The sequence below is a fragment of the Phragmites australis genome, chromosome 4 (genome assembly GCF_958298935.1).
Source record: "Phragmites australis chromosome 4, lpPhrAust1.1, whole genome shotgun sequence".
Classification (NCBI taxonomy): domain Eukaryota; kingdom Viridiplantae; phylum Streptophyta; class Magnoliopsida; order Poales; family Poaceae; genus Phragmites; species Phragmites australis.
In genome coordinates, this window is record NC_084924.1 from 45,787,601 (window position 1) to 45,930,720 (window position 143,120).

At 44.9% G+C, this 143,120-nt stretch overlaps 11 protein-coding genes across 15 annotated transcripts; 6 read left to right on the plus strand and 5 right to left on the minus strand.

Annotated features, from left to right (window-relative positions):
* The first annotated feature begins 4,335 nt into the window (after window positions 1-4,335).
* LOC133916814 (protein DETOXIFICATION 27-like) lies at window positions 4,336-22,318 on the plus strand. Of its 2 annotated transcripts, none has more exons than XM_062360671.1 (8): window positions 4,336-4,749; window positions 16,878-17,419; window positions 17,973-18,059; window positions 18,163-18,219; window positions 20,508-20,746; window positions 21,344-21,462; window positions 21,565-21,651; window positions 21,998-22,318. In XM_062360671.1, exons 1-8 carry the CDS (start codon window positions 4,456-4,458, stop codon window positions 22,043-22,045), a joined length of 1,473 nt encoding a protein of 490 aa, XP_062216655.1. In that variant the 5' UTR covers window positions 4,336-4,455; the 3' UTR covers window positions 22,046-22,318. The 2 variants fall into 2 exon arrangements, with proteins under 2 accessions (XP_062216655.1, XP_062216653.1); XM_062360669.1 differs by lacking the exon at window positions 4,336-4,749 and adding an exon at window positions 13,938-14,437.
* A 652-nt stretch (window positions 22,319-22,970) lies between these two features.
* LOC133916815 (E3 ubiquitin-protein ligase Os03g0188200-like) lies at window positions 22,971-24,145 on the minus strand. Its single transcript, XM_062360672.1, has one exon. It carries the CDS (start codon window positions 24,049-24,051, stop codon window positions 23,005-23,007), a length of 1,047 nt encoding a protein of 348 aa, XP_062216656.1. The 5' UTR covers window positions 24,052-24,145; the 3' UTR covers window positions 22,971-23,004.
* A 21,014-nt stretch (window positions 24,146-45,159) lies between these two features.
* LOC133916816 (transcription factor bHLH94-like) lies at window positions 45,160-47,141 on the plus strand. Its single transcript, XM_062360673.1, has 3 exons — window positions 45,160-45,785; window positions 45,971-46,417; window positions 46,576-47,141. The coding sequence occupies exons 1-3, from the start codon at window positions 45,366-45,368 to the stop codon at window positions 46,675-46,677; spliced, it is 969 nt and encodes a 322-aa protein (XP_062216657.1). The 5' UTR covers window positions 45,160-45,365; the 3' UTR covers window positions 46,678-47,141.
* Window positions 47,142-54,331: 7,190 nt separating this feature from the next.
* LOC133916818 (classical arabinogalactan protein 9-like) lies at window positions 54,332-54,962 on the minus strand. Its single transcript, XM_062360675.1, has one exon. It carries the CDS (start codon window positions 54,864-54,866, stop codon window positions 54,507-54,509), a length of 360 nt encoding a protein of 119 aa, XP_062216659.1. The 5' UTR covers window positions 54,867-54,962; the 3' UTR covers window positions 54,332-54,506.
* Window positions 54,963-63,552: 8,590 nt separating this feature from the next.
* Window positions 63,553-65,625, plus strand: LOC133916817 (homeobox-leucine zipper protein HOX13-like). The gene is made up of 3 exons (XM_062360674.1): window positions 63,553-64,026; window positions 64,279-64,682; window positions 64,792-65,625. Exons 1-3 carry the CDS (start codon window positions 63,975-63,977, stop codon window positions 65,272-65,274), a joined length of 939 nt encoding a protein of 312 aa, XP_062216658.1. The 5' UTR covers window positions 63,553-63,974; the 3' UTR covers window positions 65,275-65,625.
* Window positions 65,626-82,506: 16,881 nt separating this feature from the next.
* Window positions 82,507-83,602, plus strand: LOC133916819 (uncharacterized). The gene has a single exon (XM_062360676.1). The coding sequence runs from the start codon at window positions 82,805-82,807 to the stop codon at window positions 83,330-83,332; it is 528 nt and encodes a 175-aa protein (XP_062216660.1). The 5' UTR covers window positions 82,507-82,804; the 3' UTR covers window positions 83,333-83,602.
* Window positions 83,603-86,867: 3,265 nt separating this feature from the next.
* LOC133914482 (uncharacterized) lies at window positions 86,868-88,515 on the minus strand. Its single transcript, XM_062357582.1, has one exon. It carries the CDS (start codon window positions 88,435-88,437, stop codon window positions 87,013-87,015), a length of 1,425 nt encoding a protein of 474 aa, XP_062213566.1. The 5' UTR covers window positions 88,438-88,515; the 3' UTR covers window positions 86,868-87,012.
* A 2,723-nt stretch (window positions 88,516-91,238) lies between these two features.
* On the minus strand, window positions 91,239-93,722 carry LOC133914483 (alcohol dehydrogenase-like 2). The gene is made up of 10 exons (XM_062357583.1): window positions 93,591-93,722; window positions 93,321-93,457; window positions 93,169-93,212; window positions 92,720-93,045; window positions 92,540-92,622; window positions 92,359-92,434; window positions 92,203-92,267; window positions 91,983-92,078; window positions 91,711-91,872; window positions 91,239-91,583 (listed from the first exon to the last, which is right to left on the minus strand). Exons 1-10 carry the CDS (start codon window positions 93,625-93,627, stop codon window positions 91,467-91,469), a joined length of 1,143 nt encoding a protein of 380 aa, XP_062213567.1. The 5' UTR covers window positions 93,628-93,722; the 3' UTR covers window positions 91,239-91,466.
* A 19,045-nt stretch (window positions 93,723-112,767) lies between these two features.
* Window positions 112,768-114,767, plus strand: LOC133916820 (proline-rich receptor-like protein kinase PERK2). Of its 4 annotated transcripts, XR_009909542.1 has the most exons (4): window positions 112,768-113,713; window positions 114,110-114,229; window positions 114,324-114,382; window positions 114,503-114,764. XR_009909542.1 is itself a non-coding variant. In XM_062360677.1 (1 exon), exon 1 carries the CDS (start codon window positions 112,908-112,910, stop codon window positions 113,601-113,603), a length of 696 nt encoding a protein of 231 aa, XP_062216661.1. In that variant the 5' UTR covers window positions 112,768-112,907; the 3' UTR covers window positions 113,604-113,946. The 4 variants fall into 4 exon arrangements, 1 of the variants encoding a protein (XP_062216661.1); XR_009909541.1 differs by having other exon boundaries at window positions 114,110-114,382; window positions 114,503-114,766; XR_009909540.1 differs by having other exon boundaries at window positions 114,110-114,767.
* Window positions 114,768-124,814: 10,047 nt separating this feature from the next.
* On the plus strand, window positions 124,815-125,619 carry LOC133914484 (mulatexin-like). Its single transcript, XM_062357584.1, has one exon. The coding sequence runs from the start codon at window positions 124,909-124,911 to the stop codon at window positions 125,368-125,370; it is 462 nt and encodes a 153-aa protein (XP_062213568.1). The 5' UTR covers window positions 124,815-124,908; the 3' UTR covers window positions 125,371-125,619.
* A 7,684-nt stretch (window positions 125,620-133,303) lies between these two features.
* On the minus strand, window positions 133,304-133,839 carry LOC133916822 (uncharacterized). The gene has a single exon (XM_062360678.1). The coding sequence runs from the start codon at window positions 133,712-133,714 to the stop codon at window positions 133,451-133,453; it is 264 nt and encodes an 87-aa protein (XP_062216662.1). The 5' UTR covers window positions 133,715-133,839; the 3' UTR covers window positions 133,304-133,450.
* Window positions 133,840-143,120: the final 9,281 nt, after the last annotated feature.

The following is a 143,120-nucleotide window of genomic DNA, read 5'->3' on the forward strand; positions in this document are numbered from 1 at the left end:
TCTCTTGATTTAGTGTTGCATCCTTGAGAGGTTTGAGAGCTTTTAGTGCATAATTTGAAGAGTTTGAGCATTTGGGCACTAGTGATTCTTCAAGCAAGTGACATCAGCTTTTTACTCTTGGAGATTGCCGTCTCCTAGACGGCTTGGAGATTGTAACACCGTCGAGCTCTTCAAGAAGATTGTGAAGAAGCCGCGGTGGTGGTTGTGAGAGGTTTGAGCACACCTTGTGGCAAAGTGTGGCAAAGTGCATCCCTAGTGAAATCGAGGTTTGAGTAGTTCTTGTCAATTTTGGTTTAAGATCAAGTTGCTCGGTGAGAGACCTTTCTCCTTGGAGAATTGAATACTTGATAGAGAAGCGGATTGGAGCTTAAACTCACCTCAACGTGAATTAGAGGTGATCGGCAAATCACCGATACCACAGGAAAAATCTTTTGTGTTTCCTTGAGCATTTACTTTATTGTTGAGCTATTTATCTTTCATGCAATTTACATCAAGCAATCTATTTTCCTAGTCTTTAAGTTATTGCATATCACCCTTGCTTGCAAACCTTTGTCATAGTTCTTAGTTATCCTATTTTATTGTTGTTAGTGTTCCTTAGTTTAATTTGGTAAGTTTTCTTGATCACGTGTCTATTAGTTTTAAAACCGCCTATTCACCCCCCTCTAGTCGGTATCCTTGATCCTATAGATGTTCACGCCCAAATGATCACAGCGACAGAGGTATTCGGCTCGCCTTACCATTATATCGGTATGTGGTGAGTAAAGTAAGTGCTAAAGCCAATTACACCGACGATCGATGCTTAAACGACACAAGCGATCTATGATGTCCGGGTTCCTCTTCTGGCCTGCCACAAGGACTTTCCTCCGGAGCAGATAACACCCCTAGCACCACCCACATCTCGTCTACTACTCACCACATATCCAACCATCATCAACCCATATCCAACATTGTGATCATTATGAAAGTAAATATCGCCTATGCTCGCGAATGATGAAACAATTCACCGCTCTACTTCTATCAAATGACCTATGCAATGATAAGCATTTCAATTTGACTTGTAACCCAGACATCAACAACATACTCTCAAGGCAACAAGGAAAGTATGTATAACAAATCAAGGTAGAAGTAATGCATTCAATATAGGATCTACCCATTTATACCCGATCTTGACTCGACACATGCAAACATACATAGGCATAGTTCATCAATTTTAGATTTCATTCATTTTAACAAAGGTGCAATATGCTTAGTTGCTTGCCTTGCTGCTCTAGCGGTTGTATGATACTCCCCGTACAACACTCATAAAACCCAGGAGGTTGGCGTCGCCTTCAACCACAATCGCGCCACGCTCCGATTCTTCGTTCACTAAAGAAGAACGCATGCAATGATGAGCATGAATAAAGTGCAACAATATATCTATAATATTATATGATGAGATGCCATAAAATATGCTTCATAATGCATGCAAATATTTTTCTAGCTAGAAAAAGTCATTGCGATTGGAGGTGTTCTCGATGAGCTCTTGGAATTCTTGTGGGAGCCCCGAGAAGGGTTTGTATTAGTTTGATATCCGTCAATCCAGAGATGAAGAAGTGACAAACATAAGAGAGCACTTGAGTCTTGATGACTTAAGGAAGAGCAATATCCTTGGTGGATGCTCCAACAAAGATTAGGGAGAGTGCCAACTCCTCGATACATCGAGAAAAAAATTTAGTGTCATCTTTCCCATCTCTTTACTATTTCACTTTTACTTTGAGTATTTACATTCTTTAAGCTTTCATTTCCGTATTTTTCTTACTATCTTTGCTCGCTAGTTTGTTAGTCTTGTTCTAGCTTGTTCGTGTACTCGTATTTTCTTTTATTTAGGCTAAGATTGCTACTTGTTCTATAAACCGGTAGAAGCTTTTAGTTAAAGTCCAATTTATCCCCTCCTAGGTCATTCGATCCTTTCAACCCTAAAAGGGTCATGTTCGCTAGAGTAGGTTTATGCACATTACCCATTGCGGGTGCGAGTGCGAGTTTGGATATGTTTTTCAGGTTTAGTAGTGGATGGGTTTTTGCTCTATCCAAAACCTATCTGACCCGACCCTATCCCTAACTTCGGGTAACATTAGGGATAGCAATAGGTCGGGTTGGGTGCGGGTTAAGCCATCGCTACCAGATCAAACATGAGACCATCATCTAAAAAAGAAAAAGGAACACAAAACCCGCCCGCCACAAAATCCAAAACGTAAAACCCGACCTGCACCTGAAGTACTAATTGGGTTAAAATGAGCCCCCGCCTCCAAACACGACGGGGACTCGAAACCCGGCGGGACGGGTCTTGTCATCCGAGGAAGTTGAGAGCAGGCGAACGGTGGAGGGGGCGACGCGGCCTAGCATGGAGGAGTGGCGGGGAGGGAGTGACGCGACGGCTGCGGCTGAGCGGCGGGGACGGGCGACGGTGCTTCAGGACGAAGGGGCAACGCGGCTGGGCGTGGAAGGGTGCGGCGCTGTCTGGCACGGAACGACAATGAGGACGGTGTGGAGGGGCAGTGACACCGGGCGTGGACCTCCACTGCCACCTCCCTGCTAGATAGATGCTGCCATGTTCATCTCGTGCCGCCGCCGGTGCCGAATCCATGTCGCCGCCACCGGATCGAGCCTCCAACGCCCAGATTTGCCGCTTCGACGCCCGTCGTTGCCAACACTGACATTGTGGCCTCCACTTAAACCACGCCGCCGTCGATCGAGGTGAGCCAGCACCCCTTTTCCCCTTCCCCACCTCAGCCACCACCCCACCGCAAAACCTTAGCCGCTGCCACCAAGCCTGCCACGCTATTGCCTCTGTGCAGAGAGAGAGCTCAGAGAGTGCGAGAGGCGAGAGAGTGAGGGAGGCCGACCTGGCCGGGTGAGAGACAAGGAGGTGAGGGAGGCTGGGTGAGAGAGAAATGAGAGAGAGAGATGAGCCAACCTAGCCGAGAGAGTTGAAGAGGTAGATGGGCTTGTTACTTCGGGTGTCCACAGGTCATTCATGAGACTATGTAGGAACCTAAACTCGATCCACTACAATTTTGATATCCAACCACTAGACCGATCGGTGAAATTTTGCACTCAAACCTGCACTCGTTAGGTGCAGAACCCGTAAAGAGCCGAACCTACGTGTATAACTACCATCTCTAGATAACATCTGTGTGCAGACTGCCATAGCTTAATTAGCAGTAGTATATCTTAGTGGTGATGTGCTAGTAAATCAGTGGAGTTTACGTTGACTTAGATAACGTCGCGTAACGTGGGTGCGCTGGCCAAGTGTTAAAGAAAATGTTGATAACGAGCTCGAGGCAGTCGCTTATGGAGATCTGCGTCTGCACCGTAATATCAGGTATCCACTCCACTACGTAGCGGCGCGGCATCACGATGATGAGACGGTCACAGGCTAGTTTCCAGGGCCTGGTCTCCATACCGGACGTACGCGCGTGAGTCCGTGAGTGAGCACGTAGCCTCACGAAAGCTTCCAGCAGGGCACGGTGGTTTAGGAAGCACAAGGAACCGAGGACGGGTAGGTGGGCACTAGGCAGTGCGTGAGTAACGGTGTGTTTGGTTGCTGGTACCGGAGCCCATCTGGATCGACTGGCACTCGTTAAATGCTACATCAAAAATCAAAAGATACCCTCAAATCGGTCGAATGCAGTTGGATAGAGTCTTAAATGAACAGTACTTGTTTTTTAAAGTGTGGTTTTCTGTTGCTTAAAAATCTTAAAACAAGTTTAGTATTTTATAATCCATATGTAATCTATTTTAATTAGATTTTTATAGATACATATTGGAACTAAAATTCTTAAAAATATTTTTATAACTTCTAACAATTATTAGGCCCTCAAATAAATTCAAAAATCTAAAAAAATCACTAATATTTTTCTTATGTGATGGATCAATTCTAAAATTATTTTAAGTTCTATGTTATATGGTAAAAAAACATTCTTTTATAATATTTTATTTATATACATTTTTATTCTACTATACAGCACATCCAGCATTAAATTATTCAAATAAACAAACAAAATCTTATATCAAATCGTCATATTACATACAACCAAACTAATGCATTCTTGTACCATCATATACATCTAACCAAACAAATTATTTATGCCACCTCATCTAATATCATTCTATTTAAAATCATCTCATCTCATCTAACTCTGTTTAACCAAACAAACGCTACTAAAATACGCAGATGCCCTCGCTCCCCCCACGTTTCGTTGCCCTGCAAGCTTTGTTGGATTCACCAATCAACGTCCGCCACCCGATTCCTACCAGGCCCCTGCCCGTCGATCAGCCTCTAGCTCTTTTATGAAAAGCCGGGCAGCTAGCCCGTCCACTCCACTCCACTCTCGAAAAAATAGGCACCTCGACAGGAACCCAAAATAGCGGAAGGTGCATAGAGATCGAGAGGGAGCGCTGATCAATCGTTTCGCCATGGATCATCAGCGAGCCGGAAGAGGGGAGGAGGACAGCAGCAGGGTGGCGCTGCTGAACGGCGACGTGAGGAAGGAGGAGTGGCAGGTGGCGGGTCGTAGCAAGCTCTGGAGGAGTGTGACTGAAGAGTCGAAGAAGCTGTGGGTCATCGTGGGCCCGGCCATCTTCAGCCGCATCGCCACCTACAGCATGAACGTCATCACGCAGGCCTTCGCCGGCCACCTCGGCGACCTCGAGCTCGCGTCCGTCTCCTTCGCCAACACCGTCATCGTTGGCTTCAACTACGGCCTCATGGTACGTACGTACGTACTTGCCTTCATTCGATTCGTTGCTCCTTTAGTTCATCTGAAGTTAGTTTTGAACTCCTGTAGAGATAGACCGTTTCATTGCTTGCTGGTTCGTTCTTGTTTTAGCCTCGACACTGCGTATAAACTGTAGTATCTAAACTACCTCCAAACACATACCATATCTTACACCAACACACTCATATATTCTAAAGCACACACTAAATCTATAATATATAGGTACACGTCTACTCAAAAGATTTATGAAGCTTTAGATTCCACAAACGATAGACATCCATATAAGCTCAAAGCTGTTGGGAAGAATTCTATTTATAGGAGCAAACTACTATGCGAGACCGGAAGTCGACCGACTGATCATTTGCCCACCGGCAAAAACGACCAACGCGCTAGGAGCGGGTTCGTTTGCCGGTTCGTTCTTGTGTTCGTGCTAGCTTCCTAGCTGGGGCCTGGGGGACCGGCCTTTATGTCTATGGCTTTATACTTGATATGGAGTATAAGTTTACACGAGAGATAGAGAGCGTGAGAGCACGGGCGGATCAGCAGGGAATTGGGGGCTCCAGCCCCCCTACTCGTTTGCTTCCCATGTTTTTTTTTTGGTCATGATGAGGGAGAGTAACAAGAAAAGAGAGGAGTGGAAGAAGAAGAGTAGGATTTCTCTGCATCTGCTGCTGTGAGAGAAGAAATTAAAATAGAACAATAAATATTTCCCTCCAAGAGATTTTATTGTGATCGACGGCATTTAGTTGTATTGAGGTCTGAGGATGAGTTGTGGCAAGCTGTGCAGTGTGCATGCTGCACACCAGTGTTTGAGCGCGGTGCCTGGCTCCCCTTCTTAAAAGTACGACAGAAGAACTCTCTGGCCTATTTCAAAAAATAAAATAAAAATAAAGTTGTATTTACCTATGCCCGCATCGTTAATCGATATTGGCAGATACAGCCACAGATTCCTTGTATATTATATCGCTGATATCAATCACATCTCCATTGTTTAACTGTTGCTCTGACTAAGCCCACTTGTCATCCATCTCCACCAAAACTTTTGTTGACAACATTTTTTCCCGGTCTTGTGTCTTGGTTTCTGCATGCCCAAGCTGTATCATATAGAAGATCCTTCCGCTATTCTTTTTTACTTCTGGTTTGGAAATTGACGACCTACTTTTCAACGCACATCTTTAACCATTACTTCTTTCGAGTGTATGTTAGTGAAAATTATTTTCAAAATACAAATCCTTTTTATATATAAGTGGCCAAGGTTTTTAGAACGAAGTTCAACACCCGCATTTTAATAATATATCTATTTAATAATAGAGGGAGAGAACCTTTATATTCTAGGCCTTAACCCCCTTCCACGTAAAATCCTACCATCTTATTTCACATGGTGCATTACTAGATAATGTTAATGTCATTGCATAGCAAACCCTATGTAGCTTGCCAAGGTATAGCACACTAGGTATCCCTTAAGAGCATCTTCAACTATATTTTTTGTATTTTATTCCCTTTCTAATTTTCTTCACCGTTCTCATTCCCTTTATTTTCTCTCATCTCCAACAGCTTCCCTTCGAGGGGAATCTCGAAGGGAAGGGAGAGAGAATCCCGTCCTGGAGGAAATGATTCTGAAAATAACTTCGTGACAGGAATCGTGAATGAATACTGTTAAAACGCTGACGGGAACGAAAATCCCTTCACGATGAAATTTTCGCCCACAACGAGAATCCTTTGGACATAGTCTTATGGTGCCTCTATTCAACTTCCCTACATACTCTCCAAGGCACACATACAAACCTTAGTCGGGATCAGCAAAGGAATGAACAGATGTCCTCAGCTGCCAACTGGAATCCAAATTTTGAGGAAAGATATACCATGCACCACAACTAGTTTCCCCTTTTAAGAGAGCACTATAAGTGCTTGTTTTGCACAGCTTTTGCTGTAGTAATCCTTCAATAAGAAATATAGTGGAAAAGGAGAAAATTCTAAAATTTCTCACAATTGCTGGAAAAAATTAAAACACGGAAGGGAGACATCCTTCGTTTTTTCATTAATACCTCGTTTATTGTCATACCCTATTTCCATATTCCCATGTGCCTCCTATGTTAATTTTTAGATCAGTAACTGATATGAACATATTACAATATAATAATATCATAGTCATACTTCGAATGAAGGCTAGGTAAGGGGGTTTGATCCCCTCACTTCGCACGCCCCCTAGAAGCCTCCAATGAAGGTTGGGTAAAGGAGGCCCGATTGTAAAAAAAAAAATTAAAATTAAAAAATAGTCATACTTCGAATAAAACACATGATTAAAGCCATACACCGATCTTGTGGCTTATGATTCTTTAAATCCACGGTTGACCATTCAATTGAAGGATAACTCGACAATGGAAAACTCGATAAGCTCAATGCCACGAACAGCTTGGGTGTAGATGTAGCCTGAATCTTTTATGCTTCATTAACATACTCAAGCTCCGTCTTATTCATTTGAATTCAACTAGCAAATTTGTGGTGGAAGATGCTCAGCAAGTCCTAACACTACTTAAAAGATTTGATAGATGCTTAGGGTACAATCAAGGACAAGGCCATAGGGCTTTAGTTTTAAGCAGAAAGCCAATTTTAAATACAGTGAAATATGATGTAACCTGCAGTTTAAAACAAGGGAAAAAGAGTCATGTTTAGTCATTAATTATGGTTGTTAGCTTTAGGAAGATACAATCCATCCAGCTAGTTCCCATGTTTGAATTTGGTCAATAGGTACCGGTTCAACGGCTCCACGCCGATGTATATAAAAAACATGGGAACATGGGCACTTAGCCCACCACACGAGCATGTAGCCCACTTACGTATCAAGGGGTATTCGCACCATAAAGGTAATCAGTTTAGATCAAACCATAGTGACGTCCTTAATCATGGACATGACTATCCAGTTTGGTTTACACTCTATAGATGTTGTGCACTTTACATCTTTACCCACATGATATGCTTCACATCCAACCATCGCGAGTGGTGGAGCAGTCATAACGAGGTCCTGTACCCATCGAGTATTGCAACAATATCCACCCACAAGACACATCACCAGGAGCTTATGATAAACATTGCTTACTTAGAGTCTCCAGCTAGATCACGAGACTTCACTTAGATCACCTGATTCTTTTCCTGGCTCTTGTTGTCACTATTAGTCTCCAAGTGGATATCGGGTTCAACTAATGGGGTGTGAGGTCAAGCCCTGCCCATACATGGCATATGGTTGTATGATGATCGCTAGGTAGGATGTCACATGAGCCGGTCATTATACAGCTAGGGCAAAATGTCTTCCAAAAGGAATACTACAAAGACGAACTTGTCCTAAGGTAGCCCCATCTCTGTGGGACACCTTACTCACCCCCCACCAAAATTGGGTTTTCATCACATAGGTTCCATAAACATTGACCCAACCATTTTACTCACACACACTCACCACCAATCACCATACACATATTTTGTAAAAGCATATCTCAAGATTAATTGATAACACATTTATAAATAGATGAAGTAATCATCCTAAGGATACTAGTATAATCAACATCAGTGTATTGTCCGTCATTATTATAGAAAATGATGGAATGTCCTAAGTTTAGTCATGGCATAAGGTATTTTATGGACTAGTCGTGACTTAATAAAAATAGATCATAACTATCATAATGGTTTAAATTAATGAATATTGTAGGGAAGCAAAGTAATCAAGTTTTTATTGATGTTTTAGTTATATAAAACACAATTTCAACATGATCGATGAGTTAGGACATGACTTTATGAAAGTCATCTTTCAGTCATTCCTTGTTATCTAAATCCCCTGGGTCCTCTCGAACAGGTCCTGCCCTTTAGTTTCTTTCTCATATTTTTGCTTGTACCCTTGCACTCTAACCTACACAGTTTAGGGCATGTTTGACAAAGCTCTACATCCAAGAATTCTTAGAGTTGTGTATTCCTAGCTTCAAAAATTTGTGGAGCTAAAGCGTTAGGTACATCGAGGGTGTTTAGGTGAGACATTTTATTTCTATTTCACTCTAAAAATAGAGACTTAAATCACTTTATTTTAGCCTGCAAATGTAAGATATGACGTGGAGCTAGGAGCTGAAACTATGTCAAATAAGGTCTTAATATCGATAAGTGCTCAATCTAGTCAACCCAAATTCGAACTCAAGAGAAAAACCAAATGAACTCCAAAGCAAAGGAAGAACATGGAAGAAAATGGTTCTAGTTGTTCTAGAGTGTTGGACTCTTTTGTTATCTACTACTATGCGAACCTGAAGTATGAAGACTAAGTGTGATTATCTGGCGAATACCAGATCAAGTTATTATTCTTTACTATTTTATGAACCTGAGAGAAAACTTGATCAACTTATTATAACTATCTTGATGTGATTCTATTAGTTAACTAGCTACGAAAAAAGCTACGCGGGTTCATTATGTGATGGACATTCCAGCAATATACTACTAGGTGAATCTGAATTATGATGACTACATGTTGTTATTATTCTACTTATTACATGAACCTAAAGATAAAGCCTAATCAAATCATTATAACTACTTTGATGCGGTTTTACATGTTAACTAGTTGGTAAACGGTTACTAGGGTTTTCTTTGTGTATGTGTGCGCATGTGTGCTAGTATATGCATGTGTGTTACTTACGTGTATAAATCCCTACAGACGATGCCATCTGTCGACGATTTATGAACCATCAATCTAACGAACTTGTTGAACAAATATATGATGCTTTAAGTAAATGAACTATAGGAGAAAACACAGGGATTTTTATATGTTCGAGTCCCCTTGAGAATAATAATCCTACTTTATGTTTGTCTTTTATTAATCTGAGCTTGTTATAAGGAGGTAAATGGCTAGCCTAGATGGATCTAGGCCTAGTCGACGAATTCCTTGCTCGCCTTCAAGTGTTAGTTGGTTTTTCAAAAGGTTTGAAAGAGTTCTTCGATTTCTATTGGCTTGTGTAGACTTGTGTTATTTTTTTATTTGTTCTCCTAGTGGTCCTTGTCTCTGTACATATGGAGGTGCCGTACGTCCTTTGGAGTCCTACTTTATATTATTAGAGATAAAAAAAATTCGGTTACAGAATGTCTTAGTTACCTATGAGTAATTTTGTTTTATCAAAGGATCTTCTTTATGGAGGCAGAAATATGCCATGATAATTATAGAAAATTATAGTGTATTCGGATATGATAACTGTTTATTACTCATAGTTAAGGAATATATGAGGGAAATGAGAATATTCTAAAATTCTCACAATTGCTGGAAAAAAATAAAACAAGGAAGGGAAGACGTCATCTCGTGTTTCATTAAGTTGAATGTGATACTTCAAACCCGAGTGGGCTGAGGGAGTTCTTTCTCCCTGATCGCTAGACGCGTGAGAGGACCCTCATTATTCTTTTTGACTATGACTTGGATGGGTGCTTGCTTTCCACATGAGCAAGAAATGGAGCATGTAATAGTCTACCATTGTTTCAGATAGTTTTTAAGAATCCCCTTCATAACTTTAGAAACGGGTGTTGTATAGCACCCGGCAAAAAAATTGGAGTGATATAGCGAATAAAACTTTGTTTTTAAAAGTAGCCATTTAATCGCGGCCCTGTTAAGCTAGTTTAGATTAATCACATCAAAGACACAACGTCATTAAGTGACGATGGACTTTTTTCACTATGGCTTGGATGGATGCCTGCTTTCCACATGAACGACAACTGGAGCACGTATTACTGGCTCATTGCATGGTTGAGACAATTTTTTAGTCAAAAAAGTATTTTATCTGTGTCCTGATATACAGTTGGTGACCCGATTCAGATTTTTTTTTTCCAAACTACTTTGATCTGGTGTTCCATGAGGATCTTTTTAAGGAGCTGCAGTGTTGAATAACGTGTCTGCTGGCTACGAACGTGTGCCCTCTTGTTATACGTTGGTCTAGCCTCTTGTTACCGACTAGGGAAACTAAATACAGACTATATCTTCACGTGCTACTCGTACCAGTAGTAGATCTTGTTGAGGCTAAGGCTTCTGCTCGCTTCTGCACGTCAGCAACAATCCCAGCGACGTCTTCCAACCACTACACCCTTTCTAGGGTATCTGATACTCTCTTAGGCGGATTGGAAAGTAAGGTTTTCGCACTCTGCAGATCCTGAGCCTTACCAGAAGCAAATTATTTCCCGTTGCCCTTTCCACCTATCGAATCGAATATCAGGCGGTGAGGCGACGATATCTCGTTCCTGCCACATAGATCTCCATCGCGACTGTGAACCAGAGATGGGAGTGTTGACGGATTCGAAATCCTTTGCAGAGCAGCATCGTCACTTTTTGTGGCGGTACCCTACGTAATAAAGTAAAGTAGACACCATGTTAACCACTATTGTTCAGTAAGCGATCATTAATATTTTATTAGTGATGAGTTTAATAGAAATGTATCACTAATATACCTTCTAATTAGATCTAAATATAGATCCATCATTAATAATAATAGTGACAGATCAAGTTGTGATCCGTTACTAATGATCAGGTCGTTCTAGAGTAATCATTAGTGACGATTAAGTTATAGTCCGTCACTAATGATCAGGTCATTAGCGATGGTCGTCCTAAGCCAATCATTAGTGACGGATTATCCTAGACCAGTCATTAGTGACGGGTCAAGTTATGACCTGTTACTGATGATCAACTCATCAATGACGTGTCATCCTAAGTCAATCATTAGTGACCAATTCATCAATAACGGGTCATCCTAGGCCAATCATGAATGACATATCAAAGTTATGACATATCACTAATGACAATATTCATCAGTGTAGAACTTTGGTAAAAACTCTGCTTGTGGTATTTGCCATCAACAAAAATACATGGAAATGTAATCATACAATGTTTTATAACATACTAGTCTTCATCTATTCAACAAGTGTTCCCTGTTGAAATAAAACATGTTATTTTGGCTCTCCATTTAAATGCTCAGTCAGGCAAATCTGATCTTCAGCTATTCACAAATATTTTTATTTTTATTTTATTTTTTTTCTTATTTTTTCACCTTAGCAGCACTAGAATAGTGTGGCTTATGCGGCATATGCGATGGACTTATGTTGGGATGGCTCAGGTGGAAAAAAAAATATCTTTTAATTTTTTTATATTAAAAAAATACGAATATGTTCATCAATTATTAGTGACGAGTCAAAATTACGATCCGTAACTAATGTTTAGTCAATAGTGACAGATCACTGTTACGACTCATCATTAATGACTGAATATTAATAATGAATCATGATTATGACGAGTCACTAATAACCTATCATTAATGACACGGTAAGAGTGATGGGTATGAGACCCATCATTAATAATAATGATCATTCATCACCAATGACTTTTTTTATATAGTGGTAGTTTCTTTCTCAAGGCTAGCGTTTGCTCAGTTCTTTGAAGGATGACATTGACCTCGTAATGCTCCATTTCTTCTTCATCTATGAAAGCATTACCAGAAGCGAGATTCGTCCTCCAAAATCTTTTTCTCTATATTGACAATTACTTGGTAGCGAGAGCAACCAGAAGTTGAGGTGACAATCATGTTCATGTCTTTTTTTCAACTCACTAGCCATATGATTACGTGAGTAATCATCTTGACTAGCAAACCATAAGGCTTGTTGATCAAAAATCGTCATCGGAGATTGAGGAACCTCCACTAAGTCGTCAGGTTTCACGTAAATATCGAGTCCGAAGTCGTTGTGTACAATCCATCATGAGAGTAGCTAATTACCGGAGACTTGATACACTTAGGGTCCATTTGGTTGCTGCATGGCTTAGCCATGCTCGTATCTAGTGAGCCAGGTTCATTTGAGACAGGTTGTGTGACTGCAGTGTTTGGCTGCATATGCTTAGTCTATTTAAAAAGAGATTGTGTTTGATTGTTCATATAAATCTATGTTGTATAAGATTGAAATAAAAAAATAAGTATTAACATGATATTTATTTTACATAAATACACTCTATAATACTTAATTTATCATATTAAGCTTTAATTCAATTTAACATATACTAGTTAATATTCACTAATTATATATTAATATCAGCACTGTCAAAGCATGTCTCAGGAGACATGTTGCAACAGTGATTTTGCATCATTCGAGACAGGCTCGCGTGTGCTCCAAAGCATCCAAATGCGTGTCCGGTCCCATCTGTAGGCAACCAAACACGCTATTAGTTGATGAAGACTGATCTTTTCGTATCCTCATGAACGCTATCAGCTGTCGACGATTGATAAAATAGATTATGTGAATACTTGTATAAAGTAGGATACCTACTGACCTCAATGCATATAAAAACTTCTTTTCAATATATATTTTAAGACTAGCAAGTATCTCTACTTTATAGTATAAGTATTCTTATAATCTACTTTACCCATTTTATGAATGTTCATCGGCTACATGGTTGAGACAAATTTTTAGTCAAATATTTTAGTTTGCCATTCGCATCGCATGACGCATGTGATCTGTCTCCTGAGATACAGTAGGTGACCTTATTCAGATTTTTTTTTTCCCAAACTGCTTTGATCCGGTACGATTCGTCCTTAACTAACGGGCACGTTACAGTCCTCCATCGAGTGTTCCACGAGGATATTTTTATATGGTAATCACACAGCTCCAATCTTCTGCCGCTGCAAGCATTGGTCCCCACTGCTGCCTCTGTGCGTTATGCAAATTGCTTCCAAAAGGACTTTCAAAGTGATGGAGCACGTACGTACGGACGTCGACGACTCGATGTAGACAGCGACGGAGTGGCTTTTTACTGAGAGATCTGTGTGTGCCGGGATCGCATGCGCGGAGCGATGCAGGTGACAAGTAGCTAGCTGCGACGACGACGTGCATGTCGGAAGGCAGTGGTACACACGCACCCTCTCATGGGACGTGAAGGATGACGCGTCGGGGATCAGGCTTGGTGGGGGGTGCCGACCGATCTGTACGCGGCTAGGCCCGCCTGCCGGGTTGTGTTCAGGAGGTGAGAACGGTCAAGTGGCAAATGGATGCATGGGCGCCGCGCGAGTAGGCGGGTGGGCGCGTCCCCGGGAACACGGGAACAACCACGAGCCGAAACCCAAACCAGGCAGCTAGCGAGTGACTCTTTTTAAATGGTACACGCACGTTTCCGCCTTTCTGGCTTTCTTCCTTCCTCGCTCGCGCTAGCTGGACTCGCCAACACAGCCAGCAACTCCCAACGGGCGCCTTTTAAAAGCCGGCCGCCGGCCTTCCACCCTCGGTCTCTCACGCTCACATTCGGAGAGAAAGATAGAGGGACAAGAGTCCTTCGGAAAACTTTTGCAGAGGGAGAGGCAGAGGGGAGAGAAGCTTTGATTGTTGATAGGATGGCCACGGATCGGAGTGCGTCGCGAGGGGACGAGGGGGAGTGCCGCGTGGCGCTGGTGCATGGCGGCGTGAAGGAGGAGTGGCAAGTGGTGGCCGGCGAGGGCGATTCTTGTTGTAAGCTCGGGCGGAGGGTATGGGAGGAGTCGAAGAAGCTGTGGGTGATCGTAGCGCCGGCCATGTTCAGCCGCGTCGTCACCTACGGCATGAACGTCATCACGCAGGCCTTCGCCGGCCACCTCGGCGACCTCGAGCTCGCCGCCATCTCCATCGCCAATACCGTCGTGGTCGGCTTGAACTTCGGCCTCATGGTACGTACTCGGCGACGATCCGCCCCTGCTAGCTGTCTCTCCTCATTCATCTCTCATCGATCGCCTCCTTCGTTTCGATCGATCGATCGATCCAAGCTCCGTTGGTTCGGTTGCGCTCGTGCTATCTTTGGGGGCCGGCCTCCCCAAGGAATACGGTTCAGCTTTTCCCCCGTTCAAGAAAATGCGGTGTAGATTTCTTTTCCTACTCGAATATACTAGAACATTAACTACTATTTCCAAAAGAAAATGTGATGCGATTTTGGACTACATTAGTTGCGATCCTGAGAAAGAGAGGCTTCCCTGAGGTGGGAGCATTGCGGCTTGGTATGTAGCAGCCAGATGGAGCTAAACTATACAGTATCTAGTATCTTGCCTCGACCACTTGACTTTACATGGCGCGTGCATGTACGTATCCTAGCTAACCTCGTCTTTGTCCAGCTGTCGCTATCTCACACATGATCGTCAACGAAAGAACATAACAGCTAATACTCACAGCAAAAACGTGACTGTTTATCAAGGCAATGCAGCGACTCACTGGACAACAGCACAGTAGATAGAGGCGAAAAAGGTGAGGCCACCGATTCCAATAGGATCCAGTCCCTCCCCGGCCATCTCCAGCTTGTCAGCTGCATGTTTTGGGTGTAGGGATCCTCGTAGTATAGATCTACTACTCTATAGTTAGTTCTGTAGGTTTTAGAAGTTTTGGGATCCGTGATGAGAGGGAGCGGCGATGGAAGTGCTCGCGGGTGGTAGGCTGTTGTCTGTGCAGGAGGAGGAGGTGCTGGCCTCCTTGTCACCTTCCCTGTCAGCGTCGGATACGGCTCTGATCGCGTGCTCTCTTTCTTCATCCTCGTTGAGGCTGCTGCCAGGACGAGCGGCTTGGACCAGTGCGTCGCGCCATCGCAGGAAGTTTGCGGAGGCGCGGAGCTGTTGTCCGAGTGCCATGAGGTGTCGCCTTGGTTTTTGTGGTCTCTCGCGTTGGTCTCCGTCATTGGTCTCGGTGTCTGTTGCGTCGTTGGTGCTATCTCCGGTCTGGTTTCAGTCTCCACCATTCCGGTGTCAGCTCTCTACGTCGCATTGACATTGGATCTCTCATCGGGCCTGCGGCTAGAAGTCCGACTTTTGCTGTTAAATGTTGTCTCCGTTGATGTCGCCTTCGTCGGTGATATTCACTGAAGCAGCTATAGAAGGTACGTTTGCGTTTGGGTCTGCAATGCGTATACATTTGTGTATGAGTACGTGTATAGAAGCAGTATGCACATGTGTTCTGCAGAGGGATTGGGTGCCATCCATTCGGTGGATTGTAGCTCCAGACTGCATGCTTCTTTGCAGCTGGTCGTGGAAGTTCCGATTTCCATGTGTTTGAGTCGGTAATGCAGTAGCTGATTCGTGTCTAGTAGCTTAGATGTACTTCGGCAATAGTTTCGGAGTACTGGATGTTGCAATATTTTCCAATGTTTAAAGTTGGTCAATGATCTCAGCGTGAGAGGTTCGCTTTCTGGTCACGGCTTGTTTAGAGCGGTAGAGATCGGTTGGAGCAGAGGTGTTTCCTGGGATTTGGAAATGTACTATTACTTCAAATTAATATAAACCCTTCCCTTCGCAAGAAAAAGTACAATCATGAATGCAAATGGACACGATGCCAAACCGAAGGATGAGTGGGCAAGTTCATACTGACTTCTTCCACTGCGATATGGTTTAGCTTGTATCGTTACATACAGCTAGCGTACTGGGAAAGAGCTGGGGTAGAAAGGAAAGATCGAAAGGCCTATGACTTCAATTTGGATCTCTTATGCACAAATGGTCAGATGGCCAGCAGCATGCATTCCCCATGTATATCACGACTTCAATTTGACGTGACAGGACTCGGGCATCACAGGAGTTGTGAACTATTTACCCAGGTTGCACTTTCTATTGATCATAAAATTTGCTAAACGCCAACTCTAAGATTCTCGGCTAAATATATAACTCACGCTGACTAATCCGTGGGGTACTTGTCAATGTCAACCCACGGATAACCACTGTACAAGTTCGTTGGTCAATTTAATTTCGATGGAAAGTTACATATTCTTACAGTAGATAAATATATCTTTACGACAACCACTTTGGTAATTCTTGATCTGTAGTGCATGTGGAAAATATATGGAGTATAACTTCCGTCCAATATATGGAAAAACTGTTCATCCACCCGCCGACGTTCGCATCAACTGCGTACGCATGCATCTGCAGTTCTTCATCTATGAGCAGCTAAAAAAATCTAAGTTGATTACGTTTTTGTAATTGATACAAAAAATTATGAGTTAACTTATTGGACGTGCCACTCGTCATGAAATATTACTGCTGCTCAAATCTGTGAGATTAATGTGTTTTTCTTCGGAAAGAGATGTGGCTGATGTATCTGACTGCCCGCTGCATTCTTGGTGCGATATGGCTCATGCAGCTTGGCATGGCGAGCGCGCTGGAGACGCTGTGCGGGCAGGCGTTCGGCGCCAAGAAGTTCCACATGATGGGGGTGTACATGCAGCGGTCGTGGATCGTGCTCTTCATGTGCGCGGTGCTGCTGCTGCCCATGTACTTCTTCGCGGAGGACGTGCTGCTGCTGACGGGGCAGTCGCCGGCGCTGTCGGCGATGGCGGGGAAGGTGTCCGTCTGGTTCATCCCGCTGCACTTCTCCTTCGCCTTCCTCTTCCCGCTGCAGCGGTTCCTGCAGTGCCAGATGAAGAACTTCGTCAACGCCGCCGCCTCCGGCGTGGCGCTATGCATCCACATCTTTGCCAGCTGGCTCTTCATCACTAGGTTCCAGTTCGGGCTCGTCGGTATCGCGCTCACGCTCAACTTCTCGTGGTGGGCGACCACGGCGATGCTCTTCGCCTACGTCTCCTGCGGCGGGTGCCCGGAGACGTGGCACGGATTCTCCGTCGAGGCGTTCGCCGGTATGTGGGAGTTCGTCAAGCTGTCCTCGGCGTCTGGTGTTATGCTATGGTACGTACATGAGTCCATTCTCCATTTATTTTACTGCTGCTGAGGTGGAGACGTCTGAAACCACACATCTATACTACTACCGCATCATGAATTATACATTTTTTATGGAAGGAAAAATAATGAATACTAATACTCTGTACTTCCCTTTTTCATCATAGGTTAAAGTACATTTTTTTTATAAGCGACCATATTATATTGAACTGCAATCTTTGACCTCTACAATTGTTGATTTGCTCATATGGAGATCTTGATACACGTAGCGGCATGCTCGATGCATGCCTGCATGTGATGTGTTTGGTGCAGACTGCTTGTTTTTATGACACATGTACTATATGAAAAACTCTTTTTTTATAACACATGTCTGTTTTTTCTCTCTTCTTTTTAATTAAAATATTAGATCACGAGATATATAATATGTATAAAATCTCACAAGAGTCTATTTTAAATAAGATCATATAAAATTTATTTTCGTTCCCCAGCTACTACTGAAAGCGTGAGTTGAAGCTGTGTGGTCAATAACGCCTCAACTGAGTGACTTTTTTAATGCGTACAGTTTGGAGAACTGGTACTACAGAATCCTCATCATGCTCACCGGAAACCTCAAGAACGCGGCTATTGCAGTGGACGCGCTGTCCATCTGGTAATTATCCTGTTTAGTTTCCGGCACCCCAACCTAAAGTACTCATCTACTAAGAGTAATTTGAAATTGGTGATCGACAATGCATTGTTTTTCTTCTCTGCAGCATGACGATTAACGGATGGGAGATGATGATTCCACTGGCATTCTTCGCGGGCACCGGGTACCACACTCTTCTACATTTCGTTTTATACATAAGCAACGAGCTCTAGATATAGTACCATCAACTATTAACCAACCGTCTCCTACATCATTGATCATAATGCATGGGGCCAGGGCTAACATCATTGATCATAATGCATGGGCCCAGGTCTACTATAGTCAATTCATCCGCCTTTTCTTTCTTCATCTCTCATTGAAACACGCAGTGCCTTCTCTTGACACCCGGCTCCGGTTGTGTTACCCAATGTTGGATTTAGCTTTACATCAGAAGTTTATAATGAAATAATACAACTTAAAAGATGAGGAGTCTCTTATCTATTAAGCTAATCTTTTAGACTGAGTTGATCCATAATTTTTATCGTGACTTCGGTTAAAGCTATACGTTTAATTGGTACGGGTATAAGTGAGCCGAAACATCTCTAACGGATGTGTAACGGGAAAGAGGGTAAGATTTAATCTTACATCAAAAAATAACTATCAAAGGCACCGGTATAGCGAGTTATAGTAAAGTTGGTAGGGTAGTCCTAGTTTCCCTGAGACCCGAGCTTGACTAATCACGCGACACGGGTTGCACAGTGCAGAGGCGTGCACAGTGTAAAAACATGTGCATTTCGCGTTGCAAAACGTGCCATGGGCCACCATGCCGGTTCGAGAATATGTTCGTGCTGCCTCCCTCGCAGGCTCGCATCGCACCACGTCCGCTGCTCGAGAATATGCTCGTGCTGTGCAACCGACACATCGGCAACGTGTGGTACTGTGGTAGAGCGTGATGCGTGAAGCTTACACGACGAGGTGAATGATGAGTCTTTTTGGGGACCAAACACTGGACCTCTCCAGAGAAAACATGTGGATGCTCTGAGCCTCTGAGCAGGGCAGGGCACCATTGCCGGTTCGGGTTCGTCCTCTGGGACGGGGCCAACTGGCAAAAGCACAGGTGCCTACTTGCTACCAGCTTGGGTCTTTCTTTTTATGCCTATGGGCTATGGCAAAGGTTGCGGACGGTTTAGGCAGAGTGTTGCAGAAGGATGCGTATACAACCTCGTCTGGATATTTGTCATCTGTCCTTAATATTAATTTTAAAATGGTGGATGAAATTGATTTAACGCTAATTATATATACTAAGTGGACATGTATGATAATTATCTATTTAGATAAGATACACCACTTTGAAATCCTCATTAGAAATATGTAGTAATTATTAAGACAGTGCTGCAGAAAGAGACATTTGTATAAAGAGGCATCTGTTGCATATAATATTTTTTCCAATAATTCACCCGTAGACCTTGAAGCTGTTGTTCTCGGTGGGGCCACGCGTAGGCCACAATTATGTTTTCAGGGCCTGTTTTGTCAAGTGGCAGGGCAGGCTCGATTAGGGCATCTCCAATGCAAGCATCTATATCAAAGGTGTTTATGGAAAGAGAATATTGACAGATCAGTAATTATCTACATAAAAATCTTCTCTTTTAGTGCAAACACCACTTGTGCAGGTGCTTAAATCGTTTCGAGCACTCACCAGACCATCACGGAGCATCGATGCTTTACCAAGCCACGAGGCCAAGAAAAAGCCAAGGAATAAGCACCCATCTTATCCTAGGTGGCAAAAAAAAACCGGTTTTTCTGTCAAGCACTTTCTCAAACACCTTGCATTGGAGATGGCCTAGTGTTAGTACTTGCCTACAAAGCTTAAGCTCGATTAGTGGTAGGTCAGGCTCGATTGCTGTCTAGGACCAGGACCGGTACAGTGATAGTCTGATACTCTGACACACTAGTGGGCCAAGACTGGCTATACTGAAGCTTCATGTAGTCTGGGGAGTTGGCTGGGCCCAGCCCATGTGTGTCTACTGTAGATTTTATCGAGTACGGTAGTTGAATACCACTTGGCAGTTTAATTTGGTTCCTCTCAATAAAAAAAAACTTGGCAGTTTGGTGTCATGCTCTTTTAGGGGAAATAGATAGATTGTTTTCTTTGCTGGCTCAACCCAGCCCTAGTGTTTAGTAGCGTTGTTCATGGATCATGTACTCGTGTGATCATGTTGATGCTGGAGGATTGTGCACTCATCAAGTTGGTGCACTTCGCCTCTTGGAGTGAATAGCCAGCTTTTGCGTGAAGAATACCATGTAATTGGAGGAAACAAGAGTGCTGGTTCCTATCTGGGTTTCCTTAATAGTTAACATTACACTGCATTAACAGTAATTTACCATGAGAACCTTTCCAATTACTACCGCTGCTGCTCAGTACCACAGCAGGAAAAAAATGCTAACTTTGGGATACGTTTTCGATTCTTGCAGAGTGCGTGTGGCCAACGAGCTCGGCGCCGGCAATGGAAAAGGCGCAAGGTTCGCGACGATCGTCTCATCGGCGACCTCGCTGGTGATCGGGCTCTTCTTCTGGGTGTTGATCATGGGCCTCCACGACAAGTTCGCGCTCATCTTCACCTCCAGCTCCGTCGTGCTGGACGCCGTCGACAATCTCTCTGTCCTGTTGGCCTTCACCATCCTCCTCAACAGCATCCAGCCCGTCCTCTCAGGTAACCCGACTACTCAGCGCTCTTTACTCTTTCGTAGCCCAAATGCCTCCATCGGCCTCCAACACAAAACAAGCCCAAAAGGCCCATCGGAGTATATTAAAAGACAAGATTTGAAGCGACCAAGTATGTAACTACTGTTCATGTGACCATGTATGTTGGTGTACGTATATATGGATATATATATATGTATATGTATATATACTTATCTATATCTATATGTATCTGTATATATATGCACATACATGTGCACATATACATAATTCTTTATGAAATTCTAGAAAATAGCAAAAGTAATAATAGTTATATTGATAAATCGGCTGAAATCATCTAAAATGCATAGAAAAGTACCTAAAACTCAAAAAATATGAAACAAAATTAGTTATATTCGTATTACTGTCATCTACATGTAAAATTATGTGCATGCATGAAAGTACCACTGTTTTTTCTATAATTAAATGAATGTGTTAAATATTAATAAATTCATAAATAAATATTGAGATGTCAAAAATTGGTGAATTAAAAATTTTTAGTCTTCTTTTATCGTGCTCTGTTTTAAAAAAAGGGATGCAGCATAACCATTCGTCTTCTTTCATTCAGGTGTGGCAGTTGGGTCCGGTTGGCAATCCATGGTTGCCTACGTCAACATCGGCTGCTACTACCTCATTGGCATACCCATGGGCATCCTTCTCGGATGGCTCTTCAACCTTGGCGTCCTGGTACGTATTGAGCTGTGCTGTTCACATTTTGTTGCTTGAACATCTGACCATTGCTGGTCAACTTCTTTGCCGCCTAACATTCTTTGTACGAAACTTTTGCAGGGAATCTGGGCGGGCATGATCGGCGGGACCGCCGTGCAGACGCTGATTCTGGTCATCATAACAGTTCGTTGTGACTGGGAAAAGGAGGTGAGCCGACAAGCTTTTCGTTCATACACCAACATATTTCTGGCAAACCGTTCCATTACTACTTAAAAAGGGATTTCTGTTCTGCTTATCCGACGGTTTCACACCTGAAAATCTCGCTCGCCCCTGCGTTTCGCTCCGCTCACCGCGTGGGCTCACTGTCGCGCACGCTCCTGCACTCCCGCATGGGTCCACTTCCCGTGTGCTGCCACTCGCTGGTAGCGTGCGCTCCCGTATTACTATTGCAAAGCGTGTGTATAGAACCAGCGTAACCTAAATAAGTCGGGTGTTTTTTTCTGCTTGTTGTTTGAGCACTATATAATTATTTGGACGTGGTGTCATTTGGCAGGCAATGATCGCGAGCACGCGCATGGACAAGCTGTCGGAAGTTCGGTGATGGCAGGATCTGGTGTACATAGGATCTGCAGTTGTATTTGTTCGGGACCGTGTGTTGGTTTGCGCGTGTTTCTACTCGCTGCGTGTGGCTTATCCCCATTTTTTGCCGTTTGGCCGGAAGAACAAGATGCAAATTAACGAAGTGACAGGACGGCTTGAAGACGGTGGCTTGGCTCTGTTGGCTTGAAATTTTTGCACCATGCAATTTTGTCAGTTTCGTCTTATGGTTACCAGAGTGTATTTCTTCTCGTGATAAAGCAATGTGATTCATGCATGGCGAGTGCAGGGTGCGGAACGAAATATGGATTTTGGCATAATATGAACGGATGAAATGAAGCGTGCGTCTTTTCCTTTTGGCTTGCGGCTTGCATGTTTAAAAGCCTGCATTTCGTTATTCCATTCGCATGGGGACAAAATGCCTCTGGTGATATTCAGATACCTCTGGTGGCAAAAATGCGATGGGGTCGTCCCCTTGTGACAATGTCGCCAACGAGTCGACTTTTTCGCGCGATGACGATTATGAACGTTGTTTTTGACGAAGCACATTCTTCAAGGCGTTCTCTTTGACCACAAGCACTTCTCCGGCGGATCTCATGCCTGGTCTCAAATTTCAATTCCGGGACGCTAGCATATCGTCAAGGACATTGTGGTACGCTAGCATATCACAGCTACAGGCAATCAGAGCCTTCCAAGTAACTGGCGAGGTCATTTCTGCCATGCTACTAACATAGTGACCAAATTAAACTACGCTTAATTGCCTAGTTATGAAGCATAACTCACTAAAACCATACCAAATTTATAGGCATTCGAAAAATGTTTAGTATGCACACTAGTATTCTCTTCTTGGTGGAAATGCATGCCTGGATGAAACATAGCAATTAGGTCTAAAACTGTTTTTAGATTCTGATAGTAACTTGGACTGTGTCTTGCCAAATCGATCCATAGATATACGAGAGAAAATCAAACCCAGTTTAACGCGTCAAGCTCCGGTTTCTCTTTTGCATCCCCACCGGACCCGGATCCACTGGGCTTTCCTGCCGGCTCTCCGGTGATAGGGACAACCCGTTTGCTGCCGCCGTGCCCCTCCACGGCGTCCGAATCCGTCCGGCTCTGCCGCTGCCATGACATGGACTGCCAGAACGACGCCAGCCACCTTGGCGTCCTCTCCAGGGCGTCGGGGTACCCGGCGAGGCTCGCGGCGCGCCGGTGCCTCCGGACGGCAGCGAGCTCCTTCATGACGTGCTCCGGCAGCCGCAGCGTGTGCCGGTCCGGCATGTCCATGGCCGACTTCGTCCGTCGGTAGTGGAACTCGAGGGAACGCGTCGCATCGAAGCTGATGACGGACTCGGGCGTGAAGGCGCCCACGAGGCACGCATCATCTTGCTCCTCATTCGGCTCTTCCTGCACCGGTTCCTGACGCGCCGTCAGGTCGCAGCTCTCGGTGGACGCTAGAGCCGAAGGTACGGTCAGGTCGGCGCGGCAGAGCGGGCACGTGACGGCTCCGGCGAGCCATGGGTTGATGCAGTCCGAGTGGAACACGTGGCAGCACGCGGGGAGCACCCGGAGCTCGTCGTGGTCCTCGAACGCGGTGAGGCAGACGGCGCACTCGAGGGGCCCCGACTTCGCCGCCACGCGCGCCTTCACGTCGCCGTACATCGCCGTGGGGAGTGACTCCACGATCTCCTTGTCCAGGCCGCGCGGGCGGCGGCCCGAGTGGACGGCACCGCCGTCGGCGGTCTGATGAGGAGCGGTACGAAACGCCCGGAGCGGGGGAGGACGGGGTGGCGCGCAGCGGTTGATGTAGATGGAGAAGAGGGTGAGGAGGACTAAGGCGGAGATGAGGACGGCGAGCACGATGATGGTGGTCGGCGTGAAGCCGCCGGCGGTGTGGGAGCTGTGTCTCGTGCTGTTGCTCTGCTGAGCCAGAGATGGTCCGGCAGCGGATAGGAGCAGGAGCAGGAGCAGGACGAGGAGTGGCGGTGTGATACGGCGGCGAGCCATTGCCATCTCCGGCGAGGTGTGGATCGCCGGCGGCCGGAGAGATCTGCTGGCGTGGTGTGGGGGGACGGGGGGAGAGGTTTTGAAGGAACCGGAAGTGTTGTTTAGTGTTTACGCTGGGGCGTCACGTAACGCACGCGAGCTAGGGACGCACGTGGCGGGAGAGCGTGTTGCGCGGCGAGCGGGGCCGCCCGGTCAGGGACTGCTATGGAAACGGGCGGGGCGCCACATGGGAGTCGACGAGGGAGTGGGTGAGGCCGTGAGGGCGAGCTGGCGGTGCCGCTGACTCAGCGCCTGATTGGTTGGTGACTCGTGCATTCATGCCTGAATCGAGAGAGATACCGTTCTTCGTCACTCGTCAGGACTCAGGCGTGAAATCGTGCTGCTGATCAGCTGATGAATTGCCGATGCGCTCCAATTTGCATCCATGGTTCATGCCGGGACAGCTGCTGTATAAATCTCTTGTTTAAAGAGTCAACTTGCTGGTATAATATACTACCGGCGCATGATCTCAGCTAAAGTCTAGTTACAGGATAAGTCTGTAGCTTGTTCTTGATTTGATAATGCGGTTACTTACGGAGATCATCCTCGCAGAAGAAAAACCAAGAAGCCAATTCTGATCGGCTTCTCTTGAAAATATTCTACCTCCATGAATCCATTCTGCGGTACACAGTGGGCGCAGCTGCAGACCACTTTGCACCCTCTGCGGATCATACAGACGCGCTTCCAAACCCAAACCGCGGCTGCAAGCGATGCAACCTTTTTGCAAGCGTTTTCCACCGCCACATCGAAGACGAACTGAACTTGTGATCGAAAGACTCCAAGAGCAGTGATTGGACCTTGGACGGCAACCATGTTGAAATTCATCTCGATCGCTTTCCGACCAGCCTGCATCCTTCGTCGTGCATGGTATGTGTCACTCTCACACCTCGCAGTCTTGCAGGTAATGAATGAATGTATCCTAAAGCTAAGGAGTACATTTCTGCAGCTGGATCTGAGATAACACGCACCGCGCACCGTTCTAATCCTGACCGTTCATACCGGCTTATCTACGGTCATGAATACTATTAGCGAGTCACATGTACGGTGTACGGTAGTTGTTCTGGAACTTCTTTCATGTGCAGTGTGATCTCTAAAATCTTTCACTGCCACTCTGAGCGTTGTTGGAGTCATTTCTGAGGCTGACTCCAGCGGAGTCTCTATCGCCAGCCGCATCGCTATAGATGTACTTTTTGCCGATTGCACTGTCCACAATCAGCTCCAGCAGAAACGTTATTTAGTGCTACAATGATATAGGTACCGGCTGCTGTAGCGTCTGAAGCTGCAAATTTGCCGATCATCGGGAGCTGCGGTATTATTGTAGCGAGAGGATGATCGTGGGTACGAAGGGAGGAGAGGATAATAGAAAGTAGAAAATAGAGTATTGTTGAAGATAGAAAAAATAAAAGATATTATAATAGTATTAGAAAGTGATATAATAGTATAATAGAGGATGAATTTTTAGAGTATCTATTAAAGATGAGCTAAGTATAACATAATAGTAACGATTCGAATCGCTCTACTTTCCGGCGATTAATAATGTGTAAGAGTAGTATCGGACAAAACCGTTTAGGAACTTGTGCACTAGACTCAATGTTGAAGTATAAGTGAATTGCTTATCTTTCCTCACTAGCTTAGGCTTTTAGTTAATTTGGTTGGTGCATGTAGTTTAATATGGTATCAAAGCTAGAGATCTCGAGTTCGTGTCCTTTCCTCACTAGCTTAGGCTTTTAGTTAATTTGGTCGGTGCATGCAGTTTAATATGGTATCAAGGCTAGAGGTCTCGAGTTCGTGTCCTGGCATGCGCAATTAAAAAAAAATTACAGCCAACTTCTATTTCTATGCCTGAGACCTGAGAGAGCATCTATATAAGAGAAAATATTGAAGTATATATGAATTGTCTATCTTTTCTCATCAGGTTAGGTATTTAGGTGATTTGGTCAGTGCATGTAGCTCAGTACTCAGGCAGTAGGCTAGAAGCAAAATTGCTCGCAACAAGTTACTGATGGTGGCAATTGATTAGGATACTCGATGTTGTGCAGGAATATAGACATCTCAGTGACGAGTAAATTGTGTTCAAGCGTGATCTGAAGCAGAAATTCTTAGGCCTTACGGCCATTGAGAAATTAAGAGCAAAACAGCAATCGAGACTTACATGGATAAGAGTAAGTGATGCAAATTCAAAGGTCTTCGTCCTTCGTCCTGAGAGTCAACGGAAGGAGGCGGAAAAACTTCATTCAGAGTTTTGACACACAGTCCGCGTTAAGTGTACACTCATGCGCAGAAAGCAGAAGCCATTTACAGCCACCTCAGTGAGGTTTCTCGGCGCTCCGGCAAGCTGTGTGCAGACTTTGGACTGGTACAAAATAGGGCTTACACACCACAACCTGGAGCACCTTGAAGAACCATTTACAGAAGATGAAGTGTATGAGGCCATTGTTCATTCTTCAAGGCAAGCTGAAGCATCGTCAAGCAGGATATTATGGCTGCGATTATTATGTTGTTCAATTAACACGGTCACCATCTCAACCTACTCAATTCTGGACACATCGAGCTCATCCCAAAACATGGTGATGCCACTCGGATTACAGGCCACTTAGCCTCACACACAACATTACAAAGCAGATATCCAAGCTGCTGACCAATAGATTGGCGCAATGCGTCGATTCTTTGGTCTCCAGAGTCAGTGCGTTCATTAAAAAAAAAGAAGCATACATGATAATTTTCTGTTCACACAGAATTTAATCAAAGAATTGCATCGAGCCAAAAAGGCGGCACTCTTCTTGAAGTTGGACATTGCAAAAGCATTCTACACAGTACGGTGGGACTACTTCTTGAAGTGCTGCAGTAATTGGGGCTTGGAATAAAATGGAGGGAATGGATCTTTGCCCTTGGCCTTGATATCATCATCAGTTCTGCTCAACGGTACAAGAGGGAGAAGTTTCTGGCACTGCAAAGGATCCGACCCGTTGTCGCCCATGCTTTTTATCCTCGTAAATGACCCATTGCAAAAACTCCTTGATCTAGCCATGCAAGAATCTATGTTGCAGCCGATACGAGACAGTGTCAGCAACTCTAATGCTCGGGAGGTGGAAGATAGTGGCGATGGACTCCAACAAGTGGAAGGCCCAAGGAGAGGGGTTAGGCCCAAAAAGGCTAGTGTGAGTGTGTCTGGTCCAGAGTGGGTTCGGCCCAAGATGTAAACACTGCCCTACGTAGAGGAAGCGTGTGCGGTGAGGAGGGGGAAAATACAAAATTAGAATGTGACTGTATTTATCAAAATAGATAATATATTATCGTATTTACAATTTTAGCATTATTATTCAACACTTCATTTACTAAAAATTGATTTTTGGTACACCGTATCCCGAAAATACCATATTCAACACACGGTGTACCGAATATGACACTGTAACACCGTATTAGATACACGATTTATCAAAATGAGCTACAGTTACATATTTACGCACCATCTGCCGAATATGCCGGTCATAAACAGTGTCGAACATAAACAATAACATAGCGCAGTTTGAATTTTGCTTTCCCTCCTCTTCAAAACGGTAGTATTTTGTTACTCTAAAAATTTTAAAACTTTTTTTACATGTTCCATAATCCATATGCAACCTATTTTAATTGGATTCACTGAAAAATATTTTGTATATTTTAAACTAAAATTATCCTAAAAAGACTACTTTTATAACTTGTAACAATTGTTAGTGTCTCAAATAAATTCCCAAAAATCTAGAAAAATTCACTAATATTCTTCTTATATGATGTACTAATTTCTAAAATTATTTCCAGCCCTATGTTATATGATGAAAAAATGAGTTTCTTTGTAATGCTCCATTTTATATAACAAATGATAAAAATAAATATAAATGGAGCATTACAAAGGAACTCATTTTTTCATCATATAACCTAGGGCTCAAACTAATTTTAGAAATTATTCCATCATATAATAAGAATATTAATGAATTTTCTAGATTTTTGGAAATTTATTTGAGACACTAATAATTATTACAAGTTACAAAAGTAGCCTTTTTTGAGAATTTTAGTGTAAAATAAACAAAGAATTTTTCAGTGAATCCAATTAAAATAGGTTGCACGTGGATTATGGAACACGTAAGAAGAGTTTTAATTTTTTTGGAATAACAGAAGATCACTATTTTGAAGAAGAGGGAAAGCGAAATTTAAACCGCGCTGATGTACTGTTCATGCACGACATGCCGAATATAGCACTGTAGCCCATTTTCGGCACACCGTGTGCTTAATATGGCATTTTCGGGGTATGGTGTACCGAAAATCAATTTTTGGTAAATGAAGTACCGAATACGAACGCTAAAATTGTAAATACGACGATATGTTATCTATTTCGGTAAATACGGTCACGTATATTATCTAATTTTGGATTTTTGCCATGAGGAGGGGGATTACCTTTTCCCAGTCCAATACATATCTCTCTCCGATCCCCAAATTCTCCTCCACCGATCCCTTGTTGTTCTTCCTCTCTATCCAATTCCGTTTTGGGTTGTTAACACAGAGCAGCAAAGTTGAGAATTAGCATGCATGTCGATGATGTGGCGATCTTCATCAACCCACTAAAGGAGGAGGTCAAAGTCATATATGAATTGTTGCTGTTTTTTGGTCAGGCTTCAAGGCTCATCACAAATCTAAGCAAATGCGCGGTGCATCCAATCAGATGTGTCAATTCCCCTGTTTAGTTATGTCATCTTGAATATCTGCAATGCTCTTGTTAGTAGTAAAAACATACTACTTAGATAATGATCCATTTGTTCTTCGAGTTCGATAATCCTAGAATACTCTAGATGAAAAGTTACAATTAACCCGTGCACTTACGGTATTAATTCATTGTGCATAACTCGCACCAACAAGTTTTTCTGCCGCCGTTGCTTGGGGTAGTTCTGTTTCTTGGTCTAAATTTTGCTACTAACCCTCTAACATCAATTCGCCTCTCTAGTGTTTTTGTTTTGTGTTTTTTTTTTCTGTCATCATGAGTTCATTGCACCAGAAACTGAAGCATGCGTTTCAAAATTCGAAGCAACGAATTCCATCTGCACCCGATAATAATTCATATGGTTCAAGAGAAGCCGTTTACAGGAACAAAAGATGAAAATTCATATAGGCACATCAAGTTCTTTGAATTAATCTGCAACACGTTCAAGCACCAAGGCGTACCAAAGGAGTGCGACAAGTGTGATCAAGATCCTGCTTCAGGATATGAGGTATGGCTTAAACTATGCCTAGCAATATCTAAGACCAGTCCAACAGGATACCGGTCAAGGTCTTACGATCGGTGATCAACCCATTATGTGTGTTAATATGTAATATATTGCGTGACATGTCCAGATGACCAAGCACGCGCACCAGATCGGTGTGCAAGTGTTTGGGCAGCACCATAAGGGGTTAAAGGGACCGGTAACCGCCATGAATATTTGGCAATTACCTCCCTACTCTAAAAAATGGGATCCTAACTGTCCAGTTATGGCACACTTGGGATTCTCTCTCAGCGCAAGTCACTGACAGAAACCGTTTAAAGGGCGAAGAGACATTCTTGCTTACTGTCCCTTTGACCGGTGGCAACTGCCCTTCCAAAGCGTATATAAGCCAATCCATGGGGTGGCTGGAAAGAGAATCGCAACCACAATCACCATCAACATCAGGCTTGGAGTTCTACAACAACAAGTAGAATTCTAGGCTTAGACCGAGATTCATCGCTAGAAAATCCTTAGACCAGTTCTCCCAGCATCCCTGCTGTAAAACAATTGATCATAGTGAAGAACAGGATGTAAAACTATTACTCTGATCCACTAGGGGCTTTAACCTATATAAAAACTTTGGTGTCGTTGTGTGCGGTTGGTTTCCTTGACATCTTAAGCGCTTCCCCTTATAAAAACTGATTATTGTGTTGGCCTAAATCAGTCAACAAAGTGGTTTTTGTTTCCATTCTCGCTCACCGGTAAAGCAAAATAATGGTACTCAACTATGGCATTTACACCGAATTGTACTTGGACTGAACTTCTTCTGAATTTCTACAATGTTATTTGAGTTTGATAACCCTATAATACTCTAGGTGAACTACAATTAACCCGTGCGCTTGCGGTATCAATTTATCATACGAAACTCGCATTAACAGCCAGCTTTTCAGAATGAGCACAATTGTCAACCTGGGCGATTGGCGCACAACGAAGTTCTGGCATTCCAGTTGGCTAGATTGTCGTGCACCAATGGACTTGGCACCAAACCTGTTCAAATTGGCATGGAGAAAGAACATAACAGTCCGAGACGAACTGGAAGGGCACAAATGCACATGCAGGCTGACGAGAATTCAAGACGCGGAGACAATTGCGGTGTTGACCGTGCTGTAGGGGCTCATGGAACAAGTACATCTCAGGGAGAGCCGGACACTATCACTTGGAGATGGACAGCCAATGCCAGTGCACTGCTAGATCTGCCTACCTGATCCAGTGCCAAGGGACATACAGTTCGTTCGATGCCCAGGCAGTTTGGCAAGCGCACGCAGAAGGAAAGCACAAGTTCTTCGCGTGGTTGGCGTTGCAGAGCAGAATCCTGACGACAGATGGAAGTATTCAGACAAATAAGGGAGGAGATCTCCCTGCGTTCTATGGCCTGTGGCCAACCTGAGATCTTAGTTAGCTTATGTTAATGTCAAGAGGTGTTGTTTTAGTTTCCAATGTAATCAAAGCTTTGTAACTTCATGTTCTTCCCTTTTCATTGAAAGAGCAGTGCTCCTCGCATTGTAACATGACTCCTGACAACGGTGGGGGCGCGATGCCGTTTATAGTTACACTTGGGCCGGAATTGGTTAGGTAGTCTGCTTAATATCATGGCCCAGGACAACCTTTTTTCTAAATGAAGCAGAGGACGAGTTTTTTTTTAATATATTTTCTAACATAAAAATTTATTTAAATATATCTGGGATGAAAATATTTGCAAAAATAGGCGGCTATTGCCCTTGGCGCTTACCGCTCCCTGTAAAACAGTTAGACTCTTACCGCTCCTTAATAAAAAGACGGTAAATAGTCCCACAGGCTGTTACCTGTTACAGCCGTGATTGAACAGTAACCCATGGTGAGAGTACTCTAAAGTTAAATTTCCATTTTTATCTTCTATGTTCAAAAAAGAGATGTTCTGTTGCTCCAAAAATTCTAAAATCTTTTGTATGTGTTACATAATTCATGTGCAACCCATTTTAATTGAATTCACCCAAAAATCATGTGTATAATTTAAACTAAAATTCTCCAAAAAAGGCTACTTTTATAACTTCTAGCAATTGTTAGGGCCTCAAATAAATTTTTAAAAATATGGTAAAATTAACTAATATTCTTCTTATATGATGTGATAATTTCTAAAATTATTTTCAGACCTAGATTATATGGTAAAAAAGTGGATTCCTTTGTAATGCACCATTTATATGTATTTTTATAATTTCATGTGATATTCTTCTTTTAACTTAATTTGAATTCAAACATATATAAACCTAGTGCTAAAAATAAGTTTAGAAATTATCACATCACATAAGAAGAATATTAGTGAATTTTACTATTTTTTATAAATTTATTTGAGGCACTAACAATTGCTAGAAGTTATAAAAGTAGTCTTTTTTGGAGAATTATAGTCTAAATTCTAAACATGATTTTTGGGTGTATTAAATTAAAATGGGTTGCACATGTATTATGTAATAAGTAAAAAAAATTAAAATTTTTGGAGCAACAGAATATCATTATTTTGAACAAAAAAGATAAGAGTGGAAAGTAACTTCAGATACTGTTCACCAGGTTACTGTTCAAGCACGGTGGCTTATCGCCACTTCAGAGTACTTCAGAGGGCTGTAAGGCTGTAGGACTGCTTATCGCCTCTCAGGGGCGGTAAGTGCTATAGGCGGTTATTTTTGTAAATATTTTTATTCGAATCTATTTAAATAATTTTTTATGTTAGAAAATATATATAAAAAAACTGACCGAGGACAGCTATCCGCTCGGCATCGAGGGCGGATTCAGCAGGCCAGCGTTTCATGGAGTAGATGAGCCGGGCCGGCCTAAAATTTGAGATGGTTACAGGGTTAATTTTTTCCACACGATCTTTTTTTTTTGTTGTTGTTTTCGACGACTTTATACATGATCTTTCTGGAGTTTAGTACAAGTTTTTTTCTGACCTCAATTTGCGTATCACGTAACGGGAAATGAGAAGACTCGAAATTATTTTTTCCGTCCCAAAAGTTAGGTGGTCACTTGTCGCCGCGAACTACACTGGATCGAAGTCAAACAGGGCGTCTGAAACTCTGAACATATGCAAAGCGAATCGCATGCATCTAGCTGGTCTTCTAACGGGAAGGACCGGACAAAGCATCGTATTCTGTCCCTAGGAACCAAGGATCCATACAGTGCACGGCGCGGAATATCTCGATCTCGATCTGTGGCAGAATAGCCAGAGAGGCAGAGGATAGTGTCACGAGCAGCACTGCATATATGCAGAAACACTGGCGCAACGTACAGGGCCCATCTTCCCAGCGCCGCAGCGCGCATCATGACCTACGTGCACAGACTGATGGAACCACAAAGCCCGAGCCTAGGGTCCAGCGGCCGGCGCCGATCGATCATTAGGTTACTACGTGGCTCGGTCGTAGCTGATATCACGTAGGGAAAAGTCTTGGACGCGACTGGCACGACCCCCCCTACCTACGCATAGGAACACCATTGTCTGAAACCGAGCTGGCCCAGTCCAGAGTATTCGCTCGTTCGATCCGGTCCACCCGTGCCTCCATGGGAACAAGAACGACACTGCCTGCGAGGGCTTTGGACGCGACAAACATACCTATCTGCATGAGACCGGAGTCACCGGACTCGTTTATAGAACGAGCCCATGTGGTAGGGCTAGCGTGCTACGCTACGATGCGAGGGCTGATCGATCCGCAGGCTCATGATTCGGAGGGCGCGAATAATTTGACGCCACCCCTGCTGCCTTGCCGTGACCTGCCTGGGAAATTGCAGCGGCGTACGTGCTAGCAGTGGCAGGACCGCATTGGCCGTCGCTTCCCTTTCACTTCCTGTCTCCAACCGGGGCTCGGATCCTCGACGTTACGCATGCCGCGCGTTCCTGCTTCGACAAAACCTTCAGGCGCGACGCCATCACTCGGCAGAGCGGACGGGCTCGAAACCTTTCACTTCCTGGACGGACGGACGGCACGTTACAATTTGCTGCAGATGGTGGCGACTGGTCAGGAAGGAAACCAGGCGGCGGCAAAGGGTGGTATCCGCGGCGGACGCGCGGGTGACCGGACTACGTGTGTGCCTGCCGGTGTGGCATCCGCGTGGTACGTCGAACCAGCCCGCCGGGCGCATGAAATCGCATGTATATGGCTACTGGTGCGCGCGCGGCGTCCGGCTGTCGCCCGTGGGAATCGCATCTGCTGCTCGATCAGCTCGCGTTGTGTGGCGCACAGTGACCGGCCGGACGCTGCCACTGGAAACAGGAACCCAGCGGCGAGCGCCGCGCGCGGCAGACACGACGCGACAGCGCGAAAAAAGGGGGCGGCACGGCTGCTAATGGTGCTTGTTGGCGGTAGGCCAGGGTGCACGGGCTCGCGTCTGTGGCTCCGAAGCGCTCGGTGTACGGCGCGGCCAAACCCGGCAGAACAATTCTGTGGGTGCTGTACCACTGTTCGTCACGTTAGATCACCAGCTGCTTGATCGTTACTACGTACTACTGTTGCTACGGGAAAGCGGGCTTGTCCTTTTTCTTTTTCTTTTTACGAAGCATGCATGCACCGACGCAATCTGAACGGAATCTTGTAAGCCACACAAAACCTAGAGAATGTAGGAGGCAGGGGACATATATGCGCACAGCACACATGCATGAACGAATGAACGCTAGGTTCGACGCATTAGGCGCTTATTGCCTTATTGGTTAGGTTCACTAACTTCACAACTAACTACTCAACCCCCCTGCAAAGACAAATTCCCTTCTGATTTCGCATGTGTGCAGGCAGAGCTATAGATTATAACCGGATTCCCGTGCCGACATCGCTTCTAGTTAGCAAACATCTGGCTTAGTTCGCTGGCTGCAGTCTGTTGGTACGTACTGCTCCACTGAAAGTAAGTGGATGAGCTCGTCTGTTGCGTGACTTCATGAGAAGAAGGCTGTGATTCGTTAGCTGGCATGTGATGGTTGTTTCATTTCTCTACCTATAGCACTACGATTCAAGCAAGAAGAGTATCAGTATGCGACATTATCTGTCTCTATCTTGTAAGAAAACTCATGCATGCTGTCCACATACCACGGCAGCTGGATTCTGATCGGTCAGTGATTTTGATTGCTTCCAAAACATCCTTGATCTTTCTAGGCTTAAACCTTTGCATACGATTGTATGTGTATAAGTAGTGTGTACTGGTTGATCTATTTTGCCAAATTTTAGCTAAGCGCATCGAAATATTAGATGGATTTCCTGTTCAAGGCTGCAGGCTGGTCACAGACTCGATCACGGTGTCCTTATGATCCTACCATAACTGAAGACATTCTCTTCGTTCAGACGTATTTTCCTAGTTGGCATACTTTTTGCAGCAATTAACCATGTCAATATAATCTCGCAACTAGGCATAATACCATACCTGCAGGGGTCCTCCTGTCCTGGTGAAGGCTATTGGAAGAATCTTTGAAACGAGCAAGTAAGGTTTAAGCATTGTTCTGTCAAGTTGCAATAAGCTTGGGTTGGGGACTGGCGAAAGCATTATTCTGGCAAGTTGCAATAAGCTTGGGTTGGGGGCTGGCGAAAGCATTGTTCTGGCAAGTTGCAATAAGCTTGAGCTGGGGACTGGCGAAAGGAAAGGTTGCAATAAACTAGCAAGGAACGCCCAGAACATACAGCATTAGCCAAGTGCATTTTGTTTAACGCACGTAGGACACTGACCAGAGACGGCAGAGGTTAGCAATGCTCTCACACTTGCAACATTTTCATCAAATCAAATCCGGCCCCCCTCACCTCCCTATCCATCCAAACTAATCCCACACGAGATCTCCCAAGATTTGCACTGATCAACAATCTTGTCTGCGCACGTCGTAACTGCCTCCGATAATGCGCCGCAGGCTTTGATTTTCGCCTTAAAATGGAAAAATAATGCTCTGGCAAGACTACACATTTTGATCTTGTTTTGTCATGGTTTGGAACAGAAAATGCCATGCACAGGATGGAACAAGATCCCCGAGAATTGCGTTTGGTATAGAGTAGTGCCTACCTGTGTCATAGGAGCTGCATGATCAAACTGATCTTTTGTAAGTGCCAAACCGCAATATGTGTGTATGTTTTGTCTTTTCGCTGCCTCTCTGAACATCCTTTCACGATGCTCATGGTGCACGCACAATTGGACGAAGAAGAAACACCACACGATTAACGTAATGTGCCAAGTGGAGCAGTAGGATATTTTTCAATCCCGTAGCATCATTCGCTTGACGTGGTATGCTAGCACTAGACAAATTAGTCCCTTCTAGATTGCTATAGACAAATGCATTTCTAAGAGAACACACTTGCATGTCATGAATTCTTGATTCGTATCTTTTGACGAAATCATACGCAAAACGAGACCGTTGGTGATTGATGTAACATATAGGAACAACGACCACATAAATTCCACATAGGCTAATTTTCTTTCTTTCGGTCCTGTGCCAGCCGCACGTCAACAGGGCTCATGCGACTCTTGTGCTAGGGCTCCGCCGCTAGCACCTCTTTGGTCCCCTCCTCCGTCTCTAGCATCATCACTGGTGACGAGAAGGAAAGAGACATGTTTGATGTCTCTCTCCCCGACCTAGTAGTATTAGGTAGTTTTATCCACAACTAAGGCTCCCTCCTACTTTTGATCTACTAGGGCTAGGGTTTGATTTCTCCATGGCAGTGAGTGTGGGGATATTTGTTTCCTTTGTCTCTTTGATGACGGCGATGGCAGTTGCAGTGAATTCTCCCGTAGAGATTTGGTAAGATATGATTTTCTCGTCCTGATTGTGAACTGTTTTGATGGAATTTTGCTCCATTATTTTAGTGTTCCTTCTGGGTTGTCAATGCTTCAATCGACAACGTGGACTCTATGTTCCGAGGCACCGGCTTGCTGGTTTGCCACGAAAATGAAGATGGTGATCGATACTTGTTCATAGACTTTTGCGCGTGCCAGAGTTGGTCAACGTTGAGGTTACGCTTGTCTACACACGTCTCTTGTGGCGTACCAGGGTTAGTGCCTCTTGGTTTTGTTTAGAAGATTGTTTTGTGCATCATCGATGCTTTTTACTGCTCTAGCAATACCCTATGATAGTCGGATCCGTGTCAGACTTGAAGATGAGAATTGGTGCATAACACAATTAATTTTTGAAGTCCTTTTTTAGAAACAGGGTTGTAATCAATGTCAGTATTTTAATATAGTTCATGTCCTTTTCGAAAAAAAGAAGGTCACATGGGCTAGTCTTGTCACCGCGTAATGACCTGGTGACATCAAGCTACTTAATATTTATTTTCTACTAATTTGTCCCGGATATGTTCAGTTTTAACTGAGTTTCAGTTAAATCTTACTCTGAAATAGTTGGAAACATACTACCCCTAACATGTTGTACGACTCGATCAGGCAAGATGGCATCGGCTGTGTAATAGCGCCGGGACGACCTACCGCATCAGTTCAGTGGGCCTTGTGATGGCACCGGAGCGACCCATCGCATCTCTTTGATGGGCTTCCACACCGTCACCAATGCCAAATGTGATCGGGATCAGCTAGCACCTCGTGGATCCAAATAGCAGCTCGCAGATCCAACCATCTTGCAATCAAATCTGATTGTGAGAGAAGAAAGAGACAACATTACAGACACCGTCGCGAGCCGATCTGGTGGAGACAGATCTACAACTGCGATACCATAGGCGATGGCTTAATTAGGGAGAAAACAATGCCAGTGGGAAATAGACTCACCGCTACCGTGCTTGCAGCCGGTCAGGCTTCCGATGCGTGCTCTGGCGGCGCGGCTGGGAAATGGAAAGGGGCGGCTCTCTCTGTTTTGGTGATTTTGGTCTCAGTCTAGTCTCCTATTTTATCTTGCCCATCGGTACATGCGCTCCTTCCACATTTTTGGTGTATCAAGAATCACAAGGTAAACGAAGTCTTTGTACCACAGAAGTGAAGTGCGTCCCTGCATCCAATGGTCGACCGGTGATACCACCAAACATCATACCGCTTAGAACATAAGAACACTTAGAACGCCTCAGATCAGCTAGGCCGCCATAACCTGCGAATTGACATCACCTTCTCCAGCCAGCTCGATAAGTGCATCGTCCATCCATCTGGATTGTTGTGTTGTCGTCAAGGTTGAAAAGTGTTGTCAGTGATGAAATCATCTCCGGCAGTAGCGGACCTTCAAACGTAACTATGTACTCATACAAGAACGGCTTACAAGGGCTTTGAGAGCTGAATTTGCGCCATAAGTTGTGATGTGCATGTTGCATAGTTGTCATCGGCCGCCGCCGCGAGGCAAGGCGAGCGCTACCATGGACCGTGGACATGTCAAAGTTCTGGCGTCGACAACTTGCTAGCGCCTGTGTCGGCAGGGGGACGAGCCGGAGTGATGAAGAGATCCTGCACCCGTTGCACTGCAATCTGTGTAAGAGGAGGGAAAACAGAAGGATCACAACTCAAGTTGTATTGATCAGAGGTTTTCAGTTTTATACATGTACAGCGTAAGCACTCAATTAACTGACTAGCTACAAGCACGGAGAGCCACTTAACGTGGTGCTCAGCTCGCTAACACCCCCCCCCCTCAGTGTGAGCGTCACTCTTTGAGACGCACAGACTGTTGCGGAACTCCTTGAAGCTTGCTGTTGGTAGACCTTTCATCATGACATCGGCAAATTGTTGCGTCGTAGGTACATGTATAACCTTGCATTGGCCAACTGCTACCTTCTCCCGAACGAAGTGAACATCCAGCTCAATATGTTTGGTGCGTTTATGATGCACCGGATTCGAGCTCATGTAGCAAGCCGAGACATTGTCACAGAACACAACTGTTGCCTTCTCCAGTGGACACTCGAGTTCACCCAAGAGTTGTCGAAGCCATGTGCATTCAGCCACGACATTGGCTACTCCGCGATATTCAGCTTCGGCGCTTGATCGAGAAACCGTCGCTTGTCTTTTGGAGGACCAGGAGATCATGGCATCACCCAGGAACACACAGAAGCCCGACGTTGATCGTCGTGTGTCCGGGCATCCGGCCCAATCGGCATCCGAGTATGCCACGAGCTCCATGTGTGAAGTCCGACGAAGATGAAGACCAAGGGCTGCTGTTCCACGGACGTAGCGAAGGATGCGCTTCACAAGAGCTTGATGTACGGTTGTGGGAGCATGCATGTGAAGGCATACTTGCTGCACGGCGTACTGCAAGTCTGGTCTTGTCATCGTGAGATATTGAAGAGCGCCGACGATGCTGCGGTAGTCCGAGGCATCCGAGGGTGGCAGCAACTCACCATTGCTGTTAGACACTTTGCCGGTAGTGTCGATCGGTGTCTCACAGGGCCTGCAGTCTTGCATTCCGGCACGCTCCAGGATCTCTAGGGCGTACTGATGTTGGTGAAGAAAAAACCCTTTGGCGTTGCGTTGAACCTGGATGCCGAGGAAGTAGTGGAGCGGTCCCATATCCTTCAGCGTGAACTCGGCGTTGATGGTGTCGATGACGCGACGAAGAATGGCGATGGAGGAAGCCGTAATCACAATGTCGTCGACATAGAGGAGGAGGTACACAGACTGGTCACCATGCCGAAGGACAAATAGAGAGTTGTCGGAGCGCGTAGGCTTGAAGCCCATGGTGCCGAGGAACGATGCCAGGCGCATGTACCAGGCCCGCGGCGCCTGTTTGAGGCCGTAGAGGCTCTTGGAGAGTTGACACACCTGGTCCTTGCGCGTTTCATCAACGAAGCCAGCTGGTTGACGAGCATACACCGGTTCGTTGAGGACGCCATGGAGGAATGCGTTGTTGACGTCCAGTTGGTGCACTGGCCAGTTGCGTGCAGCAGCTATGGTGAGCACCGTCCGCACCGTTGCCGGCTTGACTACGGGGCAGTAGGTTTTGCCGTAGTCGATCCCCGCGCGTTGTGTAAACCCGCGCGCCACCCACCGCGCCTTGTAGCGGTCAAGGCTGCCATCTGCCTTGAATTTGTGCCAGAATATCCACTTCCCGCTGACAACGTGTGCGCCGGGCGGCCGGGGAACGAGCTGCCACGTCTCGTTGCCAACCAGCGCGTCAAATTCTGACTGCATCGCCGAGTGCCAATTGGGATCCTTGAGTGCCTGATTCACCGAACTCGGGATTGGGGAGATTGACAACGTCGTGACCACACTCGCGTACCGAGGATTGGGTTTGAATGTCCCCGCACGGGATCTGGTGACCATCGGATGTGGCGTGGGTGCTCGAGCGTCCTGTGATGGAGCGGCTGCCACTGGGGTTGATGCAGGTGTACCCGATGGCGAAGCTGGAGTGGCTGCCGCTGTGGTTGATGTAGGTGTACCCGATGGCGAAGCCTGCACGGTTGGAGATGCGTTCCGAGGCGGCAAAGCGGTAGCCATGGGCGACTCTGGCGACCCCGGTGTGGGCAGCGTCGGCGTTGGTGTGGCAGTGGCGGAGGTCGATGCGTGCGCACGTCGTGGGTGCGTGCTAGATTGGTGACACGAAGGACTCGGAGGAGGCGCCCGCGGCGGTTGTGGGAGGATCGGGTCGACCAGTGCCAGGTCAGGTCGCCACGGATCATAGGCGCAGGTTGGCGACGAATTTGCGGAGCCACAACGGAAGGGAAAGATGCCTTCGTCGAAGTAGACGTGCCGTGAGGTGATCACCTTCCGCGTCGATAGGTTGTAGCAGCGATAACCGCGATGATCCTGTGAATATCCAATAAAGGCACAAGCCACAGAACGAGGAGATAGTTTGTTAGGGCTAGTGGATGTAGTGTTTGGGTAGCACAGGCAACCAAAGACACGTAAGGACGTGTAATCCGGATTGCGTTGGAAGAGAAGAGAGAAAGGTGTAGACATTGTCTTTGGTTTGCAAGGCCTGCGATTGAGTAAGAACGTGGAAGTCTGCAGTGCTTCAACCCAGAAGGCTGGAGGCAGCACGGCATGAAGACGAAGAGTACGCACACCGTCGTTGAGAGTGCGCAGGATCCGTTCTGCCTTTCCATTTTGCTGAGATGTGTATGGGCAAGAAAGGCGAAGAAGAATGCCATGATCAGAATAGAACTGGCGCAAGACATTGTTGTCAAATTCTCGGCCGTTATCAGTCTGGAACGCCCGGATGGAACGATCAAACTGTGTGCGGACAAGAGCATGGAATGTCATGATTTTGCGCGCGGCATCGGACTTGTGGCGAAGAGGGTACGTCCACACAAAGTGCGTGAAATCATCGAGCAACACAAGATAGTATTGAAATCCTGTAAAGCTTGAGACTGGTGAAGTCCAGACATCACAATGCACTAAATCAAAGGGAGCATGAGTACTGGTTTGAGAGGAAGTAAATGGCAGCCGCACATTCTTGCCGATACGACAGGCATGACAAGTGTGGGACAACTCCTTATTACAAGTGAAGGTAAAGGAGTGTAGAAGACGGCGGAAGGACTCGGTGCCCGGATGGCCAAGACGTTGATGCCAAAGATCAGTAGAGATGGCGGAGAGGCAGTGCGTGGAGGGTGATGCCGGCGCCTGCAGAGGATAGAGGTCGCCGGTGCTATCACTGCGGAGTATCACCGCCTTCGTGTGCCGATCCTTGACAGAAAAACCGAGATTATCAAATTCAATGGTAATAGGATTGTCACGTGTAAGAGCGCGAACGGAAATCAAGTTCTTGATTAATGAGGGTGAGACAAGAACATTGCCAAGAAGAAGAGGTTGAGAGGAAGTGGGAACAGAGGCAGTACCAGTGTGAGTAATGGGTAGGGAGGTGCCATTACCAACAATGATCCGCGTAGAGGAGGAATTGGGTGTGAGAGAGTTGAGATTACCGGGTCCCTGAGCCATGTGGGAGGAGGCGCCGGTGTCAAGGAACCAATCGCCGCTGGTGTGTGGTTGCTAGAGGGAGATGTTGTTGAGCGCGGCGATGAAGTTGGGGTCCAGATGCGAGGAAGCGCCGGCGATGTGTGCTTGGGGCGTAGTGGACGGAGGCCGGGCGCCAAGAACACCGGCAGTCGGGGGAGGAGCGCGCGGTGGCCCCTGGAATGGCCATGCCTGGACCATGCCCGTCCACGGGTTCATGTTCGGCCAGAATCCGGGAGGCGGTGCTGGACTCGACGGGCCAGGATTGGGGCCCTTTTTCTTCTTCTTCTTGGTGTAGGACGATGACAGCACAGGCGGTCTGCTGGTGTTGGAGGAGGAACCGCGCGCCGTGCTCGTAGTCGAGGAGGTGAGGGTGCTGGTGCTGCCGTGTGTGGCCTGCGCGACGAGGGCAGCCGCGGCCTGGAGTTGGGCGCTTGGAGGAGTCGTGGACGATGACGTACCGGCGGAGTGGGCCTGCGCGACTAGGGCGGCAGCGGCCTGGAGTTTCTCCGACTCATTGATGCGGTGTTCCTCGAGCTGCAGCATGGAACGCGCTTTGAGGAACGAGGGAAGGCGATGACGCAGCGTGATGTGGGGAACGGCGTGGTGGAGCCGGGGGTTGAGGCCGCGCACGATGTTGTAAATGAGGTCCTTGTCGCTGACGGGAGAACCAAGGGCGGCGAGACGATCGGCCATCGTCTTCATGCGAGAGCAGTAGTCAAGGACCGAGAGATCACCTTGGTAGAAGTTCCTGAACTCGGCGCCGAGATAGACTGAACGGGTCGCCTTGTTGTCGCGGAACAAGGAGCGCACGCCGCTCCAGAGAGAGTAGGCGGTGTCGGCATCGGTGGAGACCATGGAGAGGAGCTCAGGGGCGATGCGGGTGTAGAGCCAGGAGACAATGGCACAATCATTTTGCACCCAGTCATTGTCGCCCTTGGCCGGGGAGCCATCGACGTGGTCACCAAGACCATACTGGCCGAACACAGCGGAGAAGGAGCGAGACCAGGCGATGTAGTTGGCTTCATTGAAGTCGAGGATGAGCGGGACGCGCGACTGGATGTTGATGCCATGGACGACGGTGGGAGCAGCAGGCTCGGTCTGGACCCGGAGCGTGTGCGGCCGCGGCGACTCGGCATCGGAGTTGAAATCTGACGAGGAAGAAGAGGAGGACGAACTCATGGCGGCGAAGAAGTAGTGAGCAGCGGAAAGAATGGATCGTAGATCGCTGATACCATGTAAGAGGAGGGAAAACAGAAGGATCACAACTCAAGTTGTATTGATCAGAGGTTTTCAGTTTTATACATGTACAGCGTAAGCACTCAATTAACTGACTAGCTACAAGCACGGAGAGCCACTTAACGTGGTGCTCAGCTCGCTAACAATCTGTCTAAAGCAAAGCAATTGTATCAAAAAGAAAAACTAAAACAAATCTAGAATTAAGAACTGATTAGTTCTTGTTGCCCGTACAATTATGGTCATACAAGCATTTCAGTCTCCATCTGTGAAGATTGAAGATTCTCGAGGGAATTGCATCCAAGCATGACTTTTAGCATCTCCAGAGGACACCATGTGTATGAGAGATAAAATAGCAGTACTTCGCAGTGGACAAATTATTATTTTTTTGCTTCGCCGCATCTCATCTACAAATGGACGTGAATAGAAGAATTGCTTAGGAAATAAATTAGGCAGGGCTCATCAGATTCCACGCGTGTAATGGCAGCCAGAAAGAAAGAAGAAAATAGGCCTAAAATTATTTTGTCCGGCACCAGAAGAACAAAACAAATGCACCAGGGCATGCAATCCGGTGTTCGGCCCCTGGTTTCACCGGCTTGTGGGAAATGTTTCTGGAGAGCGGTTTCAGCTCTCCCCTTGGACTGGATCGATCTAACGTGCGCAGATCAATAATTAACAAATTGCAAGGAACATTTGTTCTTATTCCCCAGGATATATGCCAGAAACAGTCTCATCTTGTCTTTCATTGACCATTAGACAGACTAAATTAGTGATTGATATAGCACGCCTGCAGTTTTCTTGGGAGGATTTCACGTTGTGTTAGTATTTTATATGAAGAAAAACGAGTTGTTCAGTCTTAAACTTATTTTTAGCCATGACATGTTCTTAAAAAAGGTGCAGTTTAGTCATCTAAAAGTGCATCTGTTTTTGAGATTACTGCCCATGTCCCTAGCTAATTAGGGCAGGCATTTGACAGACGTTCTTCAGCCATCAATGGCAAAAAAAAAAAAAAAAAAAAAAAAATAATCCATTTCCAATTCTCCACTAGACAGAGAGAAGGGACAGGACGAAAGAGGCATCCAGATTCGATCAGCCAGAGAAACTTTATGCATGCACCTTTCGCTTTCCTTTTCTCTGTTGCGGAGATGGCTGTTCCTTGTCTCTGTACATGCCGGGGAGCAGCGAGTTGAGCCATGCGTGAAAACTTGCTGGAGAATCGAGCGACAGATCTTGATTTCACGACGTGCGTACGTACTGCCTAAAATTACGCAACGATCTTGTACGCGTAATAACAAATGAAACTAAAGAGTAATGGGCGATCATAGTCTAGTCTTTTGCAGAAACAGCGACTACTTTTAAGGAAGGAGACGTTAAAAATAGTTATACTTGATTAGTTAGAAATGCTTATACAAAAGGATAATGGTAAACAATATGCTCCTTCGGTCACAAATACATAACATTTTGTAACACATATAATCTTCCATGCATAGTTTTAATCATTATTTTTTTAGGGTATGTTATAAAATCTAATATATTTTTTAAAGCAAACCTACACATATAATTTTAATGTTTCAAACTGAATATGTTGAAAACTGTTTTTAATTAAAGTTTTAAAAGTTTAACCTAATCTTGTTTAAAAGATCATTTTTTTAATGACCTAAGGAGTAGCAAGAGATTAAGCCCATAGTAGGCGGTGAAAGACACGTGCAAACCTTGCGGTCCGTGAAAGATCACATGAGCTGGAGTTGCCGCCGTTCGGCACTGCCCCCGGCCGGCCGGTTGGACAAGATGTCGAAGAGGACGAGATGGACAGACGATCGTCCGCGGCGCAGATGCAAACCTCATGGTATTTCCGGGCACCGTTGCTTTGCAGAATCTCTCGATCTGCGCGACCGCTTTGACCGTAACTTTAAAAATCAAATCCTCGTCTGTGCATCCCCTTTGCATATAGCACCCTAAAAACCATCAAATTTCCCATGCTCCCCTTGCTTCAGCGTGGTGCCCCTGTGGCTAACACACCACTACACCAGCACAACAAGTTGGCGCCCCACCTGGGGTCCCCTGTTCCAGACACGAACAACGCGAGCGTGACATACCCGTCGCTTATAGAGTTGAGGTTTCGTAAATACCTTCAATACATATGTATATATAAGTTGTGCGTCTCGTTCAGATATTACGTACGCCCCCTCCTGCTCGCCTGATGCCTGTTTCGCGCTCGTAAATCATTGCCTCGTCCATCCCCCTGAGCACAAAAGGCCGCCTCACTTTGGGGCCCGCGGTGGCACGTACGTAGGATGCGGGTACCAGTAGAAAGTTCTAGTCTACTGACCTCCGTTTCATAATACTAACTGATAATTTATTTTCACTATTTAAAGTTTGACCGTTTATTTTTTCTACAAATATTTAATCAAATAGTCAGAATATATGGCATGCTTAAAGTACTTTTAATAACAAATCTATTGATACTTTTCTCATTTTACTTAGCTAAATATTTAAACATATATGGTTAGTCAAAACTTGCTCAATAAAAATTAAAGTTGTCAATTATTCTAAAACAGAGGTTAGTATTTACTACTCTCCACATTAGTGAATTTAGTTTTTTTTTCTCTTAACTTAGCTAGGTGAGAATAAATTTTAATTTATTTTTTTAGTTTTAGATCGACTAAATAAAAAAAATACAAACTTGCATCCTTATAACACGCGACCGGCCTTAGAGTCCGGCTCCCTCGCCTCACCCGACCGGCCTTATAAAACGCGCCTTCGCACGCCTCCTCTCCCCTCCCGTCCCCTCCCCGCATCACATTCACACGCCGGTCAGGTCTCGTTCGCGTGTCGTGTGACTCGTGTCCGTGTGGCGCCACCTACCCGTTTTGCGTCTAGCTTGCAGTGTCCATCAGCCTGGTCACTCATCCATCACACCCACAAGCGCACGAGCAAAGCAAGCCGTGCGTGCGTGCGTGCGTGCGTCCATTTACCATGGCATTGGAGGCCGTGGTGTTCTCGCAAGCAGGCCATTTCGGCTACGGCCGCGTGGACTCTCCGTACGCGCTGCCGTGGTGCGACTTGGGCGGCGGCGGCGGCGGCGGCTTCGGGGAGCTCTGCGCGGCGGATTGGGATCACGAGCTGGTCGCGTCGGTTGCGCCCAGCGTGGACGAGTGGGAGACGGTCTCCACCAAGGATCTGTCCTCAGAAGCTTCCATGGAGGGCAAAGCGGTGGCCGAACCGGCAGTGGCCGCAGGGAGGAGGAAGCGGAGGCGCAACAAGGTAGTCAAGAACAAGGAGGAGATCGAGAGCCAGCGGATGACCCACATTGCCGTCGAGCGCAATCGCCGCCGCCAGATGAACGAGTACCTCGCCGTGCTCCGCTCACTCATGCCGCCGTCCTACGCGCACAGGGTACGTGCTGTTAGTATGTACGTTTTGTTCCGTTTTAGCATATCAATAAACTTCACTCGCTAGCTTCGGTTAAGTTTCCTTCTGTCTGTATGGAATGAGTAACCACTAATCACTGGTTAACAATCGGATAGTATATTTGGCAATGCAATGACAGGCGTGTGCTATGCTCTTGATTTTTTCCGTAGGGTGATCAAGCATCGATCGTTGGTGGCGCAATCAACTACGTGAGGGAGCTCGAGCAACTCCTGCAATCGCTCGAAGTCCAAAAGAGCATCAAGAACATGAACCAGGCCGGCTGCACGGACAACGGCAGCTCCCCATTCGTTGGCGTCTTCAGCTTCCCGCAGTACTCCACCTCGTCTCACGGTTGCTGCGGCGCCACGAGCATCGGCTGCTGTAGCAATGCCAACAGCGACGCGGCCGGCTCGGCGGAGAATGGCCGGCCGGCGGCGGCGGTCGCCGACATCGAGGTGACGATGGTGGAAGGCCACGCGAGCCTCAAGGTGCTCGCGCGGCGGCGGCCGAAGCAGCTCCTGAAGCTGGTCGCCGGGCTACAGCAGCTGCGCATCCCGCCGCTGCACCTCAACATGACCACCGTCCACGCCATGGTCTTGTACACCTTCAGCCTAAAGGTAATTAACTTTACTTCTTTCCGTACTACTCCTGTTTAGTTTAAGCTGACAGACAAATCAAGCGATTAGAAGTAGAATGCCGTAGCACACAACGATGATTCGTTTCCATTTCTATATAACAAAGCCGGTGATGGCATCGCTTTCCGTTTGGATGGCAGGTGGAGGATGATTCCAAGATGGGCTCGGTTGAAGATATTGCAACGGCTGTCCATGAGATTCTGAGCAGCATAGCGCGGCAGGAGGAGACCGCCGTCATGTGAACCTCTCTGCAGTCCGCACAGCACCTGCATCTGCTATTCTGCTTACCCCCTCCCCCAGCCAATGGAATCCATAGCATGGATATATGACTGCGATTGTGATTGCACCCTGGCCACCAGAGTCATGCATGCAACATTGTCCAGGACTAGAGAGGTGTATCAAAAAATTGCGGTGTTGTCACCTCATTTTGGAGCGAGTACCTGTAGATTCACATATAGAGTTGGACGTCGGTGAATAATGTTCTGCAGACAAAATGCGCAGTCAGGTGCGCTAGCGTACAGAGACGGCATGAGCAGTTTGTGCTAGAGACCGGAGATTCCATTGACCGCGAAACAGTTACTGCTTGCAATTGTAAATTGGTGCCTGTCTCATTGTCTCTCTACGACGGTCTGCATTCCAGAAATGTAAAAGCTCGTTTTCATATATACTCCACTAGTACTAGTACTTCATCTATCAAATTTCTACTAGATTACTGCCTGTTCTCTAAAAAAAGACGTTTGCAAGATTTTACAGATAAATCAATCATTCCACATTGTTTCAAACTTCACTTCAGACAGACAACTTGAGAGGATAAGGACAAAGGAATCGTGTATAAGCATGTTTCTTGATTGCTTCGGCCACATCATGTGTCACAGACCTTGTGACCAATTTGCTCATAGAAGAGGTCGAAATCACACAAGATAGAGGAGATCGGGAGGTAGAAGAGAGAGTTCAGAGTGGAGGCAAAAATAGTTCAGGTCGAGAGCCGTTTGGCTCTTGCCAATTCTGTTACTGGTGATATCATTCCCAGTTCATACACAACGCGTCCATCCGTTCTTATACTCGCCCGAATACATGTGGGCCACCCACTCACACAACGCACGCTCAAACATCCCACATCAGCTCATTCGTTGCAGCCGTCCAAGCAGGTCTCGCCGTTGCCGCGCTCTATTATCGGACAACGGACAGAGGCTTCAGGGAAGATACTGACATTCCTCTCCCCTTGAGGACCGGTTTGCCCCCAAGCTGGTGATGTCGAGTAGCACTGCCCAAGAGCTTCAAGATCTTCCCAGGTGGCTAGATTTGGATGAAGGCCCTGCCATTTGATCCTGAGCTATGGTTAAATGGCCTTGCTTGATAAGTTTGCGGTCCAGAACTGCTTCTGGCTGCTTGCATTCTTGCAAAACTGAAGGAGGTGGAGGAAAGTCTTTGCTAACTGTCGTGCCAGGACCAACAACTCAACTTCTGTTGAGATACATGGATCACAAGAAGAATTTGACTAGAACTAGGCAATGCTAACTTGTAAGCAACAACTCCTACTTTAGCCTCCATACGAAAATGACCGTAATACTTGAAAGACAGTTTCTGGTTGGAACACTAAGAAACAGAAGTTTGAATATGTGGTTGAAGCTGGAGATATACATAATCCCTTATCTAAAACATCTTATTGGTATGGTGTTTGTCAGATTGCTGCTTCATACGATGTTGGGCACGTTCCAGATGTTGATGAAGAAGCTGATGCATAATCTCCCTTTCTTTTAGCCATGTCAACAAATCTAGGATAGTGCACTCACTCAGAGTTGGAGCTGCAAATTCACGTAGTTTGTATCCATATAGAACTTCAAATCGAGTAGTGCCAAGAGCAATATGATATGAAGTATTATACCAATACTTCGCAAGAGATAACCAATGATACCAATTCTTAGGGCAAGCATGAACAACACATCTTAAGTAGGCCTCAAGGCACTAATTAACCCATTAGGTTTGCCCGTCGGTCTGAGGATGATATGGAGAACTCAACCGAAGTGCAATGTGAGAAAGTCTAAAGAGCTCTTGCCACAGTGAACTCGTAAAGATGTGGTCTCTATCTAATACAATTGCGTGAGGCAACCATGAAGCTTGAAAACATGATACATATAAAGTTTAGCAACGTTTATTGCTGTAAATGGATGAGTCAAGGGTAAGAAGTGTGCAAACTTGCCGAATTTGTCCACCACTATGAGTATTATGTCATGATTTGTAGAGCGAGGTAAGCCCTCAATAAAATTCAAGGTAACAACATTCCAGGCCTGATCATGTATGTTCAAGGGCTATAAAAGTGAAGGAGGAGCTTTTGGCCTGTTGGCAGATAGAGAAGGACTGCACAAAATCTTTGATCAGTTGTTTCATACTGGACCAAGCAAAAAGCCTCTTGATGCAATGATAAGTTGCAAAGAATCTAAAATGTCCACCAAGAGCACTACCATGTAGAGCTGCAATAATATGCTTAATGATTCATTAGAATACTATTTAGATGATTCCTCGCATTTACCAATTTCTACCTTTTGATCAGGAGTGTGTCTATAAGGCCAAATGCTGGTAAGCTTGGTGCCTGGCATGAAAACTATATGATGATCCCAATGTCTGTTGTGGAAGTGTCTTCGGCTCTTCAAAGATATCGGCAAATTCTTGCACCAGATCTACCACTGTAGCCCGTATGGTACTATTGGTCAGTTCTGAATCTACCTCAGTCAGGTAAACCAAGTGTTCCACAAAGTTGTTCTTTCATAAGTGACTCAATTGCAGAGCTGATACTGAATGACAAATATCCATTTTGGGTGTAATACCTTGGAGAGTAACCATTTTTCCTTTTCTGTTGAAAGATAACCTTTTGATGTCCCGCTGACTCACCATAGGGCTATGAGCTCATAACTCCCAAGAGACAAAATCCTAAAATCACTGCAGAAAGATTGTCCTTGAACCCACCATTCACATTGAGAAATCATGTTGTTGCAGCTCATTTGCCCACCATTAGCTATCTTAAATTTCCTTTCTTGAATGAAGTTTGCTATTGAGAGACCTTCAAAGTTGTATGGGCATTAAGTAAGCTATGAAAACTTCCTAAATCCACCAATACGAGGACCTCCTGATTATCTACCATGCTAACTAATTTTAGTGTACTTGCACATTAGCTCCAGTGACAGCCACCTGAGATATGGACATGAGACTATCTTCATCAAAATCATTTCTAGACACCATGTGCTGATCCATTTCGACAGAATCATGTTGCTGCAATAGCTCCAATAATTCCTCAACCACATGAATCTAAACAGTGGTAGCACATCGATGCTGCTGATTCCACTTTTCCCCACATTTAAAACATAGACCGTGTGCCCGGCGATAGGAACGAAGAGTGGCCAATTTGTGCTCCGATTGACGCTTATTCGGATCCCGAGCACTCTCCACGCCCTGATGATCAGTGGCCACATTCTCCACCATGACACTGATAGGTGCACTCAACATGCGAATGTTCCCATGCGTTCCTAAGAGATGATCCCAATGACGATCACCACGCCACTTTGAAGGTGTACTCACACTTTCCTATAACAAAGCTAGAGCATAGGCAATATCCAAATCTTTTGGATGATGTAGAACAATCATGGAACGGATATCTTCTTGAAGACCATCCACAAACCTGGTAATGAAGAACACTAAATCTAATGCAGAATTATGCACCAAAATTTGAATGCATAGTAGGTTCAAATCGGCTCATGTACTCCTTCACCGTACTAGCATGTCAAACATTTGCCAGATAAGATCCTTGTAATGCTCGCGACCGAACCGATTGCAAAGCCAAGAGCAGAACTCCTCCTAATTGGTGGTGTGCTTTTTTTTTTTGCAACTAGATTATAGCGTTCCCAGAGAAATGGTATGCCACCACACGCACCCACACCTCCGACGGCACCGAGTACACCTCGAAGTAGTCATCACATAGTCTCCTCCAGAATTGGGGGTTCGCTATCAAAACAAGGGAAGTCCAATTTGAAATTGTTACTCACATATGAGATTGTGCTGCTGCATGAAGTGGAACGCTAAAACTTCTCCAGTGTGGAATATGACGTACCTGTGACCGGGGTTGGCGCCAGAGTGCTCACACTCTCATATGCCGATCCCCGGTGGTCATGAATCTCATCGTGGCTAAGTTGCTCGAGACGCATATCGGGTGGAATTGCTCATAACAAAGAATCATGTTGTGACTTTGTGGTGAGGTTGGAGTTGCGGTGGTCGTAGGATGCTTCTCAAGGTGTTCGACTTACTGACGAAGCGTGTCGATTGCCTAATGAAGATTTGCCACCCTCGTCTCCATTCCTGGACGCCATTCCTCGAACGTTTTATGTATCGCCTCCATACGATCCTTCGTTGCATAACTATCTTAGTGTTGTTGTAGTCAATCTTCCTGGTACGATCAAAGATATACAGCGAGCTTGTCCTCCATGGCTTGAGTCTTCTGCTGATGGCGAGATAGACACCGCAGCTTTGCGTAAGGGTTCTCCATGGTGACGGACGGCGATGATGGAGCAGGGGGCGAGAAGTGGGTGGGTGGCTCTAATACTAATTGTCACAAACCTTGTGACCAATCACTCATAGAAGAGTTAGAAATTAGAGGAAATGGGGAGGTAGAATAGAGAGTTTAGAGAGGCGGCAGAGATAGTTCAGGTTGAGAATTGTCTGGCTCTTGCCAGTTCTGTTACTAGTGATGTTATCGACAACTCATACACAACACGTCCATCCGTTCTTATACTCGTCCGAATACATGTGGGCCACCCACTCACACAACACACGCTCAAACATCCCATGCCATCTCATCCGTTGCAACCGTCTAGACAGGTCTCGCTGTTGTCGTGCTCTCTTGTTGGACAACGAACCGAGGCTTGAGGGAAGATATTAACATCATGTTTCTAGATTGCTTTAGCCACACCATGTTTCTGATGTTGGAACTGGGAAACAACCACGAAGAGTAAACACTCGATCGTTGTGATGCCCATATAGCCTAGGTGTTACCAGAACCTGGGGTGTAATGGTGGTGTGAAAGAAAGGCCGCCATGTTCGGATGATTAGCTGCTTTGCATAGCTGGACAAGCATGTCTTAAAAGTAAATAAAGTACTAAAAACGCATGTAGTTGATATCATACAATGCATGACTTGATTCATTTGTGTAATACTCCATCCGATCATAAATACACGTCGTTTTAGAAAAAGTTCAATTAAATCTTTTAAACTTTGACTAACAATAGTTTTTAAAATATTTAGTTTGAAAACTTTAAAAAATTCGATCACACACTGCGCCAGACACCACCAAGAACAAACATTTAGTTCACATTTCAACCGGGTTCGCACGTCGAGATCTACCAAAAGCTTTCGTGCTCAGACGATGTATTTTTACATTTTCTAACTTAAAAAATTAAATAAATAGCTCTTAGATAATTTTTTTTTATAGGAATAGACGCCTACCGCCAACCCTTTGAGAGGACGGTAAGGATGCTACAGTGGCAAGCACAGACCTTACCACCTTCTCAAAGTGCGGTTAGCCCTTGTAGCCAACTGAGAGGACGGGTAGGGTACTGTTCCCGTGGTGAACAATACTTAGCGCTCAATTTTCTCTTCTCATCTTCTCTGTTTAAAATAGTAGTCTTCTGTTACTCCAAAAATCTTAAACAATTTTGTATATGTTCCATAATTTATGTGAAACACATTTTAATTTGATTCACTTAAAAATCATGTGTATAATTTAAACTAAAATTCTCTAAAATGGGTACTTTTATAACTTCTAGAAATTGTTAGGCCATTAAATAAATTCCCAAAAATCTAGAAAATTCACTAATATTCTTATTATATGATGGAATAATTTCTAAAATTATTTTTAGACCTAGGTTATATGGTGAAAAAGTGAGTTACTTTGTAATGCTCTATTTATATGTATTTTTATAATTTCATGTGATATTCTTCTTTTAACTCTATTTGAATTCAAACATATAAAAACCTAGGGATTAAAATAATTTTATAAATTAGTCCATCATATAAGAAGAATATTGGTGAATTTTTATAGATTTTTAGGAATTCATTTGATGCTCTAACAATTTCTATAAGTTATAAAAGTACCCATTTTTAGAGAATTTTAGTTTAAATTATACACATGATTTTTAAGTGAATCTAATTAAAATGGGTTGCACAAGGATTATGAAACATATAAAAAAATTTAAGATTTTTAGAGCAACGGAAGACTACTATTTTAAACATAGGAGATACGAAAAAAAAAATTGAGCAATAAGTAATGTTCACAGTGAGAACAGTACCTACCCGCCCTTTTGCAAGAGCTAACTGCCCTTTGAGAGGGCGATAAGGCATGTTCCTGCTATCGTGGTATCTTTACCGCCCTCTGAAAGTGCTGCAGCCCTTTGAGAAGACGGTAGGCGTCTATTTATGTAATTTTTTTTTATTTTGAGCTATTTATTTAATTTTTTAAGTTAAAAAATGTAAAAATAAAAAAGCCTCATATTCCGTGCCTTGAAAGCTAACGTTTTCTCAGATCCATCGACCAGACAAAGGAGGCAGATTTCTTCTGCAGGTTACCAAGTTCGCTTGAGCAAATTGCTTGGACGGTGTCGAAGGGCTTGGCAAAATTCCAAAGTTTAACACTGTGGTTTATGTCATCATGTGGACACGTCGACTAGTCTATCGATTTATTTTAGGCGTACGTGTAATGTGGGGGCAAAAATTATTGTTTTTGCGTGTTTAAGGAATATTCCATCTTGCTTTGTTGGTCGAGTTGGACATCAAGTTCAAGCAAGTGAAAAAAAGAGATAAAAGAAACATATTTGGACAGCTTATGGGCCTACAATTACAATGATACGAGGCCCAGGCCTTCTGTCACTGATTCACCGTAATAATTTCCTCCTTTCCAAAGTTCAGAGTCCTCGACTCTCCCTGTCCAAGGCCCATCTTTGCTTCAGTTATTCAGTGGGCCTTGCGAAATTCAACAGAAGTCTGCTCAGCCCATCCGATCGAGACGCAGGCCGTTAGTAACAAAATATACAGAGTTCCAACTTCCAACGCTCAAACTCAATCAAGAAAGAATGAAAAGAGAAGAAAAAACTTTCAGAAACATGTCACGCGACACTTTATCGTATGAAGATGTACAAGCGAATTCCGAAAAAAAAAACAGACGAATTCGTCTTCTGCAAGTATACATGCCATGGTACTGATATAACATAATTTCCCATGCCATGCTGAACTATGCGTGGTTGTTAGTGCAAATCCACATAAATTGGTGCTCTTCAGTTCGTAGTTTTTCACTGTTTAGTTTTCTTGAGAATCAGGATATTTCACTGTTGATTGCTGAATTTCTATGCAGAACTCAAAGCAAAACCGCGTTTTCGTAATTACGCTCAAGTGGCTGGTATCTGAGCATAGGCTGTGTATATTTACGCGCCACACGGCGATGCTAGCATCAGGTTCGATAGGGCAACCGGCAACGGAAGAAAGAAAGAAAAAAACCACAAAGCAAGATGCAAGATGGGCAGCATCCTCGTGCGACCATGGCTCTTGAACAGTGCAGGCGCCGGGGAAGAACAGAGGCTACCCACATTATTCTACCCAGCGGCTGTCGAATCCGCCCAAGTTTTGCCCATACTCCAACCTGACCAGCTGCCGAAATATCACATGCATCGACCGACCAATCCACATGGCGTCCTCAGAAGGTGGGCCCGAATCGACAGCAAGTTCCAACGTTGCACAGACTCCAGATTCACGCACTGATTATAGATTTGGGAGTGCCCAGATCAAGCAAGAAGAGAGGAAAAGAAAACTAGAGCTTGGAGTGCCACGAAACGAGGCTAAGATATCAATGGCCATGTGAAGTAAGAGTAGTAACAAATGAAAGAATTGCATTGATGATCATCTCATCATGATACACTGCAATAATCCCGCACATCGCTGATGCTCTCAGTGTCTAAAAAGAATTTCGAAAACAATATGATATAGTTCTATAAACAAAAGTAGCTAGCAACCGCCAATCACGGTACAGTCACATGATCTAGAACAGGACGGCAGCGGCGACCGCGCCGGCGACGGCCACGAAGCTGACCACTGAGGCGCACGCGGCGGCGCTGTTCACGGCGGGCGCGCCGGCCGGGGCGGAGACGGAGGGGGTGGGGGTGAGCGCGGAGGCGGTGGGTGCGTCGGTGGGCGGGGCCGGAGGAGACGCCAGAGGGGACGGCGCCGCGGCGGTGGGCGGGGTGGCGACCGGCGCGGGGGCGGTGGCTGGGGACCTCGCCGGGGGAGGCGGAAGTGGGGCCGCCTTGGGCGCCTGGGTGGGGGCGGCGGCCGGGGCCTGCGCAGCGGCGGTGACGGCCAGGAGGGCAACGATGGCGGCGACCACGGCGAAGCGAGCCATCAGGATTGTGGCGGCGGAGACTGGGCTGATGCGGTGGCGAAGAAGATGCGTGTTGTGTGAGTGGAGAGTGCTTGGTGGACCGAGTTGGGCGCTGGAGCTGTGAGTTGGAAGCGAGGGGCAAGGCAGGTATTTATAGCAGGAACGGCTCACACTCAGGTCGGTTCAGGAACCAGCTGTACCATTCAAGTCACTCGTGTCCATGGCACTGTCTCTGACGGGTTGGGTCAGACAATTGTGGGACCGGACTGTCATCTAGGGGGTGGACCACGTTGCGGAGCAGCCCCGGCCATGTTGACCGTTCGGGCAGCGGCACCGCGTCGCGGGGGAGTAGTAGGCGTCTAACGTAACGACTAGTTCCGCGTGCAGGTGTTGCAACCTGCGCCGTTTGATCGGAATCGGAGGCAGACGCGGCAGGCCGGATCTGCGGAGTAGATTAGTACTATATGTCCTCTGGGCTGGCAGGCTGGCCGGCCAGCTAGCCGTTGTGGCCGGTTTGAATTGTTTAACGGGCAACAGATGTGCCCCCGACAGATGGCGTAGTATTATATCCGCTCCGTTCCGTAATACTTGACATTTTAATTAATCATAGAGATTTAGGTAATTATTAATAAAATATTTTACAACTAAAATATTCGTTTTGTAATTAGTATTGGGTTACATAAATAATAAGGTGAAGTATGAATTGATAGAGCAAAACGAAAGAGAGTGGTAAAAAATACATTAAGATACATGAAATTCTAAGTATTTTGGGAAGACTCTTCTGATCAATAAAATGGAGTATTACGAAATAGAGCACACGCATCGATCGTGGGATATTGTCAGCTTAACTACCATGTGATCGTTGGCCCAACTCCGCGTAGAAAACATCAAACTGGTACAGCTGCTGCTCGTTCACGGCTACGTGCTCGCACGGACGCGATCCCTGGGGAGCAACTGAGGTGAACCGCACAAGTAAATGCTGCTCCTGCAACTGCCAAGAAGCAGGCAGGATCTGCCTCTGCCGCACACCTACCGTGGCCCGGCAGAGATTTAACAAAGGGATGTTACTCTGCTCCGCATCGATTTGTGCTCGGGCTACGGATGGCGAAAAAACTGTCCAAGGGACCGCGTGGTCAGGTGGGACAGGCTTTCCCAGCTGGGAAGGTCGGTGGACATGAGCTGCGTGCCAAGTGTGAACCCTCGCAGATCTGGTGAGGCGCTGCCGATACACCAGAGAAGAGGTAGATGTCTCCAAGCAACCGCGTAACATTTTGTACGTTTCTCTCTATGCACAGCTGCTACCGACAAGTAACAAAACTTAGTCCACAAACTCAAACTCCAACTTGTTGCAACATGAGTGCTCCATGCGAATATCTGATCAACGCGCGTCCGAATCGTACGCGACCTGGGCTGGCGAACCACCTGGGCAAATTGTTTCAAAGGCGTGCAATGCATCCAAGGCCCATAAGTGCACCGCTTCAAAGCCATGGGACAAGGCCGATTCGTGACAGTACGGCCTGAAGACCCGTTCAAGGTCCACCCGGGCCTACTTTCCATCGGACCGAATTTTCAGGGCCCAATTAAGTCACGCCGAAAACGTAGACGAGCCCATGCCAAGAGGCCTAGTTACGTTCTGACAAAAGCGACGCAGAATAGCGTTGGTAGAGGCATGGTTTTATGAAAATAAATGTGGATGCAGGCATTTCAAAGAGAGGTGACAGGGGTGCCGTAGCTGTAATTTGTCGTGATGGAGAAGGAGTTTTCCAGGGAATAAGTGTACAAGTTTTTGATGGTTTGACAGAGCCTAGTGCTTTAGAAGATGTGGCATGAAGTGAGGCCCAGTCTTTAGCGACAGATGTGCAGATTTAAAGGACAACAGTTGCATCTGATTGCCTTGATGTTGTTAATAATTTGCAAGAAAACCGCATTTGTAGTTACGCTATGGTGATTGACGATATCAGGCAGAAAAGTAGAAGTTTTAATGAGGTAGAATTTTGTCATGAAAGAAGGGGTCCGAATATGGAGGCACATAGGATTGCTAAAGCTGTTGTTTTCCTAGACTTAGTCCGGCATGTATGATTGCTTAATCCTCCAATTTTTGTTTCCCTAGACTTAGTGACGCTATTTAGTTATGGTAACGGTTCACCAGTGTAAATTCCAGGAAATTAATCAAACGTGTAGATGCAGCAAAGTTTACTCTGATTACCTACATCTGACAACGTACTGATTGTGCAACGCCTGGCATAACCCATTGAATGGTCACCCTGGTTTCTACTGTCGGACCACAGTGTTTAAGTGGGCCACATTTCGAATAATAGTAGAACTGAACGCCTCTCTACTCCCTATTCTACACAAGACCAAGCTTTGGTTGATTGAGATGTCACGTAGTCAATATACTAGTCACTATCATAGAGCGGTCGTTGCGCTAGTATGTAGGCTAGGCATGTAGATCCAAGACGGGTGCTGCTCTACTCTGTTGCAAGCTTCAAGCAATCAGGCCCATCCAAAACGGCTAAAAGCTCAAGTAGGTAGAAAAGAAAACATGGTGTGATTGCTCGGTGTTACTGCGTGGTAGCTAGGCGCCTTTTTGCTTCCATATACGGCCGCTATATATGATCCAGTTTCCATGTTACGCCGTCGGGCGTTTACTGTTCCTGGATGATGACGGTGTAATGTGCAACAGTAGAAGTGACCGACTAGTGATCAGTGCCGTGCCGTTGGTTATGAACGCTCCGATCTGGACGACGTGAGCCACGGTTCGATGAAATCGCTTCCAACTATTTGCGTCGTCTTCCTCTCCACCTAAAAGCACGCTCGTTTCTGGAGCTAGGATTGCAGCTGTGTCAAGCTAGCAGCCATACGTGGTCGGCTAATTTAAAATGCGCGATGGTCAGAGTCTCATATCAGTCATGTCATCAGAGAGTGCTTTAGCGTCCAAAAGCTTTCACAGTACTGATATGCCACGCAGCAAGGTAAATTTTGGCCCTGGACGACGGGAGACGCCCCTCGGATTAACCGCACAGGAACTGGAGGCAGTGTCCCGGCCTTCGCGTTGTATGGCACACCGTGCACCGCGTAGTGTTGTCTGTCCACCAATTTGTGCCACTCCTGCAGCCATGACCGAAAGGCTGCACACCCGCGCCCGTACTCGGCTCAGCTCTTCCGGTGGCCGCCGAGCAGGGAGGGACGGGGACGAAGACACCGCGTAGCCGTCTGGATCGCCCGCGTTCAACGTCCCCGTCGCCAAGGCCGCCATTGTTGACGTCTTCCGGGGCCCGGCTCGCCACGGCACCACCCGACGCTGCGGTCACGGCGTCCGGCAGACACGCTTTTTTGTTGTGTAGTTGCGTTGCACGGGCAATGGTCCGAAGACTGCAACAGCGCGACTGCTGCTCATCGAGACTAGCTGACAGTGCCAGAGCACTAGGCGCTGCCCAACAAAAAGATCCGTGCCGATCGAAAGCTGCGTGCCGTCGTCGATCCAGTAGCACTTGCCGACTCAACAGTTGTTACGTGGCTTGTCCTTTCCCTTCCGTACCGTTTGATACAGGTAGAGCCAGGACCAGATTTGACCCTAACAGTGTTCAGCACCACACACTGCACCACCCAACGTAACGCTGGCCTCCAACATTATACTTATACATCACCAACCGAGCACGACGACTGTATCTCCACCTCCAAACTTGATTAAGGGCGTCGTCCTTCTCGGCTGGTGCTACACTGCTACTTCAGACCGTGCAGTGAGTGCGCCGCTGCGCGTTCTCTGCCACGGGCACGGCCACTGCTCACTCGATCACCGTGCTGGCAGCTCGATCTCCTCGTGAACCCAACTTAATCTTGTTCTCTTTGCGGGAACAGAAGCTGCAGCCAGTGCACGAGATCGAATGGGAATGGCCATCCTTTTCCCTGCGAAGGCTGGCAGGCAGGCGCATCACTTTCTGTCACTCACCTCGCTTTCCCACCGCCTCAGCTTCCCCCGACAGGCAGAGGCAGACTCCTCACTCCTGCCATGCACTCACCACCCTTTCCGACTTTTCTGGAATGGCCCCTGGGCAGATGGAAAGATTGGGAACGGTTTGTGTTACAAAACTGGGCACGGAGACAAGGACTTATATGGAAAAAACCCTTTTAATATGGAGGTAAAAGACCATGAGCACCAAATTTGATTATGATACTCCAAGATTACAAGTATAAAGATGACTTATATTTATAGATATTTGATGAGTATTTATAGTATTCGTCTAGAACTTGTACTCGTGAGGTGTTGAAATCTTTATCCAACGAATCTCGTCTGGACTCAAAATCAATGAAAAAAAGATATCTATGAAGAAATTGTGTCCGAAAACCCAAACGGCTATAAAAACCATGAATACTGATAGCACTGTTTCGCCGGCGTTTACGCTCAGTTCCTCGGGGTTCATCGCGACAGTTTGGATGGCACGGCCGAACCGGGCCAATCTGCAGGGTGGTTTCAGAGTTCAGAGAAGTGGACACACACGCCAGCACCTCGCTGTCCGACGTACGGCACAGCATCTGTGGTCCTCTCACTAGTGTGTGATTGAGTGAGTGAGTGTGTTAACACTTTAGTTGTTTGATGCATCCATCCATCAATCAGTCGCCTCTGCCTACGACTTTTTGGTCCAAAAGATGTTGCTTCTCTGCCATGCATTTCAGAGGTCTAGAATAGATTCCCGGTGATAGAACAACGGCGTAGAGCCCTTGGTGAAGGAAATTTCGAGGATTGACATCTGATTTCAACCTCTTCTCGTTTTTCTGTCCTTTTATTTCGGTCTGCTACGTTGTTCTTTCGTGGGTGTGGAGTTAGACTATTTATGGGTTGGTAGTCCTGCACTCTTCTTCTCTTTTTTTCTTTATAAATATTTGCTAAACACATTTCTATAAAAAAAACCCGGCAAAGTTCACATCACCTTTTTGAAAAAAAGAATAGATTCTCGGCTCCCCATTTTGAGGGGCTGGAAAATGGAGGGAATGGTTTTGTTTTGATGCTGCTCTTGTGTTTCTATCATCCTGACAACTTTGCACAAAGCATATCTTGCTCTCAAGATTGATACTTCCTCGTTTGACGACCAGAGATGTTCAGTAACTCAACAGCTTCCAATTTAGGGGTGATTTGGCAGCTGTTTAGTCAGATATCAAAGATATCCAAATTAATGTCGATGTCGTTTAGACCGGATGCCTACGTTGCATCAAGTGATGGACACTGCATCGGTATCTCGTAGAGTACTTACTACTTAGAAGTGCGCATGCACCACCGCTATATCCAGCAAGTCAAAGGGCGTTCTTGACTAGACGGCACTCCCGGAGAAAAGCAGGAGCGATCCGCGTAAAGAAAGTTGGCATGGCACGATCGTTGATCGATCCAAACATTTCCTTCCTAGTTCCTACAGAAGCCCTAATCTACTGGCTGTCCTAGTCTCCTGTTCACTATTTCACACACGCGCATACTAAAAAAGCAAATGGATACCAGCAGCGTCACCATGATCGATGCCGATCAAACCGGCTGGATTACGGTGTTGACGACAGATAGACAACTTGGATAGTTCGATCACCTCAAACTCAAAAGCACGGCCATGAGGAGAAACGTTGCCGAAGGCAAGCCAAAGAATTCACGCATGAGCCATCGCTGTTCGGCACGGGCGATATTTTCGCCTGCACTAACTTGCAGATTAAGATGAACACGTTGGGAGAGTGCATCTAGAACGTCTAATTGGCACATGCCGTTGCACGAATACGTGTAGCCTTCAGGCGAGCTGCACCTACAGTATGGTAGCCGCACTTTTGATTTTTTTTTACAACCGTTTTCACACTTTAAAGATTTTTTAAATACAGAACAGAAGTCGAACTCTCATTAACTCTCTCACATATAGAGTTTTGTCACTGAGCTATCATTGCACTTTCGGACCTCACGGTCTTCCCTTCTTTAATCTGTCTGTGGTCCCGGAATGGTTCCTAATTCCTAAAGCGCGGTTCCGAGCTGGTGTGCCGGCTCGGTGGTGGCATTTTCGCCAGCAGTGTGTGCCACGTTTCGCCACCAAATTGACAAGGCGGAGAACAGCGCTGCCTTGTGTTTTCTGATCATTTTCTTTGATCCCCGAGCTTGAACTGAACATGGTTCCAGTTCCTACAGAACATGCATTCATCTCAGGGCATACACCTGCATCTGATTTAATTATACAATTAAGGATAGTGAGGAGATTGTGTTTAGATGTCATGCACATGCATCCTTTCTTTTTTCAAGGAAAATAAGCAGGAGGCAGGTGGCATCGTACAATCAAGATCGACCAATCCGTGGCCTAATTCGTTCGTGAGAACTCAGAAGAATACGCATTTGTGAAGAGGGTTGATCAATTTTGTGGGAAAGAGATTTGCGTGAAGGTGTATGCTCTGAAATGCATGCATGCCTGAGTTCACATTTAGGTCGGCATTTCATATGCTTTCATACTACGTGCCGGTTGGCGTAGTTGACAGGCTCTGGTGCGACATTACTTGCTAGAAAGGGCAACATACCTGGATGAAAAGCAAGTCTTCTTTTCGGAAAGAAAAAACTCATGGGAGGAAAAGTTGAATAGTTGGGAGAAATTTTAAAATATATATTTGGTTTGGTTCAATTACTTGTTAACTAAACTACTACGGCAAGTTTAACAATGGTTGAGTTATTTGGCCCTCACAGAAACTTTGTGGCAAAGTGTTCTGCATGTTGAGTGCGAGGTTAAATAGTAGGGACATCGTCGGAGGATGAAATTTATAAGTGGGGATTCGGAGAGATCCATTTGAGATTCGGTCGGGATGATTCTGAGTCCTCGTTCGTGAAATAAATGTGAGTAAATGAGATGCAGGTGTAATGAATGATCGGATGTAGGAGGAAATAAATACTATGGAGATTTTAGACAAGTTCGAGCCGCATAGAGCGTAATACCCTACTTCTGCGTGTATGCTATAAATGCTTAGGGAATGTCCCTCTGAGGATCTCTCGTGTTACAAGGATGTTTGTCTAAGTCTAGAGCTTCATGCTTCTTCAGTCGTCGTCGTCCAGAGTTCGTCCGATCGATGTGTTCGGTCTGTCTGGTCCTTCTTCTCCGGGGAGCCCGCCCCTCTTTTATACCCGTCGGGGTAGGTGACGTGCCTAAAAAGGATGACGCAAGTTCCAAGACGTCATAAATGGAAAGCAATCATCATAGGCTACAGCTTGATGTTATGGAGAGGGTTGAAAACACACCCCCGTCTGGTCCTGTCGTTATCATTATGCTTTTCAACAGGTGCAGCGGGGAGGGCCCGCCGGACAGCCACCGAGCATCCCCGCGTGCCCGTCTGGTCAGAGCGAGCCTGACATAGCAGGGCGGCAGGCGTTACGCCTCGAGCCCTGCGACGTTATCCCGAGACGCGCGATGGGACCCGCGCATTAAATGTCCCCACGCCTCCCTGCCAGACCATGGCAGGGACTGACAGCAGGGGTGGGGGGAGTGGTTGGAAGTGACAGGCCACGCGCCCTCTTAAATGCAGCATCGGGCCTCTCACCAATTGACACCTCACCGCTGAGCCCCTGTGGGGACCACCGGCGAAGGACTTCTCAGGCTCTCGGGGAACTGTGAGTGCTCGGGGACTACTGTTCACAGCCCCGAACACTCTCTCCCGGATATGCCCTTTCTTGGTCTTCGAGGAACTCGGGTGCTCGGGGACCACTGTTCATGGCTCCGAGCGCTCTCTTCCGGAACTTAACTGCTCGGGTCCTCGGCGAACTCGGGTGCTTAGAGACCACTGTTCATGACTCCGAGCACGCTCTTCCAAAACTTACTTCTCTTGTCATCGGGGGACTCGGGTGCTCGGGGATCACTGTTCATGACCCCGAACACCCTCTCTCAAAACTTGATCTTCTCAGACCTCGAAGAGATAATCCTCGGAACTCAAGAACCTCTGGTTTCTATATCACCGATAGACATCTTTTTCCCGTCGTCACAAAACATTGCTCAAATGTTAAAAAAAATCTAAAGAAGAACAAACTCTATTGGGTTTTTACTTCGTGAAAAACGACAGCGGGCTTGTGTTTGCTGGTGATCACCCAGGTTCTGTTGGTAAAGAAAAATTCTACCCTTGGGCATGTGCCCCTATGCAGTGCACCGTTAGATGTGCATTGACATTATTCAAGCACTTTTATAAAAAAAAATTATTTGCTCGTTCTAAACATACCAACTTCCGTTTGTAACAGCTGTATTTATCTACAACTTCTCGTTCGAATGTTGTGTGTATCTACTTTTATCACCATTTTGTCGTAACATTTATGCACAATATTTTACGGTTCAAAAGTTTTAAGGATACTCCACAATATACTTGGATTTATCATGTTTACTGCAGATATTGCTTATTTTGGATATGTAACTTCTTTTTTTACTTTTCGGGAAGGCTACTATTATTGCATAAACATGGTGGTACGAGTGTCCTACTAAAATGATCTGGTTTTTACATATCTGGGAGCCAGAAATTCGTTTAAAGCACACCACATTTGTCATAGACACACACTCAAGAATCTCAGACTCTAGTATTTTAGTAAACATCGACTGTCACTAGCATAAACCGTCTTCAACGAGGCTGGCCAACCAACTTATCGGCACTAGCCCTGTTGGCAATTTTACACGGATGGAAGTTTCAAAGTGGTATAAGTTTGCCTGTAATTGAACGAATTCACTTGTAAAACAGAGGAACCGGCATTGGCCACAACTGGCAATGCCAACACATGGATCCTACAAAAATCTCTGGCACATGACATCGTAGCACTGGCCAACCGAGGTACCCGGCCCGGTACCTGCTTGCTTTTATTTATACTAGACCCATGGCCGCTTGCATAGTCGTTTGCACCTGCTACTCTCCCCCTCTCACATCCGTCCTGCACTCCTGCTCGGCAAGGAAGAAGAAGGTGTCCACTCGTCCATCTTCAGATCACGACTTACGAAGAGGGGCAAGCCATAGCCGCCGACCAACGAAAAGGCCGGAAAGGCCTCTCGTTTGCGCGTGCAACTCGGCGCCCTACTGTTCCTTTCCAAGACTCTGCCCCCACTCCATCTCATAATTGGAGTCACCGCCATTTCCAAATCCTTGCTGAGCTGCCGAGTGCAAATGAAGAGGCAATGGAAGAGGTCCGCCAGCAGCCATGAATCCACAGAACCAGGTACAATTGCTGCCATATCTCCTCTGTTTTATGTACTAGCAGTGTAGGACTAGAAAGTATGTGCCCTTTTGACATTGGAGTATTTCTCCTGTCTGTACTCTGTTTCTGCATTTGATGAACTTGAAGACAGAAAGCAACAAAAGAATGTGCTTTGTTTTTTTTTTTGGAATTTGAGCATGATCAGTGTAATTGTTACGTCAAGTGTACAGCAAATAAGAAGTACTGAACCATGTAGGCATGCACATACTGCAGGAGAGAAGCTGGCATTCGCGGAGGAAGAGGCCCTAACGGCGCTGAAGCACGACGAGGCCGAGCTGGACGACGTGGACGACGACGAGGACGAGCTGGGCGGCCGGCGCGCGGCGCAGTCGACGTGCTGGCTGGGCGAGAAGAAGCGGCGGTTGGCGCTGGAGCAGGTGCGCGCGCTGGAGCGGAGCTTCGAGACGGACAACAAGCTGGACCCGGACCGCAAGGCCCGCATCGCGCGCGACATCGGCCTGCAGCCGCGCCAGGTCGCCGTCTGGTTCCAGAACCGCCGAGCCCGCTGGAAGACCAAGCAGCTCGAGCGCGACTTCGCCACGCTGCGCGCCCGTCACGACACCCTCCGCGCCGACTGCGACGCGCTCCGACGCGACAAGGACGAGCTCGCCGCCGAGGTACGCAGTTGCTGTCACGCGTCGACGCGCCGCTCAATTGTGTACTCTTGCATCGTGATGTAGGTGCCAGCTTGTCGCTCACTGTGGTGTCTTTTTGCCGCGCGATCAGATAAGGGAGCTGAGGCAAAAGCTATCCGAGCCGGAGACGGCAGTGAAGCTGGAGGCGGGCGGCAATGACGCCGCGGAAGACCGCCAAGCGACGGTGGGTGCGTCAGCCGCGGCGGTCTACAAGGATGGCTCCTCGGACAGCGACTCGAGCGTGGTGTTCAACGAGGTCGGGGCGTCGCCGTACTCCGGCGCGGTCTTCGAGCAACCGCAGCCGAACTTGGTCGGGTTCGGTGCACCGTTCTTGGACTTGTCGGCTGCAACGATGGGCTGCTCGTCTCTCCCCATGTTCGAGACGAAGTGGCAGCACGGTTCGACATACCCATACGACTCGGACAAGGGTGGCGGCTATGGCTTCACGGAGGAATGGCTTGCCGGCTCGGACGTGATCAGCAACGACGGCGCAGCCAGCTTCTTCTCCGAGGAGGAGCACGCGACCAGCCTCAACTTCGGCTGGTGCGGGAGTGCCACCGAGGGTTGGGAATAAGCGAGTTTCTGATCTCCACGGTTAGTGTCAAAAGTAAAAAAGAAAAAAAGTGACACTGCCCATGCATGGACGTTAATCTCCAACGGGTAGTACATCAGTAGCACTACAGCTACATCTAGTGGCTAAGCTCGCGGACATGCACGGCAAGATGGAGAAAGAGCAGTAGCCAGTCGGGATAAATTTGAGACAGGTTGGAGGATGTAAATGTCAAAAACTATTACGGTCAGTTTAGTCCGCAAGCAATCCTGGCCTCTATCGGGATAAAAAATATATAATTAAATAATATACATAAACGTATTTATCAAAATAGATAATATGTTGTCGTATTTATAAATTTAGCATCTATATTTGACGCATCATTTACCGAAAATGGGTTTTCGATACACCGTACGCCGAAAAACTCATATTCGGTACATCGTGTAGCAAATATAATACTGTAGTTCATATTTGGCATACCGTGTGGTAAATACGATATTGTAGCTCGTATTCGACACACCGTGTGCGACTATAACTGTGTGTTGGATTAGTGATTGTACGACCGGCAAAGGCTATATTCGGCACACCGTGTGTCGAATATAGCACTGTAGCCCGTATTCGCATACGGTGTGCCGAATACGGTTGATATTTGAAAGTGCATCTAGGCCCCCTAAGTGGGTTTTGGCTTATTGATGACAAAACGATTAAAGAACTAACATGCTTTGTGAGTATTGAACAGGTATGAGCATTAGTTGTGAAGGTAAATGACGTTTGACGCCCGTCGAAACAATTAAAGAATCAACGAAGGATATAAGATAGGGCTTAAATTCTTTTTACTTTTGCAATTGAGTCTAGGATAGATTTTTTCCTAGATGGATGAATTTATTTGCTTGATTAGTGTCTCAATGCTCAAGAGATCCTTTAGAATCACCCAATTGAGAGACACATTCACTCACGGACACGAAACTCTTTCTGAAAATCTTCTGAGTCCGGAGTCTCCGGTGTTCACCGGATACTCCGGTACTCAGCGCTCAGCCGGAGTCTCCGTGCTAGCCTCCGGCAGAGAGTCTCGGCTTCGGGTTAATCGTTTCAAGAAAAAGACCGGAGTCTCCGGTGTTCACCGGATACTCCGGTAAAATGTTTTGTTTGCAGTCGGAGTCTCCGAGGTAGACTCCGACAGAGGCTCTCAGTTAGCGTTTAATCTTTTTGATATTTAATAGGAAAGACCGGAGTCTCCGGTACCTGAAGATGCCGGAGGGTCCGGCTAGACTCCGGACTTAATCTTTTTGGAAAGACTGACAGGACCGGAGACTCCGGTGTTCACCGGAGACTCCGGTAATTAAACAGAACTGTAACGGCTAGTTCTGACACGTTCGGTGACCGTTCTGACGCCGTTTTTGGATTTAGGACCGGAGACTCCGGTGTACACCGGATACTCCGGTAAGCTCTGACAAAAACAGTAACGGCTAGTCTGTGAGAGAGTGCTATAAATGCCCCCTCTCTCCATAGCATTTGGAGCTTGCTGTGGCTAGTTTCCTTGAGACCTCTTGAGCACTTTAAGAGCATTCAAAGCCTCTCCAATCATCTCTAGAGCCAAATTTACAAAAATTTGAGAGTGTGGGTTTGGAGAGAGTTCAAGCCACTTGAGCATTGAGTTCTTCATCGAGCATTTTCTGCGATCATTTCCTTTGAAGCTTTGGGTTTCTAAAAGGAAAGGAGTTGCCCGAAGAGCACCCAAAACTTGTGGTGTGCCTCGGGAAGTTTGTAAGCACCTTCATATTGAGTAAGAATTTCTAGCTTGATCTTTGTGGTCGCTAGAAGAGGATAGGGTTGGAGAAGACCCGGCTCTTTGTGAGCTCCTCAACGGAGACGTAGGCACTTCTTTGTGAGGTGGCCGAACTCCGGGATATATTCTCGTGTTCTATTTTGTGAAAATCACTTGATCGTGTGCATTTAATCATTTGTCATTTAAATTGCTATAGTATCAATCTTGCTAGTTTTATTTGTTGTTCTAGCTTAGTAACATCTACTTGACCTAGTGCATCTCATAGAATCTAGCTGTGATCCTCAGTGCAAATTTATTCTAAATTTTCCTGTCAGGCCGGAGACTCCGGACTAGACCGGATACTCCGGACCATACCGGAGTATCCGGACTTCACCGGAATATCCGGCAGTTTAATCCGCTGTTTTTAGTTTTAAATTTCAGAAAAGCCTATTCACCCCCCCCCCCTCTAGGCACTTTCAATATTCGGCACATGTTGTGTCGAATATGGTACTGTAGCTCATATTCGGCATACGGTGTGCCGAATATGACCAGTTCAAGATTTTTCGGTGTACGGTGTACCAAAGTTCCATTTTCGGTAAATAATGTGCCGAATACGAATGCTAAAATTGTAAATACGATAATATATTGTCTATTTCAGCAAATACGCCCATATATATTGTCTAATTTTGGATTTTTTCCCTTGCTATCACGAGCAAGCCTCGCTTTGCCGGGAGAGGAGAGGCAAATTTGCTAGCTTAAGATAGTAAGAAAAAAAACTTACCAGCACTGGCAATCAGATATCAAACACCTAGTTAACTCCAATTTTTGCTTAATTAGGAGAGGCAAGTCTTACCTAAGGATCCAAATAGACCCTAAGAAAACAGGATGGCAAGTCTTACCTAAGGATCCAAACAGACCCTAAGAAAGCATCATCCTGCTCCTACTATTGTCGGTCCTTGTGCCTTTTGGGGTCTAGAACTTGGATGCAACGGATCGGCGACGACAACATTTAAAGGGGGCAAATGGGAATTATTAGCAGGTTGTAATTTAGGATTTATGATATCAGGTGAAATAAAACATTTCTTTAATCTAGGTAGGAGATCCGTATTTCCTCATTGAACAATCAGTCAGATGTATACTGCACTAGAGTAGAAAGATAGCTCAAGGTTTGCTACTACTTTCGGATACTATTAGAAATTTGCGATGACAGCATATGCTTAGGCAATTTGGGGGTTTGGGTTAGGGCTGGAGAATCGGGGCTGGCTACCTTAAGGGATTAAGACTCCGGGATCTTGCCATTGAGACTTAACTCTATTAAATACAAAGGGCTAGGTTCCTAAATAGATCGGAGCATATCAGTCCTGCCAGAGCCTCGCCTAAAAAAGCTTGAAAAAGTCATCACCATGTGTTTCCTATTGTAATACCCGAGTATTTCAGAAATGCAAATGTGCCGTGGGCCCGTGTGAGGGTAATATTTGACCTTTTTTAATCTGTTGCTTAGATGGACGATTAGAGACTCTTGATGTGTAAATCTCTTTGAGATGATTCTGTTTTACTATCTAACGTATTATTTGGACACTCCGTGAAGCCGCAACGAGTCCAATTAATTTAGATGTTGAATGAAAAGAAAAAAAAAGATCGTGAACCACCCTGATCCCCACCTATCTGGCCTGATCGGCCTGACGCCACACCGGCACACCCTAACCCTAGCCACCGCCTCGCTGCACCCGTCGTCGCCTGATCGGAGTGCACCATATTTGGCACACCGTATGCGAATACGGGCTACAGTGCTATATTCGACAAACGGTGTGCCGAATATAGCCTTTGTCGGTCGTACGGTCACTAATCCAACACACAGTCATATGGACGATTAGAGACTCTTGATGTGTAAATCTCTTTGAGATAATTCTGTTTTACTATCTAACGTCTTATTTGGACACTCAGTGAAGCCGCAACGAGTCCAATTAATTTAGATGTTGGATAAAAAGAAAAAAAAATAAGATCGTGAACCACCCTGATCCCCACCTATCTGGCCTGATCAGCCTGACGCCACACCGGCACACCCTAACCCTAGCCACCGCCTCGCTGCACCCGTCATCGCCTGATCGGAGTGTTGCGAGTCAGTGGGAGCAGGAGGCGAGAGGAGCAATGAGGGGGCTCAATGCAAGAGGTTGGCCGAGCAAAGAAAAAAGAAGAGAAAGAAGAAGGAGGAGGAGGAGGAAGAGGGAGGAGGAGGAGGAAAGGGAATGAGGAAAAAGAAGAAGAAAGGAGAAGAAAGGGATTTTGCGAGTTTGTCGGATTTCATCGTCAATTTGCAATTTCTGGTCCTAAGGTGATCTCTTCATAGTCCTTAGATGCTTTTAGATAGTTGTGATCGGTTGTTTTCATCGTCGGATTAGTAATTCGGTCGATCCGTTGCTTGCAGCGACCCAAATTGAAATTTGAGATTTAATCAGTGTCTGATTCGATCGTACGATTATAATTAAGGTCGCAGGTCTTGTCGATATCATTTCGATGGCTTTGTACTTGTTCAAGTTGGTTGAGCGGATTATTAGTAATTGATAAATAGCGTTGTTGTCCGATGTGTTTTAGCTCAGACTTTTATTTTGGTTCTTCAGACCTCGACCTAGCTAGAGGAAGATTTCACCCATCGTCGTGCTAGTCAAGCGGTAGATGTTTCTTTGTCGTTTTTGTTATTGCCTTCCGTGTGGGATTTTTGGGCATATGAGCATGTCTCCTTTTGCTTTTGTTGTTGCGGTATTTTGATGCTGATTTATGCAGTTGTTCTGGTGGTACTGCTTCGGAACGCAGCTAGTTCACATATTCGTTGTCGGTGAAGGCAAGTGAATGTAGCGAAAGATTACACTTTAACTTGTTATCTGGTTACCTCCATCTTTTAATTGCCGCACTCACTAATAATTTATCAAATGAAATGTAAATATGTTAATTACTTTCCGCCTTATGAAGGTTTGACATTTTCGTGGATATGAGGTAAATAAAGTGGGATATGTCTTTTTTGTTGCAGTTGTTTATGTTCCTCGTATACGAAACATGATGAATAAACCTATGTTGGAAGTTATATCTGATTATGTATGAGCTTGTTTTATTAATTTTTATTTTTTCAAAGTATACTTTAATCTTGAATTAAGAACTGAGGGAAGCGAGGTGCGTCACTTTGCGGTTGTACTTTATTATAGTATGTAATTCTTGAAATATTAAGGATATCTTGGAAGTTATATTGTTAACTATACATGAAACATGTTATACATATGCATCTCATATATGAAAAGTTATATTATCGTCTTAAGGCTGTGACCATTGCGGTATAGCACCATATGTTACCCGATAATTGGTACTGTGCACACCCTTACGTTGCCTATGAAAGGATAAGAATAAGTAAGAGTATGTCATATGCATTCATATGGATGTGTTTATTGTAATTAATTTGACGTCGTTCTTATATTGCAAGAAGTCTTTAATACCGTATTAGATGCAATTAATAGGGTGAATCATAGCGAGCAGATGATAGCATGTTGTTGTTGTTGCTTTTTTAGGCTTAATTATGTATTTTAGTTACTGTTAATATGTTCAGCTTTTTATCTTTGTTAAAGATTAATATTTAATTAACTGTAGCTCAATAGCTTGTTAAAGCAATTCACTTGCTGAGATTTTCGAATCTCACTCTTGCTATCTTTCCAGGCACGTATCAAGGTGACGCCGAGCATACGGGATGTGTAGCAGCAAGACTTATGCACGATCACCTTCACTTTTTGTCTTTTCATTGTATTATCAGTTTTGTGTCTTTTAGTCGTTCTGATGTTTGTTTGTCTCATTGAGGCATAGTTGTATGGTTGAGGCATAGTCCTCTTGTTAGGATACTTATTATTTTTAGTATGATGATATATTTATCTCTTATTTTGTAGTGGTTGGTCAGTTATACTTTTAGTTACAGGAGAGATACTAACAGATTTTTTTAGGGTTCGATGGTCTTGTAGGCCGGTTTGGTGGTACTCCAGATTTGTGATTATCTCTGATGTGTTACACCTATGCAAGCCTGTTTTCAGAGTAGCAACCCAAAGATACCTGAGTCTAGCCTCACAAACATTTTTTTTTCATTTTTTAGTGTAAAATTATGGGTGGCTAGAGCCTCACAACCTACCATGTGCGGGCTTAGGTAGCATATTGCAACCCAATAAGAATCATGCTTTTCCTCGGCTCGGTCCAAGAAATACTTAGGCCTAATCTAAAGGGACATGGCGGTGCTCAGTGGCGGAGGTTAGTGGGGGGGGGGGGAGGCGGGGAAGTGGGTCATGACCCTTAATTTTGAAAAAACTGATGAAAAACACTTAATTTTACTATTAAGTGCTAACAAATTGCTAATCTGGCTACCCCTAATCTGAGCACATGCTAGATTGGCTCCCCTTCTTTCTTTTGTTCAAGCTCTGCTGCTGGCGATGCTGATGCACCGGGGGCGCAGCTGTGAAGGGGGAGGGGGATGGAAGGCAATGGACATAGGTAGATGGTGAGTTGAAGATTAGCAATGAGGAGGGTTGAGTCAGTGGCGGAGCTAGGAAGAGACATAGAGGAGGGCTATTGGGCCGATGCTGACGCTAGGTGGACTATTGAACTGATGTTGGACTGACTAGGCTAGTACTAGGCTAGCACTGAGTTGTTAGATTTCTTATGTTACATGGGTCGACACGTACGGTAGCACTCCCAACACGGATCCTAGATCCACCCCTGGTGGAGTGGTGACAAATCCATTGCTGCTGGACGGCAAAAGCAACGAAGAAGATCAGTCATGGAGTGGTCGGAGAGTGAGTTGATCTGTGCCGGCATCGGCATGAGCAGCGTTATATGAGGTCACCGGTGCCAGAAGAGGCGCAATGCCAAGAAGGTGGTGGTACATCGAACGCTAGAGAGTGGGTGGATGCAGGGGAGTGCATGTACGTACGTGACCACATGACAGAAATAAAAATGGCATCTGCAGATTGATCTCCTACCGTTGGCTGCTGGGCACCCATTCCGCGAGAACGAAAATATTTCCATATTTTATATTGTGTTCATTTGGCAAAAAATAATTTTGTGTTAAATTAAATTCCGCAAAAAATATTGTGTTCCATTAAACAGCTAGAGATTCTCGAACAATCGAGTGAGCACTTTTTTACTTGTTTATGGAAGGACCTAACAACTTCTGTTCTGAGAAGACTAATATGGCTTGAGAAAATAAGATAGGATATTTGATTTATTCTCATCCTGCTATTTAATAAAGTGGCAAATTTGTCATCGTTGTATAGTTTATAGACTCAAAGATCCTATTATCAGTCCTAGCAGAAAATTATCACTTCTATAGAGTGATGAAAACTTAAATATTTCTCTATGGACCTACTGGAGGCAAAGTTAGTGGAAGATTCATGCATGTGAGGCAGCTTGGAGCTTGAGACTGCTGGCTGGCTAACATGGTGGCATGTTCTCCTTTGACATGTACTCCGTATATTGTCTTAAAGAAAAACTAAAGAAAGAAAAGAAGCGTTGTAACCATGCAAAAAAAAAAAATTAAGATGTGTTTGGTTGGTGAGATGAGGTATGATAAGAGCTGGCCTTTCATATTTTTTGGCCGTTTGGTTGTAGAGTGGATGGCTGGGACCATCCAACTTTTACCAATATTCCTGAAATATGCTCAAGGGAGGGCCCATTCATTTTGGGTCGATAAGGTCCTTCAACTTAGCTAATTATAATTATTGGTAAAATAATTAGTATATTATATTATTAATTAGTATTTATTAATATAAGATTATGACACTAAAATGTTAGTGTGTTTATTAGTGTACTATTGGTGTGTCTATTAAAGTACGATTAGTGATAATTAACATATTTTTTAAATTAGTAATAAGATTAGCATTGATAAGTGTTAGTGTGTTGATTAGTGTCGATTAACTATTACTTTTTAAAATTAAGATATATAATTTAGTTAATTACTCTTATCCCTCTAACCAAACAGAAAACTAACCAATTCTATTAACTCAAACAAACAGACAACTTAGATGAATATATCCAAAAAAGAAACAACCATATTCCATCAATCCTTCCCTACGACCAAAGACATCTAAGATCATCCCTAACCGTTTCCCTTTATTTGTTCCCTTCCCATCCCAAAGTCTCTTCTTGTAGGGACTTACTTTTCAGACTCATTCCTTTCAGGTTCCTACATTTCAATAATATTTCATTCCTCATTTTCTTCTCCAACAGATTTTCAATATACTATTATTTTTTATAACTGTAACAACACATACAATTTATTTTGTCAACTGGAAAACGTAAAACAATACAATGTGTTTTCATTATTTTGTTCCCACCTCGTCACACACTTCACGGAGACGAGTAAATCCACTGTCGTTCGACCTCCTCCGATGTCGTCCCACTGCTGGAGCTCGAGGAAGCTCCGTCGTGACCACATATGCTAGTTCCCTAGCTTCTTCGCTCGTGTCCCCACCAAAAAAGCCTTGCCAAGGCTCATCTTCCTCACGGTCGGCGACCAGCACCCATAGCTCCGTCGGCAAAATTCGCAATACGGTGAGCCCCGCTACGATTCCTTAGCTTCCTCTCCTTGGCTGCTCCTATTCGTGGCTCCCATCCCCTACTCGTGTAACAAATTCCATCGAGCTAAACGATTCAATGTGACACAAATCAAAACATTCAATTATGATGTTGTAGCGAGGGATGAAGACAGGCACGCCGTGGCTCGTCGTTGCAGCACATCCACCTCCACGCGTCCGGCCATGGATCCGCTCCACTACCTCACCTTCCTGACTGGGGACTACCTCTTTATCGCGCACCACCTCGCCACGCTCTTCGTCTTCCTCCACTGACGCTACCTCGTCCACCATGATGAATTCGCACTCCTCATCTTGCTCGTCGTATCTCCCTACGTGTGCGTAGTGATGCTCCCGCTGGCCATCACAGCGTGCGGCGGGGTGGCCGCACTCCTTGATTCGTGCGCCGTTGGCATACCAGCGACCTAGGTAGTCGCGATTGGCATGCTCTAGAACCTCGCGGCGTTCCTAGACCTCATCCCGTCATTCCGTGATGAGGGTGCGCTCCCCTTGCTCATGCAGCTCGTCTCCCTCGGCACCCGTGCGTGCAAGAGCTCGCAATGGGATATGAGAGAGATTCTCACGCCTCTAAGAATCTCTCTTCTCTCCTATCCCGCACAAGCCTCCGACGGGAAATTATTAGAGCACTAGTTTTATTTCTTTCTTGGTCTTCTTCTCACAACGATAGGAATAGGAATCGAGAAGAGAATCTACTGAAGATGGTCTACGGGGCGATCAAAAGCAAGCCGCAAAAAGGCAAAACTTTCATGCAGAATTAGCATATGGCGAAAGAAAAACGAAACGGTGGATGCTCTATTCCATTTTTGGAAACTCGAGAAAATTCCTCATTGCGGGTGTCATTTGCAAGGAAGAAAAAGTCTGGCTTTAGTTTTAAAAATCTTTAAAAGTGTTCGGGTGGTTTTCAATCGTGTCGACCCACCTCCAACTTGAAGACGATCAAAAGTAAAGAAAGCTGTGCCAAGGTTTGGTACGCGTCCTTTTCGATTGTAGGGCACGAGCAGGAGAAGGAATAAAGCAAGTACCAGTAGTGACATTTCATCCTGTGAGTCGTCACGAAATAAAGAAGAAAGGGACAGGTCACACCCCCGTTGGCCATGTGGGCAATTTTATATGGTCCGTCTTCTAGATGAGACCTGTTACAGTTGGAGAGTAAAATAGGAGTATCTTTGTCACGAACGGCCTCGTTTCCGAACTATTGGATTGGGCGTGCTCTTGTATAAATTGTGGACTGCAACCTTGCTGAATTGCACAGTAGTAGCGCAAGGCAGTACTCCTCCCGATCATAAACATACTCTTATTTTATATAAATCATGGTCTTTAATATATAATTTTAATTACTATTTATTATTATATTATATTTATAAAATCAATTGAATTTATGGTCTTATAAAAATAAATTTTAAAAAACTACGCATACGGTTTTATGATTTTCAAACTAAATATTTTAAAAACTATTGTTAGTAAAAATTAAAATTTTAACTGAACTTTTTTCAAACTATATGTATTTAGGAACTGTTTGGTAGAGCTCTCTAGGTAAGTGATTCTGTAGCTAAAAATTATTCTCTACTGATTTTTTAGAGTAAACTATATAAAGGAGATTCTGTACGAAAAGTGAATCAGAGGAATCTGTTTTTTTTATTCCTCAACTTCTAATTCATTTAAAAGAACCACTCACACAAATACTGCTTATAAAAACTAAAAACTAAAAATTACTGTTTAATAAAACTTCTTGATTTAAAAAAAACCGTTAGAACTCTACCAAACAAACTCTTATAATCCCCGCAAGATATCTCGTATCTGCCTCAATAACCATGCCAAGACCAAGATCTTCCCGTCGCTCCAGCACCGCGGCGATTCTCACAGACTAGTAGAAGGGGTGGGGTGCCGTCGTTAGAATGAGAGAGTATCATGTACTGTGATGCGTAGATTGGAAATACGACTACGCGTGGTGTATGTATAGAGAGAGGGAGGCTGGTTAGGTTTTTTTTTGCATAAAACTTGCGACATGGATGCATTATAAAAACACACCATACTGGCAATAGATGACACATAGGTATTGGATTGCCTGAAGACATGAAGGAGATGTACGATAGATTTACATTCGAGTAGAACAAACCATAGTACTATTACGTACACATGAAGGTAATAGACCTGACAGGTAGGTTCAAATTGAGGGGATGGCTTAGCAGATCAGTCAACGGACATGCACCGGTAGCAGATCAGTCAACGGACATGCACCGGATGGCTTAGCAGATCAGTACAACGGTAGGCTCAATATTGACCGGATAGGTAGTCCGTAGTCTCAACATTTAGCTGCAATAGGTCCGCCGATTTATCGAGCAGACATATGATTCTGGTGCCGCTGAACATAGATTTAGAGAATATTCGCTCATCACACTTCTGATATGCGGATGTTGGCTCATCTGATGTAACAGTCCATTCCATTGTGATGTCGTTAATAATCTTCACTTGCAGGTGTGTCCTTAACAGTAGCTTCCTCTTTTCCTGTTGCTTATCTAGGTTTTTCTTGCAGTTGAAATCTCAGGTGGCGTTTGGATTTGGGGATATGGCTGTAGGGAATGGGATACGAGGGGTAAGGTAGGTTTAATTCAATGTTTTCTGGGAAAGGGATTCGAGGAGAGTTAGGAAATGGGATAAGGTGAACTCATATCCCATCTAGTTATACACTTATACCCAGCGGAAGGAGTGGGTTAGGATGGACCTCACTTGCCTTCCACCAGAGCTCCAACTGGAAGCCTCGTCTCGTCGCTGTGCATGGTGGCTGCTACAGCGGGTCAGCAAGCTTGCTGCAGTGCTCGCTCTGGCGCTCAAGGCCTGCGGTCACCTGATCGCCCGTCTGTCCGCGCCCCTGCCTTGCCGTTGCCGAGCATGCCGATGAGCTTAGGAACGTCCGCGTTGCCTTGGGTTGTTGTCCTCGACGGAGGCCACCCAAGTCGCGTTTCTTTGATTGGATCTTTTGCTTGCCTAGCAGGCTAGCACATTTGATTGGACTGTATGTTAGATCCGTTGTAGGATTGTTTTGTTTTCTCTTTTTCATGTTCCGTTTCTCTTGGCTGAGAAGGCATCAGACTCCAAGCTGCTTCGTTGTGCTGGTGCTTCTTTGCTTGGTGCCCCTTGGATTTGAGGACATTCTCTTATTTTCCAATTTACCTTTTCGTTTCCCCTTTTTTGATGCTTTGACGAGAAGAGGGAACAGATTGGCGGGCATGCGGTGGATAGCAGTGGAAGGAATCATGGAACTCTTTCGATCTATTTTTAAGCAATAAGCAACTTGCCACTGCTTCCATTTGATTGAGACTTGGACACTGGAGGAAGGTTGAGGTGAAGCAAAAAAACAAATCCACCGCTCCGCTCCTCCCCAAGCACCAGCTGCAGCAATTCTGGGTTGGCCTCACCTACGGCTGGATTGAGATAGAAGCAAGCGTATTTTTGTCCAATAATATTCTTATCGCAATTCCAAACCTAACTTTTCTAAACGTGTATAAGTCTATAATTTTCATATTCCTATCGTCAATGCCCAACATATCCATCTCAGATGCATATCCCAAACCCACAGCCTATCGTCAATGCCCAGCATTGCCTCCTTGAAGTGTATTGCCTGTAAAGCAACCTTTCCTTCTATTGTGGTCTCTGAGCTGGCTGGAGCACTCACTTGAACACATTGCTCCTTTTATCTGGGTAGAAAGGTAATTCCATGCTCACCAGGTCGGGCTGCAGTCACGCCCAGAGGCTGGGACGCCGAACCACTGGACACCGGAGAGAGAGAAACGTGGGAGAGAGAGAGGAGGAGGAGGAGGAAGGTGTACTTCATTTACATATGAACCCTACTTTGTGATATTTATTTTATAAATTTTAATTGCTGACAAAAACGATAACTCATCTGCCACGTCGGCAAAACCACTCTAGGGGTTATTTAAACAGTTTTCAATTCTTCATGCGCAAGTAGTAGAGATCGGAGAGGAATGCCATCCTCGAACTGTTGGATCGGATAATGACGTTAGGCTTGAGTAATAGCCCATCTAGCCTGTTTGGATTTTTCGATTGAGAGTTGAGGCTTCCTCCAAAATTAGCTGGACTCCGAAAAGCATGGTCAAAAGGTTTAGATTGGCCCATTTTTCTTTGTCACTAATTGGATCGTTGTACATAAGAATTAAGCTCCAAACATCGACTATTGTATTTTTGTTGTTACGGCCTGTTGGGCTTTGTAGTGTAGCCTGTATCAGGATAACATTCGGTCCTTTGTAGACCTAGTTGTATGCACCAAACGAATGCTGGACTAGAGTAATTACACGTACGACCATTCGAGCATACCTCGAGTGCAACTCATGATCTAATGGTTGAAATGACATGGATGAAAACTCATAAATACATTACATGATTTAAATGCATGGTTGTACTTGAGTTATACTTAAAATGGTTGTGCATGAATTATTTCCTATCCAGTATAACATTCGGACCCTGTATAACATTGTCACTGCAACTGCAATACACCCCGAGGGAATCTTATGCATTTACGAGCTTTCATCCAAAGTATGCGGCTGTCCCGCCTTGTGCGGGATAGACTAGACTACTGAGATCTTATTTTGTAATTGTCGTGTTCTCTTTTTCTAATCTTTTAATGAAAATGTCTAGTTCCGCATGAATGTCCGTCAATTTGAAGGAGATGTGAAGCAAATGTTCACCGACCAAGTCTAACTATGCAATTCCTCCCATGACCTCACAGCTAAGTTTCGTAGAAAAAACATGTGCACGCCACAGCAAAACACGCGAAACGGGCGCCCCCTTGCACTCGCGCCACAGCTCAACAACATTCCGACCGCACGCGTCCAGACACAGGCCGGCTGGGCGGCTGCCTTGTTCGGAAGGAACACCGTCATTTGAACGACCGCCTGACGGTCTGAACCCATGCCAAGCACGGGCCAACGAAGTGCGAACGCTTCGCCGTGCGGGTCATCCCGACGCCGACCGTACGGCGCGCGCACGAGCGCGGAGCGGTGAGCGCACGGCGACGGCGACTGCCACTCGCGGCCAATTCTTGGCATCGTTTACCAGCATCTCCCGTCCATTGACGAGGAAGGCCGTGTGGAACCCGCAGTGTTGCATTTGCGGGCCACGGCCACCGTCTCCCACAGGCCCTCAAGTGGCCATATCTTTTCCTCTTGTCGAGCTACTGTGTCTTTTTCTCTATTTCTGTGACGTGTAAAGTACTGTGGTGTAAAAGTCGAAGTGACTCGCGTCAGAATCCCACCGGAGGATACGTGCAATTAAAGGAAGCTCGGGGCTTCTTTTGACCATCCTGCGTGCGTGGGCTGCTCTTATCTCTATGCTCCTCCATTTGGAGTACATCACTACCTAGAATCTTCGCTCCTGCAGACGCGTGCGATGAGCAAAAGGAATGAGAAATTAACGGACGCTGGAAACTGCGGAGGCATCTCCAACAATAAGATATAACGGTTACTTCCTCCGTCTCACAAAGAGTTGAAGTTTAGAAATTAACCGTTCCTTTGCTTTGCTCTTAGTTCCGGCTAGCTTTTGTTTCGTTTTTCGCTCTTTTTCTGTACAGCTCTATACTAGTTTTCAATAGAAGCCGAGTGTTATCTCGTCTTAAAAAAATTGTCCGACAAAAACTTGATTGGTAGTCAATTTGGATCCGTGCCACAAAAGGCAGACGTTATCACTACTCTCGAAATCAGTCTCAACCCACAGTCTCCAATCCACGTCATAGCTATTACTGCGCATTGTGAAATTGTTACTAATGCATCCGCTATGAAAAACAAACAGTCGTGGAGCTCGCCGGGCTATAGCATGATTGTGCTGAACTCTGAGGATGGAAGCGGCGACGAGGCCGGCATGGACGACAATCTCGTGGCAGCCACAGAGCTCACCGGGAAGGTGCGGAGCTCGCCGATCGCGGATGTCATCGGGCAGAGATGTCGCTCTAGACAAGGATAGGACGACGACGACAGACTATAGCATGATTGTGCCGGACTCCGAGGATGGAAGCGGCGACGAGGCCGGCATGGATGACATTCTCGCGGCGGGCACAAAGCTCGTCGGGTGGGCGCGGAGCTCATCGGGCGGGCACAGAGCTCGCCGGGAGGGCACAAGCACAGAGCTCACAGTCGACTGTGTAGATCAAGCTGACGACATTATTCCTGACTTTGACGAAATGTCATACATGCTAGATTCTCTCGCAGGTGAAACTTGCATCCCTTGCTCTCTTGCATACGACATGGTGGTTAATGAATCATTCGACTACAACACCGACACGGAATGGAAAGTTGAAATGGCGGAGGCGGGAAGCTAAAATGGCGGAGGCTGTGATCCACAACGTGATGCTAAAAATCATATTCCCTTGTTTCTTTTGAGTTCATTGTTACTTATGATTTGGATGTTTTGGTTCGGTACTCCTTTGAACATGATCGATAAATTATCTAATTTTAGTTCAGAGCTAATTACATAATATTTATTGCATACATAATGTTCAAAGTGTTGAAATCAGAAATATAAAACCATGGTTATGTTTTGTGCTAATATTACAGCATTGCATGTCCAAAAGTGATATTGTAGCACTGCATACAAATTGTGCCATCATATTCAGTTTGTTCTAAGCGGCTAAGGACTACATGACACTCTCATAGAGTTCATGATCACAATTAAGAGTATTAGGATGAATGCCTTGAAGCTCTAGCCCCTCCTTGTTCATGTGAGGAATCTTGTAGCCGTTACCTTCACCAGCTCTCATGATCTCAATCAAGCAACCTTGTAGTGTATGGAACACCCTATTTACCTTAGATGCATGTAGACATGATATTCCTGATGTACATTAGCTATTAGCTTATCCATATTTCTAGAAATCCTCTTATATGTCAAGGATTGAAGAGAGGCAAAAATAAAAAATAAAAAAAATCCAAGATCTAGGACATTTATATCTGGTGAATTTGGAGGCTGGTTCATGAGGCGGATGTCAAGCTCTGTTTGGACGACTGCATAGGCGAATTGATCATCATTGGCAGGCACATGCGTCCTAGCTGAATCCATATAATCTTGCCGGCATCTTCTAGAGTCTAACACGCTCTAATAGCTGGCAGCACTTCCGCAATCAGGAATGATCTAATTGTGTCTCTATTAACCTTGAGTGACTTGGTGATTAGTGTCCCCCTTGCTCTATTCTAACTTCTCCTTTGTGCCGGTTCCTACTCAAGAAAACACATGTTAAGTTCGCAAATGAAAAAAATAATAATCAAAGTAGTACATCAAGCATGTAAAAATTCTGCACCTTTCTGATAAAAGGCCACACGCCTATCTTGCCATCAAAGGTACAATTTCCTCCTTCATCATATCTTGGCCTGGCAAGAGCTGACAAGAACGTCACTTTGTCACTTGAGTTCTTGTTTTGCACACTCCTAAGTGAGTCCTCTTCCTCTGGACGCATGTTAAGATTCCTTGCTTTTTTTTTGTGTGTTGAACCACTTCTTGTCTAAATGTACAATGTTACGCATGTCAATGAATATGGGTTCATTTTGCAAAGTATGTTGATCTAACATGGAAACATGGAACTGCAGCCTAGTTTTTTTTTATTCCTTCAAATATGGCTGTAGTTAGTTGGAGTGCTTCCTTGAACCACCTATGTAGTGTGCTTTTACTCACATCGAGAGCATATGCAAGTGACCGTACAATACTTCTGTGCAAGGGAATAGTAGCAATCTGAGACATGTCCTACGGCTGGAAGGTTAAGATCGAAAATCATTGTTGTGGAGGGATGTGTGCTGCTATGTTATGCACTATCAGGTTTTATAGGCATATGAAATTTGGTTTTTGAATTCCTGATACAACTGAAGCTTAGCGCCAAAATTTTCTGTACTTAGCGCTGTGTCATGGCGGCAAAGCTTGCTAATTTTCGTGAAATCGATGACGGATGAAGCGAACTGAGTTAGCGGCAAAGAATTTGTGGCAATAACTTGATTATGTGCCAGCCGCTGATGATAGACGAAGCGAACTGAAGCGTCAATAAGGCAGACGAAGCCTAGGATTTTGCAGCGTGCGGGATTAAGTGGGGGCAGATCAGTCATTTCACATCAGCCTTAATCTTTCCTGAAAATGCTAAAAGATTCAATTCTTAATTCTTTTATAAGATTTCCCTCCATATCTATAAGATTCCCCTCCGTATCAGCTCTATCTTCACCACATCCACTTCTCTCTTATCTGTATGCTACAGTAATAAGAGCTAACAGCTATTTACAACCATTAGAGCTGCTCTGAGAAACATCACCTCGACCGATGACCAATGGATGTAGGTGTTATCTCAGCATTGTCATATACAGGGTTTGTTTACCGGTAAATATGATTTATCGAATATATCAAATGTGCCCAATAATATTCAAATAAATTTAAACAAAATTCAAACAAAATACTAATAAACATGATAAATTTTTTTTACTAGTATTCACCGATAGATCCGATAAATTGGGTTTATCACCGGTTTTTTTGGCCGAATTGTTTTTTTCCTTGGCCATAGGTACCCTCAGGTTTTCTGTCTTTTGCCAACTGAACAAGTATCTTGTCAAAATCATGCCATGCTAATGGTAACAAAAGTGAATTTTCTCGAGAGTCATTACATGATTTACGGACGTTCGGAGCGAACGTGTTATTCGCCTTGATGGCGATGCTAACAAACAACAAACTCTATTTGTGCCATAGTGATTCTGGGATACAAATTGTCATAATATATGCGCAATTACCAATTTTTTTCCTTCGCAGAAAATGCTTTAAACAAGGTAAGAGAAATTAATCGTGACAAAAAGAGGCTATAACAAACCGAAGCAAAAAGAGGCAGCAATATCTCAAGTCGCACAACACTATCCGAGTATCCGACCGACCGACCCCATCTCAAAAAAGAAAAAAGAAAAAACACTGCCCACTCCTTCCAAGTTCCAACAACCTTTCCTCTCTGCTTCCTGAACATACGTCCTCCTCCGCCTCTTCGTCTCTAATATCGTCTTCCCCGCGCGCGGCCTCCCCATGCACCAACACCGCAACCACCCCCGCCACGCCCGTCTCCAACCATAAACGACGTGAACCCTAAACAACCAACACGCACAGCATATAGGTAGATAAACAGAGACGCATACGAGCTAGTTTCAGGCTTTCAGCCATGCGGCGGTCAGATTGGGAAGACCGGTGCAAGCGGCACCCGGAGCACCGGCTGTCCGAGGGCGTCTGCCCGTTCTGCCTCCGCAATCGTCTCGCCCACCTCTCCGCCTCCTCCTCGGCCACAACCACCACACTCGCCTCCTCCTCGGACATCACCCCCACGTACTCCGCGGGCTCGTCCCCTCCGCCCCACCACGTCGCGCTCTCGGCGGACGTCAGCTCGGTTCACGTCTTCGGCGGCGGCGAAGGCTCCACTAGCTCCTCCTTCGTCAACGTTGCGGCCTTCTCGCAGCTGCTGATGCCGACCTCCGCTAAGAAACCTGCAGGGAGGCAAGAAGAGGCGGCGGGCAGGGAGCCTGTGCAGGAGAAGGGGGAGGTCAAGAAGAAGAAGAGCGGCAAGAAGAAGAAGATAGGGAGGTTCCTGTCGAGGCTCGTCGGAGCGGAGAAGCGGCGGCAAGCTGGCGACGCCGAGCTCTTCCACTCCAAGACCGTGAAGGATACGACGTCGTCCAAGTGGGTGTTCTTCTGAATTCTCATCAGACGGCGGCGCGCCATGCACGCTTGCAAGATATGCTCCACCGGTTCTTGATCAATCCTTTACTCTCCCTCGTTTTTTTTTCAGGTACTCCTGTGCTTGATTTTGAGATTTTTTGGGTTCTGTGTACGAAATTAAGTAATTAACCTTTTTGGCGATTTTGTACTTGATCATAAGGATATTAAGGTTACGTATGTTGGAAATTGTATATGCTTATTCTATGAAGTTAGATAATTTGAGAACAACGTTTATATGGATGTCAAATTACTTCTCCTGTACAGTTCATGCAGCGATAAAATTTTAAATTGTGAAGGATACGAGAGAACATTTTTTAAAACCGTGTATTACATACTATTTACAGTTACAGATGTCAGATAATATGTATAAGACATTAAGATAACATATAGAGTAGACAAAATCTTTGAAAGACAATTCTTTTAGGAAACTTATGAAAGAAGCAGACAAGCTTGTGGTCAGGAGCTCGAGCTCTAGTCTCACACGTCTCGTTAAAAAGCCTCCAACTAAAGTTTAGTAAGGGGTCCGGTGTTAAAAAAAATTATAAAAGAAGTAAAATGTTAGTACTACGTGTATTTGAGTGGACAATTGATCATACTCACCAAGACCTATTTTTTCTAATTGTTATTTGGTCATTGCGATCTGTAGAACTCCTTTTCCCCCTTTTGACGGTGCTTCTTCTGGCTTTACCCGTCTCTTTTGCTTTTTGATCTTTTTTGCTGGTGTCATATCGTTTCGATGTGGAGTTTCTTGTCCTGATTTGGATCTGTGTCCACTCGCTCCGATTCGATTCGTCCACCTGCTTGGTTGGACAGGGTAGCTCAACAAAGCAGTACCATCTGATGTTGCCACGCTGGGGAGCGGCGAGATGGAATTCTTTACCCTAGCAGATCAGATCAGTATCCTTTACAGTAATGCACAGAGGTTGACATGTAAGTCTGAGTCTAATGTCAGTTTCTGTGTAGTAATTGTAAAGAATCCGTATCTCCTAGCAGCGTCTCACCCTGTGGTCTACTGTCTGCACAGTCCATAATTATTTTGACCTCTATATTTTTCGACATATATATAGTATGAAATGTCAATCTTGCTCGGCCGGCCCCTCTAAGGCTATATCTGGTTCCGCCACTGAGACGAGCTTTCTACTTGGGACATGAAATCAACGCTCCTGAGATGCTAAAGGATTTAGCTGCTTCATTGCTGGTCACTGCCCTGAATGCTCTCCACAACCGAGGCTATGCAGTATCTAAATTCTAATAGAACAAGGCATGCTAAGTAAAACAGCATCATTTTAACATGACCAATCTTAATAGCCTTTATATACTAATGGTAAACAGAACGTCTGATCCAAAATCGTCATATAACTTTGAATGGGGCGAACAATTAATCAGGAAGAGACATAAGAAAGAGAGATTCCAGGCATGTAAAATAACCTTTATCATGTTGCCTGTATAAGATAGGTAGCAAAAGATGTCATTGTCTTCTTTGCCAACTATATACATATTTTTGTATTTTTACACAATAAATATTTTTAGAAATAATATTTCAAGCAGAACATTACTTGGTTAAAATCGTTGTTGAAAACGTTAAATATGGGCTTCCTAAGTATATTTAGAGAATTTCATTTGATAAAAAATTACACTTTTTTAAGTGCCGAATGACCACGATGCTTATCCAGACAACATGCATATAAACCATAGGCTAGACCAATGGAGCTCAAATAACTAAAAATGGAGTTTGTAGATAACCAAGTCAGAGTTTGATGAACATTGGTCCATATACGCAACCCTGCATCCACGACGAAACATGAAGAAGCATCCATGTAAGCGTATACGACTGGAACAAAACACTCGGTCAAGGAAACAATAAAAAATGTAGGCGTGGGCAATTCTAATCCTTCGTGCAAGCCTCTAAAAAGCATAGGAATCGAAGAAAAATGAGTTGACCATACTCTGTATTTGACCAGAACAAGATTGATTTTATTTGATTGGATAAGGTAATCACGACTACAATAATGAATGCTTATTAGCAATCATGACATCCAGCTGGATCGTAAATGGCAGCAACCGCGGAGCTTGGACCGAAATTTAGAGAAAATTGATGAAATAAATGGATTCCAACTAAATTATAGGAGGATCAGATCAATAAAATATGAAAAATTAAACTTAAAATATATTAAAAATTTTGTTGAACTAAGAGGACCACGGGTCACATAGCCACAACACTGCTCCGCCCCTACATGGTAGCACTGCAGCCGTTGGAAGTTGGAACCTGCAAGGAAGAATTTTTCCTGGTACCAACTGCAACTCATTTTGCCGTTTGATTACTCAGTCTCCCCATTGATGTCCTCGTCCTGGAGCAGTGGAGCTCCAGGCGTCCTAGCTTTTGAGGCATCGTGGCATCATCTTGTTGCCGGGAACAATGACGAACAAGGTGGGAAGGAGAGCTGGAGGGAGAAAGCGAAAATTTGAGAAGAACAGCGGTTAGCCTGCCATATTTAACTAACTACAACCAGAGAATTTTTTTGTAATTAATCATTAATTATTTTCTTATGTTAATAGGACACGTGGCTGGGGGCGGTTGGACTTGCACCGAACTATGTGCAAGGTGCCCTGCACCCGAGCCATCTCTGACTTCACCGTTCCCGAACTGCACGACAAGGAAGGTAGCGTGGGTTGTGAACGTTTCTAATTCGCATCCGCGCACGAGCAAGCGAACGAGCGCCTTCGCCCTGACAGCTAAATGATAAGGCGCCCACCTTCGCTCCCCTCCTCCTTCCTCGCCTTTAGCGACCCCATCTCGCGTGCTCGCCCCCATCCTGCCCTACTCCACCTTTTTCGATCCTCCTTCTTCCTCGTCTTCAATGACCATATCTCGGCATGCTCACCCCTGCCCCACCCTCCTCCATCATCTCTGGTGACTTCCCGCTGCCGAATTCGTCGCCCGCTGCCCGCCGTCACGCTAACTCGCGTTGTTGGGTTGTTGCTTTGAAGCCCCCGCTGCCCACCAGCGGTCCTCCACTTTCCGGTCGGTGGTGCCCCTATCGCCCGGCCTCAGCCGCCCCCCAGCCACCACCTTCGCCTCACCACCCACCACCTTCGCCTCACCACCCGCCTCCTCCCGGACCTCCCTCTAGGCCCACCGAGCAATGGAGTTTGACCCCAACTCTAGACCCTAACCCTAACCTGACCGCCACGCGCTCCGACCGCTAAACGATAGCGGCGCGAGATTGGGCACACGCAGAATAGGATTCTCGGTGGGTCGTGGGGTACACGGGTATACTTTAGACTAGCCTACGCTCACCTGACATAACCTAACCTTAAGAGATGGTGTGGGCCACTAGTAGGTCCAGTTTGGCTTCTGTCGCCGACAATCATCTGCCTTTTGGGCTAAGAAGCTTCCAAAAGGCCGAAAAAACTGTTCCATTGAAAGTTTGGTGAAGCGTTAAAGTTTATCGTTAGCTCGAATATGCAAGCTTTAGCAGCTTCGTTTCAGCTCTCATACGAGGCACGGCGTTGCAGTATACACTGGGCAATTTCGAAATTTCATATACAGGAATCCAAGAGCAGCTCAGGATCAGGGAGGCATTGCACGCCCAACAAAAAGCACCAAGTGGTCAGAACTGCCATGCACACACATGCCACCACCCTGTTTTCCATCGGCTATTTGTTACCGAAGCTCTTCCACCGGAACAAGCTGCCAACCTTGCGCATGACCACCCGTCGCCGGCCGGGCAACCTCGGCATCGAGGAGAACACGCCTAGCTCCCCCTTCTGGTCGTCCATTGAACCGAAGATGTCGTACGCCGAGCCCTCGAAGGTCTCCGACATCCGGCGCGGCCGCGCTAGCCCCACCGGCGGCTTAATCTTCGAGTCCGATGGGTACTTCTCCAACCCCGGCCGTACTATCACGCCCTGCGGCGACGAACTCTCCTCCACGTCCAACTTCGCAGCCGCGGCGGCGGTGGGGCTCGATGACGTGGCCACGAGAATGCTCTGCAGCTCCTTGACGCTGTCGCGCGCTGCGGCCTCGCTGACCCGTAGTCCCTCCAGCTCCTGCTTGGTGCACTTGACGGCCTTGTCCTTGTCGCCGACCACGCCCTTGAGCACCGCGTTCTCGCTCCTCGTCTCCTCCAGCGCCTCCTTCACCACCTTGGTGTCCTTGACGGCCTGCTTCAGTATGTCCCGCAGCTTAGAGATCTCGGCCCGCCCGGAGCGCTGCGACTCGAGGAGCCGTGCATTCTCGCGCCGCGCCTCGGCGAGCTCGGCTTCCGTGGACTTCATGCACGCCGTGAACCCATTCTCCTTTCCCCGCCACGCGGCGAACGACTCCTCGGCTTCGGCCCGGAGCCGGACCACCTCGTCGGACAAGGCGCGGAGCTTGTCGTCCTTGCGCTTGACCGACACGTGCATCCGATCGGCCTCCAGCCGGGCCGTCTCCGCCTCGTGCTGCGCGCGCGCCAGCTGCTGCCGCGTCGCGTGCAGCTCTGCGTTCACCTCCTTGAGTGCCATCACGAACTCCTCCATGGCCTTCTTGCTCTTCTCCTCCGCCGCGAGCGCCACCCTCAGCTCGCCGTGGACTCTCTGCAGGTCGCGGTCGTACCGGCTTCTCGGCGTTGCGACGGGGGTTCTGGTCTCGAGTTTCTGGATGGTCTCGTGCAGCGATGTCATCTCGAGCCTGGCTTCCTCGAGCGATATCTTGGTGAGCTCGAGCTGCTTCGTCTGCAACGCCAGCGAGTCGAGCATCCGCTTCTCTGATTCCCGCGACGCGTCGAGCTCGGCCTCGAGCGTCTCTATCGTGGTGCGGTCGTTGGCCGAGGCCAGCGCCTTCCACTCGGTCACCTCCAGGACGCGGTGCGCGCGGTCCCGCTCGTCGCGCACCTTGCGCAGCTCGCCGCGGACCTGGGCGAGCTGCTGCTCCATGTCCGGCCTGCTTTGCTGCATTTTGTTCCACTGGATTAAGCGGCGCCTAGAATGCTGCACGGCGATTGGAGCGATAATTCTTGGACCATGGAGGTGAGGCGATTGGAAACGCGCTAATCTTTGGGGGCATGTGGAGGAAGCAGAGGATAAAAAGGGACGTCGCATGCATGCATTTGCAGGTTTTTGCCAAATATGCGGTGTGGAATGGGGGTCTAAAATTGGGTTGAATGACAAGTTTATCTGAGTTGGTGGCTCCCTCTACATTTTGGGCATAAGCACTTTCTGCTATATTTTGAGCATTGAGTTTCACGTGTGATTTTATCACCTTGTCTGCATTATGGCACGATGAATTGATCACTGTTTGTCATAGTTCTTTGTTGTTGATTAGTGTATCAACTTATTTTCTTGAAGAATTGTAACTTCTGAAGGTCCATGATACAAGTAGAACTGTAACTTCTGAAAGTAGTAAACAAGAAAAGATGGTAGTACTTTTGAGTGATAAAGTTTTACAGGGGGATATGCTGAAAATTGAAGGAAATCTCTACGATAATGGTGACAACATGCACTGTACACAAATAATTTCCTTTGCTATTTCCCACTGAAATGAATAGCAAACATGACCCTGCATCTGGGTAAGCTCGGTTCGAAATTCCTGTTGTTGCATCACTTTGTCCATCTATATGGTGCACCTGAGACTTCCCTTGGAGTAGCAGGTCAAAAGCTTCGTTGATGTCGTTCAGGTTATAACCGTAACTCGTCACTGTTGATTGGATATTAATGATGGGTTGTAATCTAGATCTGTCACTAATAACCGATAAATGTTTTTCGTATTTTTTGGAAAAAAAAGTCAAAAAGAATATATTTTTCGTCTAATCCATCCTAACACAGGCTCATCCCATATACCTCATAAGTCATATATTTTTTACATTATTTTCAAGCTTGCGTCCCATGGGAATCGTACTCATGACCTCCTAATCGCACGTGTAGCCACCTTACCACCTCTGCTATCATATAGTTATGATAAAAACTGGATATTTTCTCCTTTTAACCTTCTTTGCTGTAGGTTATTAGTGACGCGTCATAACCATAGCCTTACTAATGATTAATTTTGCTAAATTTTGTAGAGGGTTATAATTTGATATGTGACCCAGAGTGCATTCGGTAAAACGGGTATAACTTTTGCATACATACTTCGATTTTAACGTTTTTTTGACTCTATGGATATCAAAAAAAAATTACATCCATTTCTCCCTATGTTGTCGGGTTCGGAGAATTTTTCGAGGCCAAAAACGACTTGGAAGATTGAGTTTTCGCCTCCGGAAATTTCTACACCGTTTTTAAAATGCGCGCTTGTATCCATAGCCGCCACACCTTATATCAAACTTGAGCAAAAATATACAATAATTTCTATTCTAGTGCTGCCGAGGTGAGAAAAAATAAGATAAAAATAAAATAAAAATAAAAAATATTTGCGAATACTGTCATTAGTAACTGGAGTTGATCATTAGTGACGAGTTACAAATTGACTCGTCACTAATAAATGACACAGGACGACCCGTCACTAATAAGTGGATCATTAGTGATGGGGCAAGTTGTGATCTGTCACTAATGATTGGTCTAGAACGACCTATCACTGATAACCTTACCATTAGTGACGGGTCACAAATTGACCCGTCACTGATAACCACAACTTGACCCGTTACTATTATCATCAGTGACGGGTCATGTTATGACACATCACTAATGACCACTTATTAGTGACGGTCTATATGTGGTTTCAATCAGAAGGGATACTAGTGACGCGTTCTTATTGACCCGTCGCTAATAGGACATTAGTGACTCGTGTTGAGTCGTCATCACTAATGTGGTGTCTCTTTTGCTGATTTATTACGTGGTGAATTAGGTAATATACGTGATTGTATTTGTCAAAATAGACAATATATCACCGTATTTATATTTTTTAGTATCCGTATTTGTTACCTCATTTATCAAAAACTGACTTTCAGTACACCGTACGTTGAAAAAACACGACCCACCCATATTCAGCACAGGAGGTGGTGCTAAATATGGCATATTCAGCATCTCATATACCAAAAATCAGGTGTATTCCGCACATGAGGTGCCGAATATGGCATGTACCAGCTGCGAACACTTTGATGCTGTCATTTTATGCCGGGAACCTCATGCGTACAAGCCATATTCGGTACACGAGGTGCCGAATACGGCACTGTAGCCCATGTTCGATACCTTATGTGGCGAATACACCTGATTTTTTACATATGAGATGCCAAATATAGTCTACAGTGTCATATTCGGCACCTCGTGTGTCGAATATACTTGATTTTTGGTATATGAGGTGCCGAATATAAGCTACATTGGTATATTTGATACCTCGTGTACCGAATATGACCAGAACCATGTTTTTTTAGCATACGGTATACCGAGAAAGTCAGTTTTCGGTAAATGAGGTGTCGAATACGGATACTAAAATTATAAATACGATAATATATTATCTATTTCGATAAATACAATTGTATATGTTATCTAATTTTGAATTTTAGCCTATATGTAGATAGGGGTAGGGCAGTACTGAAGTGGAAAGAGCTCAGTGACTTTTGTTAGAGTTTGTTTGTTATCTCTTTCTATCCCTAAGTATATATCTTTCTTCCTCTAAGCAGATTTTTGTATATCGAACATATCTCCTTCTATCTCTAGGATATGATTTTTGGAATAGATCGGACTTGGAATAGAAGCATGTAACAAAATCTTGTACATGATTCAAACCGACTTTGATCGATCCTATGAATAGATGACATGTGGCCTGAGAGGATTATGCGCCTCAACCATTGTTCTTTGAACTTTTACACCTTTGTCCTTTATATAGAAGTACTACTCCTAACTGTTGCACCAACAAGACGTTCAATACGTCGAATGAGCGGCATGACGAAGAGCAGGGATCCCATTTATTGGATCTAGATAAGTTTACACCATCAATTCAGACAATGATACTGATGACATTGTCTCTTTCGGAAAAAAGATTGTGATGACATTGTGTTTTCGGCAACATTGATGCTGTTCACTACTATCAGTCTAGCACCCGTTTTCAGCAGCAGACGCAAACTAAGACACGGCAAATTTATTCAGCTGCTCCAACGTTTTATTCAGGACCACGGATTTGGCCACCGTTTTATCCGTCACTTGTTCATCCATATGATGCACCTCAGGCTCTTCCCCTGCAGGAGCAGCTCGAAGGCCTTGTTTATGTCCTGCAGGCCTACCTCATGTGTTACCAACCCGTCCAACTCCAGCTCCTGCACGCATTTGCACAAACACACATTACCAAAGCTGTCGAGCCATCATCTCCACAAAACCAAAAAAATGTCGAGCCATGTGCTGAATCGTAAGTTCATCTGAAGCCAGCAGCCACACATATGCAACCTTGTTCATGCATTTCCCCGCGAGGATTGGGATGTCAGTCTTGGGCTTGATTCCCCCGAAGAGCGATCCCATCACACACTTGCCGTAGAGGAGCTCGATGGATGGCAGGCAGACGGGCTCGCTATCCCTCTCCAAGCCCAGGATGATCGTCTTGCCCTTCCCCTGGGGACACGAACGGACATCAGCTCACTGCATGCATGCAGTTGCCTCCGAAATGATGACATCGTGATGTGCATGTCGTAAGGTGGAGGATGCATTGATAAGATGGCAACCGGCTTGGTGCTTCTGAAGGCATCGGTCATCACCGACGACACGCCGATGCACTCGAAGCTGTAGTCGGCGCCGCCGCCTGTCATCTCGCCGATCACCTGCAGTTGAACAGAGAACGCGTACAGGTGAGTTAATATATGTACATGACAAACTATTTTATGTACTTTGTACTTGCGTCAGATACTAACTGGACTATTGGGATGAAGTTGGATCTGTCCTTACCTCACTGACTGAATTCTTGCCCAGTTGTGATGGATTAACAAAATCCGTCACACCGAACGTTATCCCTGTGATAAGAGTAGCAACTCTCTTCTTCAGTTTTAAAATAGAGCAACTGACTTTTCACGGCGTGCAATTACAGACGGAAAAGGGACTTGCCAATTTCCTCTTTGTCAGGGTTCAGATCAACACCAATAATCTTTGATGCTCCACACATTTTTGCACCTTGTGCCACCTGAATAATGATAAGTTGGCCTCCACAAGTTACAGTTCGTGCTACCAAGTATCGGCTACCTGGCGGTCATGGATATGAGAAGAAACAGTAGCGACACGGGCTTACCGCCAATCCGACGGATCCCAGCCCAAAGATAGCCACTGACGAACCAGGTTCCACCTTCGCCAACCTCCATGCAGCTCCTACCCCTGAATTATCGCACATTGTAATATCAGTGCACATGCTTTCCTTTTCAGCAGATCGAACGCCAGTAGTGATTAAACTCGAGTAGCTAGCTTGTCTCACCGGTGCCGGCGCCGCAGCTGAGGAGGCAGGCGAGCTTGGGGGGCACGGCGGGGTCGAGCTTGGCGACCTGGTTCACGTCCACGACGGTGTACTCGCTGAAGCTGGACACGGCAAGGAAGTCGTTCAGCGGGTTCCCCTGGCCGTCCCTGAATCGGGTGGTGCCGTCGCGCCGCATCCCGGGGCCGATGACGAACGGCACCGCGGTGCACACGTTGTTCTCCTCCGACGCGCAGCTGGGGCAGTGGGCGCACTGGCCCAGGAACGTCGGCACCACCGCGTCGCCCGTGGCGAAGCCCTCCACGTCCTCCCCAACGCTCTCCACCACACTGCATGCACGCAGCCCGGCCCGTCCCATGGTTTCACAAGATCAGACGCGGTCATCGTCGTCAGCAACCGCTGTGCAATGCGAGTATCTCGAGGGACAAGTAAAGGGTAACACGGACGCGTACCCGTAGGCCTCGTGGCCTAAGATTCTTGGAAATACTGGAGCTATCTGTAATTTGAAAATAAACAAAATCAGCAGAACTATAATTAGTTATTGCTACTTTTCTGAACCTTTGCGAGGCTTGATTCGAGAGTGTAGCTGCTGCAAGCTACTCACCTTGGCACGCCAGAAGGTGATGTCCGTGTGGCAGAGGGAGGTGCAGGTGATCTTGATGCGGATCTCGTACGCTTTCGGTGGATCCACGACGATCTCCTCGATGACGAGCGGCTCGCCAGCGGCTCTACACACCGCTGCTGCTTGTTGATCGACACGCATGGCCGTGCATGCCTCCCGGCGACGTCAATGGTTAGAGATTAAGCAGTATATGAAAAGCCATAATAATGTAGTAAATGGCGAGCAGAACGAGTAGGTTGGTAGTAGTAGTACCTTTGCAACGGATGGGCTTGGGTCCCTGGTCCTCCATGGAGACTGAGCAGAGGATGGCAACAGGAGAGATCTGAGTTCTGACTCGCACAACTCACGCGAGCGAGTCACCAGAGGAGCGGCCAACTTCCTTAAATAGTGTGGCGGCTATATCTACCAACTTTGGCCTCCTCTGCCTCTGTATCTATATAGTGTGGTGGCAACATTTTTGCGACGCCAAAGCACCGGGGGAGGCCGCAGGCCGGGCGCGGAGGATTGAATTGATGCAGCAAAAGCTCACGTGGTCCCACCGAGTCACTGTTTATATAGGCTCAGATTACTGTTGAACAGGACCTATACGTGGATCTCACCTATAAACAGTAAAATTTAATAATTTCTAGATTTAATTTTTATTAAATCTTCTGGGAGCGATAACTTCACCGTTCTGGCTCCGATTTCGACGATTTTTTCGCCGAAATTCCTCTAAATTCGTCCATCTATCACAGTGTGATATCTATTATGGCTCATTTGACTTTATATTGGTGTTAAATTTGATTTTTCTCTGGTATAGCTCGTTACTGATCGTAGTCGCAATTACAGAACCGTTAAAATTCTGCAAGTGTTGAGCAGGAAGCGTCCGAAACGAGGAAGATGCTGACTACAACCAAGGCTTTGAAGAAAACCTTAGAGAAGGCAAGTCATATCTCCTTGATTATATTGAACCTATGTTTTCAAATAATCTACATGATCAATTTATATTGCATGAGCTATGTATTGCGCTTTTACAAACTGTTTGTAGTAGTTAATCCTATTAAACACTTTGTCATGCTATAAATGTTATCATCCAAAAACACATATCATTCTAGGATCAACTGTTGTTATCTATATTAATGACAGATGACGTCTTGATATCTAGCATGCTTAGGATTGAATACGTCTCCTTGGAGACGTCATTTTTAAAACACCTCTCCTCGAAGATAAGAATTGTTGTTGTCAATGTTAAACTCATATACTAAATATCCTTGATGGTTATGAATTCCAGGATGGTTGTGAAATTCTTGATGTCATGTGGGATATGGTGGGATGTGTGTAAAAATGGGTGAAAACTGTTTGGCAGGGGCAGGTGAAGTAGTACTTTGGTTGAGGATGCTCCTAGTGACTTGAGTCACCTATGTGGTGTTCATGGCCAGAAGATACCTAACCTGGCCGCTTAAGGACCGAGTCTTGCGCTGTCATGCTTAACCACTCCCGTGCAAACATACATCCTGAATGGACAGGACTTGACTTTTCTTCATCAGACTGAGCTGGGCATCATACTAGAAGGCTGAGAGCAGCGAGCAGTCAAATGACTAAGTGACCCTCTATTTAAATGTGCAGAGACCAACAATTGCTTAAAAAGGGAACCTAATGTTCAATACAAGGCCACTAGTACTTAGGGGTAAATCTCGTAGAAAAGCCCGACAGGAAAGGTATTTGAATGGTTTCTGTCGCAAGGATCCTGAGGGACCCCTTTTTAGAGATTCGGCCGGGGGAATGATTCTGAATATGTTTGCTGGAGAAATAAATGGATGTAAATGCGATGGTAGGTGGGGTGGAATGATCTAATGAAGAAAAGAGTAAATACGCCGGGAGGATTTTTAGACAGGTTCGGGCCGCACTGCGCGTAACACCCTACTCCTGTGAGGATGCTATAAATGCTCTGAGAATGTCTCTCAGGAATGTGCTGGTTACAAGAATATTTATCTATCCTAGAGTCTCGGGCTCCTTGTTCTTCAGTGGTCTCAGCTTCTGTGCTTGTATTGAGGGTTCTTCGAGTCTTGGCGTCTGCGCTCTCTGAACCTCTGAAAGAGTTCGTCTTCGACTGTCTTTGTCTGTGCCTGCCGGCCGCTTTAAATACCCGTCGGCGATAGCGTGCCCCGAAAGTGAGGGCACGAGTTCAAGGCGCCATAAATGGAAAGGGCGTCATCATGGCCTCTGCGCGAAGTGACGGGGGTTGAAAACGCGCCCCACGCCCGGTCTTCAGTCGTCATGATGGCACTGGCAACGGGCGCCGTGGAGAGGGCCCACCGGGCAGCAGCAGAGCGGCCCGGTGTGCCCGCCTGGTCTTGTTCGCCTGCCACAGCAGCGCGGCAGACGGACCGCCTTGGGCCTCGCGATGCTATCCCGAGGGGCGCCGGATGGCGCGGGATGGGACCCGTGCATTAAATGTCCCCACGCCCTTTTGCTAGAGTATGGCAGGGACTGACACCGAGCGTGGCGGGGGCAGTTGGAGGTGATAGACCACGCGTGCTCTTAAATGCGGCATCAAGCCTTTCTCTGGCTAACACCTCATCGCTGGACCCCTGTGGGGGCCACTGACGAGGGGCTTCCTGGGTTGTCAGGGAACCGAGTGCTCGGGGGTCACTGTTCACCTCCCCGAGCACTCTCTCCCGAAAACGCCCTCTCTTGGTCCTCGGGGAACCGAGTGCTCGGGGGCCACTATTTATGGCCTGAGCACTCTCTCCCGGGCTTGACTGTACGGATCCTCGGGGAACCGAGTGCTCGGGGGCTGCTGCTCGCAGCCCCGAACACTCTCTCCCAGAACTACCTTCCTTGGGTCCTCGGGGTACTCGGGTGCCCGGGGGGCCACTGCTCGCAGCCCCGGGCACACCCCTCCCGATACTCGGTTCTCCTGGTCGTCGGGGGACTTGGGTGCTCGGGGGTCACTGTTCATCTCCCCAAGCACCCCCTTCCCGGTCACTTGGTCTTCGCAGATCATCGGGGAACCCGGGTACTCGGGGACCACTGTTTGTGGCCCCTAGCGCCCTCTCCCGGGCCTTAGTATTTTTTACCTCGCGGAGATGACCTTCGCGGGAGGGCGCCATGTGGTGGATTGCTGGCCTGGCCTCGGGATTCGGGGATCCCTGGTTCCTGATTCACCAACAGCCTCGGTATGATTCGCTCCTCCGCTTGCAACGGGTAGAGGCTGAGCATATCGCGTGGGTATAGTGTACAACCTCTGCAGAGTGTAAGCCTATTTGAATAGCTGTGTCCGCAGTCATGGATATGCGAAGACATGGTCACTCTTGAATAGACTCCGGGTGCGTGTGTCTTGATGAGTGAGTGTGTGGACTAGATGTCCGTGTGATGAGGTTCCTGGCTCAATCCGTCAGAGGCGTGTGGCACTAGAGGTATACCGGATGTGATAATAGAGATTGTGGAGTGAGGTGCAGCCCCTCTCAGGATCAAAAATCCCAGATATAGATTGCTACCTGGTTTTAAACTACTTAAACTGTTTTAAAGCCAATTATAGATGGTACAATTGAATACATGTATAAGCTGCTTCATGTTTAAAACTAAATTGTAAAGCCTCACTCTTGAATTGCACCTTTATGCATCTATCGACACTTTGAAGTAGTATAGGGCTTGATGAGTACCTTCCACTTACTCTTACTGTCATTCAGATGAGGAAGCCGATACCGACTTTGCCGGAGGTGAAGGCGAGGGTGAAGAGTAGTTTTAGAAGTCATGTTCACACCCTAAGCTGCTTGTGGCTTGGGCTTTTGCTTTCTGCTGTGTTTTGTTGGCCTCTCAGCTAGGTTTGTAATATATAGTATGGTTCATAAACCTTTTGTACTCTGAACCATAATACTTATGTATGAACTTTGATTATGATACTACTACTGTTATACTGTACATATCAGCTACTTGATCTAGGAACTGATACAAGAGGTATAAGAGATCCCGGATTTGGGGTCTTACAATGGGGCACCATGGTCCTCGTCCTGTGTGGTATGTGTAAACTAACTCTCACCAGTGAATTGCATGGGAGCAACGGTATAGGGTGAGCGTGGAGGAGCACCACCTCCCTGCCCATCATCGTCACCGTCACCGCTATCTGTCTTTGAGCTGCTGTCGTTAGACTCTTGGTAAGTTGGGCTCTTTGAGGCACTATCCGTGCTCTCATCACTTTGGACTTATCTTTTGGTCTTACCCTTAATCTTCTTACTATTCTTTGAATACACAAATTGTTTCTTCCTCTTTTCCATATGTGTGTCACCTACCACTTTAGCAACCAATTGTGATAGTGTACGGTCTCCAATCTGCTGTTACAAATCATGTGGGTTCACTGTGTTTGTCACCATATGAGTTGGTAGGAGTATGTCACTATCCGTGTCCTCCTCATCAAGCTCTGGGGTAGCTTTTGATCAACTGGTCTCCATCCGATCCAGGAGCGGATTGTTATCCTCATTCAATGTGAGCTCCATAAGCCACTGAAATAGATCATCATCAACAGTCGACCTGATGCCTGCATCCGAATTATTCTGTATTCTCATGTTGTAGTTTACATATACCAACTTATGAATCTTCTTGTAGCTTAACCTGTTGCGAACTTTCGTGTGGATAAATGTAAATGTACAATAGTTCCTCCCACACCCACTAGATGAAGCGCATTGAGACACTAGGCGCCTGGCAAGCATCGTTAGTGTAGGTGCAGACGAACCGAACATAGACTACCATTACGCTGCAAGTAGGTAAAGTGATCTAACATTTAGAAAAGTAGATAATGTGATGTAATGATTAGATATGTGAATACAATCCGTACCAGGTAGAGTCTTGCCGTCACATACCATTCGTGAAGCGACCGGACCAGTGAATGATCGGGACTTTGTCTGATATATTTCAACCTCATTAAGTGCTTCCGCGACAGTACTAACATCGGTCATCCTCTCGAATGCCTCCCGGGGATCTCCTAACAAGGTTGGACCCATGCCATTTGTGTAGTGTGTCCGGGGATTCAATGCGTCTGATGCAAGGTGATGATCAAAGAATCAGTACCATAAGCATTAGTACAATAAGAATGCAATTGGTAAGAGTGTTTCATTGGCATTCAAGTAGTTCCCATTTGTTAGATCATACATTCTGCGATAGATAACTACCGTGTACTTTTCAAAGGTATCCCTATCATTGTGATACAACGAATCGTACTCCTGCTTGACAATGTTGTATCTCAGGAGCACCTCACTCAATATCGGCACCTTGTCTTGATCAGAATATCAGAGAAAATCATACAATGGCTGAACGAAATCGAGAACTATTTTAAGGTTGTCCCACCATGATAAGCTAGATAGGCAACTATGTGCATATCTCCCAATATCAAAACCCATGTAGTGAGACTGTTGCAGATCACTAGATGCCATCCATTGCATGAAACTATCCTTTCGGCGTAGAAAGCTTTCAAGAAATAGATAGTTTGTGTCAAATCTCGTGGCATTCCACCTCACCAACTCTCCACCAATCGTGGTCTTCATCATTTCATGGAGCTTTGAATGATTGTAAAGCTATCGCGATATGTACCTTGCACTTGGAATGACAATGTCGTGGTCTCTAAATTCATCAATTGATTTCAACATTAAATTTATCGTATGGGTCACACAAGGCTGCCACACGATAACAGGATACTCCCTTCTGAGAACCTGACAGGCCTTCTTATAGTTGGACCCGTTATCAGTCATGATCTGCACAATATTTTGTGGTCCCACATCATTGATCACTGCTCTTATCTCTTGCAACGAATCAACCAAATAAAATGCAACAATTACACTACCAACTCAGGAAAACAATGTACCTTATTCAAATACTTGGCATTTTGGCTGTAGCCAGTCGCATCTACAGACTTGTGAAAAAACATAAGACCATTGCAATATAAAAAGAAATCAATAATACTTATGTGTGTCGGTCCAGTCCAAGAATCACACAGGATAGTCACACTACACTATGGCCATTCTAACTTTCACTTATCAAATATCTTCTTCAATGCATTCTCATTCTCATCCAAGCACTTACCATCTATAACCCGATCCGTTGGAGATGGGATACCCTCTCCTGTGATAAAACAGATGGTCATAAGTTAAAAAGAAAGAAATATGACAACCATACAATTCATTACAAATTTTATCACTGTAGCAACAAAAAATGCATTGTCCGCCCTTCTACCAGAAATACCTGAAGTGTGAAAAATTTTGGACCATGCCAAACCAATAGTTGCATTTGCATTCTTTCCCTTTACACTCCTTGACGTGGTGTCAATCCTCTGCTGCACAGAGGTTTTTGCCACAACAACATTGTAATCCTTGACACTTGGTGGCTCCCTAGTCCAAGATACCCTCCTGAGCATCCTTTTAAAACATTGCCTCCTTTGGTACTTCAACTACCACCTCTATGCTCGTAGGAATCACCTGCCCTCCTCTTGAACTCTTCCTCCTCCCTAGACTAAGCCATGATACATTGCACATGTTCCTCTTCCGTCTTATTATTATCACTTGTCAAATCTACATGGGCAGTTGTGTCTTGCCTCTGAAGCCTCTCCTCAGACCTTCCCTTCCTCTTATCTCTTGCCATATCAAGCTCACGCCTGAAGTAATCGCGCACATCTCGAGGCACCTTATCGCAACTTATAACATTCTATCTGTTCCCTGCCAAATGTTTTTTTTAACCTTGTGACATTACCACATTTTCTTTTTCTTCTGACAGTAATTGCACCTAAACCCTGGGGCCAAGCTCTCCCCGTGTTGCCACATCACATCTCTATACATCATCTATTACTCCAAAACAACATATATCATCCTATTAGCACTCCACATATTCCAATAGTGAGTAAATATTGAACAAAACCAACTGCTAGGCGCTAACCAAAGTTTACGGACACTGACCAACCCTAACGACAAAAATCCAACCATAACAAACACTACCTAGTTTTTATTGCCTCTAGTGGGAAAGAAAGTTCAATGATTAACCTACTAATAATACTCTATAAAAGAAATGTATTGATCTATTTTAAATGAACCTTCAAGTAAAATTAATCATGTCTATGCATGTTAAATTGATAAACATGTTCTGTCATGTTGCTATTCAATCATAAATATCTCATAAACAATTAACTTCACCAATATTAACTACCCTTGGCAGCACAAGGTCATAACCGAGCGAATTTAACGAAAAATTGCTAGGATTTAGCGGTGACCGAACGAATCGCATCGAAATGCGCTTGGAGTCTGGCGCTCCGCTCTGCTTAGTGCATGCGAATGGTAACCGCTCCAATGCGGTTGGTTACCGACTTTTCTCGCTCGATTTTTTGGTTGTCTCTGCTGGATTTTCGCACCAACATGGCGGATTTGGCTGATCGGATGACAAAGCATTGATTTTTGCTGTGGAACGACGCGAGGGGAAAGTAAGCTGCGCCGATACCGACGAGAAGACCTCTTGTGCTCTTATCCACTCAGCTGGGTCGAAACGGACTGTTTGCACTATGCATTCACACCGTTTTGGCCTTTTCGTTTTTTCGGTCTTTTTCCAATGTTCTGATGCTTAAACACATATTTGCTGAAGCAAATATCATTTTTTGATTTTTTTTTCACAGATAGTCTTAGAATTACCTCTAGTTTTTTTATAAATTTTTTCTAGAATTTTTTAATTCAAAATTGATAACTGATCATATTACAAATTTGATTCAGAGCTATACGTCTGGTAATCACGATTATCGACCAATAACCATTGCATTTTCAAACAGTAGACTCAAGTCCCCTACCCGGGCCATAACTGGGAGCCCCTCAAATCCTACTTTAATTTTTGGGCAAAGAGAAGGAAAAAAAAAAAGAGCAACGAAAAAAAAAGAGAGAGCCTACTTGATGGTCTTGATCCGTTCCTTATCATCATCCTTCCATTGCAATTTCGGGTTTCACGTGCGCACGAAGGACGCGCATCCTCTAACATTGTTGTTCTACTGTTTACAGAATCACTGTAGCAATTCTACTATTTATAGAATTATTGTAGTAGTTAATCTGATACATACATTCCAGGTCTAACGGTAAAAAAAAATCTAATATCATAACACTGTTTATCATCTGACTTTGCAGAAGCATCCGCGTGGATGAACTGCCGCTCGGACTCGCCACTTGCTAGGCTAGCTGCAATGGCAGATTGGCAGGCGCTAGATCGCAGCGCCACAGAGGGAGCGCACTCATATGCTGCAGTGCCAGTGTGGGCTCGGTTGCCGAATTATTGGCCTTCTCAAGTGCTGGTTCTGCGCACATCTTTCTGCCGCATCTGGTGTGGGTGAGATGAGGGGTAGCTGCTGCTCTTCTGCATCTCTTCTTGCGCATGGCTCGGCTCCGTCCCGTGGTGTCCTAGTGATGGCTCGGCCCCGGCTACAAGTCCTCACACTGGGATAGTTGTAAGACGATTGCCAACCCTTTTTTTTTTACGAAATAGATTCTCGTCGTGAAAGAATTTTTGTTTTCTTCAGCGTTTCAATGATTTTTCTTCACGGTTTCTATCATGAAGGGATTCCCAAGATCATTCCCTCCGGTACGAGATTCTCTCTCTTTTCCCTTCGTAATTCCCCTCGAAAAAAGCTGTTGAAGATGATAGAAAATAAATAGAATAAAAATAGGGAAGTGAATTGAAAAAGTAACGAAATGAAAGAAATATGATTGAAGATAGTCTAATGTTGCTTTTGTTGGCGAAAATGGTAAAAATGGTAGGAGCCGATATTTAAAGGTCACCCTCTACTTCGAAATAATCCTATAAGATCTGAGCCACACTTAATTTATAGCGTGATAAAAATTATCATAAAATTTATATTAAAACCCGAGTAAATCATATGTGAGAAAACAAGAAAGAAAATAAATTATCATATGTTATGCTATAAATTGAAATTATTTTTCTCCACAGTTGAGACGTGCGGCCACCACTATCGCCTGCCACGTGGCCTCCCCACTTTCACACCTTCCCTTCTCAAATCCTCTTCGTTGTCCTCCTTGTCAACGAACAAGTATAGGATAGCTAGATTAGCTCTGCTCCTTTCATTTTGTAACCGGCCAGCCACCTCTCCACATCCCCTTCTTTGTAGGATCTGCATGTACTCATACGTGGCTGGCCAGAGCTCTCGCTCCTGTATTTGTAACCCCATCGAGTGCAATCAAGCTGCGGTCACTTTCTTCCCAAATTACTTTCTTACATGGTATCAGTCGACCATTGATCCCCTTTCTCACCTTCCGCTGCTCACCGGACATGGCGAGTCCCACTGGCTCTATCTCCTCTGCTGGAACTAACCCATTCGCTGCGGGCGCCGAACCTGCTCCTCCTCCAGCCTCCACACTTGTCCTCCTCAACATCCACAGCCATGTCCCTGTCACCCTCGCCACCGACGACGGCAATTTCCGTCAGTGGCGCTCCTTCTTCGACCTCACATTCAAGAAGTTCGGGCTGCTGAATCACATCGACGACACGGTGGACGCCGCCGCCATGTCTGATGATCCTGAGTGGCTGCAGATTGATGCCTGCATCGTGTCGTGGCTCTATTCCACGGTGTCCAAGGACATCTGGAGTGATGTCTTCAAACCGCGCAACACTGCCTATGCCGCGTGGTCCGTCATCACCGGCCAATTCTTGGACAACAGCCTTCAGCGCGCAGTCTATGCCCAGCAAGAGTTCCATAGCCTCTTCCAGGGCGACATGTCCATCGGCGAGTACTGCGGCCGCCTCAAGCGACTCGCCGACACGCTCTACGACTGCGGCGCCGCCGTCTCCGATCCGGCTCTCGTTATCAACACACTGCGCGGGCTGAACAACAAGTTCAGTCAAGCGATTGCCGTGCTCTCCACCATGAAGCCGCCGCCGACGTTCCTATACACCAAGTCCTACTTACTGCAGGAGGAGAACCGCATCAAGCACTCCCTCCAGATGGAGGCTCAGACGGCCCTCCTCGCTGCCCGGGACACCACCTCGACCGCCGCTGTCACCAAGTCTGCCCCGGCTCCACCATCGCACTCGCCTGCGCCTGCTGGTGGTGGTGGTGACCGCCGCAAGAAGCGCAAGGCTGACAACCGCAGCCGCCAGATCGCGCCTCCTGCGTCCACCTCCGGCACCAGCGGTCCCCATCCTCCGCAGTGGGCGTCGTCGTCGTACAACCCATGGCAGGGGGTGGTCCAGGCGTGGCCACTCAACGCCTGGCGCCCGGGTGTCCTCGCGCCTCGCCCAGGTGTCAATCCTCCGTCCGCCATGACGGCTCTCGCCGCGCCCACACCGCAGCCAGACCCAGGCACCATACCGCCAGGGCTCTACACGGCGCTCAATGGGATGTCTCTGAACACTCCCAATGGCGGCGGCAGTGACTGGTTCCTCGATACCGGCGCAACCTCGCACATGGCGTCGCACCCTGGTATCCTTTCTTCCCACACACCGTCCTCTGTTCCTCATCACATTGTTGTCGGCAACGGCAGCCACCTGACGGCGTCGTGCACTGGCAACTCCATCATTCCCACTGTTTCTTCCTCATTGCGCCTCAACAATGTTTTGATTGCTCCTCAATTGGTGAAGAACCTTATCTCTGTGCGTGCACTAACTCGTGACAACTCTGTGTCTGTTGAATTTGATCCCTGGGGCTTCACCATCAAGGATCTGCGCACCAGGATGGCTATCCTCCGATGTGACTCGTCTGGAGAACTCTACCCCCTGCGCGGTTCTCAGGGCACGTCCTCTTCGGCATCAGCACAGGCGCTCCTTTCTTCGACAGCTGCTGATCTCTGGCACGCCCGACTTGGTCACCCTGGCCGGAACGCGCTTCAGCACTTGTCTCGCTCCATTGGTTTCACCTGTTCCAAGTCCAGTCCACACACTTGTCATGCCTGTCGAATTGGTAAGCACGTGCGGTTGCCATTCCATGAGTCCCAAAATGTTTCTGCTTTCCCTTTCCAACTTTTACATTGTGATGTATGGACTTCGCCCATAATAAGTAACTCAGGCTACAAGTTCTACCTTGTAATCCTTGATGATTTTTCTCATTTTGTGTGGACCTTTCCATTGCGACATAAATCTGACGTTCTCCCCACTATCATGTCCTTCCATGCCTTTATCAACACTCAGTTTCAGCGTCAGATTATGTGTGTCCAAACTGACAATGGCAAGGAATTCGATAATTCTGCTTCTCGTGCGTTCTATGCCAAACACGGCATTGTGCTGCGGCTGACATGTCCATATACGTCCCAGCAGAACGGGCGTGCCGAACGGGCTCTTCGTACTATCAATGACGGCGTCCGAGCCCTCCTGTTCCAGGCTGCCCTACCTCCCGTGTTCTGGCCTGACGCTCTTGCGGCATCCACATACTTGCTCAACCGGCGACCTTGTCGACCTCGCGGCAATGTCACGCCCTATGCCCTTCTCTTTGGTGCTCCACCTGATTACTCTCATCTGCGCGTCTTCGGCTGTCTCTGCTATCCTAACACTGAAGCCACCGCTCCACAGAAGCTAGCGCCACGCTCTGCTCGTTGTGTTTTCCTGGGCTATCCCATTGATCAACGTGGCTACAAGTGCTACAATCCAGAAACCAAACATGTTATCATATCGCGTCATGTCTACTTCGACGAAACATGTTTTCCGTTTGCGCAGATTTCTGAGCCCGGCTCAGCAGCACCCCAGCGACCACTCTGCGTTCCCGATGTGCTCCCTCTGCCAGTGGTGCGTCGCCCTCGCACAACACACCACCGGCACACGGGTGTGCCACTAGCCTCGACGTAGCCCACGACTTCGCACGCGCATGCAACGACTCCACCGCCTGCGGATCCAGCGCCGAGTCCACAGACGGGTTCTCATCCGCCTGAGACCCCGTCCTCCAGTGTGCCCCCGGACTCTACGGTGCCAGGAACGAGTCTAGCGTCGCCCCGATCTGCGTCAGCGACCCACGACTCGGTCCCTCCACCGGCGGCTCCACCACGGCACCACATGATCACACGCGGGCGCGACGGGATCCGTGTGCCTAACCCAAAGTACGCGCACGTCGCGACATCCACTTCTCCGACATCTCCGCCGACTTCCGTCCGCGCAGCCCTCCGTGATCCTGAGTGGGTCGCGGCAATGCAGGAGGAGTTCAACGCCCTCCAAGCCAATGGAACCTGGACACTAGTGCCTCGACCGCCGAACGCCAACATCATCACCGGCAAGTGGATCTTCAAAAACAAACTACATCCGGATGGAACGCTGGATCGGCGCAAGGCTCGGTGGGTCGTCCGTGGGTTCTCCCAACGCCCAGGGGTCGATTTTCACCAGACCTTCTCGCCGGTAGTAAAGCCGTCCACCATTCGCACGGTTCTTCATCTCGCCGCCACACGGCAGTGGCCAGTGCACCACCTCGACGTCAAGAACGCGTTCCTACATGGTGACTTGGCTGAGAAGGTGTACTGCTACCAACCGACTGGATTCGTCGACGAGCTGCATCCTGATCACGTCTGCCTCCTTGTTAAGTCTCTATACGGACTCAAACAGGCACCGAGGGCGTGGTTTGAGCGTCTGGGCAACTACCTCCGCTACATTGGCTTTGCTTCGACGGGCTCTGACACATCGCTGTTCGTCTACAAGCAAGGCACTGCCATGGCCTATCTCCTGGTCTACGTGGACGACATCATCCTGACCGCGTCCACAACGTCGCTGCTTCAACATATCGTCCAACAACTCTGTCGAGAGTTCGCCATCAAACACCTCGGCGACCTGCACTTCTTCCTTGGTGTTAGCCCGCTTCCACTCCAGTCGACGTCAAGCAGAAGCTGTCCGCTGCTGATGGTGAACCGGCCGCTGATGGAGCGTTCTACCGGAGCATCACAGGAGCATTGCAGTACTTGACTCTTACGCGACCGGACATCGCCTATGCGGTCAATCAAGCTTGCCTGTACATGCACTCCCCTCGTGCTGCTCACTGGAACCTCGTCAAGAGAATTCTTCGGTATCTTCGTGGCTCTGTAAGTGACGGCCTCTTCATCTCCGCTTCACAATCGACCGAGCTCACAGCGTACTCCGATGCCGACTGGGCCGGCTGCCCGGACACCAGATGATCGACGTCGGGCTACTGCGTGTTCCTTGGGGACTCGCTTGTCTCGTGGTCCTCAAAGAGACAACCGACCGTCTCCAGGTCAAGTGCGGAAGCTGAGTACAGGGCGGTAGCCAATGCCGCCGCAGAATGTTGCTGGCTACGGAACTTACTCAACGAGCTTCATGTTCAAGTCGGGAAGGCCACTGTCATCTATTGTGACAACATATCAGCTGTATATCTATCTCAGAATCCAGTCCATCATCGACGAACGAAGCACGTGGAGCTGGACATTCACTTTGTCAGGGAGAAGGTAGCACTTGGCCAATTCCGAGTTTTGCATATTCCAACTCGGCATCAGCTAGCTGACATCATGACCAAGGGATTGACAACAACTTTGTTTACAGAGTTTAAGTCCAGTTTATGCATTCGGACAACCGATGCTCAAACTGCGGGGGGTGTCAACGAACAAGTATAGGATAGCTAGATTAGCTCTGCTCCTTTCATTTTGTAACCGGCCAGCCACCTCTCCACATCCCCTTCTTTGTAGGATCTGCATGTACTCATACGTGGCTGGCCAGAGCTCTCGCTCCTGTATTTGTAACCCCATCGAGTGCAATCAAGCTGCGGTCACTTTCTTCCCAAATTACTTTCTTACACTCCTGTCCGGCTTCAGTGATCATAGAGCTACTATGCCTTTGTGCGTCGCCCTTCTCCTTCGCACAAAGCTTTCATATCAGTGAAAGACGCTTTCAATTCGCAGGAAGAAACTTTCAATTCTAGGCAAGAAGCTTTCAATTTCATGATCAGAAACTTTCGATTCACGGCCAGGAACTTTCTGTCCAAAGCCAACAACTTTTGATTCAGGCCCGAAAACTTCGGATAGATGCAAAATGACTCACGTTTGGGTAAAACTTTTGAGTAAACGTTCAACGCAGAAGCTTTCAAATGGAGACATATATAGAAAACTTTCAAACTGGGGCTTTCTAATGACATTAAAAAACTTTCAACTCTGAAAAAAGGAGGCTTTCACATAAGAACTCTAGGAGAATGACAGTAGCATCATAACCAGCGACGCGGCCTTGCAACGCCTTCAGGTGGCGGCACGGCTTCGCAACTACGGCGTGGCGGTGTGGCCGCAGCGGCACCCATGGGCCATGGCTCCAAGCCGTCAGCCTAATTGACGCTGTGCTCTCGGTCTCGCTCTCCTGTCCAAGTGCTTGGGAACGAAGGCGAGAGAGAGAGAGAGAGAGAGAGAGAGAGAGAGAGAGAGAGAGAGAGAGAGAGAGAGAGAGAGAGAGAGAGAGAGAGAGAGAGAGAGAGAGAGAGAGAGCAAAAATAATGGAAGCGAGCTGCTGCTTACAAAAACACAACAGCTCGAGATCATGCCGCGAATTTGAGCCTTTCCACGGCGATCCCAGCCTTACCGAAGGCTCAAGATTTGGGTTTAATCCCTACGGGCCTCGGCCAGCCGACCGTATTTTATCTGGGCCAAAATCTAACCCATGCACAGTCTTTGCTACGTTGCACATACTTGGACCCATCTCGCAACTGTGATCGCTTTCCGATTTTTTTTTATATTTCAAAAATCAAAAAATTGCAAAACTATATGTTTGAAAAAAAATTGTAAAATAGGGTATTTTCGCCTATAGAAGGGCGACATCAACAGGCAACAAATTAAAAAATAAAAAATATTACTGTCGGAGGATGAACTCCATAAGCAGGGATCTGGAGGGTCCCCTTTGAGATTCAGCCGGAGGATGATTCTGAATCTGTCTTGTATGTGAAATAAATGGGAGTAAATGAGATGCAGGTGGAAATAATTGATCGGATGCAGGAGGAAGTAAATGCTCAGGGAATTTTAGACAAGTTCGAGCCGCACGGAGCGTAATACCCTACTTCTGTGTGTATGCTATAAATACTCAAGGAATATCTGTCTGAGGATCTCTTGTGTTACAAGGAGGTTTGGCTAAATCGAGAGCTTCGTGAGCTTGTTTTGGTCTTGAAAATTTGCTGTTCGTGCTCGTTCCGTCGTCGTCGTCCAGAGTCCGTTCGATGTCTTCTCTGGGGAGCCTGCTCCTCTTTTATACCCGTCGGGGCTGGTAGCGTGCCCAGAAAGGACGGCGCAAGTTCTAGGACGCCATAAATAGAAATCAACCATCATAGACCACAGCTTGATGTTACGGGGAGGGTTGAAAACGCACCCTCGTCCGGTCTTGTCGTCATCATTCCGCTTTCCAGCGGGAAGGGCCCGCCGGGCAGCCACCGAGCAGCCCCGCGTGCCACCCCCGTCAGAGCGAGCCTGACAAAGCAAGGTGACAGGCGTTACGCCTCGAGCCCTGCAACGTTATCCCGAGGCGCGCCAGATGACGCGCGATGGGATCCGCGCATTGAATATCCCCACGCCTCCCTGCGAGACCGTGGCAGAGACTGACAGCAGGCGTGTAATAAGTGGTTGGAAGTGACAAGCCACGCGCCCTCTTAAATGCAGTATCGGGCCTCTCACCAATTGACATCTCACCGCTGAGCCCTTGTGAGGACCACCAGCGAAGGACTTTTCAGACCCTCGGGGAACTGTGAGTGCTCGGGGACTATTGTTCACAGCCCCGAGCACTCTCTCCCGGATATGCCCTTTCTTAGTCCTTGGGGAACTCGGGTGCTCGGAGACTACTATTCATGCCCCCGAGCACCCTCTCTCGGAACTTGACTGCTCGGGTCCTCGGGGAACTTGGGTACTTGGAGACCACTGTTCATAGCCCCGAGCACCCTCTCCCGGAACTTAGTCTTCTCAGGTTATCGGGGAACTCGGGTACGCACCCTCTCCCGGAACTTAGTCTTCTCGAACCTCGGGGAGATAATCCCCGAGGGAGAGCGCCACGTGGCACTCTGTTGTCCTGACCTCAGAACTCGGGGACCCCTGATTCCCATATCACCGACAATTGCGCTCTATTGCTCTCAAAATTTAAAATACTATCAAAATAGTCATGAAAAATTCTAAAAAATTATATGGTAGAGGATACTATGATCAAGCTCTCAAAGTTTTCTAAAAAAATATGATGTGAACAATAAGAAACAAAAATATAAATTTTATTATACACAATCTCATTGTAAAAGTAATGGTTTGAGTCGCATTTTTTGGAAAGATATATCATAGCATCCTCTACAACATATTTTTTTAGAATTTTTCATGATTATTTTGATAATGTTTTGAATTTTAAGAGCAATGAACCATAATATTTTTTTAACATGTCATTTATTGGAAGGACGATATCTTTATATTTTTTAAAGATATCATTTGTTGGAAATGCAACATCTTGATGTCGTATTTTTAACGGACGATAGTAGCCTATTTTTATATTTTTGTAAATGGATGTCTAATTTTGTAATTTTGTAATTTTAAAAATATAAACATAAAATAACTCATCGCTTTTCCTTAGTGGTTCTTAACCATTGTGAGTCCTCTTTTCCCTCTTTTTCCTTTGCTACGTACACAAACTAGGACTCGTGTGACCTTTCCAACTCAAAGAGATTGGGACTATATATGGAACTCACCAAAAGCCAACATACCGCTTTTTAACACGAGCAACTTGTATAAGTTTCGAGGGGGTGTACAGTGTGCACGATGTGCGGCTTCCTTTTCTATTCCTAGTTGCTGCGAATGACCAGTGATATACAACTTACTATGCATAAGTGTATAGGGACATATCCATCATGGGGCGGAAGGGCTCAAGTTCTCCACAGATATCTCAAAGCCTCAAGCTACCCTTTAATTAATTTGTGAGAGAGAAAAAAAAAATAGAGAGCCTCTTATGGCTCTAATTTATCTAGAGGTGGTAACGGGTAAAATATCCGTAGGTAGATGATGTCCAGATCTATATCTGCGAGTGAATTTTTAAATTCGTGCTCGCGCCTGTTACCTGTCACGGGTAAGAAATGTTACCCATGTTCGTCACCCGCAGGCATCTCATACCCGCGGGTGCACCCGTATACCCGCCTGCTAGGATAATTGGAGTGAGTTTGTGAGTAATTGGAGCGAATTTATGGATAATTAGAGTGGCTTTATATACCTAGTGATGATCTGGGTCTACATATAAGATAATTGGAGCGGATTTACGGGCACAAATATGTATTTTTCTTGCCTGTGACTTTTTGCCTATCAAGTTTATGATCAAATCCGTACCTATAGAGAAACGTTGAAACCTAAATTCGTACTCATCGGATTTCTGATCCACGAGCACACGGGTAATTTCTACCTGTTGCAACACTTTCTAGTTGCGTGCGCAGCGCTGGTTCATCTTGTTCGCCACAAATTAAACGCTGGCACAGGATCGGAGCTAGTCTACTTCTTCCGGACGTAAAGGCAAACTAGTCGTTTTGGGTTTCCTTGTAGATGAACTGTAGCTCTTCGCTGCTTTTACAAGAAAAGTAATTGCTCATAGAATAACACAGCACACGTCTTAAAGAATACTTAGTATTGTTTGTTTTAGTTTTAGATTACAAGAATTTAATCTAGTCTCTAGAATTTTACAAGTTTATTTTCACTAAATTGTGAATTGTAGGATTTAATAAGTACAATTTTATAAATTGATGGTAAGAATAAGTTTTTATATTATGACCGTTTATTTTTTTTATTTTTACTTGTAGATTTAAAATTCATAATTAAAATAACACAAACATGACCTTAGCAAACATCGTCACCAGATCAAAACCCAAAATCCCTGCAAAAACGCCATTTCTTTGACCCGCAAGTCCTTTTCATTTTCTTTTGCCCCGCAACGAGGGGAAACAAGAGAATCGAAAAAAAAAACGCGAGAATCTTTGGATGCTACTCCAGTATAAGTGTATAACGTACGTAGCTAGCTGGCCCCATCTAAACGGACGATTTTGCCCTTATCCAGTCAAAGACGAGCTTTTGGTCAAAGCAGCTGCTTCACGTGCTGTCGTCTTTAAAAAGCCAGAGAGCGATTTCGGCTTCGCATGGCTCCGCTAATCGCCCTCGTAATCTCTCGGGACTTGTCTTTACGCCTCGCCTCCCCTTTCGAGCGCATCTTTTATACTTCCATGGTAGGCGTAGGTTACGTTAATCCTAGTTCCTGGATTACTGGCTGCTTCTTCCACTGCTTTTTAGTTGCAGCCAGTGACAGAGCTTAGGTAAAAATGTAAAGAAGGCTAACGAAATTAAATGAGTTTTAACCAAATCATAGGAGAATCAAATTAATAAAATATAAGAGATTAGATTTAAAACACATTATAAAATATAGAAAAAATATTGTAAAATGTAGAAAATTTGTTGAGGGCACCTTAGTCACAAACCATGCTCATCACACATCAAAGTAAGATGCCGCTTGTAACTCAGTGTAAATAACTTATTATCAACAGAAATTACGAAATTCTTGTAATTTATTGTGGTTTTACTTAGGTACTTGCAGCCATGGGTGGATCTGGAGGGCTCTAGGCCCCTAATGACTTCACCTTCATTGGAAAGTAGGGTGGGAGGAGGAGAGGAGAGAAGATAAAGAAGAGGGATAGGAGGTGGGGATCCGGGAAGGAGGATGAGAAAGAAAACTCTCGTACACTATTTATGCTGAATATGTAAAAATTCTACGAAACAGTATTTTAGGTGCAAAATGTTTTGTTGAAATTAAGGAATACACCACTTAAAACAACTTTTGTGATGGATTTTAGCAATTTTCAAGTATCCACTTGCAAGTTGTAGCAGCTACGGTGCAATTCGAAAGATTTAAAGCTTTTGTCTACCCCAAAGGGCTTGCGTAGCGCTTCCAGAGTCAGCCGAACAACCAAGAGATGGATCATAGTCCGATTCAGAGAAGAGATGAATCTATCTCTAAGATACTATCCTATTTGAATAAACATGTATATCCCTATATCCATGATTATCTCTGTTACAATTTAATCTCCAACACAATTAACTCGCCGAAATCTACAATGGACGAATCAACGGAGAATGGCTGCCAGCACCAGCAGTCGGCAGCTCTAAGTGGTCAATTGTGCTCGATTAGGCGGATGCTGTTGCACTATCTGCGAAAAATAAATTTTATAAGATAAAAAAATTCTTGTAAAATCTTATTCATATTATCTATCTTATAATTTAATGACTAAATTAAAATAACATATACTATCACAAAAGAACAGAATCTTCGGTAAAACCGATTCTATAATATTTCTTTTCCATCGGCACTACCTAGTTGCTACAGAGTACATTGTTTCGCTGAACCGTACGAAAGCTTTTCTACTACAGTCTTTTACTGTGGCAATGGATCCGATGTTACCGATGGGAGGTGCAGATTTGTCGCTACTGTATTCCTCTGCAGTAACCCAGTTATTTACTAGGATGATCCCAGTCCCCTACCCAGTGCCCAGTGGCCACTGCCCCTCTCTTGGTTTGCCCCGGAAGAGAAAGAGCCTGTCGCCTATGCAGCCTTCCTTAGTTCCTTCCCACTCAAATCCCAATCTCTCTCTCCCCCGTCTTCCGCCAATCCGCCATGGTCATGGACAAGTCTAACCTCCCTCCGCCGCCACCGCCTCCCTCCTCCTCCCTCAAGTCCCTCAACAAGTCGTCCTACAAGATCTCCAAGCAGTCCTCCACCGCCCTCGCCTCTTCAGCTTCCTCCATGAGAGCGCCTTCCCCGCCGCAGCCACAGCCACAGCCTCCGCCTCCACGCCCATCTCTTCCCCCTCCGCCGCCACCGCCTTCCTCCGTCCCCACCGACCACCCGCCTCCCCAGCCCCCAGTCTACAACATCGACAAGTCTGACTTCCGCGACGTCGTGCAGAAGCTCACCGGCTCCCCGTCCCACCTCCTCCCGCCACAGCCCCCGGCCGGTTCCGCCATGGCCCCACCTCCCCCGCGGCCGCCTCCCATCATGGCGCCTCCACCACCGCCGACGGCGATACCTTCCCGCCTCCACCGCATCCGGCCGCCGCCGCTGGCCCCGCCGCGCCCGGCGCCCATCCTGCCGCTGGCCCCGCCGGCGCTCTCCCCCCTCCCGCCGCTCCCGGCGGTCTGCATGACCGCCGAGTCGCCCATCTCCGCCTACATGCGCCGCCTCCGCGGGATGCCCTCGCCGATCCACGTGCCGACGTCGCCGCTCGGGTTCGGGTGCCTGCCCTCGCCACGGACGCCGCCGTCGCCCGGCGTGCCGATGCCGGCCACCAGCCCCCGCGTACGCGATGCGTGACCCTGAAGCTACCGATGCCGCTGCCGCCGATGTGTAGATATGGCCGGTGTAGGAGAGATCTGGCGAGGCGGCGGCGAGGAAAGGAGGAAGCAGCAATACAATCACATTCTGTTAGCTCCAACTCAAAACCTTAGCTCAAAATTCTTTCTTTTTCTAGCGTGTTCTACTTGCCTCGATATTTTGTTGGTGTATATGGGACATGCGGCCTTTGGCAACCAATGAATTGCTCACGTTTGGCTAATTTTTTGTAAGAAGCTTATGCAATATGTATGGCAGAACCTCATATGCAAAATTTGTTTAGGATTATGATATTATCTTTGGAAGGACTCATCCTTGCAGTGAATTGTTTGGCATTAGCTTACATTGTTTCTGCTTATGAGGTCGAAAGGCTAGGGGCTAATCCAATCTGATCTAAGATTGTTGTGCATGTGATTGGACATTTAGACTTGGTCTTTCTTCTGTGATCGATATTCGAATTGTTGTTCATGATAGATTTTGTTCTCTAGGTAATTGCAATTAGGCTTCGGTTTCTGGTGTGATATGGACGTTGTTTTGTTTTGTGGTGTACTATGGCTCATCTAATTATGGTCGCATGAACTGTAAAGCATGTTTGGTGACACGTCGAGGTTTGGCTCTGCCTTTTTCTCTTGTTAATCATGGGCTTTATTTGTTTATCATGAGTATTATAATAACCTTTGCATTGGACAATGAACACTCTAGAAATTTCACGGGCAATTAGCAACAAAACAAGGCACCTCTTGCTTCCTAGTATTGGGAAGGTCAGTGATACTATCCACTTGAGCACATTGTAACATCTTTTTGCAATTGAGGTAAAAATTTGGGTGGATCGGTGAAAGTGAACAAAATATCAGTTGTCTCCCTGGCGATTGGATCAGCAGATGCTATGACAATGTGGCTAGTGGATGGCAATGTGGCAATGTGGCAAGTGCAGAAATTCTCTCTTTTCCCCACCGGTTTTCACTTGCAGAAGCTTTGGCTTGCAGTGAATTAGGGGTGAAGTCTCAAGCTGTCTACGTTGCAAACAAAGGTGTTTCTCTGGTTGATCGATGAATGTGGGACGAGCATATTAAGTTACAAGCTTTAAATCACTCTCTGGGACACGCCTTTGTACACTTGCCAAGTTCTGGTCCGGTGGGAGCTGAGGGGATCGGGATCCTCTGCAGTTGCTGCTGGCAAGAATGCATTTAGGTCTGATCTGAACCGTTGATTTTACGGTGGATGCATCAGATTCGTATGCTACAGTGTCTCTACAGTACATCGCTACAGTACCGAACCGACTGCGCAGGGAACCAGATTACTGTTGGTACAGTAATATATGATTAACTAATGCATATCACTGTAGCACCAGACTCATTTTACTGTACAAACAGTGATTCTCTGCATTAATGATGTATTAATGCAGAGAATCCGGGTCCGAGCTGAGGTGCTCCACTTGGAGAATTTTACTGTGTACCAAGTTGATTGAAAAGCAAGAGCTGAGAAGCACATATGTCCATTTCTGTCAAAGATCGGTGACAGGATAATAGTTGATTGAAGTCCAGTTGGAAAGTGATATGTTGAGAAGAAGCCAATGTTTCTTTTGCTTTTTCCCTACCTTGTGCCTGTATGGTCAAAATATGATTTCCTGATGTATCAGTCTCGTTTGAATGTGGGTGTACTAGTTGTATTTCACTTGCGACGTGCTTGCCTGTTTGTTTGTATTACCCAGCTGCTTCTACTCTTCCAAAGTTAGCCATCCAGGTTGGATTTGTCTGTTTCCTGCAAGCACTAGGCTATGTGGTTTCTGCGCATCACGTTGTGGGAGCATGGCCTCGACTGTGTAACAGAGTAAGGCTTGACCGGTCTGAGGAACACTTTCATCAGTAGTAGTTGGAACGTTGTCTTCTCTCTAGGCGATTGTAGATGTTTGGTTATGTAACACTTTGGGACCACTGTAAGCATGGAGTGTCATAAAACCTACCTATGACCTGCTGATCAAACGTAACATAGAGAGATAAATATAACATCATACTAACGATAAATATCCTAACAAATAATAAACATGCCTAGATCACACAACCATACCACAACGAGACGGGCATACAAAAGACACTAAGAGCCTAAATTGACAACACAATAGAACTAAACCATAAGTAATGGTGATCGTGTAAGACGTGTTGCTATCCATTTCACATGCTTATCAACGTCTCAAGGTGCACTGAAAGGATATCAAGAGTGAGATTAAAAAATCACAACAAATGAATTGTTTTAACAAACTATTTAGCTATAGTTGATTAAACATTAAATCTTTAACAAAAATATTAAACTAATAGGTTAACATTATCTGGAAAGCATAATTAAGCCTGATGATACAATATCTACATGCTATCATCCGCTAGCTAAGACTTCATCTTAGTTGTATCATCCAAAATGACATTAAAGACTTCTTGTCATCATAAGATTGACATCGTTGTATAAAAAATAGATGCATCCATATGAATGTACATGTATACACATGTCATGATTTTTCTCGCTTTTACCCCTCCACGAGCAATGTAAGGGTGTGCACCTTACCTTTCTTGGATAACATACAGTATTGTATGATACGGTCGCGAACGTTACGTGACATAACGTCCAATATATGAAACGGATATATACGACATGCTTCATACATAAGTAAAAACATAACTTCTGAGATAAAATACTTCTATAAGAATGCAGATGGATACACATGTTATGTTCTTTCTTACTCTTACTCTTTCTTTGGTAAGATAAGTATGTGCACTATATCCTTTTTGGATAACACGATGTTGTACTGGTACAGTCGCGGCTAAGTGCGATGACCAAACTTCATGTGCAAGATGCCAAGCTCATGATATGCTTCATGCACAAACAAAAGAAATAACTTTCAGCATATGAATATACTTCAAAAATTGCATACTGTGATAATGAACAACTGCAAAGCATCATATCCCGCTTCCTGCACTTCATAATTAAATAATCATGTAAACTTCATAAAGACAAAGGTCCTAGACATAGGAGTGAAGAGCTACAATGCGAGTGCGGGCCTGCAGCCTCCGCTCCAGACGACAAAAGTACTCATCCAGAGCACGGATGAGTAGCGCATGCTGCTGAAACCTGATGTCAGGATGGGATCTTGCCTCTTGATAGGTGTTTACCTCTCTCCCTGGTGTGCATGCAGGGAAGTGAGTAAACATCAACGGCATTTGCGGAATGTCGCGACGGAGGTGAATGATGGCACCATAGGCTGCATCCCTCATAGACATAGGCCCAATGGAGCCTCGTCCATAAACTTGGTAGTGCTGCTCTCCCGGACTGCGTGGTCCAATACGCAGCTCAGTGAGGTACTCAGTGGCATATGGGTCCTAGGTTGCCATATGGACTCAGTAGATAGAGGGGTTGAGAACCCAACATAGTCGGTCATGTTCCGAAGAACCTTCGTCAAGCTACCAGGCTCGAACTCCACCGTCTCATATATCGCCTCCCAACTCGGTATCTACAAGAATTAAGAGGTAAGAGATTTTAGTGCCATTTTATAAATTATGCAAAAACTGGAGTTAATGATGAGAAGCATAATGATGATACAAGGGCAGCAAATGTTATGATGTGAAACTTCCATTTTCATTTAATTACGCAAAATAGTTTTGAAGGCTTCAAAAAGCACATATCGATGACTCTATCTAAGTTTCCTCTAGATTGCATGGCTCTGATACCAGCTATAACGGCTCACGTAATTAGAATACCTGAAACCTTGTGTTTCTACAACACTTGTCCCATGATCCATGGCAAGTAAATCATGTAAACACGATCTCAACTTGGTATCACATCCATACAATACAGTCCTTGTCTTTATTACAATACCAAGACATACATAGAGTACTTAACGCGATATTTTACAGCACAATAGTCGACTGGCTATAAAGAAAAGGGAATAACACAGTTGAAAGAAAGCAATAAGGAAGATAGGCAGCCAAACTAGATGAAACCTAGAACGGCTCATCAGTATTCCCACCGAAACCCGACATGTAGAAACCATGATCTGGCGGATAATTGACTTCTTCCTCTGAATGAACGCAGGCAAGGATCAGTACAATGCGTACTCAACAAGACTTTAAGTGTATGACAAGGTAGTATAAATGCAAGGTAAATTGAAGGAATAAACAATTAAGGTTATTTGCACAAATGGACATTGGCATTTGCAAAGTATACTGATAATGTGAAACAAAATTTTAAAGAGCAAAAATAAAAAATTCAGAAATGTCATTAAAAGGATAGCGGCACATTATGTCCTCCATAGGCCATGATTTTCGCATCTCCAGCAATATTCTATAGTTAAGTGCTTACACGTGTGACCATCATTTGAAAACAAATATTCTAAACTTTGGAACCATCCCCAAGTTGCTCATAACCACGAATATGACTATTCGAATAGTTTTGATTCTGCAAAGTTTATACACTTTACTCACAAGACATGAACCTCCCCGCTATTGCTCACGCCAGTGCGACACTTACCTTGCACATAACTCGATGTGTGCAACTAGGGCATCATGACAAAGCTGTTACACTGATTAGCCCTAGACCTTGCCTCCCCTGAAAAGTATTATCCCTCCTTTATATTTAAACTAAGTACCCTAGAGGCTAGCCCTATTTTATATTGGATCCCACTAGTCAAGAGGGTACAAATTGTTATGTCAATAGGCTTGAGTCCTACACATATAGTAATAGGAGCCCCTTCGGATACATCCACCTCGTGGATTACCCGCACATGCAACCCAAACTTCAGGAGGTAAGGTTAGAATTAACCAGGTTAATAAGCTAGGACCGTTGTCCATACCGACACATGTGGTTGTATTGTATTGCTTAGTCCAGGGTACAAAATACCAGTCCTTATGTAACACAAGCAAGTCTCCTCCTATCCACTTGTGAGACAACACTCACCACCATACAAACCTAAACTTGCTCTTGTCTATACTCATTCTTCAGATTTTGTATCAACACAAGGTTTGAACAAATTTTCCCAACCCAAGTTACAGTGTGACACCTACTTATGCTACCGATGACATCATGGCTAAGCACCTCTATCGCATAATAGACCAATTATTACCCAAGTGACATCATTTTCATGTCTACCCTTATCCTAAGGTTACAATGGCAATACCAACAATATCCAATGAGAGTTTTCCATAGAATCAATTAGGTCATAACTACCATTTCCCAATCTAAGCAGTTTTTAACAACATACTCGTACGCAAGATTGAAATTCGTAAACAATGCACAAAACATTTTTAACACTGAGACCAAGATGATCAAGGGGTACTTGCCTTGTCCTTGCTCAACTTCGTACTCTTCTAGAACTTGCTCCTCAGTGTACTACTTCTCGCACGATTCGTCTACGCAATAGTCGAATAGAACCAAATGAATAACCAAATAAAAACCAAAACAGAGAACATCAAATGCTTATGCAGAAATGAATAAGGCATGATTTTCATGAGTTCTTGCAAAAAGAAAGGCTTCCTATTTTCATTTTATTTCTAACTTTTCTCCTACTGCAAAATCACTAGAATATTGGTTAAGTGCACTGGTTGAGGTGTTCCTAGCATCCTAAAAAATTCATTTGAACTTTTCCTTCGTTTAAACTCACTGGTAAACATCTCTGCATATTCTAATATTTTTGGCATTTCTACACAGGCTCACATATGGCATCTACTGCATGTTATCATCTCTAATCTCAAGTCTAGTTAACTTAATTCTAACTGGGACCTACATGTCATTGGTAGGTAAATTGTCATCCAGCCAACTCGTTTAACACATGTTCCATTAACTTCATAAACTAAGCACCAAGTTCTCTCGGGTTGTTGACTTGAATATCGGTGCACTTGCTTGCTTGTACTGTTCCTCTAAAACATAAATCTACACTAGGTAGCTAGTACACAGAAATCAGCAATCTTACAGGCCCTTCTTAGTGTGTAGCTAAACTAGAGATTACCTGAACTACTCTTCTAATCACATACATGTGAAACTGAGTGGTTGCCCCTAGAAAAATTAAACATGCGATTAATCTAATCCTCTTACTAGCCTCAGGCCAATATGTGAGGGAGAAAAATAAAGAATGAGCTGAGCGCCCAGATGGCATCACACGGCGAGAAGAGGACATGAATCATGGCAGCCATGCACTCGAGTGTGGCTATATGGGTTCTCAAATGGCTACAAAAGCATGCAAATATTCCTGAGATGCACTAGATTTGAGGGGCTACCGGAACGCTCACCAACGACAGACTAGGGATGTCAACGGGGAAATTCCCCGCGGGGAATGGGTAACCATCCCCGCCCCGATTGGGGGAAATTTTCCCCGTTCCCGTCCCCGTCCCCGCTCGCGGGGGAGAAAATTCTCCCATCCCCGTCCCCGCGCGGGGAAATATACCCGATGGGTTCCCCGTCCCCACTACGCTAGCACGATAAAGGACCTACTGGCTGACGGGCTTTAGTGGGTTGGGCTTTAGTTGGGCCGTTTCTTGCATATATGGGCTATAGAGAGTTTAAATATTTCGGAGAATTATCCCCACGGGGAAACGGGGACGGGGGACAGGGAACCGTCCCCGCCCCCGCCATACCCGACGGGGGAGAATTTTCCCCCATTAAACCCCCCGCGGGGGGAAAATTGCCCCCATCCCCATCCCCTAATAGGGGAATTCCCCGTCGGGGAACGGGGATCGGGGCCCCGTTGACATCCCTACGACAGACAAACTAGGGCAGAGATGGTGGTGATCGGAGCTGCGAAGAGGTCAGCGTGTCCAAGCAATCAACGGCTGGCTTCCTGGGCACTGTGCCCAGATTTGTCGCTGGGGTTTAGCTCGGCCGAGAATACTCACCCGAGCGACTGCCCAAACTGATGGAAATTGCCGATGCCGGGGAGGATGGCCGTGCTCTCTCCAAATGGGCGAGCTCGCGAACTTGGTGTGTTTGAGTGAGGTTAGAGAGAGAGAGAGAGAGAGAGAGAGAGAGAGAGAGAGAGAGAGAGAGAGGAGATGAGAGATGGACTGCTTCGTTTGGCTTTAAAGCCAGAGAATGGAGGTGGGACGTGGTGGCGTCACCACGTCGCACGGTCAGCACGAGGCTAGCATGCAGCGCGAAGAGAGAATGGAGGTGCGCAGGCGCGAAGAGGTGAGCAGACTCGAGTGACTGGATAAGAAGGAGCGGTTGGCACATAGGGAGCACCTATGTGTGGGATGGTCGGCGTCCTCGACTGACGGCAAGCACAAGGAGCAGCATGGTGAGGAGAACGATGGTGCCGAAGCTTTTCCTGCTTGGCAGTTGGTTCATTGGTTGATTTGAGCTGGGCCAAAAGAGAGAAAATGGGCAAGGAAAAGAGAATGTGACCTACATGGTATGTATCTATTTTTAATTAAGAAAACTTTGATTTTTAAAATCTATTCAGATGCGCTATAAAAATTCTATGAAAAATTTCTAAAACACTACAGGCCATAAAGGGTACTCGATTTAATTTTCATAACTTTTGGCTAAGCTGAATTTTCTTAGAATTCAAAACAAGATGCCATACATATAAAAATATGATTTTTGAAATGAACAAACTTCATATAAGACCATAAGTACGTTATTAGAGAAATTAGGGTCAAATTGGTACATTCTTATACATGCCCATAAATTTGGGATGTTACACTGTTGAACTCACTAGATGGTCCGGTGATCAGAAAGCTATATACACTAAAGTATTTTTACTCAGAAGAGGAAAATGAAGACATCACCGAAAGGTCTGGTGTTCTAGGATTGTATACATCGGAGCATTTATTATAGAAAAGGTTGTAAGTGTTGAAGACAGAAGATTAAGACACCGGATAGTCCGACGATGAAGTAAATATGCACACTGAAGCATTTAACAGAGTATATGAGAATTCCCAAGAGATGGTGTTATACATACCGGAAGGTCCGACGATGAAGGAGTGACAACACCGGAATATTTTTCAAAAGTGAAGAGATTGGCTAGATCAGGCTTAAGTCTACACACCAAATAGTTCAGTGATGAAAGTGAAGTATACACTGGATAATCTGGTGTTTAGAATGTATTTGAGTAGAGTCACAATGGCTAGTTGCTGATGATGTACTCACTAGATGGTCTGGTGCTTATACTACTGTTATCACCAAATTATCAGATATTTACAGTAAAGTTGAGCCGTTAGAGCAACAATTAGTTGGTGGGTTTGAGGTTATAAATACTCACCCACTTAATCATTTGAAGATGCTAGAGTCTAGAGAAGTCCATATACACTTGAGAATACATTTAAACTATTAAAGTGCTTAAAGTGTTCATTCAAGACGATTAAGCACACTATTAGAGAATAATTAGTGCTTATAGGCCTAGAGATAAGTATTGTTAGGTGTTGTAACCTAAAGAGTGGATCAAGGAGTGATCCAAACGTGTACCGAGAGATACGCTGGTGATTTAGAGTCTTAATGACTTGTTGATAACTTGTTGACCCTTCGACTTGGTGTGAAGCGGTGGTAAGAAGATGATGCTGGGACACGGATATCCTTGTCTTTGTGACTAAAGTAAGTATGCATTTTTGTAAATATTGAAAAATAAAAATAAAACAAATTCCACGGCCGTCAGGTTCACAGGGCACACGGTATGGACTGACTCAATGAGTCACCGATGAGTGGGCCAAGAGACCCTTCGCTACAAAATTGGGCTGGACAGCAACCGGGGCCCGTGGGAAAAAAATAAGGCATGCGTGCAGCGTGTCACCTGGGGGTTTACGGCCGCGGAAGGGGAAGCAAATTCTATAGGATCATGTCCAGAAAGATTCTTGTGAGATCTTATCCACGCCATTCATCTTATGATCTAATGGTGGGGTTGAAGAGGAGAGAGTGGACATATGTCATCACATGAGAGAATCTTTCGTATGACAGAGTCTTATAAAATTTACTTCCGCGGAGTGACTGAAAAATCACATATACCCTTAAAAAGAAAAAAAAAGAAAAAGAAAATTCACATATGCCTTTTTTTAAAGGTTGAGTCGTTTGGATCGAATCAATGCCACAAGTGCTTTTCTTTTTGCAAGTGAAGTCGTATGTGACTTTTTTTTTGCAAGTGATGTCGTATGTGATTTTTTTTTTTGCAAGTGATGTCGTATGTGATTTGTCACACAGTTTCAACGATGCTCATCGCCGGAAAAAAGACGGGTGTCATCAGTTCTGACTTCCTCGAGTGAACCATTCATACTTAAAACTGCAACAACACCCAATTAATGCATCCCGGGTTACAAAATGACGCCAGCTGCTAAACATGTGTGATTTGAACAACACGCACTGTATTGGAACACAATCACGACGTAATTATATGGACGTGCTGTCTGGTGACCGCTTTTCTCTGCATCCAATTGGAGGAATTATTCAACTGCGGCTTTTCTCTAGATTAGGGACATTGCATGTGAGTAATAATCACCATTGACTCGTATCGTACGTTCATGCTACTGGCTAGTGAACAATGGTTGTAATGTGCATGTTATCTTAGTTAATAAAGCTCCCGTTTACCCGAAATAAAAATTCATTTGTATTATAGTTTGAACCTCAGCGCCGGGCTGATAAACCGCTTAGCTATCTTTACCCGATACTTAAAAATATATCTTCTCTAATAATATTATAAGACTTTTTATTTTTTATTTTCAGCCGCTTATTTTCTATCTTATATTATTTTACTCCTCCATTCGAACTCATAGTTTTTCACATCTACATCCCCACCCGCAAATATGTCGTTCCCCCTTCTCCCTGATTTGAGCCTGTATCATGATAAAGACCAATACGGACTTTGATGGATGCCGGATGCGAAGTGAAAGGAAGTGACATTTGCATTATAACACTGAAAACAGACTCTGCTGAAGATGGCCTTATAAATAATAAATATAAAAAGAACTCATTTGTCTTATTTTGGTTATATTGGCACATTGTAGTTACTCGCTTGTGGAAAAAAAATCCCAACTTTAGCCTCACGCTGTGCTACTTCAAGTGCAACAAAATTTTTCTCTATGTAATATAAGATGTGTAGCTGTGCTATGTATTAAAAAAACATCCCAGTTGCTGGCTGTATCGATCGTTTGTTAAGCTTTGAGAGTGCGCATAAATTATTTAACGATCCTGCATGCACAATTCATCGAGAAATTAATTGAATCCATCTTTCAGAAAGTTCCATCACACAACCTTTTAACTATTTGACCCAAAAAGGCACGAATTGGGTTGGATCTTGCGGGGCGCAAGTTGTTCAGTCACAACTCACAAGCAAGTTGTTCGATCACAAGCTCAATTCATCGCTGCAAAACTAGTGTTGCATATATAGGATGTAGCTATAAATAATATATTTTGTGAGAAAATTTTAATTAAAATTTAACTTCAAAACTGAGTCTAAAAGAAATAGGCATTGTGAACAGAGATAGCAGTTCGATATCATTGTATTTTAAAGATTTTTTGGCTAGCTCATAATAAAAAAAACTAACGAACACTAGGCTAGGCTCGGCAAGGGCCACGGCTCACGGGCACTTCTGCTCAGGTGAGAAAAGCAGCAAGGCATTGAATTGAGCATGAAGAGCTTTTTTTTTTTATGTTGCAGCAGCTGATTTGGGATGTTAACGGATGATTTGAGATATTGCATTAGTTTATTTGATGTTGCAATATATGATTTGGTGAGATCAACTTGTTTTACTGATGTTGCAGCAGAGGGATTAGGATGGTGTAACAGGTGATTTGGAAGATTGAAAAAAATTATCGATGTTTAGATTATTGTTTTATCATTTTCTTGTGGCATGTTGCATGAAACATGGCACTGATACTGTAGAGGGATTTTTCGCTCCTAGAATTGAATGTCAATAAGCTACTTTTTATTGCGTGCAATACGATGACATGTTGCGGTGAAAATTTTTCAGCATAGAACAAAATAGAGAAGAGATATTTGTGCCTTTTATTGCATGCAACACGATGGTATGTTGCGGTGAAAATTTTTCGGTTTGTATCAGACGGCAGAGCTGCTGTCCAGCTATTCAGATCCGATGGCCTGGAATCGCCTAGAGCGAGCGCCGGCTTAGGATGTCCGGGCGCTAGCTCCTCCGTAATATGTGTTAATTTCCTCTCTTCAACACTATAAATAGGGTATGCGTGGAACTCTCCAACGCGTCCAATTCTTACACAAGTGCTACCTGTCTACTCCTTGAGCAGCCGATCCAAACACATACAAAGAAATCAGCTAGCTAGCCACCAACAAAAAGCTAGCAGTAACGACATGAGGCCGTCGTCTCTTCTTGCCGTTGCTCTCCTGCTTGCCACCATCGTCCTTGCAATCGTCAATGCCGAAGAGTACACGATTGCCGCTCCAGCACCAAGCCCACTCCCACTAGCGGCAAGCCCGCCATCGCCACCTCCACCGGTGGTTAGCCCTCCTCCTCCTCCACCGCCGCCACCACCGGTGAAACCTCCGGCGTGGTCGCCCGTGACGGACGTGAACGACAGGACGGTCCGGCAGGTCGGGCAATTCGCCGTGCACGCCTACTGCCTCAGCACTGGGGCGCGGCTGGTGTTCGTGAACGTCGTCAGCGGCCAGACCCAGCCGTACAACGACGGGAACAGCTACCAGCTGGTGATCACCGTGGCTGGCCCCGGCGCGAAGACGACTCGGTATAGCGTGTCCGTGTGGGGTATCCTTGGCACGACGACTTGGCAGCTCCGGTCCTTCGCGCCCATGTAAGTGATAGGATGAAGCCGAGAATGTCAAGATCGAGGGGTAATAAACTGTAGGCGCGTTTATTTGTTGACCGCTCCAACTTCAGTTGTCAACTAGTCATAGATCTAATAGCCAGAAAGTGTGCGTGCCAGCATACGTGTTTGTATTTTGTGTTGGTTCATCGTAAGTTGTCGTCGAGTGTCTGAATGTGCATTTCAGTACAGAGACGTTGTTCATGTATTTTCCGTGTCTTTCCCAAGCGTACAATAAACAGTTTTTCCTACAGTGATGCAATGCCGTTTCCCAAGCGTACAATGCCGTTTTTTTTCCTGCATTGCTCTACTTTAAAATCCAGCTTCGTGGATCATGAAAGGCCTCGGTGATGCACTTATTCTTATATGTTTGTAGCCGATTCGCCGTATGAATGTATGCCCATCGTCAGTCCAACATGCATGCGCATCTGCTGATCAAAGCCTGACCGCACCAGCAGCAGAGCCATGCGAGCAGAACAGAGCAGGCCTCGCAGCGGAGATCGAGCTCGAAGACGCGCTGCTGCTGGCGTTGCCCGAACCTGATCGGCCACTGCGTCGTCCACGACCGTGATTTTTTTTTATTTTTTTAATATTTATAAAAATATATAATTATTTTAAAATATTACACATCTAGCTACTGTAATCCATCAAACGGGCGACAGCTTAAAAAAATAAATAAAAAACACTATGTTTCATTGCCCTCAAAATTTGAAACACTATCAAAATATTAATGAAAAATTCTTAAAATAAAGTATGTTGAAGAGGATACTATAATCTATCTCTCCAAAAAATTTCGACTCAAACAATTACTTTTACAATGAAAAATAAAAAAGACAAATTTCATTATATAATGAAATTTGTGTGTATAATAAAATTTGTTTTTTTTTCTCATTGTACAAAACATATTTTTGTATGAACTTTTAATAAAGGTAGATCATAATATCTTTAAAACATATATATTTTAAAAAAAATTCATGACTATTTCGATAGTATTTTGAATTTTGAGAGCAATTGAATGTAATGTTTTTTTTTAATTTTTTTAAGTGTCTTCCATTCAATAAACAACAACTTACCGACAACCTAAATGTACAATATTTTAAAATAAATATGTATTTTTGTAAATATTAAAAAATAAAAATAAAATAAATTCCATGGCCGTCGGGTTCATAGGCGCATGGTACGGCTTGACTCAATGAGTCACCGACGAGTGGGCCAAGAGACTCTCGCTACAAAATTGGGCTGGACAGCAGCCAGGGCCTATGGGAAAAAAAATATGGAATGCGTGCCACACGTCATGTGGGGGCTTACGGTTGCGGAGGGGAAGTAAATTCTATAGTATCATGTTCAGAAAGATCCTCATGAGACCTTATCTACGCCATTTATCCTATAATCTAATAGCGGGGTTGAAGAGAAGAGAGTGAACATATGTTATCACATGAGAGAATCTTTTGTAGGATAGAGTCTTATAAAATATACTTTCGCTGAGTGACTGAAAAATCACATATATCCTTCTAAAAAGAAAAAAAAAGAAAAAGAAAATTCACATATGCCTTTTTTTAAAGGTTGAGTCGTTTGGATCGAATCGATGCCACAAGTGCTTTTCTTTTTGCAAGTGATGTCGTATGTGGATTTTCTTTTGCAAGTGATGTCCTATGTGATTTGTCACAGTTTCAACGATGCACATCGCCGGAAAAAAGAAGGGTGTCATCAGTTCTGACTTCCTCGAGTGAACTGCTCGAGATCGTGGTTGCCGACAACACCCAATTAATGCATCCCGGGTTACAAAATGACGCCAGCTGCTAAACATGTGTGATTTGAACAACACGCACTGTACTGGAACACAATCACGACGTAATTATATGTACGTGCTGTCTGGTGACCGCTTTTCTCTGCATCCAATTGGAGGAATTATTCAACTGCGGCTTTTCTCTAGATTAGGGACATTGCATGTGAGTAATAATCACCATTGACTCGTATCGTACGTTCATGCTACTGGCTAGTGAACAATGGTTGTAATGTGCATGTTGTCTTAGTTAATAAAGCTCCCGTTTACCCGAAATAAAAATTCATTTGCATTATAGTTTGAACCTCAGCGCGGGGCTGAGAAACCGCTTAGGCTATCTTTACCGATACTTAAAAATACGTTTTCTATAATAATATTATAATACTTTCTATTTTTTATTTTCAGCAGCTATTCTATTTTCTATCTTATATTATTTTTCTCCTCCCTTCAAACTCACAGTTTGTCACATCTATATCTGCACCCGCAAATATGGCTTTCCCCCTCCTCCCCGATTTAAGCCTGCATCATGATAAAGACCAAACGGACTTTGCTAGATGTCAGAGGCGAAGTGAAAGGAAGTGACATTTGCACTATAACACTGGAAACAGACTCTGCTGAAGATGGCCTTATAAATATAAAAATAACTTATTTTTCTTATTTTGGTTATATTGGCACGTTATAGTTACTCACTTGTGGAAAAAAAATCCCAACTTTAGCCTCACGCTGTGCTACTTCACGTGCAACAAATTTTTTCTCTACTTAATATGAAGATACGTAGCTGTGCTATGTATTAAAATAAAATATCAAGTGAGAGTGGATGCCTTCCCTATGCAATGATTTACATATTTACATATTTATATGGATACATGACAGTTGGATACTACAAGTTTTTTCAATCATTTTAGCATATTTTCTAAAATTTAGAACTGCTATGATATAACATATAGTATATCTACTACTGCATAACACCACGTATATAGCGCATCATCGGTGCCGTTTTAATAGTAACCACTACTGAAAATGTATTAGTGTCAATTCTTAAACTCTCGTGCACAAATAACAACTAAGGAGCTAAGAACCGGTACTGATAGTCACTATTAGTGTCGGTTCATGGCTAGAGCCGATATTGATATATCAGTGCCGTTTCTAGCCATAAATCGACACTGATAAATCAGTATCAGTGCCAGTTTTAGCTATGAATCGCTATTGATGATTGCTAGCTTATCTTAAAAATTTCATAACTCTTTCGTACGAAGTTTGATGAGAAAAAAAATTATATATAAATTATAGAACTCGATGAGATCTACAACTTTATAGTTGAAAATCTTTTAATTTAAAGTCATTTAAGTGCCCAAATTATCATAACAAAGTTTTAGCCGACTGCTGCGGTCGATTGGCACCTTATCTTAAAAATTCATAACTTTTTTATACTAACTCGGATGGGAAAATTTTATATGAAAATTGTAGTCCTCGACGAGATCTAAAACTTTGTAGTTGATCAATTTTTGATCTAAGATCATTTAGATGCTCAAATAGCCATTCAAACAATCGATTAGAAGATGTCAAAATGATTGATTTTCCTATTGTAGTCAAGAACGAATGAGAGTTGAGATGGTTAGAGAATCACATACACGAGAGGGGAGCTGCTGTGAGGTTGCAAGTTTGAGTCCTGAGAAGCATATGCAAGTGAAAATTTGCGAAGCTACTGTGAGATTGGGTGAGCGCCTCTAGTTATGATTTTTTTGTTGCTTTTTTTGACCTAAAAAAGTTGAATCGGGGATCAACTATCAGTGCCGATTAGAACCATCAACTGTCATTGATAGTCCACCTATCAATGCCAGTTGGAGCCACCAAATAACATTGATGGAGATTTCAGTGTCGGTTTCATAACCAGCACTGATAGTATGTGACTATCAGTGCTAAGTAATCAGTATCGGTTTAAAATCCGCTACTAATGTCGATTTTAAACTGACACTGATGACGGTTTCGACAGTAGTGATCATGATCGGTAAAGTAGAGTGTTCTCTAGTTAGAAGGCATGCCACACACAAGTTAATGATTCAAAGGAGCATGTTACAAAGGATACAAGTTCAAACACGAAGCTGTTCTGGTATACAACAGTCAAATCATCCAAGCCGAGATAAAATTGGCTAAATTTAGCTAACTCTAAAAATGAGGAGAAGAAGTGTGATTTCATATGTAAAGATGTGATAATCTTAGTTTTAGTTGTAATCATCATTATTTTGTTATATACGATAATATGACTTGTAAGATCAATATGTCACTTTGTGGCTATTTGTGTCTATTTTGTATGTAAGGTGTGTCTATTTTTTTTTGTTAAATATGGTCATGATATACTCAATTAAAATATTATATGTGTATGCATTCTATCTATCAACTCCCTCCCGGTTATCTCACTCTTTCGACAGCCTCTCTCCCTCCCTGCTGGTCTTCTCTCTATCTCCCTCCTTCCTCAGCAGCTCTATCTGTTGAATACTCAACCGCTCATCATCATCGTATGCAGAACTCTCAAGAAGGGATGGCACCATCAACCGTTGATCCAGCCTAGGTGCTAGAAGGAGATGTGCTGCTATCAAACATTGAAGAAGGTAGTCTGAGCAATTACCTCAACCTAGACCAAACAGACATCTGTAGAGGTGATGAGGTAATTCAAAAGTAGATAAATGCATCTTTTTTACATATTATCATTTATGTTCTCAATACTTTTTTCGCTTATGTGTAGATACTTGATGCTCCGAAGGGTCACGACAATGATCAATCCCAATATGAGCATCATGTTCTAAGCTCCTCGAAGATGTCTGTGGGAACCAACTGCACCAGAGAAAGTTATGGGGCCGTACAAGTTAGTTTATGAGATAATTGTTAAGGATCACGTGCCTATCAGCTACATATTGTGGATTGGCGAACGAGGTGATCCGTGTGTGGTTTCTGATTCAATGAAGAACGAGGTGATCTGCACGTGGTATCTGATTCAATGAAGGACGACATCTTGTGGTCCATCATATTAGAGAAGTTCAAATTCCTTGAATAGACAAATATGGAAGTAATTAAGCGTGGGACACTAATGGTCATGAGACTTTTATTTAAAAATTAGAAGAGCACACTGAACATAACCTATGTGTAGAGAGGTATAACATCATCTTTCAGCAAAAGACAGCAATTAGAATATCATTGGCAAACCTTTGCAGAGTACAAGTTGTCATAAGAAGCACAAAAGTTGAGTTAGGTGAACAAAGCAAACTCAAAGAAGAACCTTTACCCCCACAAAGTCGACAGTCGTGGGTACATGAGGAAAGAATAGTAGTGGTGACAAGAGCTAGATGAACTGCGATATAGATGTGTCACACCTGAGATAGAGGGCTGGAGCGAACGATCGATGTGCTTCCTTTGTGGGAGCGATGCTTTTTACTCGGCTGATGGAAGCTTATGCTTTATAACCTTCAAAGAACAGGAGATGATGCAAACTCTTGTAAAAAGGATCACGGATGCCCACAGATAGTCTGCACAAAGCCCTTTCAAGCCAGATAAAGAAAGGGACGAGCTCACCTTGGTTTTGGGAAACAAGGAGCATGGTGCTCGCGCACGAGACGTTGGTGTGATGGGTTGAAAATATGGATTCCCAGGCATCGTCGATAGTTACAAGAGTCGAAGGAGATCCCAAGCAAAGCAAGATGCAGAACGAAAGGTAGAACAAGCTAAGATGATGAATATGCTTGAACTTGCACTACAACATGAGAGGGAATAGATAGATGTAAAAATAACACAAGCAGTACAGGAAGCCATCAGGCGTGAACGGGGCTTTATAGGGAGCGAACAGGCAGCCGACAATGTCTCATAATGTTGTGAGCTACAGCCCCGATGGTCATCGGAGTAGTTGTGCGTCTATAAGAATTCTGGGAGCTAACTCCATCATTTATCCCGTGGACTACATCACAGCGCGAATACTATGTAAACTATACATTGGTGCTAAGAACATTACCATCAAGGTGGTTTTCAATGTGGCTTATCCCCGTGGTGCCTATAAAATTTTGCACGAACGTCCGATATCGAAGGGCTACACTCTGGTCGATATAAACGAGACAATTGACCATTACCATCATGTTGAGGTGGACTACTCTCTTAAAGAGGGGGCGAACACTATAGGAGAAAATAAGTACACATTCTTCACGTGGGAGAATGCCTATATAGTGTTTTTACCAAAGACAACTCCTGAGAACCTCTACTCTCTATGACACCTCAGGCCATCGTCGCATCGTAGATCTCTCTCTCCTCGGCCATCTCCTAGAAGAAGTCCATCTCCTCAGTCGTTGTCTTGAAGAAATCCACGGCACAAGAAACCAACACTATCAAGAAGCTAGCTACCATCTAAAAAAACATAATCAGGTTCCGTAGCACCAAGAATCAGGTACGTTTCTTCTCATTGTCCATCATCGTTACCTAATTCTTTCTGAGCTCGCTAGCCATCGCATTCGATCAGCATTCTTGAATTGATACCTTGTCTTGCTGCAATTTTGATCGGTTGATCTTAGCCCATTTGTCCTATTCACATGATGTCTCTTTCAGCTCCGGGAGATACTTTTTGGAGAGGTCAAATACAGCAGTGATGGTGCGGTATTTTAGTTCAATGGAGCACCTTATAATCCTAATGAACCTTCTAAGGTAAGACGCTGTTTCTGCTTTTAAACTGTGCTGCTCAACCATAATCATGCATTATGTATGTGCTTTCAGCATTATCAGTACTCTGTGTGAATGGACTGTATACGTTACTACCACCTGAATGTGCTTTCCAAATTCAGAAATGTTACTCGGGTGGCAGTACTTTGGTTGCCGGATACCCTTGGAGGCTTTATATGCTTATCTGACTTGATATTTCACATTGCCAGGACAAAAGCAAAGCTATTCAAGTGGAGGCTTTCCATATCTTCAAGGTACAGGATCAATCAAGTCCCCTGGCATCCTCTACATACTGGTGAAAATTTATTTAATTTCATTAGTAGAAACTAAAAACTGAAACGTCTTTCCTGCCTGTATACATACATCAGCTGTTTGCCGCTAATTAGAATAAGCCACCTGAGATCGTCCGTATACTGCGTCCCAACAGAAGCAAGCTCTTGAGATTCTTGAATGGCTTCACTGTAAACAAAGGCAAATTTGTCGTTGGTGTGTGCAGAAAAAGAGGGGTTCGAGATCGAGAAAGCTAAGGTCGTCTCTGAGATTCTAGCGCTGGCTCTGAGATTGAAGAAGTCGACATGCAAACTAGTTAGTCTCTCCTTTGGTTTGTTTCATAATCCACTGAGAATTAAAGCTCCTCGTCGTCTTCCAAGTTCCGACTGCGAAGTGTCGATTGATTTCTGGGCTTGCCGTTTACGCTTGATTGCCTGTGCCACCTGTGATCTGCTGCTCGTTCCCATTTCCCAACAGTTTGGACGTGCGGGCCGCCGGCCTGCTCTGCAACACGAGAAACACGCTGATTTGGACGGCCGGCCCATCTAACGTACTACAATTGACCGGTAGAGAGAACGTATATTTTTTGGGAACACTGTAGTGTCTTCTGCACAGAGGAGATGTAAAACTTAAAGATGGATGAAGTCACTATACTCATCTTGTTATCGACGGACATAATAATACGTGTACTGAGCAAACTTGAAATTTAATCACTAATAGGTAGGATACAATCACCTTCACTAACCTGCGACACTTTGGTTCTCAGAAAGAACGTAAATTAACTGGCAAAGGTTTTAGATAGATCTCTCACCCTTCAATTTCCTCACGCAAAATTCAAGTTTTTGCTGCCTTTCGTCTCTGAAACGAAAAGGCAGCTGTTGATTTTTTTTTTTTTTTTTGGACAGGTTCAGCAAACGAAGCGGCTCGGCGTTTGGCTTCCGCATGGTCAGGCACTTTCCAGGAAGGAGCGATTTTTTTTTGTATTAGCACCCGATCGCCTTGCCTCGGAATCTTCTTTTAAGAGCTTTTATCGGAGGTGCAAACTCAGGGTTTAAACTTGGACCGGCGAAGATACGTCCTTGCGTCTTACGGTGAGCCACGCGCTCGTTTGCTCCAAGAAGGAACGATTGATGCTCCAAGTTAAGGCACAAAGATTAATTTGGCACTTGACACAAGATTAAGCAGAACCCATGGAGGCTGGAGCAATTATACTTGGCTCCAAGTTAAGGCACAGCGACGACTATGTCTGTACACGTTACACTGGATTACGCTTGCTAAGGGGAAGAGCTATACATGAACACTTCCTCCAAATCAAAGAAGACGATTAAGCGGAGAAGAGGCCGTCGAATGCTGCCCAGCCGAGGCCGGTCTTGGGCTCCAGCTCCCTGAGCTGCACGGCGACGTTGACCCTCACACCGGACGCCGAGGCGGAGGCGGACTCCACCCACGAGCCCCACACCTTGGCCACCGCCCCGAAGTTCCTCCTGCTGCTGCCGCTCCCGGCCGCCTCGCCGCTGCCTTCGCCGTGGGCTCCTCGCTTCACCCTCTTCTCGAACTCCTCGACCACCAGCAGCGCGATGTCCGCCATGGCAGCTGGAAATCCTCCCACGACACTCTTGCTACAAACCTCACTCGCTTGATCAAAACGCCGCTCGCTCTGCTCTTCTCTGCTCTGCTCTGCTCTGGATGGTGTGATGAATGGGGCCTGGTTTTGCCCGGTACTTATAGCCCCGGTCGGCGGAGATCGCTTGCTCTGCTCGGATAAGTCTCTCGCAATTCTTTTTGCCTTATCAATTCTGCCGTCGCGTCGCCGGTTTGTGCCGCGCCGCGTTGGCGCGTCGCTGGTTTTCCTTTCTACACAAAGGCGCCGGGCCCGCGCCCGCGCCGTCTGTTTTGGGTGATTTGTTGCTGGTGTGTACTGTTACTCGTGTGGATGGTATATGTATAAGGTAAAGTAGTTTGAGCGGATATAAGTGTGTTGAAAGGAAAATGAGTTTAGATTTAATTGATTAAATTTAAGGTCGTATGAGTGGATGTAAGAGCTGAGATACTAATTGATTATTCATATGAAAATAATTTTATAATACTGACAAGTGAATCCGTTTATACGAATAAATGCGACAGCATGCATCACCTAGTAAATCTGCAAAAAAAAAAAAAGGCTCCTGAACCAACCTGTGAGCATATATTTATATCCGCTGAATCAGATTAAAACAATATATATAGATAATTAAATATATTTCTTTCTACAATCATATACATCTATGAAACCAAAATCCATACATACAACCAGCCAATCAACCGGTGGCAGCGACGTGCCCCGGGTGCCGCTGCGTGTTGCACGTTCTGTAGCAGCAGCTTCTGTCTCAAACATTCTAGCAGTACACGTCAATAATGCAAGAAGAGTCATTCCCGCTAGTAATAAATAAACGTCGGTTATTCTTTGAATAAGATACGGATATTAATATATAGTTTTGACCACTATTTTTTATTAAAATATATTTATAAAATTAATTAAATTTATAATAGCATAAAATATTTTTTAAGATACAACTACATATATGATATTAAGATTTCAAATTAAATATTTTAAAAGTTATTGTTGATTATAGTTTTAAAAGTTTAACCGATTTTTTTTTAATACGATATGTATTTATGAGTACAGAGCAAACTTGTTCAAAGGCAGCTTTCACAGCTCATGCAAACAGATCCCAAGGCTTCGAATCGTTTTCAAACCAACTGGGAAGATGCTCTTTTATCGAGAAACGTCTGGGTCTTGTGATGTAAACGGGAACAGTCACATGTTACATGTCTCCGTGTGGCGCCGCGGCATGGATCGGTATCTTGCTCTACTCCTAGGATGGGCAGATGGTCGTGCTCCCCGTGCGCGTTTGTCTCCTGTCTGGCTCGTCCACCAGCACCAGGCGTGGAGGTTTGTGCACACGGTTTGTGCACACGGTTTATCTCAGCGGTCCATTTCTTTATTTTCATCTGATATTTAATTTTTCATATTTAATTTCTTCTTCTTTTAGCATGAATTTTAATACAAATAAGATGACACAGATAAATTATGTGTGCACATGTATATGTGAAAATTTTCCTTTCCTGATCGATATTTTATGGGAGCAGTGCTTAACTTAGTCAGTGGCTGCCGTCAGTTGTGCTGTGTGAGTAGTACTGTAAATAGCCGCTACATATCTTGCTTCGATCACAAGGTACGTGGTTTTTTAAGGACTTGTTGGACATTTTTCTTTCCTTAAGTACGGGTTAGATTAGATAATTGGTAGGTATATCCAAACCTTAGCTGAGTCATCGTCTTATCATTTTCCTTGGACAGCTGCTGGGCTACCAATTACCGCTGAATCTTTTCCTTGTACGTCGTCTGCAAAGAATAGTCGCTTGCGCGTCCCAGACAGTAATTAAACAACTAACGCCATATCTAATAGATGCTTAAAATTTCGTCCCCTATAATACTATTATAATATTTCTAATACTATTACAACATCCCTTATTTTTTTTATCTCTAATAGCTACCATATTTTCTACTTTTCATTACTCTCCTCCTTCCTTCAGACCCCACATACATACTCAAGGAACAGTGATGCAGATCCTCAAAATCATTAGCAAATTTGAAGTATGCATTTCTCTCACCGTGTCACTGTTGCGCTAGATTCAGACCTGCTGGAGAGTGTTGCCGCACGGAATGATTGGCAAAAAAGTACAGATAGCGATCGACACAATAGTTTTCAGGACCTGCTGGAGATATCCTAACAAGGCAAAACAAATCCAAACCGTAGATTAAACCAAAGTCGTCTTCACTTGTTGGGGTACACTGTAGACCTAAGCCTGGGCCAGGCCGGGCCAAAGAAAAGTCTGATTTATTCCAGAGCAAAAAAGGCTGCCTCGGCGCGATCCAATAATCCCAGAGACAGCAAAGTCAGGCCGGGCTTGGGATGCTTTGTGAATTTTCTATGTAGATATAATTAACATTAATTTATTGGGCAGGCTTAGTCCGGATCTAATTTTTTGGCTCATAAACTGCTGGTTTGGGCTTTTGGGCTTGGCTTTTTATGCTCATGTCTAGTACACGTACACTACAAATCGGGCAGGATAAAGGTGATTTCTATGTTGGTGTGATCTCAGCTAACCAATCTTAATCGAGTCTTAAGGGCGGGTTGAGCGACTCACCTATGTGTTGCGATCGGGAGCACACTTCACACCACACCACACCACTGACTAGTTTCAGTCCTAAGTCATGCAACACATCTATATAAGGTGAAGTTGGCCACCTCTCGCATGATTAATGGATGAGACTTCAACACTTCCTAAACCATTAAACCGATAACTAAGGTGTTGCATCGACCCGAAGATTGACCACCACCATTGCCCATCCGTTCCGACGCCACGACTAGGGGGAACACGCCAACACCCGATCCATATCCCTGCTCTGCCACAAGCGCCTTGATTGGCACGACATCATCAAGATCGGGTTAGTCTTCCTAAATGCCATGTGTTCATGTTGATTAGGCTAGATGATCCTCATGATTAAGATCTCTTTAATGTATAACAATGGCATCACAGCCTATCTAGCCTAATCATGAGCCCTGAGCCCCGGTTAATGATGATCATGCCTCACTTTATCTCTAAATATCGTGATTTTATATTTCGGATTAATGATAATTGTTTCAGATTAGTGCTAATTAGCCTTCGATTAGATGCAATTATGCCTATTTGTTCATGATTAATGATGATGAATTATGACTTTTGCTTCGCACTAGTCCCAAATTGCTCTCGGTTTAGGCACACATTCATGTTTTGAAGTCGATTACTTTCAGTTTAATCATGTTTATGTACATGTTTGTGTGTGCATGCTATTTTGGGCTTGATTTGGGGCAAATCGAGATGGTCTGGTCTCGGACAGCATGTAGAAGGAGGTGGTTCTAGGGAATTGCAAAACCCTAATGAAATCCCCAAAATGTTTCCCTGAAACGCCCCCTTCGAAAACCCTAGAACCCCCCAATTCAAAATCCTAAATCACCAAATCAAAACCCTAACCCTAGAGGAGGTGATGGATGCTTACCTAAATGGAGCACGTTGATGATCTTAGGACGTCGGAGCTGTCGTTTTCTCTTCCTTCCGGCGGCACAATTCTGTTCTGCCATCACGTGTGAATCTCTTTCACCCGACGTCTTTGCGCTATCGCCATTGAGCTCCACCGGGACCTTTCTTTCGCTGCGAGTGGAAGACCTTTTCGAGCGCCATCGTGCCTCCACCGATGGCGGCACGCACAACCCAAGTCGTGCACGCGCGTCGACGGGTAGGGCCTTGGTAGCTCCGCCTTGTCTTCTCCACCTTGCTCTCTCGTTCTATGTCCCTCTCTCTCAGTATAAGGCCGGCGGCGATGCGCCATCGGAATCCGCCGCCGCTTTCGGACGGAGCAGACGAAGTGGAGGGAGGAGGGGCAAAATGTTTTAGGTCTAGGGTTCGGGCCAACCGTAGATGGGTTTTGATCCGGCGAAAAGCGCGCATGTCCGTAGGACTGGATCCAACATCTGAGAACATTGGGCTCATGATCTCGGGCCAGTGCACGTGATGATAGAGCGCTCGCTTTGATGGACTGCTTAGGCGTGCTGGGCCACGATCGCGCCCTGACAGGCTATTGGGTTGTTTATCTCTTATCATTATTTCAGTGTATTTTATGATGTTTATCTCTTTTGCTATAGTTATGCATTGACTTAATAATGTCTATTGCCCGATATGATGCGATTACTTATGATATTCGGGAATGTACAAACTTTTTTTAATGCTGGTTGACTTTTAGTAATTTCTAGCCTATTATGATTATGTTTATCTCAAATAAAAATGGAACCAACGGAAAATTTTGATTTGGGACTATAACTAAGTTTTGAGTATTAATATACTTAATGTTGACTTTTCATGATTGTATTTCAACCAAAGTTGTTTATAATCATGAATTATCAGAATTTATTACCCACTAATAAGACATTTATATCCCTAGGCCATGCATATTTAATGGACCCAATTTTAGGCAAAAAATTTAGGCTGGCCTTTTGGATATTTTTCAGTTATAGACCACAAAATAATATTTAAAGTGTATTCCGGAGATAAGTTGAGATGAGATCAATTATTATGATTCTCCTAAGATATTCAATCAACTAATTTTATGTTATTAAGAATTTTCTTATGCAATAATATTGCCCAAAATTATGAGATTAAGTTTTTCCATTGCTTTCATTTTAGCATTTATTTATTGCTAATTAATTATAATAATGTTTAATGTTTATGCTTCTGTAATTAAGTAATGTTTAAATGCACATCAATCTTGATCACATAATTAAGTTTGCCTCTAATTGATATATTTTGCTTTGAGACTTAATGTGGTTATGAGTAATCTTATGGCTCATGACTATATACTGACCAACGTCGTTATGGTCATGTGTCATTTAATTAATTCTTAGATTAAATAAGTTATTGAGTTATTTTGTCTCAAGCATTTGCGTGATCTTGATTGTGTAATAATTAAGTTATCTCTGATTAAGATGTAACCAACGAGAAGTTTTAATTAGAGATTTGATGATGTTTAAGGATTATGTTGTGACGTACGATTACATTATGAACAACATTGATTGTGATTTAAGTTTTAATTAAAATGGAGCCAATGAGAAGTTTTGGTTAGAGATTTATGCTGATTTAAGGATTATGTTTTATGGATCATGGTTATATGCTGATAAATGTTATTTGTGATTATTTGCCATCTCCATTAATAAATCCAGTTATTCTTCTTTTTCTGCCAAAAGGTGATACGATGTTGGATTGCTGATTCTTTCCTCGTGTTAAGTTCTTCTTCGTTTCTGCCAAACGGTGAAGCGAATTAGAATTATTAAGGTTTGTCATTAGCATGTTATTAATCTGATCAGTGTAAGGTTAATTTCATGACAGACAATTATTCACAAATTTTATGGATATTAAAGTAATGATTAGTGATATGTCCCTATTATCAATTTAGCCATGAGTTCTTCAGTTGTTCCTAGTACATTATTATTGTTAGTAGCAAATCATTCTTGTGGTTATGTATATTGATTATGCACATAAATATAATGATAATGATTTGCTCCCATTAGAGAAACCATTAATGATTAAGGCATTGATGTAAATTCAATAAAATTGTAGTTTGCTAAAGACTAGTGGGAGCAAGTCAAGCAAATGTCCCTTATGATTATAGAATTTAGGATTCAGGGGAGTAATCTTCTATTTAAATTATGATTATCTGGCAATAAAGAAAAGCATTATAAAGTTCATCAAAAGTTCTTGTCAATACACTGATCATAAGAGTGCTCAAAGAATAATGAGCTCGGACATAAAGAATTATTAAAACCTTTCTAATTAACTTCATTATATCATTCTTTTCTACGACAACAACAAAGAATGAGAAGTGAAATATGATTGTGCCCTGAATTAATGCATTCATAAGGAAAGTTAGCGATATACTAAGATAAAAGACTATATTTATGTTGCCAACATTACCTCATGAATATAAAATGTTTTAAAGCGAAGTCTTAGAGAAGGGGTATGAGACTAATGTTGTAAGCTGTTGCATTTTTTATCTGTACTAAATTATGATTTAACCCTTCACCCTAATAATGCAATTTATGTCCTCATTATGAGGAATAATTTTCTTGTGTTTATCAACGCTACAATCTTATGAATTGTTTGGGGAGCATTAAGCATGTTGCTAACTCTGCTAACTCTAATGACTTCACTTAGAGTTCATCGAAATTGTGGCATTAATGCTTATGCTACATTTTGAGGGGAAGAATGGAACGTCTCATTAAGAAACTAAATACTTCGTTATGTGAGATATGAACCCCATGAACAAAATTCTTACTCCATTAAGTATATGGAAGCATTAAAGATAATCGCATATACATTTAGTTGGTATCCCAGAAATAAGTTACATTTCTAGTAGGATTGTCAAACTTCCTACTATTATTTTTCCTAAGCTATACCACTTGTTTGTAGAGTTGTCAATTCTAGTGGGAGCTATGAGGTACGGTAAACTATACTTGAGGACAATCGGGGTTATGTTCCAATACTGAAAGTCCATGGGATCCTAAACCCTTCTTCTCCAAAACCTTTTTCTCCAGTTGATTGTGTCTTCGTTGAGTACAACACCTTATCTAATTAGGGATACTAGAATAATGACATTCAGATCGAACAACATTTTTGTAACAGGGTTGAGGTCATCCACTTTATTAGCAAATATGTTGTAATGATAAGAAGGGACCACAAGTGTGTCCGGTCTAACCTTACGTAGTATGAGGTCAGATGTATCAAGCACCCAAATTGTCTCTTTTCATAGGAGCACATAACCCAAAATATGAGAACTATTTTGTGATAAGTAGACATACCCCACATACATGCAGGGAAGGGTCTGTTAAAAATGTGAGCCACGCTGTTGATGCGAGGTTCATAGCCCAACTCCTCATCACCCTTATTGGCACGAACATATGTTTGTCGTCAAAATCGATTATGCATGAAGTACAAACTAAGATGAGTATGCTGATAAATTACTATACCACGTGGCGAGCTAAGCAAAAGGCGTTGAAGATGTTATTTGGAAGCCTCGAAAAGTCTTACAATAATACTCCGAGGCTAATGCAGAAGATTGCCATGATGAATTTAGGAACGCAGTGGGCCATGGCAGATGAGCCGATAAAGCTAGAGGATTGGTCATACAACACCACTGCTCGATATCTCATTAGGTTATTTTGGTCCTTCGGACAATGCATCGAAGCTTTCAGACATTGCAGGCCGGTTGTATGCGTGGATGGCACATTTCTGAGCGGCAAGTATCATAGTACCCTTATGACAATGATGACGACGGATGCAAATAATCAGATCATTCCTCTCACATTTGCAATGGTTGAGAGTGAGAACAACGATAAATGGTTGTAGTTCCTCAGGGCATTGAGGCCCTCCACCTTTGAACGATGAGCCCTCTTGCGCTTCCGTTCCCTCTCCGCTTCACGTGCTTCAGCCGTAGTGCACTCCCTCGTATCCTTCTTCATGTGCTCCTCCTCTTGCCACTTCATCGTAAGTTCCTCCTGATGTTGCTTGTACTCGCGGCGTTCGTAAGCTTCCTTCCTCCACTACATGTTCATGTCAACCCACCAATTCTGGTGCTTATTTTACTCCATGTCTACTCATTCTATGAAGTCACATATAGGTGGAGGAGACTGGACAAATGAAACAAAATAGGAGATTAGTAAGAAATGGATGAAATCGTATAAAAAGTGTCACATAAGTGATCTATGTCGCTATACCGGTAGGTACTCATATGGTCCATGTTTAGACGGGTCATGCTAGTAGTTGGTGTTATCATAGGTATAGGAGATGTTCTAGGACTCACGAAGTCTACAAGGATCGTCACAGAAGCATATCAGAGGTTCGACCCCCTGCGGGATGGAAGTTGTCCAATGTTTGTTGGGTGGGTTTGGTGGAGCTAAGGAAGATATTGTAGTTGAGAAAGGTAAGGAATGAGTGGTCTTACCATGGTTTAGGTTGGGGTTATTTATGGTCGAGGGAGAAGAAGGGATAAAGTCATAGGCGAGTACTCAACCTATATGTGTAGGCCGGTTGTAGCTACAAGTGCTATAGATGTGATGTATCACACACTCGAGCATCTTCTATGACAACATGGAGTGGTTCCTTCTACTAACAGAGTTGTGAATTAACTTCGCAGCAGGGATAAGGTCTTGAGCCCTTGTTTCATCGCTAATTTTTTGAGGTAAAAATATTTATTGAATAACGACTGGTGATAATTCATTCGAGTACGGTTACGTAACACAGTTGCACTGTCATATGACACACACATAGAAAAGTTACAATTTTTGTGGCGTTAGGCATCATGGTGCATACAAAATGTAATCATAACATGTAACCATGTCTTAGGGAAAGTAAATAACCTCCCTACGGTGGAGTCGTACAATAGTCAATCATCATCACTTGATGCTTCTTTTTTTCGCGATTGTGCATGGGCTTCTTTCTCACGCTTCCAATTAAGCTCTTTCTCGTCCCACTTCTTCCTGATATCCACACTTTCCTGGCTGTTGGGGGATATAAAGTCATCGATCCACTGGTGAAATACACATACCTCGGTTGGTGGATCGATGCGATTTGTTGCCTGCGGACAATAAGTGTTAATATATGACGGGAATGGAGAAATGTGTTTTCTCAAAATGATTACCTGAGAAGATTCACTCTCTTTGGAAAGCGTGTCTATGTTCGGGCAACAGAAGTACCTCCTCCCGAAGGTATCCAACTCATGGTAGCACCGAACACTGCATGTATCTCCACAATGGCATTCAGGCCTCGGCATACCTTTTGGCACTAAGCGGTTGTCGAACGTGTCCCTGCTTAGATCATTTGGTGGAGGACCTTCAAATTGTTGCATGGCCCTTTTCTATCTACCTTTGTCTGTCATGCTTGATGTTAGTTATGTTCAGATGGTCGAGATGGATGTGCCTTATATTAAAGAAGGGCATGGGAAACTTTGGTAACCTCATCATGTACCCCTTCAGCAGTAGGTAATGATCTATGCATGAGTCAATGTTGTAGGGCGTAAGACCATCCATGTGTCAGAACCGAGTCAGAGGCGCGTAGTCTACCGAATAAACTTTTTAGTGCTAACCCTAATAGGTCGGTGCAGTCTAGCAAAGACACTTTTGAGTGCTACTCCTAATAGACCGGTGCAGTCTGGTGAATAGATTTTTCAGTGCTACCCCAAATAGGCTGGTGCAATCCAGCGAGTAGACTTTTTGGTGCTACCCCTAAAAGGCTAGTGCAGTCTAGTGAATAGACTTTATTTATAAGTTATATAGTAAGCATTGTTACATATTAATTATGATGTTAAATACTTGTTTAATGTTTCTTAATTAATCAGGGATTCATACTTCGGTACACAGTTAGAACGT

Excerpts from the sequence above, each read along its gene's own strand:
- LOC133916814 (XM_062360669.1), top strand. The coding sequence starts at position 14,129 with ATGGCCACGGATCGGAGTGCGTCGCGAGGGGACGAGGGGGAGTGCCGC. Across the intron at positions 17,420-17,972 it reads GCGTCTGGTGTTATGCTATG|TTTGGAGAACTGGTACTACA; the intron begins GTACGTACATGA and ends TAATGCGTACAG. Across the intron at positions 20,747-21,343 it reads CATCCAGCCCGTCCTCTCAG|GTGTGGCAGTTGGGTCCGGT; the intron begins GTAACCCGACTA and ends TCTTTCATTCAG.
- LOC133916815 (XM_062360672.1), bottom strand. The coding sequence starts at position 24,051 with ATGGCAATGGCTCGCCGCCGTATCACACCGCCACTCCTCGTCCTGCTC.
- LOC133916816 (XM_062360673.1), top strand. The coding sequence starts at position 45,366 with ATGGCATTGGAGGCCGTGGTGTTCTCGCAAGCAGGCCATTTCGGCTAC. Across the intron at positions 45,786-45,970 it reads CGCCGTCCTACGCGCACAGG|GGTGATCAAGCATCGATCGT; the intron begins GTACGTGCTGTT and ends TTTTTTCCGTAG. Across the intron at positions 46,418-46,575 it reads TGTACACCTTCAGCCTAAAG|GTGGAGGATGATTCCAAGAT; the intron begins GTAATTAACTTT and ends TTTGGATGGCAG.
- LOC133916818 (XM_062360675.1), bottom strand. The coding sequence starts at position 54,866 with ATGGCTCGCTTCGCCGTGGTCGCCGCCATCGTTGCCCTCCTGGCCGTC.
- LOC133916817 (XM_062360674.1), top strand. The coding sequence starts at position 63,975 with ATGAAGAGGCAATGGAAGAGGTCCGCCAGCAGCCATGAATCCACAGAA. Across the intron at positions 64,027-64,278 it reads CCATGAATCCACAGAACCAG|GAGAGAAGCTGGCATTCGCG; the intron begins GTACAATTGCTG and ends CACATACTGCAG. Across the intron at positions 64,683-64,791 it reads AGGACGAGCTCGCCGCCGAG|ATAAGGGAGCTGAGGCAAAA; the intron begins GTACGCAGTTGC and ends CCGCGCGATCAG.
- LOC133916819 (XM_062360676.1), top strand. The coding sequence starts at position 82,805 with ATGCGGCGGTCAGATTGGGAAGACCGGTGCAAGCGGCACCCGGAGCAC.
- LOC133914482 (XM_062357582.1), bottom strand. The coding sequence starts at position 88,437 with ATGCGACGTCCCTTTTTATCCTCTGCTTCCTCCACATGCCCCCAAAGA.
- LOC133914483 (XM_062357583.1), bottom strand. The coding sequence starts at position 93,627 with ATGGAGGACCAGGGACCCAAGCCCATCCGTTGCAAAG. Across the intron at positions 92,268-92,358 it reads CCCTGACAAAGAGGAAATTG|GGATAACGTTCGGTGTGACG; the intron begins GCAAGTCCCTTT and ends CTCTTATCACAG. Across the intron at positions 91,584-91,710 it reads CGGGGAAATGCATGAACAAG|GAGCTGGAGTTGGACGGGTT; the intron begins GTTGCATATGTG and ends AAATGCGTGCAG.
- LOC133916820 (XM_062360677.1), top strand. The coding sequence starts at position 112,908 with ATGGTCATGGACAAGTCTAACCTCCCTCCGCCGCCACCGCCTCCCTCC.
- LOC133914484 (XM_062357584.1), top strand. The coding sequence starts at position 124,909 with ATGAGGCCGTCGTCTCTTCTTGCCGTTGCTCTCCTGCTTGCCACCATC.
- LOC133916822 (XM_062360678.1), bottom strand. The coding sequence starts at position 133,714 with ATGGCGGACATCGCGCTGCTGGTGGTCGAGGAGTTCGAGAAGAGGGTG.